Raw genomic sequence first — 103320 nt, 5'->3', positions numbered from 1 at the left:
AACTCGGGATCCCGTCCGCTCTCCCATAGATAAGCCAATGAGGGCCGGATTAGTAGTTGGGTCGGTGACGACCAGCGAATACCTGGTGTTGTATGTTTTTGTTTGTACACTTTTTTGTTGGCCCTTATTCTTTTTTGCTCCAAGATGAGATTTATTATATTCAAAGGCGAAACAGGCATGAGCGTCGGTTTATGGCCTCGACATCATTCTGGATGGAGAGAACATAACTGTCCGACTTTTATATGATATTTGGTTTCTAAGGCTTTGATGTGAAGGTATGAGCTGCGCCAGCCCAATATTTCACTTCTGGTCTTTTGGTAAACCCTCGGGGTCGTATTCCTGTGTCAAATCTCATGTGTAGACTACCCATGCTTACAGAGAATCCCTTTAAAAGCTGGCCAGCTTTTATCTCGAACCTGGAATACAAGACTTGGCACAAGCATGGCCTCGATTCTCGCTCTAGCCCGGTGGTCCAGGTGTTCAAGACAGGCTGGGGGTTACGTCTTGTCTAAAGAACCTTGACCTTCCCATTTTCCCGAGGGGAATGGGTAGGTAGTTAGTTATGTTACCAGACTGCAGCATTTATATAGCTTCACGCTGATGACGCCAACATTCCAAGAACATGTTATCCAACGTGTGATACCAAAGTAGTTTGTACCCCTGAACGACTTCTCGGCTGGGATAACTTAAAGATTTTAGCAGTAACGGCTTTCGCGCAGTCCTACAAGCGCTCAGGGTATAATTGGTCTCTTCGCAGTATCTGGATTGAGGCACTCGTAGATGGAACAGCACCGCGACAGGGACGTCCTGGGGCAGGAAGGTGTTGCCCTTTCCAAAGCTCTCGATCAGCGCAGATTTCCCGCAACCAAGCTTAGAGCTTTCCTGACAATAGCCTTTATTTTGAAGTCATGACCACGTTTCGAACTCTTATTGCCCACGAAGTCGGTCAATTGGGTAAGTATAAGAACTTACCTCGGCAATGCCAGAAGTTAAATACACGTTCCAAGCGGGAGTCTCGTATTCGAACCATCAATTTTTTATCGTTCACTACTATTCGTAGGCTTTTAAGATCATCTAGCTCCGGGATATCCCTTCACTGTTGGCGTTGCCTCGGGGCATATTTACGCTTCTCATCGTCATAATCTCCGTGAAACATCGCAGCCCTTATCTGGCTTGAATCATTCATCTGAAGACCACTGAGAACTAGTACACATCCCCCACGTCACTTGTGTCTCGGGGAAAGTCCACCATGAACCCCAACCGGAGACATTATATGGAGGTATGCCGTTATTTTCATACTGTCGGGACGCACTCAGAGCAAGGTAAAGGAACGGCGCACCGCCCGGGCACCAATCTCACCTTTTGTCTCCTCAAGAAACGAGAAATCGCAGTAAACGGGATCTAGGATGGATCCCGAGACCTGGCTTTGGCATACGTTGAAGCGGTGAGGTTCGAATTATGGTCATGCATCAACCTAAAATGCATGCTCGGATGGAAGTTACGCCCCTTCCGGCGTAGGTACATTGCTACAGAACCCCTTGACGCCCGAGGGCTACCATGAAGCTATTATTGGAGCCACAAGAGTACGACATATAGGAGTACCATTGTCACTCATATACTGTTACCCAAGCAACAGTGAATGCGTTCGGAAGGAGGGAAGAAGGGCCAACGGAAGAAGGTACGCCGACTACAAAGCCAGGAGCCACCGGCCATGAGATGGTCCTCGGCCTACGGAAATATCACGGTTGGCGGTTATCAGTGTCTCCGTAATTGCTCTGAAGGTGAGCCCTCCAGATTCGAACGAGATGAGCAGTGCCCAACCCGATAGTATTCCATCCCCATACAAACGTGGGTGGCTGAAGCGACTATCGAGCGCTTAGTATGCCTCTTTGTCGACCGAGAGAACCTGGACTCACAGAATATTCTTTGCGGTGATGTGTGGTGTGTCTGGGGTTCGAACAAGTCAGCCACCGCCAGAGAGAATTTCCTACCACCGGTGGGGAATAGTCTCTGCATCCATACACACAACACCAAAGCCACAGACGAGACCGAGGCTGGACTGTTCTTCTCCTTTGCCCGACAACTACCATTGGTTCCAACTATGGATACTTGGGCCGGGGGTAAAAAACAACAACTCCAAAAGCCGGAACCAACGACCAACATGGAAAGAGTCCGATCCACATCACATACCCTCTACCAATAGCTTGAAACCCACGCAACAGAGTCCCAGAGTATCCGAAAATGCGACGCGATCTACAACAGATCCTCCCGCCGGATCAACGACGCCAAGTCGTTACCTACACAGAAATTTGCTCGATCTCTCAACAATCCTCTTCGCTTATTGAATCTCCGTCCCCAAACGCCAGTCTCTCGGACCGCCAAATGTTACTTAACGTCATGGTACACATCGGCTCACGACTTTGGAGATTTCCAACTCGAACTGCTAAGATTTGAGTGGGACGAAAGCAAGGCTCTCCGTATCCCATGGAGAGAGGGGGCCGCATTGTTGAAAATCAACCAGCGGGCCATGTGTTGTCAGAGTTGCCAAAATGGCTCGAGCCAACCCAACACATCAGATCTGCGGTCGAGCGAGCCCTTGTCACACGCAGGCAGGCCGTGTCCCCCCGGCCCCTCATCCCATCGCGCGAGTGACCAAAGTCCAGGCAGAAACCCTAAGGGGGGGGATCAAAGAACCTTGCGGATCTACATTGGTTTCTTTTGCCACCTGGCTATCGTAACTACATTTTTGTCTCATCAAAACATTACAAACCCGAGAAATAGATCAGCAAACAATAGGCAACCATGGCCCTGACACCCCATGACATTATGCATTCGTATTCTCTTTTTGGAGTGCCATCATCATGAGATGTAGGATGCCCGCTTAAGAAGTCTAATAGGCATGCCCCTCAATGGTGGTCCCATGGGGTCTAGCAATACAAGCCGAAATACGGCCCCTTTTCACCATTCCGGATTATCCAGCCGCGAAACACGAGATGGGGTGAGAGTCGGAAAGGGGCAATTCAGCCGTGGTCAAAAACCTTTGCGCCTTGTGTGAACCGTCGAGATTGTTCTGGAGTAACAACACGTCATGTCGGTATACAACCGCAACTTACCCGGGTGTTCGGCGTAACACGACGTCCAATGCTGCAAATACTTGTTCGGATTCCAGGTAACGTGCGACGGCCTCGGACCAAATCGCGAACAGGCGTATTTGGTCTCAGCTGCTATCCCGATGGGATTACCCTTCTAAAGCTGAATGGCATGTTCTCGGTGTTTCAGCGTCCCGCTTCGGGAAGAAAGCGTCTTTCTCGGAAATGAAGGGCTCGTACCTGTGCCTGTCAACAACGAAGGCAGCGTCAATGCGGAATAAACAAATGATAGACGGGAGGCCTCTCCCTTGCTAAATCCTTGGATGCGATGTTAGACACCGTCGACACCCAGTAATGTCGCGGAACAGGCGCGGAAGAACCGTGGCATGGCGTCGTAGGTTTGAGCGTCCAGACTGCGCTTTAGGTAGAGTCTGCGGGGAATAGCCCTTGGCGCAGATCTCGGAGCCTATGGCGATCAAGTGGGCTAGGTGCCACCATGGAGTCGTTGTGATTGACTTCGCCACGTTGTCAAGTGATGATGGGATCGGTTGGCGCCGACACGTTGAAGAGATTTTCGCTTTCAACAGGCCCTAAACGTGCGCGTTCCTGAAATAGGGCGTCTGTTCGCCTCTTAGCTCGCCAGGATTTGGTCTATAAGACGATGTTGGGATGACAGAGGCCATGGGGCGTGTGCATGAGGATTGACAATTCTCTGGGTCCCGCAATCCTGGGTCGCTTGAACCGAGGCAGAGCCCAGCCTGGCATTGAGAATACGCCTGTCGAAAAAAAAAAAAAACCCCCCCGCTCCACCGCAGGCCGAAGACGAGGGCCATCTGGTGGCAGTCCGTTGAATGGGTGTGCCATGAAGCCTGCGCATGGTCGTGTATGAGGGTCAAGAGGGAATGGGCAATGACAGAAATCAGGCCACGGGCCCATATGGCGTCCATCAAACGTAGTTGGCGTTATACCTAGTTATTGTGGCCGCGGATGTGGTTGCTCTTTGATACTAGAATAGTATGGCTTCAACGCACACTCGCGAAGCGCTACATCAGAGGCGCCGTGGAGGCTTTCAAGCAGCACTGGTAAACGTAGGCTATGATTGGCTGATGGGCCGAGCGAAGTCAGTTCATGACGGCGTGGGTTGGTTGTGTGACTCGAGGTTCGTGAGGCGTCGCGAGGCATCCGAATCAAGTCAAGCCTAGCCGGGTTCGGGCTTGGTGGTTGCATGCCGGTGCCAATCCCAGTTCGGAGTTGGTGGCCACGCCCTCGGGATTAGTTGCAGGGCAAATTTCCTCAAACGGGCAGACACGGGCCGCATGGTGAGCAGCAACGAGCCGGGCTTGCTCGCGTTTGGGCAGCCCGTCCCGTTGTTGAAACATCCGCACTGGCAATGACTTAGTGCTTAGCAAAGTTACTAGTAGTAAGGGGTGGAATTGAAAAGGCCAAGCCTGCGGGCTGGGGAACTGACTTTTGGCGTGAGCGCCGCGGGAGCTGACGCTGTTTATACCTGCTGCATAAAAGCCAAATAGGAACGGGCTTGGTGGTTTGGCAAGCCATATTCCTACTTCGGTAATGAGGTCAATACCGACAATCCGACAAGACCAAACGGACGGGTATGGCGGGGAGGCAATAGTAGTAGCCATAGTCGTTGTGGTCATTGTCGTGCCTAGCTAGTGCTGGTGCGAGAAGTGCTAGACAGGCAGACAATTCGACACGGAAGACAGAGAAAGACATGGAGGAGATACATGGGGGGGTAAACATGGGGGAGGCGCGACCGAACGAAAGATCCGGGCAAGGAGAGTCTGAATCAGCGTCTGCATCGGCGTCGGCGTCAGCGACGCGTGGTGATTGAAGATGCATCATCGCGACCATGTGATGGATCGTGAGGTTCGGCGTTGGTCGCAAAAAAGCATGCAAACCAGGCGTCGTGGGTCTCATCAGACCCATCGACTGGCACGGTCAATCAAGGTCAAACGTTGCAGAAGCCGGCCCTAACGCAGCAGTCAAGGTCTCGGCAAGGGACGATCATCAAAAGATCATTTGATGTGCTGACAGCGGTTGGACGGATCTCGGAGCACAAGCTTGTCGTGGCATCAGCAGCTGCAGCTAAACCGCTTGTGTGCGCCGCCAGCCCACAGTCTCATCAAACTTGGGATCTCTGATTGAGTGCTCTCGGACCCTCAAAGAACGCGTCGCTCCCCCCTTTTTCTTTTGCTCCGCCGAGTTCACCGCGGTGTCCCCTTGGCTCTTGGCCCTGGCTCTGGCCTTGAGCCCTGAACTCTGGGCCCTGGGGCTGGAAAGCTTCTTGTCGAAGTGTAGAGTATATTTGGCGTCACTTATCACGGCAGGATGAAGCAACATGGACCCGGTTGTCGGAAGAGAGACGATTGAGCTGCCTCTATATGGATTAGTCTAGGCCGTCCCTGAACGCTCGGGTATCTTGGGGAGACGGGAGAGACAGGCTCGTCGAGAGGCCATTGCAGAGCAAAGCCGATCGGATAGAGCGAGGGCGACCGGAGGGCCAGCGCCAACGATTTATGATGACTGATCACTCCGAGGACGTGTGATTCCGGGTTTACTGCCCACGTATGCTACTAGTAAAGAGCGGTTGTGGGATGTTTCCATGGCCGTATCCGTGTCCGTATTACTAGCAGCAACACGTGAATGATGATCTCTCTGCCAGGCCCAAGGGGGATGCCAGATCTGCACGTGTACTTTAAGTTAAGGTCGGTATCTCACCAAGATGCTGCTTTCCCTTGGGCTCTGTCATGGATTGGCGTATCCGTGTAGCAGGAAGAGAAGAATGACAGGCCATTCCTTATTCCTTTTAGCAGCCTGCGGAACCCAGACCCATGACCCCGCGCGCGCTGCTGGGATGGCGAAGCCATACACTAGTCTGCCCTGGCAATTCGCATGTGCTGTATCCGTAGTGGGCTCAGACGAAGCGTTGTTGATAATTGGCTGCGCACCTCTGCGGTCAGTTAAGGGCAAGGACAGGACGACAACCCCCCTCCTCTGGTGCCATGGGCATACAACAAACGTCCTAAAGAGGCAACGAACTTGAAACGTGATGGGGTAAGTCATGACGAGAAAGAGAGAGATATGCTGCAGGAGTCGAGGTGTTCGTCTGAAGAGGCGAAGAGACTAGGGGCGTGCAGCGCTTCCCTGTGGATGGAATGTGATTATCAGGGCAGTAACAGCAGCAGCAGCATCGGCGGCATCCACTAAAGAGTAACAGCACGGATTGGACGGCAACAGCACGATCAACGGCGGCGGTTCGGATCCAACCAGCTGGGCGCGAGCCCTCAACCTTGCACACTTTTTACATCCACCCTTGCACTCCTTTCCTACTCCAGTCGTCAAGTGGAGGAGAGGCACCAGAAGAAGAGACTTTGCCCTGGCCACATCTTGCCTTCCCAAACCAATAATCTAGTGTGCGGAATCGATGGATCCCTTGCAAAGCACTTCTGGCAATTGGCCTACCCCAGGTATTTCTCCTATTCGTCCACCCGAAAATGACAGTCGAGTTTTGGCAATTTCAAATGAAAAAAGGAATAGAAGAAACAATAGACAATATGAAATCATTGTTGGCCCAACAAGCCATGCCTAGGACCCTGAGCCAACTGGCTTGGACACCCATTGTTTGCACCATGGTGTTGCCACCGGTTGGTTGTCTGTGCATCGCTTGATGCCTTGCACCGTAGGAGCTTGTGGTGATTGATGTCAGACCCAAGTCACCTGTCAGGTTGGTTACAGGACTAACAGGTACACTACGTTCGCAAGGCACGGAGCATGCATATATACATGAAGCTTACTCCGCACAGCATCGGCCTAGCGCAGTACCGGTAGCTGTCTGCAGTGGGTAAAAGGGTTCAACCAGGACAAGGCGACGATGTGACAGCGGCCTCCAGCTTCGGCGCAGCACAAGCAAAACCGGCGCGACTGCAACCATACGTGCGGCATCCATTCTGGGCGCACCTTGCCGCGGTAGTGTTCGGTGTCCACAGGTAATGAAGAACCCAACGGGGAAAACCGACAAAAGGGCACAGGACGAGAGGGTCGCAGGGCCCGCAACGGGTCCGTTTCCAACTGCGAGGTGCAGTGCGGATCGTGCAGCGTGCTTTAGGCGGTTCCGTTGCGATTGCGACTGCCATGGGATGACATGACACAACAGGGCTCCGCCAACACTATCTACACTATCAGTCGTGGTCCGAAGAGGGCGACGGGGGGGCCGGTTGGCAGTCCGATGTCACTAAGGTACTCCGCATGGGACTCTTGTGACCATCGTGAGCTTGCTGGGGCTGTACAGAGTATCTATACAGTACGTGTCGCCAATTGATACTAATTTGAGAGTTGCTGGCTCGTTGGCGCATTGCAAGGTCGCGCCAACAAAAGGGAATCGAACGAGGCTTGACGGAATTGTGGCTGTCCTCGTTTTCGTTTCTTGATCCTAGAACCTGGATTCCACATTAGAAAGACCGTGCCCCCAGTCTCTGGACGAACTCGATGCCCCAGGTAGAGTGGTCGGGGAATGTAACATGGCGGAGGGACGGGAGTTGCAGGTCCAAAATAAGACGAGACGAGACGAGATGAGACGAGATGAGCCGACGAGTAGAGCCGGTTCCTTGAGGCTAGTAGTAATTGCACCGTCACGTCACGTCCAGCATCGAGACCACGACGCTTACGCCCGCACCCGCACCCGCGTTTCTGCCAAGAGGGAGTTTGGAGACGCGGCGCTAGATCGGATCGGGCCAAGATGTACCGTCGAGAAGGCCAAAGAAAAACGACACGACAAAAAAAGGTACAACAAGAGGGCAGACATTGTACGCAAAGCCACCAACTAGCAAGCAACACCCTAGAGTGTGTACACTACGGATAGGATTGGTAGGGTAGCAGATGGCAAAGGGACATGAGCATCAGGTCCAACCAAATCACACAATGTGGGCCGTATCTGCCCCGTAATTATCGGCAGGAACGAAACGAAGCGACTACGGATGGCAAAAAAGAAAGCAGGTGCGCGAGGGGAAAAAAAAGAAGAAAAAAAAGAAAGGGAGGGGAGGAAAAAGAAAAAAGGAAAAATAAGGGAAGAAAAAATCACCCGAAAAAAAAAAAAAACACCCGGACGCGAGAGAAGATGTCCTCGGCCCCATGGAGTTGTCCAATCACGATAGAATTTGCCGCTAATTGTTTCCCCTCATCCTTCCCATCCTTTATCCCATCATGTTATTAAAGCTGGCCAAAACCGGCAATGGGCCCCTGCGGAAATCCCTGTAGCTTCCTGTAGCTCCCCTTGCCCATCATCCCAAGGCCATTGTGGTGTGGCTCTCCGGGAGTCCCCTGCTAAGTGGTTGGAGTGTGCCTGAGCCCCCGAGCCAAAAGAAGCTCTTGGCTCAAGACCCCGAGGCCTAAGGGGCCCCTATTCAGTGCGCCCGGGGTCGGCGCAAGCTCTGGGCATCTTGTCCCATCACGGGCAGCAAGCAGCAACAGTAATAAAGTAGCTAGAAGTGATGCGTGCTGCAATGGCAAGTGCAGCTGGGAATGCCTGGCAGTGTTTCCCTCTATGCTCTTGTTTCGAAACGCTGGGCCGCCCCGTGGCGTGTCGGTGAATGGTCCTGAATTTGTTTCAGGTCATTCCTTGGCCAATCACGGCGAGGCAGCCATCAACCATTGAGTTGACTCTTGCCGGTTCTTCTCGTTCTGCCATTTTACTTGCGGCTACCCGCAGCGTATCGCAGATCACGTATCGACGACGTATCCCCCAGCACTGCAGAGCTCGCTGCTGCGCCATGCATGTCCAGCTGTGTGAGAATGTATGTATGTGTATGCGTGTGTGTGTGTGTGTGTGTGTGTGTGTGTGTGTGTGTGTGTGTGTGTGTGTGTGTGTGAAAGAGAGAGTGTGTATAGTGTGTCCGAGGACGGGCGCCGGGCGGGGTAGATGTGCAATAGCAAGCGGTGGGTGGAGGAAACAGGAATGAGCACTCATTCTGTTGTTAGAAAATGCGCCTCACGAACGACGCAGCGTGCGTTCGTGGACAAAGGAATAGAGACGAATGAATAAACCAAGAAAAGGCTGGAGACATCGCCAGATGCTCTCCACGGTCCAAAGATGGGAGCAAGCAAAAATATGGTTGGTCGGGTACCCCAAGCAAGCGGTTGCTGGTTTGACTGACCGCACGCACATAGTGAGCACGTCGCCTCAATGCTGCCCGGTTTGGCTTAGCTCCGATGAAAAGTGGAGAACGGTGCCACGAGCTCTCCTCTCTTCGTCTGATGTAAGGTGTGTGTGTGTGTGTGTGTGCCCGCAGGGTACCCATCCATCCGTACGTATCCATCTGTTCGTGCCTCTCTGATAAGTGAACTGGCCTGCTGTTTGTTGCCAACCACCAACCAACCACCAACCCAACATGGGATCCAACGCTTGTGCCATGCGCCGTTCCCGCTTCCTTCCTTTTCCCCTTGCCTTTCCCCTTGCTCTTTCCTTTCCAATTCTCGCTTGCTTCCTAGCGTGTGCCTTTAGCGGCCGGCGGGATACTGAGGTGTACGGAGTACCTTGCCGTGCTTTACAACCTATTGCCAGCAGGCAGTGGAGCACATATGTGGTTGCTTGCTCGATTGTTCTCATATGCATCTTTATGAACCGCCGTTACTTGCCGCCCATGGTGTTGCTTGCTCTGCCAGGGGGAGGATACCTCGGAGAGCACTGACCCTGACCAAATTGGCTCGAGCTTTGATGTGGCGTCTTGAATTTTTTTATTTTTATTTTTATTTTTTGATCCTTTCCACTTCTTCCTCGTCCCAGGCCCCCCTCGGCTCGTTCATCCATTGTCCATTGCGCCTTTTCTCTCTCGCTCCCGTTCCCGTCCCCGTTCGTCCCATCCCCCTCAAAAACACTCGCATTTCGTCCCCTCTCTACGGAGTACGGATACTGTTTCTCTCCCACCCCCAATTGCCTCGTACCGCATTACTACCCTGATCCTGGCGAGGCTGAAGCTCCAAAACCGCCCACCCCCTTCTCTTTTCCTTCATGTTCATTCCTATTTCCCCCCATCCGCTCCCCCCCACCCCCCCTTCCTAGTAGCATGTACCATCGTTTTCCCCTTGACTAGCCAAAACGCTTTCTACCACACCCCCTCCTTCCTTCCCCCTCCTCATCCCAAGAACCGAACTGGTCCGAATTGGATAAAGGGCAGTCTCAACAGCCGCATCACACGCATACACGTACGCGCGACCTTGCCTTGTCTCGAACCCCTCCCCAAATACATCGACCCGACATCTTCGGCTCCTTACCTGATGGCCTGTTCCCACGGACGCGGAGCGCGCCATTCATGAGAAGATCGTCTGCCGTAACCGAACGATGACGCGCTGAGAGGTTCGTTCCATTGCGGGATCGCCCCTTACTCCTTGCTCCTCTTAACTTTTCATTGCGAACCCCCCTGTTGCCTATGTTTCTACGCCCCCCCCCCCCCCCCCAAACTTCTTCCTACACCTGCATCTACATAGTACGCAGCACTTTACATGCTTCCGTGCCTTACGGGGGGACCTTACGTTCCAAGCAAGCACATCCTCCAGAAAGAGTGAAGCACACCCGTTGGGTTTGTTAGTGATGTTCTTGCAAGTATCCTGAGTTGGACGGCACCGCTGGAGCTGCAGTCAAGAAGGGATGCTCAAGAAAACAATATAGTAGCAGGGGAAGAAGGAAATCATCTGTTTCTCGGATTGCTTGCTTCCATCATTTCCTCCGGGTGGGAGGGGTGTTCACCTCCTGTCCTGTCTGTCCAAATGATCGGACGGGATTGACAAGTGCAATATCTGTCTGCCTGCATATGCAGCAAGCGGCTTCACAGACACAAGCGCACACGCACACGCACACAAAACATACACCTCACACCCTGCTCTGCTTCTCCTCCCGTCGTTCGCTTTCGCAGTCCTCCCCTCGCCCCATAGCTATCCGCACATCCTGCGGATACCTATGTACATTCTACAGTAGTGTAGTAACAGTGTACCCAGCCTCGACGCCGGCCGGGTTGGAAGAAGCACGCTAACATAGCATTGGAGCAGGGGTTGTTCGGACACCACTGCTGGATGTACGTGTAGGGCCCCTAGACCTTTCGCGCTTCTTAGTCGTCCCTCTCCGCGCTAGGTTCCTGACTAACTTGCCCAAGCTTCCGCTGGCTTTGATTCAAAGCACACGCTCGCTTCCCACCAAGCGTCCGAACTGCGACACCACCAGTCTTTTCCCGACCTGATCTTAACCTCGCACCTTCGCACCTACCTCACCTCCATCACACACCTTCCTTACCCTTAATACCAAAAACCAAACCACACCATACCAACCCATGTCCACGCTCGTTTCCTATTATATCTCCGATCCTCCTTGCAACCTCTCTTGATTTTTGCATCATTTACCTGGACCTGCCTTGTATCACACTGATCTGCTTCTTTCCATCTCTCCTTCTGTTTTTCCTCCCCCAACCACACATCTTATCACCATCACCACCAACCACGCCGTCGCACCCAAACGTCCTTGTCACCACTGCGACTCGTCACGATCACGACACCGCTGCCGCATTACGTCGTATCAGACCGGTCCTGAGGACACCAACACAAGCACCAATTCTTCGCGACTGCGTGAGGAAAGAGAGAGTGGAAGGCTGTCCAGATGGACCATCCCATGCAAGATGCCCCGGCCGACGTGCTGGCGGATGCCAGACGGACGCTTGAGGCTTTGAAGAGCTCGGGACTTTCGCGCGAAATACTGCTGCAGATGTGGGAGGCCGGCGAAGACAGGACGCACCAACAGACACCGCAAGATGCCCCCATGGAGGATGCTTCCACACGAGGTTTGTTCCCACCACCCCTATACTTGCTCCCAATATTGGACACCCCTGCTGACGTCCCTCTTGTTCCTTCAGCAATTTGCCATGGCCAAATAGGTCACCGACCACGCATCTCCGTATCGTCGACGAGCTCGGGTTCTTCTGGCCATGCTAGTATTTGGTCCATGGGCTCTGCCAATTCAAACGCCACTGTCGCAACACACTACTCCCAAGCCTCGCAAACCCCTTCTACCACCCAGCAATGCGCACCTCAAGCCGGTGTAGCTGCTCCGGGCAACCTGCCGCAGGTAGCAAGCGCACAAACAGGATGGGGCCCCGGCCGTTTCAACTTCTATTGGTGCACATCGTGCGAGACAAGATTCAAGCGCAAGTACGACTGGAAGCGCCACGAGGAGGAGTTCCATGAGCGCTGGAAGAAATATCCTTGCCCCGAACCTGGCTGCAACAGGAGCTTCTGGGGTGCTAACACTTTCAACCAACATCACAAGGCTTCGCACGGCTGCAAATCTTGCCCTCATTCTGAGAAAGTTGTCAAGTATCTGAAGAGGAGAAAGTATTGGGCTTGCGGCTTCTGCTCCGCTCTTCACCCCTCACGAGAGCGTCACGTCGAGCACGTCGCAAGGCATTTCGAGTCTGGTAAGACAAAATCGGACTGGATGCATTCGAGAGTCATCTACGGCCTCCTCCACCAGCCACTTATCCATGAAGCTTGGAAGGATATTCTCATGTCCAGGGCCAATGAGTTCAGCGGGCGCCAGCCCAACTTCAGCTGGAATCCCACACAAACCGGCCGCGCTCAGGGCTTCATGGAGAATGAGAGCCCAGGCCAACTTCAGGACCTGCTCGAATTCTTTTCAGGTTCCAGTACCGAAGCCGAGTCCATTGTCTCCATTGCGTACAAACTTGCCGACCTTGTTTTCCTACCCGTTCCGGCCTCGCCGCCGATGCAATATTCGCAGTGCTACGCCCCTCCTCCTTCCCTTCCTCAACAGTACCCTCCTCAACCTCTTCTTCCTCCTCCTTCGATACCCTCGCAGACTCTACCAACCCAGTCACCCCAGCCTCCCGTCCTGGCGTCGCAGGACTCATCACCTTCACCGTTTATGGACCATATGAGAGCCCAGTCGATGATGCCTGCGCCCCTGTTCCACACGCCGCAGCCGCGTGCCAATACAGAGCCTTTGCGCCGGGCATCCCTCGACAGGGAGCTTCCGCCTCCGCCATCAGAGAACCAACCGATGAATTTCCAATTCATGCCCGAAAACATGGTTTCGTTTGAGGATTGGGAGAGCTTCTCCAGCACAGTTGTCGACGAGAACGCGCCAGCACCTACACCAATGTCGACAGAATGGCCGCTAGTGCCTGTACAATATTATAATGCCCCTGTAGGGCCATGATTTCATTCGCTTTTGCAAAACAGAAAAACACAATTTCCTTTGTTACATGTCACATGCATTGCTGCGAGCATGCCCGCTGGCCAATCAGTATAGTATATAATGGTAATCACCTCGTGGGCCAGACTCGAAAAGTTCGAATCATCAATTTTTTTAGGCCGCGGATTCGGGCAAAACAGGGACGGACAAGGCACAGGATAGGAACACGAATTGGCAAAAAAGAAGGCCAGCAGAGGGGGAGGCGTCACTCACGAAAGAGGTGTTCCAATACGGATGATGGTCGAATGTCAAAATGCGATGGATAGAATCAAATCAAATCGTTGCATTAATACCCCTGGCTCCTCTCGGATGAAGTGATTCTTGACTTACATAGATTAGCATACTGCATGCATGCAGTGAGAACAAACATGGCCTTGACATTTGCGGCAAACAGAGCTAGGATAAACCTGTGGCGAATCCAGCCACCCACTCAATCAAAGCTTCGCCGGCCCACTGGATTGATTGAGCGGGTTGTGCATACCACCATCTCACTGCACGCAACACGGCTGGCTACGTATCACACCTATATACCAGATCATCCCGGGTGGTAGTGACTGTTTTTTTGTTCTGCGTAAGCCGTTGGAAAACTGAAATCCCATGCGTCACTAACACTCATGTTGTCAGGACGCTGCCCTGTCACATTCGTCGCGTTGAAACGTATGGCGCCCAACCAGTACGCCGAAGGCTGCCGTACGACCTGACAGAAGTCCGTTTGTCAACAGCATGGAATGGCGGGTTTAATTCGATTGAGAGGAGGGCGAGCTGAGAACCCGATGGCGTTTCGGAAATCCGCGGAAGGCCAAGAGTTGAATATTTTTGACGGCCATGTAATTTCTCTTTTCCTTTTCTTTTTGGATTTCACTCAGCCCTCAGCCTTCATTGGTATCAAGAAGGCCAGATACAACCAAGCTTGTATCGAACGGTGTCATTTTTAGCAATCCAGGCAGCCTGCTTACTGTGGTAGCTTTGATAACCGTGGCTCCCTGCGTGTGAGGGGGAGACTCTTGTGTTTGCTTCGTGTCTCAATTGAAATGTAAGCGCAAGTTACTATTCGAGATTCCACGTTACTGCGTGCGGTCCGTGGCGCTCTGCGGAAACAAATTTGTGGTAAGTATATCGCTTCCTAAGAAATCCTTCCTCTAACGGCCCAAGTCGGTGATAACATTGCTCATGTTGAATGTTGTGTACAGTGTTTGGCCTGTTCCGCATATGTACCTACATTGGAAAGGTTTGGCAGCAACAACATGGCCGAGGTACCAGCACTCTCGGCGCCAAACGTCAAGGCGACCAACAAGTTGGTAATGGAGCCGATCCATGGGTGTTCGCTTCCGTGGCTCCAGCCTGTAAAGGCTACTGGAATCGGCGCTGGTCGGGTCAAGGTGGTGTCGAAGAACCCTGGACCACTGGAAGGGCTGTTTGAGGTTGGTGAGGATGCCAGAAATGTAGCCTAGCCGGAAGAGTCGTGCGGAATGTGCGGTAAAGTTGAGTCGTCAACGGTTCTCAGGGATCTGAGACCGAAAGCCACAACGTCGGGCTTGATTCAGCTAATGCATGTCTAGTTTGCAATGGCATTGTCGTCGAGGAATCCCGACGGGGAATACTAGCTCCCGTGTCATTGACGAATCACTGTTGAGCGGTTCAAACCGTAATCACGGCCAATTATCGGCACTCAATTTCTCTTTTCACGATTTTGAGTGTGCATGAGATGAGGTTTCGAAAATTTGCTATCAAACAAATGACATCACTCACTTTGAGTCAGTTCATGTATGAACACCCACATCAACAAGAGGACATTGTGCATTTAGAACTCGAGTATCCCTCGAATCACGGGTTGTATTACGCCTCCCCTGACTTAGAACCTCCGTCGGACAACGGAATCTCCCAAAGCGATCAATAATGCTCTTGGCCATCCCCCCTTCCCCCTAAAAAAAAGAATTCTAAAAAGTTTAACGCCTTGAGCCATTCCAGTCTTCGTGTTCCTCCAATCACTCATAACCAATAGCTTTAGGCCTTCTCACTAGATCTAGCTTGGCCGATGCAGCGACCGAGGGGGCCGGCGCACCCGATGCGTGAGGATCCCACCCCATCACATCGTACGGCCAGCCAGGCTCCCACTTCTGCACGCTCTCGAGATACTCAATCTGCGCCGGCGACAGCTGGATCTTGAGCGCTTCAATATTATCCAGCATGTGCTCGACCTTGCGGCCGCCGACAACGGGGAAGACGTAGGGCACCTTGGCCATGACGTACGCCAGCGCCACGGCCGTGATAGACCCGATGCCCAGCTCTTCGGCTACCTCGGCCAGGGCCTTGCTCATGCGTATCTCAGCCTCCGTCTGGTCCGCCAAATGCCGGAATGCCTGTCCGTCGCCGTTCCGCCGCCTCTGCTCGATCATGTGCCGCGTCTTGAACTTGCCCATGCCCGCGGCCCCGTACGGCGCGATGGCCATGCCGAACTGCCGCGCCATGGGGATGATCTCGCGCTCCATGTCGCGCATGATGACGCTGTAATATCCTTGGTATATCGAAAAGGGCGTTTTGCCGTGCGCCCTTGCGTACGTGTTGGCCGCGCTGACGACCCAGGCCGGGCAGTTGGAGATGCCGAGATAGTGTATCTTCCCTTGCTGCACGAGGCAGTGCAGAGAGTCCATGACTTCTTCGATGGAGGCCGTGTAGTCCCACCACTGGACATAGAAGACGTCGACCCACTCGGTGCGCAACTTGGACAGGGAGTCACGGAGGCTAAGGTGCATCGAGGCGCGCGAGTTGCCGCCGGCGTTCGGGCAGCGGCCCTTGCCGAGGGAGTGCATGCGGTAGTCGGCCGAGAACTTTGTGGCGACAACGCAGCGGTCGCGTACTTGACGCATGGCCATCCACTCCCCCAGCCAGGATTCCGATTGCTCGTGCTGGTAGCCATTGGCACAGTCGAAGAAGTTGCCTCCGGCGTCGAGGTAAGCGTCGAGGAGGTGGAAGGCAGCGGACTTGTCTACGCCGCCCATGCCATCGGACCATGCTGTCCCGAGGGACATTGTGCCCATTTGTAGCGGGGATACGCGGATTGCGGCGGTGGGAGAGAGGATGCGATAACGGCCCAGGGGTGTTGGGGGGTCCGGGGCCGGAAAGAAAAGGGTTCTGGCACTCTCGGTAGCCATTTCGTTCGTCGCTGGAATATGAGCTGATCAGGGTGATATGGGAATGTATCGATGGCTGGAGAGACTTCCAAGTGACCGAAAAGATCGGACGTTGACGAGGTCAGGGTGGTCGTGGATGAAACTTTCGACGAACCACTTTGCTGATCATGAGTGTGAGCAAAGATTGCCCAGCAAAGCAGACAAAGTCGGTAGTTGACAGTCTCGTGTTCTTATAACAACTCGCTGATTCACGGTGGTGGAATTGTGTGCGACGTTCTGACAGGATGGGATCGGCAATCTTGGTATCGCCGTCTCTGAACGGGGCGCCGTCCGGGAGGCGCAGCTGCCCTCGACCCAGCCTTACGGACGTGGACTGAGCGAATAGTGTTTCTTGCTTTGAGTCAATTTCGGAGGCTTTAGAATGTAGAGCGGAGGTCTGCATTTATGGAACGGAGTTGGTTGTAAACCTCTAGATGCTGTGGCTTTTCGGACGAGTTCACGTGGGGGCGTGACGTCGATGGTAGTGCAAAGCTTAGTTCTCATGTCGTTGGATGTGTAAGTAAGGGACTCCCTAGGGTTTCCTGGGCCCAGAGGTAGTTGTTGCCTCTCTCAGCTTTGGGACTCATGTGCACAGAGTCGTATGGATGACTCGAGTGTGCTTGGACAAGTATCTAGAGCCCCCATATGCACTCCGGTTCCTCTGCGACATGTTTTCATATTCACAAATCTTGTGGCCCCCTTTGCCATTTTTTGATCAGCGTTCCGATGGTGAAAGGATCGCTGTTTGTCACCATCAAGCTCCTAGCTAGCAAGATGTCCAAGGTCCTGCAAACGGGCATCGTGCCGTCGGAAAGAATGAACTAGCCGAAACAAGCTCGAGTGAGCAATCAGAGCCTAGTCCATATTTCCCGTAGTCCAGATTCTGTCTACCTTGAGGAGATATACCATTAGAGAGCTCCGGCATATCTGATACAGGGCTTCTCGATTGTTTGGGCGCCAGGGAACCTCAGCCGCCACCGCCACCACCACCACATGACAGCCCAAAACCCCTTGTGAATTCTTATAAAGTTCAACAGGATGGTTTTAATATATGTGCCTTAACAGTTTTTTATAGACAGGCTCACACCTCATATAAGACACGATGAACGGTTGAAGAGGGTGAGTACAGACGGCAGAGCGATCTGGGCTTTGGCTGGCGCAGTCAAATCGATGAGTCTTGGAAATACTGGGAGACGGCGGCAACGTCGCGATGGGCTGGAATTATGGGAAAGATGGACCGAGTTTCTCTCCAAAGCAGCAATTCTCAACAGCACATCATCCGGTCATTGATGGTTACGACGCGGGCGCGGAAGATAGATAGGGCTTTCCAGGAAGCAAGCTCGAAGCTCATCCTCTTGCCAACGCGAACTCGAATTCGGTATGGAGAGGCACATAAATGGCGGTGTATAGAAGTATTTCATATATTACGCGTCACCAAAGAAGATAAAATTTGATTCGATGCATTTGGGTCTCACCACATGATATGTCACATCTAGAAATGACTTCTATTCAAAGCGCATATTGATCTACCAGGGACATTATATTTCACGAGAGACCATGCCCTCAACAATGTAACCCTTGAACTCCCGCGCTGGAACTCGTTTGTCGAACAAAATGTCCAACTCTTCATAAGTCCGTCCCATAGTCTCGGGGACTCGAAACCAGGCCCAGACAAAACACAGCCCGGCAAGACCTCCGAAGAAGAAACCGAGCTTTCCTTGCATGTTGGCCTCGTCCGGGTTGATCATGTATGGAATGGCAACGGTCATGATGATCCCGAGGACTCCCTGGGCAGCTGTAGCTAGGGCAATCGTCTTTGAACGCACTCGTGTTGCAGAGGCTTCGGATATAAGGACGAAGCAAATGGGCCCGACTGACAAGTCATAGGCGAAATTCCACACCAGCATCAGGGATGATTCGGCCCAGGCCACGCCAGAAGGGCGTCCTGGAACACAGTCGAGAATTCCGATAAGCAATTGCAACGCAACCAAAGAGGCCAAGCCGGTAATATAAATGGTCCGCCTGCCATAGTGAATCAAAAAATACCAAGAAATGACCGTGCCAAGAAACCCTACAGCTGTAAGGAGTCAGTCGCTACTCAATGTTCCACAAAGGGGAGTCAGATACACACCAAGAAACCCGATCGCCATATCAAACGCCTTGTCGGTAGGCAGGCCGGCCTGCTGAAAAAAATACGTGCCGTAATTGATGAGGTAGATGCCGCTGAGGACCTGGGTGCAATAGACACCGACGGATATTTCAGTGCGCCTAAGGTTGACACCTTTCAGGCAATCCCAGTATGTGCTCCCTGATTCCAGCTCTTGTTCAAGCCTGTCAGTTTCTACGATGAAGGCCAGAGAAGCGGCGATGTTGACTTTTTGGGAGGCTAGTCGACGAAGGCTGTTCTCTGCCTCATCCATTCTGTCCTTTCGCACGAGCCACCATGGGCTCTCCGGCACGAAAAGAAGTCCGGGTAGGATGATAAGAATCCAAAACCATTGCAATGAAAATGGTAGAGAGTAGGCCCAGTGGTTCTCAAGCTTTGAGGTGCCAGCTGTCACGCCGTTGGCTAGCAACTGACCCATAACGAAGCACAAATTGACGTAAGATGTTAAATGGCCACGGAGAGCCGTGGGGCAGACCTCTGAAGCGTAAGCTGGAGCAATGACAACGTACATGCCTAGAACTAGACCGCCGAGAAGCTCGCCGACCAGAAGAACTGGCAAAGAGCGGGCGAAAAACTGGATAAATACGATAGCGGCGGTCAAGACCACACAAACTGTGAAGGTAAGCTTCCGGCCAAACCAATCCATGGGGTAAGCCGCGAACAGGGCGCCAACGACTTGACCGACGGGGTTGCCCATGGAAAGACCTGTCTGCCATGCAGCACCTAAACCGATGTGTCAACATCAGGAAATTAATTACCAACTGAAACTTATGAAGCATAACATACTAATGATGTACTGCGACTAGTTAGTCATGATACAAGAATCAACGGACCAAGACAACGTACAGAACCCTGGTATTCATAACCAAAGTCTCGCTGAAACTGAGGTGTGGCGTATAGATTTCCCAGTAGTTGTGGATCGAAGGCTAACATGATGACTCCGATAGACACAAAAGCAGACCACCCGATGGCAGCGGGGTAAAGCTTGACAGCCTGGGAGAAGGTAAGATTGTGTTCGGCGCGAATGGCCTCGGCTAGGGCGGCGTCCGCAGCGCCGGGCTTCCTATCCGGAGCCACGGCGATGGTCTCGACATCCTTGGGTGCCATTGCGGAATGAGTATTGTAAGATGGATGTTCAGCTCGGCCGAGAAGAGGTTGGATCTCATTGCTGGCTGATGCCACCGCAGAAGGGTGCGCGGGAGACATATTCCTCTTATTCCTCCGACTCTAGCTTATGTCATGCCGTGTCCAGCGGTCACGGTATCAGGACCCCTCACTCCCGGCAAACACCGGTCTGGATCCCGAATGGCTGTCTGCTATCGTTGAAGGAGTTCAAATCCAGGGTAAAGGTGGTCGGCACGCCTGCGGAGATAAAGTGCCCCTGGTCAGCAGGGGAGGGAGGTGGTGTGTTGGAGATGGACGAATGTCGAGGAACTGCAATCGAGAACCAATCTGGGGTAAAGGTCCCAGGATCCCCCAGCGCGGTGCACTGGGCGCACATGCCGCGTTCCGCTTATCAGTGGGGGATGCGCCAGGGCGCTAGCCCCTGTGGGATGTTCGCAAGTGAAGGAGAAGGGGAAGGGGTTATCCGGCGAGCTTGATTTGACCGCGTATCATGCGCTGCTCGTGCCCGTGCACACCACTGCATATTAGTCTTTAAACATCTCCTGAATATATTATATCGGTGCGACAGGCAAAGGTTTCATCCCTCACTTGCAGGCAGACCTCTGTCTCCATCGTAGAGTTCATCAGCAGGTGTGACTTCCAAAAGAGCCCCCAAGTTGTATCGTGGCTTTCTCCATTTGCCAGTGGCGAATACATTACTTTCCCACATTTTCATGTCCTCTCACTCTGGGATGGAAGAGGATCATATAACCTCATCGGCGAGTTGTCAGCATCTTCTTCTTTGGCTTTTTGTCACCCTCAGTTCGCGCTTATACTGGCAGTAATACGTGATATATATGTATTCAGTATTGCCCGTTTCTTCAAATCCCTGACATCTCACCCGCTCCCGCCCGACGCACCTCTCTAGCAGTGCCAAACATCCTCTTCTGATGGCTGTGTGATCTCATATGGAAATGACATAACTACCCTCCAAATCATCCCCAATGTTGCGTTGCAACCCAAAGCGTCAAACCACCTGCATATCTGTGAGGAGAACTGGCTGACGGCCTCGAACCAATGACGCCTACAAAGGCAGTCTGGGGTGGTTGGTTAATGTAGTGAAGATGCCTCACCAAATCAATATTCAACGTAAGGGGCATTGGTGGTATTCGATGTAACATGCCCGTAGGTGACTTCGCGTTGGCTAGGTAGAGATATAACAACACATAGCCAATTGAGTGGCAGCGTCCTCACGAACCATGGAGAAGCTGGAAGCGCGAAAGGATTGACATTGGCCCTTGAGACTATCAAGACCCCTGAAACGCCACAACTCCGGATTATTAATGCGTTGTTGCCCAGCTCCAATTTGAACTTCAGGAGGAACTCTATCCAAACTCCTTTCTCTGCCCTGTCCTGGAATGATAACTGCCCCTCCTAAACACTCCAAACACCCCGCTGCATTTCTTGCTGTGTGGGGTACGGTGAAGGCACAACTGATTACTGTTTGATGCTATTCAGTGACACCAATCTCATACCCAATCAACACTTCAGTGCTGGTGCCTTCCCAACCGCGCGTTCCGGCAGCTGATATCATGAAGCGGCATGTCCGGTCAATATAAAGGGAAGATATGACACCAGCACGTGGGGGCCCGGGAATAATCAGGAAAGGAACTGTAGAGTGTTTGAAGGCCCGCGTGTCCCTGAGATCATACAACCGAAGAATATCATGGGACGCACTATTCGTGTATTAGTTTCAAGTTCCGTATCCAACCCTCGCTTTTCAAGACTTACCATACTAAATGCCGGCCATTCGGCATCGCTCGCACTGCACTCACAGCTCCACTGCCGGCCGGGAACTTGAGGGTTCGTTCCGGCGCCCAGCCGCTTCTAGCCTTGTGAATACTGTACTCTTCCACCGTTCCGTTTCGCCTACCGGCGTAGATCCAGTTGCCATCCGGACTCCAACAAGCTCCCATGCACCAAGGAGGCACACCTCGCTGGTTGCTTATCCTGGCAACAGGATCTTGAACTCGGCGGTCCCAGAGTCTGATTGTGCCATCGATGGCTGCAGAGAAGAATATCGTGTCGGCAGATTGAGTGGGGTCCATAGCTGGAGCAGGAGGGTCTGACGCAAAAATCATGGATGGCGATCCGGCCGCTGGCTCTGTTGTCTCTGCATCGGGCGCTTGGGGGGTCTCCGGCACGCCAGATGCTGAAGGCTGAGCTGTGGCATCGTCCATGCTGTTGTCCTGAGCCGAGGGATCATCGGTCGTAGGAGCGTCCGGGGCGGCTGCTGCAGGCTGGTGCCTCGAGGCTTCTGGACTGGCACTTTTTGGAGGCTGTACTGCTGGCGCTGAATTTGAGTCCGCATTAAAGGCATTCGCCATATCAATGTCGGCGGAATGGTCCATGCCCCCATCCTGCCCAGAACCATCATGAAGATGTGGCATTCCCATGTCGCCCATAGCCCTTGAGAACTCATCATCCTCATCGCCACCATAGTTACCCCCGACGTTATCGCCAAACAGTGACCCAGTGTCGCTGCCCCCGAAGAGCGACTCATGTGCCGGCGATGCTTGTCCCTCGGCGCCTTCGCCAGAAGGGTTGGGTGCTGCTGCATCAGCACCGTTTAGGCCGCTTGTGGCACCGTTCTGCAATGGCTTATCATTATTGGAGGTGATGGTCGGATCGAACTTGATATCTTCCTCCATTGCCTCGAGAGGGATTGGTGCTCCATTCACCGGACGGAGCTCAATGGCAGAAATCTGACCTCCACTGCCGTCAAAAGTTCGCTTTATGGCCCCCGAGTTCAAGTCCCAGTCAAAGATGTTCTTGTCCCAGCTGCCGCTGATGACGCTCTTCTCGTCTTGCGCCAAGGTCAAGACGCTCACAGCATTTGTGTGTTGTTGCAGGCAGGTGATGCGCTTTCCTTCATCGTGCCTCACGCTCTGGAGATTGATGCCACCAGATTCCAGACCGGAGAGAAGCCACAGCGCCTGTGAGTTTACGGCTAAGGAGTATACCGGCGACAATACGTGCTCTTCATTCCCTCTTGGATTTGGTGGTCCCGGCTCCTCGTTCTCCCAGTATGACATCAAAATGCCTGCTTTGACGACGCTATCGACAAATGGGTGCCTTTGCGCAACTGTAAGAAGCTGTTTTCCGTTTATGGTACCCGGCCCATCGTATTTTCGTATGTAGCCATCAGAGCCACCCGTCATCCAGTATCGAAGATCGGGCGTGATGGCGACCGCGTTAATGCTCGTAGCCTGTGGGGCAGCCATCGTGGGCACGATATCATAAAGGCGGGCCCTGACGGCTTCCGGTCGGACGGTCGGGAATAGACTCGAGGATGGCATTGGCGATTTTCCCTTTTGCGTCTCTGGGGAGGCCCTCCCATCGGCTGAGTTGCCTCTAGAGGGTTCTCTCGGGTCTTCTGTCGCCGCCGCCTCGTCGGCCTTTTCTTGCGCATCGTCTCCTGTTTCTTCTCGGTCGCCATCGTCCTGGTCGTCGTCATTTTCCTCCTCCTCAGGTTCCATATCTCCCTCTGCGTCATCTACATCTTCCATAACCTCGTCCTGATCATTTTCGGAGCTCGCATTGGAATCTGGCGTACCCAAAAAGGTCAGCTGGTTTATTGCGAAAAGACGGAGCACATAATCGTACCTCTATCATCATCATCCATTTTAGAGGATTAGTGTGCAACGGGCGGTGCAGCTAGCTACGCGGGTGAAGCTGGAAGGAGCGGGATTGTGTCGTCTTCGAGGGTTCGCGACGTCGGCGGCTTGGCGCGCAAGCTGGCAGGACGACAAGTGGCGGTATTAATGCGGATTTGTGGTGTTTTCGAGTTTATTTAGTCGTATGGCGGAAAGAAAGTGGGGAGAAAATAAGCTTGCGGAATGAATATCGGCGACAATGGCCGGTAGAAGCTGGAGGTGAAGGTGGATGTGGTTCGCATTGGAGAGTCGCGAAAGCTGTGGTCGCGACGTGATCAGGTTGGAGCACCTCACAGCTCGGCGGGGCCCTAGTGCAGTGTCCACATCACCCTGTACTTTGCGCAACGCAGGGCAATTTAGCTTTCCTTTCTAGTGGGGTCGGCCGTGGAATTCCCAAAGGGACGACAAGGTCACAAAGCCCAGCCAAACTAGCATCCTCTGGAATTGCGCTCAACCTCCACGAAAGCGGCTTCGGAACAGAAACTGACAACCTCCAGGCTAAGGATAGGTATCTGGCCGGCTAAACTTCGGCGCGGTCCCGAACGTAGCTGTTCCGGACAGTCTCCAGACGACGTTCAGTCATCCGGCATGATCCATGCTATCCACCCAACAGCTTGCCAGCAGGAGAAACTGCCTCATCTCTCTCTCAACGCTTGTATGTTACAGCCCGGAGCCTGTTTGGCTGTCTTCTAAAGGAACATGAAATGGCATCTGGCTCCCTCGAAGCCCACACATTGCCCCACACTGAACGGGCTTGTTGCGTGGAGGATCACAATGAAACCGAACAAACATTCAGCCACCCTTGGATCTAGAAATCCCCGATTTACACATCACCGCTGGCTTGATTGATCCCGACCGGGTGCTTGTCATTGTCATAATTGAGGCTCACTCAAATTATTATGAAGCAGTTTGAAATGCCACGGAGGGCCTGAAGCAAGTAGCAAATGAAGAGTAGGCATAGCTTTTATTGTATTTGTGAAGCGAGACGGATCCATCTTTAGATTGGGTTTGAGAAGTATCTCATACGCGGCGCAAGTACAGTCCAAAACTCTTCTTATTGTCCCGTATTCTTCATCTTTGGATATTTCAACCCTTCATGGCGGCACTTGCTCTCCCCCTACGCCCATACACATCCCCATTCAGAGTGACATACTCAGCTACATCCAATCAAAATCAAGGCTAAGTGAATGGAAGATGCCCGCCCTTCGACAAATTCCCAGGAAGTTAATGGCATTTTTTCAATGTCCCCCGGGGGCGGGCAAGATTCACGTCTATGGCGGCGCTCGAGGTGTTACTGAGCATGCAGCCGTTCGATGTACAGGTCATCTCCACGGCGCAAAAGAATGATACCGTTAATGAATTTCTCATCTACTCAGAGAAGCATTTTCAATCTCGGACCACAACCTCACGAGATAGCATGTTATAGAGACGATACGCAGAAACACCGTAACTTACCCAGACATCAGGCCTAGATCCTCGTCGGCGTCGATTCCAGCGATATCATCAACAACTTATTATGCCTGAACGTTTCCTGGAGGTTGAATTGATCAGCGCTGGACAATTTACATGTATCATGACTCACATGGATGACGACACCAACTGTACTGCTGGGCAGGTCTCACAAACCCCACTTTGACCATGGCTCGGCAATCAGGTACTTGCTGTATAAACTCATCGCGGCGTCCATGTTCCTACCTATGGCGATGCTGGTGCCGAGAAGGCATCAGATCCTAAACATGGCGAAAAGTTTCCCACAAACAAGAATGAGCAGTTGGCTGGAAACCCCATCTTGATTCCGTGGTGGAAGAAGGTAAAGCTTCCAGAAAACGTTGGTTTGTAATCCAAGCGCGAAACCATGGCCCAGCAGTTCCTTGGCCAGAATCAAAACTACTAGACATACCTTATGAGTATTGTGGGATGGCATATTGATATCTTGAGCAGCTGTACATCGCATCGGGCCAAATGTTATTTTCCATCAATATTCTGATAGATCAGCGACGTCACCGGAGAGCCAAAGCTCGTGTGGTGGCAAGAGGACGTCGAAACTACCCGGCAGTCGAGGGCGCGTATCATCAGTTGCACAATAGCATAGCTCACCGCGGACTCATTACCGTAATGCGGCCGTAAGTCATGGTGCTTGAAAGGCTACAAAGACCCGCAAGGCAAACATCACCGCAGCCTTGCTCCTTGCCCTGCAACATGCTGTTTCGGCGGGCGATCGTATGTAACTCTCGCCTCACGCAGACGTCATGTGGCTCTGCAATCCACATTTCAAACCCAACATCCCTCTGTTCAGCAGCTCATTAAGAGAGGCTTAGAGCTCTTGAGTCTCTATATGCAAAGGCGCATCACACCAGATATTCCCAAGCTGGGCAACATCTGGTATCTGCTTATTGTTGACCAGCCCTGTAAACCGAATCAAGACGCGATTTGCGGCATAGTTTCATATAATCTGCTCTGGTTTGACTACAGGCACTCCGAGTCAACGAACATTTATTCCAGCAAATTCAAAGCGTTGGAGCCCAGCCCATATAGAGCAAAATGGCAACTAGGTTAAAAGTCTCGGCCGCAAGTCATTTCCCGGTCCCCTACGAGGCGCACCGGAAGAAGATACAAATCCGGCAGCCAGATCATTAGGAGAGATTCGCAAGCAACAATAGTTGCGATATACGCTGTTAGGCGGCGGAGTGGCATTCACGGAATGATATGCCTTTAAAAATATTACGGGTAGGATTGTTTGCCATAGTTGAGGATAGCCGTTTGCTAGCTTACTACGCAGAGGCCCTTACAAGCCGGCGCTCAACGACACATTCACAGACATATTTCAAGTAGCAGTACGCGGACGTCCTCTAAGTGTTCCATCGCGAAAGGATTCTCCAGACTCTCTGCTGAAGATGGACTCATAGAACCGAGCAGCACGTAAGGCGTTTGGGTGTGCAAGCTACGTCATTCCGAACTATCTAGGGGTAGATGGGAGGGGGCCTACAGTGACAGCACCTACAACGTGGGTTATCAAGCAGGAGTAAACCATACTAGAGATCGAATCCAACAGGGTAGAAAAAGGGATAACGCAATTCTAACTAGGCTTGTTGAAGAGAGTGAGTTGTCGAAGGGGAAATAGCTAAATGCTAAGTATGGCCAGGTAGATTGTTCATCTCTGGTGGTAGTCCTATACTAGACTCGTTAACTTCCCGTTCGAGAACAACCGGGTCCTTGGTCATGTTCAACTGAAGTTTCTCGAGGCCATTCGACGAAAGGTGAGATTGCATAGTCCAGTCATCATCATTACAGCGCGCCGTCTGACACCAGCGGTCCTGCGGAGGAGGTGTGCCGGGTCGCATGGACGGGTTCCCGGAATGTTTCTTGCTGCCTTATCGATAGCTTATCGTGCGCGAAGTTATCCTACTTCCTCTTGCCTCAGGCCATGACAACGTCGTCCTAAGGTGTGTCCAAAAAAGGTGTGAACGAGCCCAATACCTGCACACCCCCTAGAGGTGCCTGCCCACCTGCCTCCTTACCGTAAAAGGTGAGGTACGAAGCACCGGGGAGGGACCAGCCCACTCATGCGCACGAGGCGCCCGGGATGGTAGGGGCCACAACCGCTGCGGCAGGAATGGAAAGCGGAAGCGAAAAATTTCATTTCAAGCCACAACGGCCGGGATTTTCTCTCATTGTTCGGATCGGTCAAGGACGCGATGCAGGTATCTGCAGCCCTCTGCAGCGCCGTACAGTACCGATCACCTTTGCACTTGGCCGGAACCTTGGGAAACAAGGCCAGCGCAGCCCAAGCACCAGATTGGCCTGGGCTTATCTCCCATTCTTGCCTCTGATGGGAAGTGGCAAGTCATCGGCGTCTAAGGACACGGCAGTTGTGGCTGTCTGCCAGAGCAGGCAGGAGAGACTGGGGGGCAGAACGAACAATTCACACATCTATAGACTATCATTCTTGTCATCTCTCGTCGTTTAGTATTTCTGGTCTGGCAGGTAGAGAGCCGGCGTGAAAGGGAGAGCCACTGCCCGTCTCCATTCGAACCGACTGCGTCAGCTCGAATGGTCCCCATGCCTGTACACATTAATGCCCTCGAGCTGTTCGGTCGCAAGGGTGGATCCTCACAAAGTATTATTGGATTAAACCGATTACGGTTCGCTGATTCAATCGGGTTGGCTTCAGTCAAATTGATGGCTGACCTTGGTTGACAGTGGCACTGATTGTCAGGCTTATTCTAGATGCACCACGCAACCAAAATCGCAGTTTAAGTCCATTCTCGGGGTGTGTCCATGAGAGCGAGTTGGGGCGAACGTAGTATGGCCAACGAGTTGACGTACGTCGGAGGAAATTAATATGACGGTAAAAATAGCCTGCCCATCCACATGCTCTCTGTCCAATCCAGTGGTCTCCTTTCCGCTGTGTTCCAAAGCAAATAAATATACAATGAAAATTAGGACAAACGCTAATTGCGAATCAACACCAAAAGGTGAGAGAAAAGCAGGCGCTCCACCCCCGCGTCATCGACAGGTAGGCGAACCGTGAACCATGACCACAAAGTTGCGCCCCGAGCTCTCGGCACTCCCGGGGGAGCCACCCCGCCGCCCTAACATAACGGTGCAGCAAGGGGCATTTCTGGCACCTGCGCTTGCTCGATCCGAACGTCCCGCCCGCGCCGTCGATCAACCCAACCGATTGCTCCGCAAAGAGCCTATCGCGGTAGGCAGGGGTTCACCCTCGACAACACGCCCCTACAAAACGCCAAAGTACTCATAGGGCTGAGCCAGGGTGTCTGCATTCCACCGACAACTCAACGCCAGCATCGTGCTGCAGAACTCAACGTCTCCAACTCTGTCACGTCGTCACTCAGAAGCCAATGGCGCATCCATATCTTGTAAAAAAATGATTTACTCGGCTTGGTAGCTAACACCGGATTGCGTGTCGGTTTCCGCCAACACCCGACTGACAGGTAGCCAAGGTATGTGGCAAGATGACATGAATAATGCATACGGGCCTTTCCAAGCAAGTTGTCTCTCTACCTATGCCCCCTTCGGCGAAAGATCGACTCTTTGACCGCGAACAATAACTTCCTATGTTCCATAACCGAGTGCCGCCCGCTCCGAACTGAACCTCATGAAGGAAGAAGGAAAAAGGGGGGTATGATGACCAACTGTCCCAAATGCAAAGATGGAAAATCCGGGTGAAAAATAAAGAAAATGTGGTGGAGTGGGGTGACATGACTGGGGTAATCAGATTTCTGTCGCACTCCGGGTATCATGGCAATCCCTAATGCTCTGATGTGTTAAAGGCTGTGTCCGTGATATGATGCTGAATGGGTTATGAAATCTTCCCAAAAACTAAAACAAATGAAGACCAAAAACCTGCCCGTCCTGGGCAAGGGGGGTGTTCGTAAGAGCTATGACGGTTTCATCCGCCCTCCTGGATGCAGGAAATCTGAAAATGAAAACAATCCCAAACTGAGGTCGCTGTATGCAGTATTCCGAAACATGACGAAAAGAAATGGTTCGAGTTGATCGTGTTGCCCGTATGTCGTGAGACGAGTCAAGTCGTAAACAGGATAGCTTCATAAAGAGGTATCGTAGTGAGTTGGAAATGTAGGCATGAAGGTACCAATGAGACTTTACGAATCATGCCAGATGATTCATAAAAAGATCATGCCTGAAATGATATTCAGACAAATTTGTTCATCCACTTCAGCTCCAGCCAGCCAACCTTGTCAAAAGCCGTCCAGAGTTTCGACGCCTTGTTGACGTCAATCTTGCAGGCTTGCTGAGCGTCTGTCTTGCGAAATTCTTTGCCCACCCTAGCACAATCCAAACGACGGACGAAGATACGCCGCTTGCTCGTGAGATAGGTAGCGCAATCTAGTCGTAGGTTGGCAGCAAGGCTGACTTCGTCAGGATGAAGCAGGTGGATGTTGGGATCGTCGCTGAGGTCAATGGGAGCACCCTTCCAATCCACCTTGAGGCAATTGGGTTTATCGGGTAGCGAGGATGATGGGGGGCAGTAATCAGGAAGCGCACCGAAATCGCGATCCTCTCGGTTTGGGGCAACGACGCGACGAGCAGGGTCCGGCGTGGCACTAACACGGCGAATGTGGCGAGTCGGGGGGCTGGTACGAACAGGTCGAGGAGCCTGAGGCTTGACAACCCGTTCGGGCTTGGGGTTGGCAGACGTAGCAACTTTGGTCTTCGTGGGTGCGAGCTTTGTTGTCTTGGCGGGTGCGGACTTGGCCGGGGCGATGGTCTGATATCGCACGACGCTATTCCACCGAGCGTGGTTCAACTTTCGATCCGCCCTGACTTGATCCCTCTCCTTCTCGTACCATGATTTTCTCTTGCTGGCAAACAATCTCATGACCTGTGATTTGAGTTGTAGAGCCAATTCATAGTCCTCTCTTTGAGGAGGCGAGCCCTCGCGGAACAAGCCAGGGGGGCGTGCAACAATATGCTCGTCGACAATGCGCCGGTGCTCAATTGATTCGGTGCTGGGGAATAGAGGTGGCTGAGCCGGGCTTGATGCCGTATCCTCACGAGGGTACAGAATGGGATCCTTGGCCGGTGTACCGGGCACGGGAACATTGCTAGATTCAGAAATGTAAGGCGAAACAGGAGGTGACATAGGCATGCTAGGCTTCGTCGCCTCGCGCGCATGGCGGGTACCGGAGGACATTGGTGCTGTGTGTTGTTGGTTTTGACTGAAGCTTTCGTAGGGTAGCAGCTCAGGAGGTGACATGAGGCTGCTGATATCGAAGACTTTCTTAGTGGTGCTCCGAGCCATGATGGTCGTTTGCTGGGGTGGCATGCTGCAATTTGAATCCATTGTCTGTGAGATGGATGCAGAGGAAGACGACTGCGTCTTGGACATGTTTAATGAGATTTGAAGGGCGCGAGTCGAGTTAAAATTCGTGGTGGGCTGTGTAATGGCGGAAGGGATGGGTTTGTCAGCCATCATATAGCGTTGACTGTGGCGAGGCGGAGTATGGAGATATCGGAGTTGGGGATTGGTTTCCGGGTGTAAAAGAAGACGATGGACTGCGAAAGAAGAGGCGGGTTCCTGGAGCGGAAACGGATTTGAAAAGCAGCAGGCGCTCCAAGGTTTTTCCGTCTTTGTGAGCGGTGTGACTTGGTTTGATTGTAAGCGAATGAGGCCGTCAATGGGGGGTTGTGTATGTGTGCCAATGGACAGTGTGGTTTTGATTGCCTCTTTACTGCGGTCTGGTGGTGACGTGGTAGTCGTCAATGGAAGAAATGCAGCTCGCGGTTACTTATGCGTTCGATGGCAACCACAAGGCTCCATTGGCTTTAATTGATTCAGCAATGGATGAAGTTGTGCGTCAATGGGGTCAAGAGGGCAGCCGATGGGTACGAGCAACCAGGGCGGCGGAGTGAACTGATATAGTATTTATTGATGAGGGGCGGTTGGTGGCGGTAGGTGTATGGTGTGGTGTTATTGTAGCGGTCGAGATGTGGCGACGGACAAGGTACCAAGCGGAGACGTCTGCGTATGCTTTGGAGCAGAACAGTGCGACGGATTGATGCAGTGGACGGAGGAAAATTGGAAGGAAAAGAGGAAGAAGGGAGAACGATGGACAGCACGGAGGGCAGCGAGAGGTAGAATAAGAAGGAACGGAAGTAAGGCGAAGCCTGGTGCAAAGTGGATGATGGATGACTGAGAAAGGAAGAGGGACGGACACAAGGCAAGGTCAGGTCAGGCAGACGGATGGAGAGGTAGGTGTGTTGGTAGGTTGGGTAGACAGTGGAGGCAAGTACCTAGCTAGGAATAATTAAAGGAAAGGCAAGCACATTGTAGGCAGACGAGAGACGGCACGGAGCGATTGAGGGACAGAGACAGAGACAGAGACAGAGGCATGGCGAAGCAGACTGGAAAGCGACGGGAGTGACGAGAGAGAGTCCGGGGGAGGAGGGACCTGGGCGCGGACGTGGACGTGGACGTGGAAAGCGGGCCTCTTCCTTCCCTGCCTTAGTCTGCCTGGTTTGGTTCTGGTTTTGGCTGGAAAGAGTCACTCGGCTGGGCCACGCCCACATGCTCACACACCCCCCTTCCCACCTGCCCACCCGCTGCTCACCATCCTCCCTCCCCTGCACCCGCCGCCGCCCCTTGTCTGCCATTTGGATTTCTAATATTGCCACACCTCATTGGGCGGCACGCCCCCTTTGGTGAGGAAGGCATTGGGTATTTTTATTGCCTTGAGGGCTATCCAGTAAGACCGAGCCACACCTCCTCACCAGTCGTGTATTCCTCCCAAAATCGCACTCTGACACGATTTGTTTATGGTAGGCGAGGGCGACCAGCACCGGCGCAGGGGGAGCAGTTATTGTTGGTTGATTCGGTCGCCCGGTCCTCATGTTGTGGCACTGTGCTTCCCTCGCCCCCTGTTCTCTCTGAGATACGTGACCTTTCTCTTCCTCCTCCTTCTCATCCTCTGTCTCCTCCTCTTTCACGTCTGTTGTTCTACCATCGAGAGTGTGCCTACAGTACTAGTTGTTGCGCACAACGGGGGTGTACGTCTAGAACGTCCGATCTCAGCGCAGCGTCACTCGCAGGTCCAGACCGAGGAACATGAAGGGGGTGTCGCGGTAGTTTAGGCGCAAAGTACCGCAAGTACACTTGAGCCAGGGATACACTCCCTGAGGGTTGGTACCTCCCCACCCTCCGCCTTTGACTCCTGCAAACAAAGCCCGCCAGCCCGCCCAAAAGTCGCCGTCTACCATGTACGCCAAAGCGCTCCAAGGAACGTATCTTTGGCCCATGCCGTGCCCCTCCCCCGCTGCCCCTCCATTCAAAGTGAAAGAAGCACCAGGCGCTTTGCTGCCATCCCCTGGCTCCGAGCCAGCATCAACGCAATGCCTTACAACCGCGACAAAAACAAACATTGTGTTGTTGGACGAGGCCAGGTGCCAGCAAAGTCGGCAGGCCGCAGGGCGGCCATTGACTTTGGCATTGACTCTCAATTGAGTCTTGCAAGGATCAATTGGAGGCTACCTTGTCCTTGCCCTGGCCTCGGTGACGACATCATCTCCGTACTCGTCTTATCCCACCTAATGCCCTCCAGAACCGCCGCTTCTCGCATCATCTCAACGCCCCCGTCATTGCGCTCAAGAGACCTCCACCCCCATTACAAACGGCCAACATTTTTTGGAGCGTGCCCATTACACTAGATCCAAAGGCGGTGCATCTGATGGCACGTAACAGAGGTGTGTGTCAAGAGGGGTGGGCGGGTGACAGCCTGTCTCTGATTTGGATCTCGAACCAAACACAGTGAAGTCACTTGGTCGCCGCTCAATGCCCAATCAGCTTCACTTTCTGCGAGCATTAGGCCACGCCATGAAAGCGCTCAGGTTGGATGCCGCCCTTGGCCCAATCAGGACTGTTCTCGCTGCTGAATCTCTACTGTACTGCTGCAGCTGGAACCCATGGGTCGGTACCTGATCGATACCCAAGACAGGGGCCATACGATTGTGAGGCCGGAGCAGAAATCCAAAGTCTTCCCGGACAAGGCGCTGGGTTTTGCGCCTCTGTTCCTGTTCCTCGGGCTAGCAGCCATTTTACCATTTCATGCCGGCCACCAGGAAAACAATTAAAGTTGCCTTTTCCTTCTTCATTTATTGACTGCCAGGTATTTTCATCTATGGCTCTCTGCCGACTACTACTAGGCAGGCAGCCTAGTCACAGTGTGCCCATGATACGGCGCCTCCGCCTGGTAATGTAAGGCAACAAGACAGGGCTGTGGCGCGAGAGTGTTGAGATGGCGCGGCGATAGACGATAGTTTGGAGGGGGCGGGCTGCCTTAGCCTCACTGGGCAAAACATGGGATGGCACGAAGAAAGATGGCAAGGCAAAGAAGGTGTTGGTAAGCTTTCGGTGGCGGTCAGTCAGGAGGTTTTGGCCAATTCAGGCATGAGAGCTAAACTAGGCAGCGGAGGGACTGTGTTGAGTTCGTATCTACCTTCTCTGATACCGGTCTCAAGTGTCGTTTGTGCATATGTCCAAGACTCACATTTCCATGACACAGTAACATATTGTGATCAATTTTGTATACTTGGTTATTCAGAAGTTGGAACTACCTTCACAGGCCCTCGAGTGTATGTACGTCTTTGTGACCCTTGTCATGCAACTCATTGTCGCCCAACGGATCCAACGGGCCAACAGCAGAGAGGCCCAAACGAATACACAAAGCGCATGGGAGTCCTGACATGAAACCAATCCCCTCAAGCTACCAGTGCCTTGGCAAGTACGTCAAGTACCTTGCAGCATCCAACATTGGCTCCAGAGCAACAGGCGTACTGGAAGACAACAAGAGCGGCCAGCAGTAGGTTTTTCAACAGACCAATTGGAGGCGAAGCCACGCGTAGTTATTCGACAACCACACGTGTAACTCCAGATTGGATTCAACGCGCAGCAGGGCAGAGCACGCCAGCACAAAAGACGTAACGCAAAAAGAGACTGATTACAGCTGTGCGCCATCGGGCGCATTTGCAGGTGTGCAGCACTTTACAATACTTTGTGTGTTTGTCTAGTGCCCACAAACTTCGATTCAAGCCAGTTCAATTGAAATCAGGGACGATGAACCAGTAATGGGGCCGAGTGACGGCCTGACCCTTGTACCTGTGTGGAATCCATCGATTCGGTCAGCTCAGAGTTTACTGATGCCAGTCGCTGCAGGAAGCGTGGCAATCGGCAACGGGATGACACAAGCAGCGGGGGCAATGAGCCATTGGCCAATGGCTGGCTCATTGACCGCTGAATTGCGCATCAAATACTCCAGTTTCCTGCCTGGAGATTGTCAATCTTGCACAATCGCTCTGCTCCGCAAATATTGGACAGTAAGGGCAAGGCATTGTGAAAGAAGCTCAGCAACCAGTCCGGCGCCCAAGACCCAAACAGGGGCGAGGCATGTATATAGGTAGACGAGATGCGGTGAGTAAGGTAGAATCTGGGCTGGCCGAGGAGGTGAATTGGTGGGGGGTGCCTGCCCTCTTCTAGTCGATTGACCCCATGCCTTCCTTCACTGTCTGTTGTTGTCAGGGACTCACTTTAGTAAGCAGCTGGGGCCTCTCAATATTCTCATGCTCAACGGCACCAGGTCTGTCGAGGGAACGAACAGCAATCCACGTTGACTAAGGCCGTTCGGCCGTTTCCTGCTGCTACTTGGAAAATGCCATGGTACCTCGCCGCCTATTGTACAGTGAGGTTCCATGCGTATTGCGGATGAATGCACTGTAGGGGCGGGGTACCGTGACGACTGCAAATGGGTGGGATGGCGACGCATGAGTGACTCTTCCATGTGCGCAGAGTTACGAAATGGAAGACTCACTAATTGTAGCACGGCCCAGTGCTTACTGGGGCCCGTGGTCCGTACCGCTTTATGTACTGCATACAGGCAGCAAGAGTCTGGAGGCTGCAGATGATGCCCTGTGTGTGAGTCACAAGAGAAGAACGCCTTTGATGATGGAGAAAGTGGGAAAGAGCGGCCTCTCGTTGGCCTCGCAGCGCATCAAGCCGAAACACTTGACCCCTTGAGCCCTTTTTGGCTTAGTGTAATCGCCACTTATCGATAAGACGTCACGGCTGAAGTGGAGGAGCCTACCACCACGGCCGGTACGTAACTACTTTATCTCAAGTAAGGCAGAGGCAAGCACAGAAGCAGACATGGAGGCAGGTATCCAACGGGAGTATGCATGTACCGGTACGATGCTTGTGGAGCAGGTACATCGATGCCCTTCCCTTCCCTACCTTTAACTCTCTTCACTCTCAGATACTGTTCCAGTCGCGGCGTTTGCGGGCCCAGCGAGAACTGTATGTACACAAACTCAGTACCTTTGCGCATTGCAACGGCTGCGGACCTTCTTCGCCCTTCCACAGATTCCATTACCTTTGCAACCTGCTAACAAATCCAACCCCCCCCCCCCCCCTCTCCAACTCCCGGCGCGTCGGATACTGATTCTTCACCGCAGCAAAGCACCCCCCCAAGAAATGCGAGTTCCGCCCAGATCTCTCGGCCAAAACTTGGCCCCCCGGTCCTGTCTCTGGCAACCCCGTCGCCCATTGCCTGTTTGCAGCCACCCTGTTCCGAAGGGCTCAAGTAGGGCTTAACGAGGACCGCAGCCAATCCCGAGCATCTCACCCACAACAGCTCAGCGCTTCCATCGCTATCCATCAGCCTACACTCCCCAGGAGGCCCGAATATCGCCTAGTGCATTATGGTACATGCTGTACAGCCACAACTGCTATGGCTCCTCCGAATTACCATTTCCAATCGAGAATGCAATTAATCCCTGGGAAAATCTGACATGCGACATGGCGGCTGCAGCAGTGATAGATTGGGGGTTGGCGTCCAAATCGGACTGGGAATGCGTCTGACTGTTAAGAGAGGTCCAACTGACGGGATGGTAGGGACTAGTCCTGAGGGGATGCGAATTTCCACAATTGAAACTGTACTTATACTTCCCTCACATCTCAGCGCAGCCTTTTTCGGCCATGGCTGGCTCAGCTCCAGCTTGAGTTGATTGCTCGGACTTGACGGACTTTACCCTCCGATCCTAGAACACACTTCCAGTCTTACGGTGGCCGACGCCATCGTTTGTCGTCGTCGTCGTCGTCGTCGTCATGGGACGAGTGTATGTATGCTAGACTCCTGGGTGCCTGGAGCCTGGATGGGGTAAGAACCCTCTACTCTCTCCGAGCTTTCCGGGCGATTGAGCGGCACAGCCATCAATTAAGGAATTCAGCCTCAGATGCAGCAGCACTCTACGTCCATGTGAATCGCAGAGGGACCTGGCTGGGGAGCTCCCCCGTCGGCGCAGTTGCTTAGAAAGCCACGACGCCGGAGTAACAAGGTGCAATGCGATTCTTGGCCACCCCGAACCGCCAGAAAGGATAACCTCCACTGCACTTAGCTTGCCTTTGTCCAAGGCAATTAAACCCACCCGAGCAATGCTCAAAGAGCACCATACCCAACACAATTTGGGGTGGGAGTAAAGTGCGCCAAAGCTGGTGCTCGGTCGGGCTCTCCCCCATATTATGATGCTGTGGCAGAGAAGTGCTTGCTACTGGGGGCTAATTGAGCCTCTCAAGCGGCCTGGTTTGCTCGCCAAGACCCAATACAAACACAGAAAAAAGGCAATTGGGGGAAATGAAAGCCCAAGAGAGCTTGGGAGGCTTGGACCGGCAGGCGCGGCTTTCAGCGCGGCTTTCGCATAATGTCTCTGGTTGAACAATTCCAGAATGCGCAGGCTGGGGATTGCGCCGTCCCATCTCCCATCTCCGGCCAAGCAAGTAAGCCGGTAAGCCTCAGAACTGATGGCCGGTAGACCTACAATGCTCGACCAACCCATCGCTGAATTGATTGAGCTATTTAACCCCTGTTTTTGTCTGTACAGTGCTTGGTAGCCTATTCGTCGCGAGGACCTAGAGTGTTATTGAAGGTTTTCTTTTCGCCTTTCGTGACGGCTGGATGCGTAGAGGGGGAGGGGGCGAACAAGGAGCACAGTATACGTTCACACCAATGGCCAAGGAGCCTTCGGCAACTCATCGAACACTCAATCAAATTCAATCTCCCTATTGTTATTTCGGGGCGCGGTTCTCGCGGGTAGCAAAAGCAACGAAACACATTGAGTTTTGCATGCCATCCTGGAAACGAAGCAACTCATGGAGTTGTCACTCGGCTTAGGGGAAGGAGGGGAGGGGTGTCTTATCGACCGGGGCGTTGGAAGGAACTTATCGATAGCGCCCGTTCCCGCTATCGATAGCAGCCGCAGCACAGCACATCATCGGTGGTCGGGTGCATGCTCGTTACAAGTTACGATCTACACAAATTAGGACGATAACGAGTTGTGTCGCAATTCACCGAGTGACCAACTCACCGTGGACTATCTTAGGGTAACCCTTCACAAGCAGTATCAGTCTGGCGGGAAGGCATTGCTAGTCAATGGTCAACGATCACACCCTTCCAGGCAAGCAAAACGGCCACATGACTAGCCCAAGTGTCCCCTTATCACCACCAGAGCGTGAAGGAGGTGGTGGTCTCGTGGGACGGATAGGCGGCGGCGGCGCTGGGGCTTGCGGGGAAGGATGAGACAGCAACAACGCGGTGCGCTCTGGCTCTGGCTTTGGTTCCGTCCCCAGCTCTTTAGGTCCGCCTATCAGTAGCTCGTCGCCGCATTGTCGTCATGGTGTTCCCTTCGTGGGACGGTCCTCGGCCGTTGCGGGAGTGAGCTGATCACGAGGAACCAGTCTCAAGTGAGACAGACCACCATACCATAACTCATGTTGCCATTGAAGCATTTGTCTCCCGACAATGGCTGGGGACACGGCAATTGCACCCCCGTTGTGGTATGCTTGGTTGTAGTGGTGGGGCAAAGAGGATGTTCGCTCTCATCATCCACATGGCCCCCTCATCAGATGTTAAATGCGTCAATTGGCCACTATTCGTACTCACACCGCACTGCTCTAATTGCGGTACAGTACTGCTGCACTCTTAGTCCATCGACACCCTCCTGGTGTCCCTCAATAAGCCGAAATGCTCCGTGCAGCAAGGGACAATGGCTGGCTTTACTGCTCAATTGCGCCGAGAAGAGGGGAGCGAAAGGAGGGAGGGGTAAGATGGCGGTCGACGGGTCTGGGTCGGGGTCGAATTGTTGGCTTGCTCACTGCTCCTAGCCGTGAATATCGACGAGACGCGCGATACGCACCATTATGGTCTCGAATTGGATCAACACACTAGGTACAGATGGGGATGCTCCAGTTCCATTTCCCTACATTGGCTTAGTCCGGCGTCAAGCTCCGAATCCGCACCTGCCTTGCCCTTGGTCCATCGCGAAGGAAAGGCTCATCAGAGAGAGGTGCGCAGCGGCGATAACGACATGCATTTCCTTATCACCCCTCCTTCTTTGCCCATTTGTCCTGGATCGGAGTTTGCGCAAACCGCTCCCGCCAAGGCGAGTGAGGGGTTCTCTTCACATGCAAAGGGATATTAAAGGTACGTACATGGCATTCGGACAGAAACGGCCTGCCTGATCCAGCAAGCACCAACCGAGTCTCAGTGGGGGCCCATGGGGGGCCTGAATTCCTCAACAGACGGGGGTTCAACACACTGTGTAAGTACCCTGAACGTCCACGCCGGGCCCAATTTCAACTTTTTTGTGTGTGCATAGCGTGTGCAAATGGCTTACCATGGTGACATTTGTCGGCCGGTTCATAATTATTGACAATTGCCCCACACGATCCGTGACAACGAGTGCTGAGAAATGTACACGAGCCATAGGGGCGCGCAGACTGCTGGCTGTGGGTAAATAACCTTGCTTGTCTTTGACCGAAAAGCATAGCTAGGGCGTGTCTGATGAGCAAGATGAGGGTGGTATGAAGCGTACCTAGTGTACTTTTTTTTATCTTGGCCGTTGAGGAACACATCCATCTAATCTTATCAATCGCATCACATTTCGTCACCTTTTTGTCCACTTTTTCCCAAGAGAAGTGGAGGGAAGCATTCTCTCGCATACTTTAGTGTAAATGTCAGGCCTCGCCAACTCCTCGGCAAGGAAATGCAACTACCTTATTGTCTACCGGAATCGAGGATATTAGCAGATGAAAGGCTTTCGCCGAGACAGATAGTGAACGATGCAGATTGAATGAACCTCCATGGTATCCTTGCATCTATTCTTGATCCTACCAAGTCCGCGTTTATGTGTCGTTGACGGGCCGTTGACAGCCCGTTGACGGAGAGGTTCATCTGAACCCCCACCCCAGAAATAGCTTTAGCCGCCTGCGTAGTTCGTCTGTCCTTGCTGCCGTAGGTTGAAAAGAAATAGCTTGTGACCTGGCCGGCATGAGACAACTACGCCTCTCGCAAGTCGACCGATTTGCGCAACGCCCATTGGCAAGACATAGCCCGCCCAGGAAACGCACATCGGGATACCACAGCTGTGAGTTGCACGGCAGCAACGCCACCATGAAACGAACCCGCACTCAAGGGGAGGTAGTCACTGTTCCCCAGTAACACAAGAAAACTGGATCTGGTCCGAAACCGATTCCATTGATATCAACAACACGGCGTTCCAATGCGCATAGCATACATAGCCCACAACATGGCTGCCCACAGCGCTGCCGCCCCGCGCAATCTCGCTACCAGTCGAGCCGTCAAGTTTCCAGCGATTTTGCGTAGTACGTGCTCACAAACTTAATGCCTCGCCATGGACTGTTTACCTCTTTTTCTTTTCCTATGCGAAATAGTTGATACCTTTCGGCGCCATCTCCTAGTTCCATGGCGCTTCGTTGTTCTCTCCTGGTCCAGAACCGAAAAGCACACATGTGGAAACTCTTGAAATCCCTGATGATCGCAGTGGATGAAATAAGCAAATGTGGTTTGACGTAGCGTCCTGACCCTGGCCCTGGTCCTTTAAGCTGTAAAACAATGCCACTTCTTTAAAGTCTTAAAGCCATGCGGACATCACAATGCTATGGTAGGAGAGTCATCACTACCATCGACACATCTTACTGGCCCATGGCATCTGTTCTAAGTCTGATCCAACAAGTAGCCATCTAGCGACTTGAGTTGTGTCCATCTGTTTCTTGAGTGTATTTATGTTCCTCTAGGACAGGTAACTGATTGGGCCTCTTGTGGAAGGTGTCCCTAGCCAAAGTAGCTAAAGTAGCTAGGAGTGGCTAGGCATGTTGTCTAACGCGACAACGATCAAAGTCTAGGGCCCAAGGAACTCGTCGCAACATGAGCAACCTCCCCACCCCGTCCTAATATCCCATGTGTTCGATTAAAACAAATGACGGTGCCTTGATTGCAGATCCGAAGACAACTCAACGTTCGGACTGGCTTCAACTTGCTATGCTTCGAGACCGACATCTGACTACAGGCAGGCCATCAAAGTCAAACACACAGCCATGCACTCCCGCAGTATGGTATAAGGCATGGGCTACCTCAGGCATATTGGTAGACATGACGTCCTATGCAGTGCTCGGCCCACGCCTCCTTGGTCAGGCAAGGTCAGGAGCCAACGTCAATTGCAAAAGTAGATTCCGACAAAGAAATCGACCAACTAGGCATTTCCCTGTCGTAAGATTCCGGCATCCGATGACTCTCTGCTTGGTTACGTATTCTGGGGGCGCTAATAATGTCCAAACCAGGTCGCGGTAGTGGCTGCCTAATGGCATATTGAAGCCTTGTGTGCCTTAGACAGGCTGCCACTGCTATGACTCTTCGCCGACAGCTTTCACGAGAAGTCGTACACCACGAGGCTCTCTCTGCCATCCTTGGCTTCTTTCAATACGATGACCATCTCGTCGTCAAACCCCACCCAGTTGCGTCGGTCGTCCCAGCGATCAGACAATGATTTGGCCAAAGGCCCGTCGAAGTCCTTAGCAACTGTCTCTGAAATTGAGTTGGGTCGGATTTCGATGCTCTTGCCACTGACGCGTCCCTCAAGCTCCCATACTCGTATTTCTTCGCCCCGACAGCTGACACTTACGGCCTTGCCCCGCGCCGTTATCTCTGCGTCGCTGATGCCTGAGGTGTGGCCCCAGAGACGGACACCTGGGGAAACGTTTAGTTTTGTCGCATTCGATGTGCATACATGTAGAATCAAGGTGTTGTCTGCCATCGCGGCAAGTAAATACGGGTGGTTATAACAAAGCGTTGTCGGGCCATCTGACGACATTTGTGTTGACGCTTGTGCTTGTTGAAGCTCCCCTGAGGGCGTGGCGGAGGCTGACGATGGAATTGTGACCGGGTCGGTAAATGCAAGTCGAGTTGACACGACTTCAGACGAGGAAAGCAAACCTGCACCTTCACGCCGTATCTGAAGGTCCTGGATACCGATGGACCACCCCTCTCGTGTAGGGAATGTGTAGGCAATCGATGCAATCACATGTGAAGCCATCTGACGAATCGATAAAGCTAGCGGCGCTCGCGATGTGTGTGACTTGAGGGACGTCAGCAGTATTGGTGAGGAAAGTGAAATTAGGTCCTGCGGGTTGCCTTGTTTTCTCGCAGCTTTTGAGTGCTTAGCCCTTGGGAATGGCAACTCCTCCGTCTCGCTAGTTGACTCTCGAGGCATTGCACTTTCCGAACCAGCCTCTGTCTCGCTTTCTCCCGAAATGGCGGCCTGGCTTTGATGCCGCGTGACCGCCTCCCTCCCTGACGACGGTGACCGCTCAAAGCTGTACAAAGATACCAGAACGGATTTCGTGGCAGTCAAGATGAACGGGTGACGATAGGCGATGCCAGCCAGTTGGCCGTTGCTGGATTTTTCATGCTTGTACCTTTTCAGGAACCTGCCGTCTTCAAGGTCTAGCCTCCAGACGCCAAAACTACCATCCAAAAACCCGACTGAGACGTCGAGCCTTTTGGCCTCGAAAGCTTGGTCGTCGACCGTCAAGCAAGTCGGGGTTGCCTCATCCGTTCCATTTCTGAGCCCGATCTGAGCCACGGGTTTCCTTGTCTTGAGGTCCCAGGCTCTCAGTCCCAATGCGCCGTCTGCGGTTACGGCAATGCCCTCGACCACTTTGGCAAGTGTCTTCCTCGCCTCTGACGGAGCGAAAGGAGCCTCCCCAACCTTAAGCTCTTCAACAGAGGCTTTCCCACTCGCCCAATTGTGCCGTAGCTTATACTGACGTTTCCAGTCAACCAGCTCCCCGGAACCGCCTCTCCGACCCCAGCCGCCATCAGCCCAGACCGTCCGCCGTGCGGCATAGTGTATCCTGGTGCTCCCTCGGGAAGAGCCGTCACGGAACCCAGGTATTCGCAAGGCGCGAGGGAGAACGAAACGGTGGTAGTACAACGTCCGCCACAGTTGAGAGTCGGAGGACAGACGATAGAAACGGCGGGACACCGGTGCTATTCCTAGGAGATTCGAGGTGGGCAAGAGCGACAAAATACGCATGAGTAGTTCATCCGACAGTGACGAAAGGAGGTCATCAGCTGCAAATGTCGGTTTAGGATCGGTCGCCAAGCCCGAGCTGTTGCGTTGCGATGCGGTGAGGCGTGCTCTTTTGGAAATGGGCGACGGCTCCTCTGCGCCAGTAGGTGAGTGGTGCCTTTTTCGCTGCATTCTTCGGGTCGGAAAGGTCAGCTGCAGTGACTTTCCTTATGTCGGTCGCATCTCATGTAGTGATTCTGTCGAAAAAAAAATCGGGCATCGTAAAGGGCGTGTCTATGTTACGTCTCCCTCATCATCGGCGGTGATTACGCTGCGTCGCTAGAGAGTTGCGGCGCCAGGTTGCGATATCCGATAAGATAAGATAACCCGCTGGCTAGTGGGGAGAGCACTGACCATAAACCCTGTCCATGATCCTTGCCTGCTTTAAGGATGCATCCTTTTCCGCAAAAGGCTCAGCGGTTTTATTTTCCCTGGAACTGGTTGCGTATTAGCTATTCCTGCTCCATGTTTTTGGGTAAGGCAACGACGATAACAGCGCACCCCAAATATAGCATACTAATTCCGACAATAGCCATTCTGGTTACCCGAGTAAACTGTCTCCCAAGACGACTGAAATGGCAAGGCCCTCTAACGCTTCCGCTCCCATGCCAAACATGGCATAAACACCAAATCAGACAGTCCCATCCAGAGACTGACCCAGGTACATGGCGTGATATATGCGCCCGTTTCTACAGCAACTGCCCGTACTTCTCACTCTCAACAATCTGCCCACTATCAAAGACATAGATAATATCGGCGTCTTTGGTCGTCGGCAGACGGTACGCAACAGAGATAGGTGTGCGTCTCTCCACCGCCTGGTTCAATAATGCGATTGCCGCCTTCTCGGATTGCGTATACAGAACTGACCTAGCCTCGTCGAGGAGGAGGGGTTGGGGGTTGTCGTATCAAGGCTCTACTGATTGCGATCCTCTACATCTGGCCACCAGGTAGTTTCCTGGCTACCACAACGCGTGTCTAGGCCGTCGGCTAAGGGCACGATGAAGGAGTGAATGTTGGCTTGCTTGCGAGTTTCTATGATTCTTTAGAGCAACATGAAACAGTCCTGACTACCTGCTACACCTTAACGTAATGGCACTGTAGTTGTTGAAACTCCAAATCTCGGCGTTATATTGTGCATTTCTTGTCCGGAGCTGCGCTGTCTTTCTTCCCCCTGCTTTTGTTATCTAGGTGGGTTAGTAGCTTTCGGAGACTGAAGATATACTTCTCTGAAGTCCGCGTTTTATCGATGCCTGGCAGTAACTAACATTTTACTTTACATCCTCCTATTCCTCCCTCTCTCTCTCTCTCTCTCTCTCTCTCTCTCTCTCTGGTCTTCTCGCCGGTACTGAACTTGAATAAATGGCCGTCGACTTGCCCTTGAACACGACAACGATAAACACGATGCGAAGTTTCGAAGAAGTGCATTCGCGCGTGGGAATGATATGATCTCCTTACCAGCAGCCCAGAGTTATAATTAAGAAGAATATGGACTGGCTCAAATAATACAGAAACATCATCCCCCACGAACTCTGATGACTTCAGCAACGCCCCCCTGGCGGTTCTTTGGATCTTCTCGGTATCTCGGGCTCAAGGACAAGAGACGACACAGTATGGATGGCCATAATAGCATGTGCCAGTACTGTTGTTGAGCCTGCACTCTAGCGAAAATCAAGGACAGCCTGAAACACTAATGGCTCTGGTAAAGCACCATAGACGAATACTGAGCCGAGTTTCAAGCTCGAAATGATGGCCAGAAAATACTTCAATGCCAGATTGACAATGTTTACGAAGGTCAGACCAGGGTTTAGGGCATGACGTCTTACAAGTTGGTCGGCTCACTTGACAGCTTTGACTCCAGAGGATCATCAGGGTTGATTAGTTAGTCGAAACGGGGTTTCTCTTCTTCATGATGTTGCCAAATTAAACGAGTGTGTATGCCTTCACTACTTCCTGTATTTTGCGGTTGTGGACCAGTTCCAACAGTCCGATCGAGAACGAGGGTGGCACAACAAATAAATAAGAAGACATAGTTTGGAAAAGGCTGGTAAAAGCAGTGAAATGGCGCTGAGGCTGGTTCCGACGTACTTCAGCAATGATGATGTTCTAGGCCACACCCAGCATCTCGTATCATATCAAGTCCTGTTGATGACAATCAAGAATATGACCGAGAAAAAGTCCCTTCGATCTACCATCGCACTGCCTTCGAGTTCAAACCCTACCCATGGCCTTGTTAGAAAACAGGATCACCACAGCAGTGTAGGTTATTCTTATTTCCGCGAAGCCAGACACCTTTGATCATGGAGGCAACTACCACTTCGAAAGCGGCAACTACAAAGTTTTCCGTCATCGCCGATGGAAACCCCCAATACCATCCAGAGCATTGCATGCCAAAGTGGCCTATGCTCTCCAAGAACTGGCCAGATACGTGGGTTGGCCCACCTCATCCCAATGGTCACTTGGACCCAGGGACCCCGGAGTGAAGTTGTTGAAGATTGGTGTGAACTTTCCGAAGACAATGTCCACCCAAGGCAGCACTGTGTCTGCGCGAACTATGCAACTTGCGGCAGCGAAGTTCAGCAACCAACCAGTGCGGTCAGTGTACTTGAATATCCTCTATACTGCTACCACGTTGGCTTGTCACACTTAGTTTCCATACTTGCAACGTGCGGTACAATATTTACTCGCCCAGGTAGTAACTAAATTACCCAGCTTTCTCTTAGTCTTCAGCTAGCAGGGCCGACTCCAGAAGCAGTCTCCATGCTCTCAACCGAAGACTCGGATTTTGTCTCTGGCGTTATAGCTGTGGTTGATAACATGACAACAGAAATGGCCGGTTCAGAATGCGCCAGACCAGCGTCTCGAGCGGATCTAGCTGAGCCGCAAAGGAAAAGCAAAGCTGGCGCACGGGCAAATTTGACCTCGACGCAGACAACCGACGGGCGACGCGGTCGGGTGGAGAACGTTTCGAGATGGTGCTAGATCAGTGTGGGTTGTTCAAAGCAGCGTACTCCATGTGGTTGGAGTCGAATAAGGGTGGGACCTTGTCATGGCGTAAGCGACGTGCCCTGTGGTAGATAGGCACATATGCGCGAGCACTTCTGTAAAGTATCTGGTTTCCTCGCCACAAGTGCCCAAACGGAAGCTCCGTTTGCGCATTTCCAATCCCCTTACAAGTGCAATTTACTGCAAGATAAAAGGACCGCATTGAAACATCATCCCTTCTCTTCATGTCCTCGTTATATTTTCAAGCAGTTAAGCTTTTGTCAGTGCTTTGAACATTGTCGCACCAGCCTAGCACCATGGGCCCAACCTCTGGCCCCGGCTTCCTGGGCAACTCATCGGGTAATTCATCGGTCAATCCCATCGAATCTACCAACCTACTCAAGTCTTCCCAGTAGAGGCCATCCTAAGCCGAGTCGCCCCACCCCGTCCGAGTTGTTCGCGTTCCCGTCAAATTTAGGTGAACTTTGGTGCTGAGTCAGTCGTAGTGGCAGGGCAATAGTTCGCCCAGCACATCCGTACGCTGCGAGGAGGTGGCTCATTTGCAGCGTACATGTACACATGTATCTTGGCTCAAGCTACATCTGGTCCGTCGCAGCAATAATTCGCCCTTGTCCGTCTGCCCATAGCTCTCTCTCATCTCTACCTGGCAGAGATGGTCAAAATATGCACTTATTTATAATTCAGATTACCTAATCCGTCCCTGAGCGCTGTTCGTGTACCGTACCTGCCTGTCTTACTTTTAACTCGACACAACGTGACGGACATCTATCTAAAAGCACCTTACCAAGCCCACCTGCCACCCCGCCCAAGCCCCAACTCATTAGAGCTAAGGGAATGGTACCGCATCTGTTGTAAAGCCGGAGTGAGAATCTCCATTTCACAGCAGCCCGCCACCCCTTGCCCCGGACTGCATCTCGCGCTGTCGCTGTCACTGCCGCATCCGATTCGTAGTCCCCTCTCTCACTTACTACTCACACGCGCTCGGCGGACTCCCCCTTCCCCCGGACGATCCACGTTTTGTTAACGTCCTCGATCTTGCCTTGACCATCCTGTCGGTCCTACCCACGCTACTGTTACATCTGACTATCTGTGTACAGTCACCCTAACAGTTCACCACAGCTCGTTCGCTTTTGGCTTGTGACCCAATACAAACCAACCGCATCTCCGACGCAACAATAACCCACCAATATCGCCTGCACACGCTTCCATCCAGTGCCTTGATTTGTCCTACGATCTTTTCCTTGGCGTAGCTCCAACAACAAGGGCAAACCACCAATCTGTAGCATACCTTGGCACAACGCAGCAAAGCACGACTCTGGCACACACTGCAGTGTCGTGTCGTTGCCTCCACCCAACATGGAGTCAGACTCCCGTTCCGCGGGTCCCGATGACCAGGGCCTCCGTCGAGCTGTACGTTCATATTCAAACCGGTTTGCAGCGCATGACCCTTCAGTTCTTCTCGCAAACGATTGTCTGTCGAAAGTGTGTACTAACTCCCTTGTTCATCGGCCAGTGTGATCAATGCCGTACCCGGAAAGTTCGTGGCCCCGTTCGCCCTTGTGCAGCCCTCTCCGCCCACACCCGAAGACTCCATATCTCAGCTATCCTCCGACCGAGGCTTGTTGTTCCCCAGCTCCTTTATTCTCATTAAACAAACTCAGTCCATATATGAGATTGATATTCCAGCTTAGCTGACAACGGGCCTTCTCATGGCCCTGCTCGCAGATTCGTTGTGACAAGAGTTCGCCGTGCTCCAATTGCCGCATAACACAGCGCCCCTGCAGTTCCAACGGCGTCGGCCAGAAGCCAAAGGAGCAAAGGCACCGCGTGCTCATCTCTCTTCAGTAGTATGTTGCTCACCTTACTGCTATAAAACCACTTCCTACCCCGCCACGCCCCTTCTCATCTCATATCGCTACAGGACGTGCTAGTCTACTGGCTCTTGCTTGGGCGGCCCTTGATACCACAAGACATTTTGGTTGAGTGCGATACTGACGCAATGTATCTTCTACGCGCAGTGAGAAAAAGATTGATTTGATCGAGGAACGACTTTCAAATATTGAGGAGTTGCTGCGGACCCTCGCCAACAATCCCCAGGGTCTAGGCAGCTCGTCGTGGGACGCTGTCAGGGCCAGGCATACGACTCCCTCGACCTCGACCATTGGAGATGCGTCTATTCTGACTCACGACGGCGCAGACTCGGACTCCGCGTTCGAGGGTGAGCTGTCCCTTACTGCCCATACCATGTTCGCCAGCGACTTCATCGAAAACGCTGTCCAGAGAACCTCTCTGCAAGACGTCGCGCCTAATATGCAAGCTGCTATCTCTTCCCTCCGCCAGATCGTTTCTATGCAGAGCAAGGCCTCTTCGACACGGGAGTTCCGCTTCCGCACTCAGCATTCGTTACCGCCAGGAGGTCTGTCAGAGCTGCCCATGCCTCCCATGAACGCCGTTGTGGCGTTGCTCAAACATATAAAAGGTTTGATTCTCCCCAACACGAAATGAATGTATGAGCTGACGCCGAAATTAGTTTCTCCTCCAAGTATCTTTACACTTGCATGCTCATTTCTAGATGTTGACGATTTGGCCGAGCTCTGCCGCAGGGTCTATTTCTGCACCGACAACTTTGCGGACACCACATTCATTATAGTAAACGGTGCACTCTTCTACTCGTTCATGGAACAGGCATATCTCGCGTCCGACGCCACTGCACGAGAAGAATTCGAAAACTACCAGCACATCTGTCAAACCAACCTGGAGACAGCCCTGGCTTCCTTGCCACTTATGCTACCCGCCAAGATTGAAAGTATTGAGGCACTCTTACTGGCGGTACGTGATGACGATCCATTCAATAGCCCGACTTCGTGAAGCTAACGAAGTTGATAGGCTGTGTATTCCATAGACGTCTCAAAGGCATCCCTCGCGTGGCTTTTTACTTCGACCGCTGCCAGCTTGTGTCAGACACTTGGCTATCACCGGATGTCGCAAACCAGGAGCGAAAGCACCGGCGCCAGAGACATCAAACCTCTCCTCTTCTGGCATGTTTACATGCTGGATAAGGCTCTTTCTTTGAGAACTGGCAGGGCATCTGTCATCCAAGACTGGGACATCACCCTGCCAAGGAGAGTCGACAACACCATGGTTGCGGATCCATGGGGCGTCATCATCACGACTTGGATTAAGCAGGCCGAAATTCAACACCGTGTCTACGAACAACTGTTTGGATTATCCTTGTATTTCCCGTCAACTGAAGCTAACACCCCCCCACAGATACAGCCCTCTCGCTCTGGATCAATCAGAAGAGGAGCGCATCGAGACTGTGCGGCGATTGGAAGCCGAACAAAAAGCCATCATGGCCGCCGCATCACATGTGCGGGAGCAGGCTCTTTTTGGCCTGAAGGCCCTGAATGCCTCATCCATCTTGGAGTTGCACCTGAGAGGCGACGAGCTGACCTATCAATCAACCCTAACTATGATCTACAGGGCATTACCTGCACCTAAAGGCTCACCAACCCGTTTCTCGCAGGAATGTATCGAGACAGCACGGTTCGCCATGCAATTGCACCTAGAGTGCATGCAAAGGATCGCTGGAGAGGGGCGGCATCTCAAAGCAGTCTATATTCACTGGTATGAGCTGCACCGTGTGGCAATACTGTACGCCCAGAGCTATTCTAACCGATTTCCTCCCCAGGGCCATTCTGCTCACCCCGTTTACGCCCTTCTTCGTCCTTTTCTGTCATGTGATTGACACATCGAATGCTGATGACCTCAAGCGACTGAATGAGTTCGTTGCTTCCCTCCGACCCGCCTGTGCATTGTCGGAGCCGGTGGAGAAGCTGCATCAGCTCTGTCAGATGCTGTGCAATGTAGCTACGCTGTACATTGAAACCAAGGCACAGCAACCGGAAGAACGTGGACACACCAACGACGAGTTCGACGTGTATCTGAGTGCGCTAGGATTTCCACCAACCGAATACCCTGCTCAAGTTATGGAGACAGGCGACATGGGGCAGCCCTCGGTACAGACCGCCCAGCTGGGCAATTGGTTCTCGGGGAGCCAATACATGATGGGGCTGCTTGAAGAAGACCTGCCTCAGTTCAACTAGACTGGCGGGAGGAGGCCAAGTTTGCCCTGAGAGTTGAAATTTGTATGGCACCAGAATGGGGGTTCGTAAAGCCGTAGTAGAATCTCGTTGCCGCAAGCATGTAGGCCGGATAAATCCTGCAACTTAGGCTGTGAAGAAGTAGGCGCACAGGAAGCCAAGATGAGGGTTCTGCCGTTGGCCAACAGCATATTCACAATATGAGATAGAACAGATCCTTCTGTGGACTATAATCTCGGGTCTTTCAGCGGTGTCTCGGGAATCAGCGGTCTCGTCCCAAGGTATTAATGAAATGGCACAAACGCCACGTGCAAATTCAGTCCACTGCAGACTTCTGTGGCGATGACTTCGGAGCTGGCAGTTCGTGTACCTCTAGTCACATCGCTGGAGAGTGTATGTACAACAAGATGCTTCACTCGGTTGGGTATCTTGGGTCGTAGTATTCATAGCCCTCGTCCTCAGTATTGCTTTCGATATCACGGTCTCGCTCTCGCGCGATCGCAAGCCTGTCAGCTTCCAGGGCTTGGCCGGCCTTTGACTTTGGCGCGTCCGGTACAGCGGGGGCATCAACAGGAGCAAATGCAGACTTGAAACCTGACTTCTTGAAGCCGCCCTTTTTGAAGCCGCCTGCACTAGCGGCCTGCTGGGGCTGTTCATTCGAGGCAAGCTTTATGCTGACAAGACCGTCGGCCTTGGCCTCGGCTTTTCGAGCTCGAGCACCAGCGTTGGGGTCGCGTACCATGGCCTTCATGTCCTTGAGGCGCTGCTTGTGGCTGTGGTCATAGCTGCTGAGATGCGCCTCGTAGTCGTTCATGCGAGAGTAGCCCTTAGAGCAAAGACTACAGTAGAAGGATTGGAGAGCTTCGCGTGCGGAGGAGGTCTGCGCCGGGGGCAATGTTTGGTGTCGCTGCGCATGAGATTCTGGTTATTATCGTCACTAGATGAGAAAAGAATTAGCAGTGGCTTACCGGAGGCATCTTATTGCAGATTTGTTTGATGTCGAGTTATAAAAGTGTTGTACTGTAATTGGCAGCGAGCTTGGCTTCAGTTCGTTCACTATTCAGGCATGGGTCGTCAAATAACCCACCACTCATACAATGTATGGGTCGGTTTCTGAAAGGGGCTAGTGCGGCTCCGCGGATGATGCCGGATCCACCACCCGCAGCTTCAGAACGGCGGTCTGCCGCCGCTGCTGCTACAACCTATGACGTGTCGAGGAATGGTCAGCTGGGTCGTCAACATTTTGAGTGTAGCAAGACTGTGCAAGCAACCCATCTCAAAGTGCCTGCTGGTTCTAGCCTTCACTGTACAACGCACCGCTGCTGTGATACATCAACTCGCCCAACTGTCACCCGAAATAGCCCATTTATTTGTCTATCCGAAAATAGACTTGTCTGTTCGCTTGCTCAGGGCCAAAAGCAAGCAGCGCCGGCGCTCGTTTTGCCATGGACACCAGATCCCTTCATTCAAGACCGTCTGAGGAGACCCTCATTTCGCTCCTTCAATTAGACCCGTCACCCATCGAGACACCACCGACTGACACCGAGAAGGAATTGGTCTCTTTGTCTGAAGATGCATTGGAGAATAGCACTGCCTCGTTGAAGTCGACTTCTTCCGGCCCTGGCTTGAGTGGGAGCGGTCATGGGGCCGTCTTCTACTGTATGTCTCTGCCTGCAGCAGACTAAGCACCTTTTTTTTTTTTAAACATACTCGCATAAGCTAACACGCATTCTTCACCAGTAACGCGCATCCAAAAGTTTTCTTCGTACCTGATACCCGTTTTCACGTCGATTCACCTAGCCAACACGTCCATAATACCTCTGATTGCACGCTCCGTACCCGCTTCCGAAACATACATGTTACTGTCTCGTGAGATATACCAGACATCACTCACCGAACCCCTTCTCGTGGGATTGCCGATTTTTGCCCACATCACATCCGGCATTGCCCTCCGCCTCGTCCGGCGATCGCAGAACCTCCGGCGCTATGGCGGGAACACGCCCGGCATGTACGCTCTGTACCGGGCTCAAACCGGGAAAACCTCTCGATCCTTGACTTCCAACAGCACCAACTCGGCCGGCCGTATATGGCCACCCCTCAGTTATATTTCTCTGTCGGGTTACGCATTTACGGTACTTCTCGTTGCCCACGTGGGCATTAACCGTGTCCTCCCCCTCCGAGTTGAGGGCGACAGTTCCAACATTGGATTGGCATTCGTCTCGCATGGATTTGCTCGCCATCCATTGATATCGTGGGTAGCGTACACTGGGCTGCTGGCGCTCGGGTGCGGTCACATGGTTTGGGGCGCGGCCAAATGGCTGGGACTGGCGCCAACGGCTATGGGATGGAGCGGCAGTGGCACCAACGTTGTTGATAAGAAGGTACGGAAGCGCAAGAGAAGAGCGTGGTGGGCATTACACGGAGTGGCTGCGGCTGCAACTGGGCTTTGGGCTGCTGGCGGTCTGGGAATTGTGGCACGAGGAGGTTCAGCAGACGGCTGGGTTGGCAGGCTCTATGATGACCTCTTCAGCAGGGTCCTCTTTTTGTGAAAAATCTGGCTAGTGGACTAGTTTACATTTTGATTGCATGATACCCAAACAAATGTTTCAACAAGGACTTCAATTGCAAGCGAGGATCCAATAGCCTCCGGCGATTGCTCAGCTTGGGATATGTCTCCTGTATTGTTATGATATATGTTCGTGATATCTACTCAAGTGCAAATTCAGCCGAAAAAAAATCTTGGATCTTTACTCCTGGTGCCACCTCGTGGTATTCAGAAGTTCGCAAGCAACAGGCATTTGATCGATGCAATAACAGGCATGGCGAGATAACATATAATCACCGAGGACCATAAAGTCGATCCACGGTGTGACACGTCGGATCCCTTCGGCCAATGGGAACAACTCGGGTCATAATATGCATCCAATTACTTATGCCTCTTCCCCACACCTCAGAGTTCCTGCCGCCGATTAGTTGTTTGATGTGGCTACAGTGCCTGGTAACCTCTAGTTCATGTTGCTGTTCAAGGGAAGCTGCTTGACTTGCCTTTGTCTGCTCGCCATGGCTCTTGACCAAACTACTCACTCGGTTGGCCAGCTCGTTCAGTTGGCCTTGGAACAGTAGCAGTTTCTTGACACTAAATTACAACCATCCATTTGAGGGCCATTGTCCAATTAGCCCTTGACGCACCAAGGAAAATCAATGTCGGCAACAGCCAGGCAGGTGGTCGTCGTGATTACCGGGGAGAATGCACTTTTCATCGCGAATGGTGGGTCTGGTTAAGTTAGACTGTATAAAGTCAAGTTTTGTTTCGGGGTTGATTGGTGTTGGAGGCTCTTTTTGTTTCCTCTTCGGCGCGTTGACCGAGGTCTGGGGGTATGGCACCTGGATTTGCCTTGGGCATCTATGTACCTGACAACAGGTAAATAGAGACAGGAAAGTGAAAGAAAACCTACAGTTATCATTGGCTGACGTATCTGTACATTCTGTTCATCGCTGAAAGTGCCGACCTGTAAGTCAAGCTGACTGACTGGATATCACGCAAATTCCCATGCAATAGCCTAGATTTAATGGTTCTTTTAAGCTAGATCGCGCTGGTGCAAATCTTAGTCTCAAATGCCATCGGCCAGAACTGGGGGTGATTCGATGCCGAATGGGCCTCGTAGATAGTGCGTATTCTTGTTGTTTTGAAAACATTTCCTTGGGTTCAGATTTACAAGCAACTTGCTCTTCATTCAGACCAATATTATGCGTCCTATAGCATTACTCATCCCTTCAATATTATGAGGGCGTTCACATCAGAGAGTCTCTTGCAAGGTAGTATGCATAGTCGATTGAACGTCGTGGGATAAGTCGTTCATTCAAGGCGCAGACTCGAGTTTGTCTCAATTGGGGCTTCAACTTGACTGCGCATTACTTTACTGGTAAGACGGAGAATAACCTACAAATGGAAGCTACATGGGTGGATGACTGAGCACCAAAGGTATGCATCCCTCCAAAGATCGATCACACCTTCGCCAGGATACCTACATATTATGCAACGTTGAGTATGTTCGCTGAGCCCGGCACTTCTTTAACTGGCCTCGCAATGTCATTATTAAGCGTACGCATGATCCTCAAGTTATATGTACGATGTCTTTATCCTGATTAGCCTATATCACATACTAGCGCTGTGCTCTCAATATCCAACACCTGGCCATCTTTGTGATGGCCCGGATGTATTCCAGGCGGTACGTTCACCAAATATTTCACGGATCTCTGTACCGCGGCTTATATTAAATCATAGTTGTGTTGCATTCGGAACCTCGAGCACCGCACGACAAGTTTACGATCTTCCACAGCTACCAGTATCTCCATCTTATCAGCTCTTGTTCCCAAAAAACCTCAATACTATAGGGCGTCTTTGATACTTCAACTCTTTTCCCATCTTATACTTATTGTTTCTGGCCTCTATCTTCATCCATCGCGTTTGGTAATTATCCGTGGTTCAATTTATCTGCTCGTTTTTTAAGTCGTCCATCCCAGAGACTCGGATGGAACTCCAATCCTTATGACCTCCCCACCCATAAGAAGCAATTGATAATACCCGGTCACACATAGCCACTACTTCAGACGTCATATCCACTGCCCGATGGGTTCTTGTCCTATTATATGGTTGATCTCATGTATAAAGTTCGTGTGGTAAGGTCTTTGATCCTGCAAATGAAGCTGACGGCCGGTCCTCCGGTCCAATACCCGTTAGGAACTGATCGTCGTCTCAGTCTTTTTAATCTATTATGACAGCGTGCTCTTACGCTGGCACTGTACGCACTTAATTCCCGATTCAACCGGTGGTTTCCCCAGCCGCAGAAAATCAATTGGAAAATCTACGCTGTCTCCGAAACGACCCTCCCCCCCCTCGAGACGTATAAAGCATCTACATATCAGGACTTTGATTTGGCTTTTCCATATCATCTTCTAATAAACACACTCCAAGGCAGAGGAATCTGAAATTATTTCAGTAGAGATGCTCGTTAGAATCGTTGCTTATCTGTCATGTCTAGTGCCTGCCGTTGCAGGTCATGGCGCGGTGACTAGTTACACCATTGATGGCAAGAGCTACCCAGGATACGAGGGGTTTTCACCAGCGAATTCACCCCCTACCATCCAATGGCAATGGGTAAGTTCAAAAACACCAAGTCATCCAGAGAAAACTTACACCAACTTATCTAATTGATCCCTCAGCCTGACTATAATCCGACTATGACCGTCAACGACATCAAAATGCGCTGCAACGGTGGCAAATCCGCGGCCCTGACAGCTAACATCAGGGCTGGCACCAATATCACGGCTAACTGGAAGCAGTGGACGCACGCTCAGGGCCCTGTCATGGTGTGGCTCTACGACTGCGGCGGTGATTTCAAGAGCTGCACTGGTGACAAGCAGGGCTGGTTCAAGATCGACCAGATGGGCCTATGGGGCAACAATCTCAACAGCGAGAACTGGGGTACTGCCATTGTGCTCAAACAGCTCAAATGGTCTAGTAAAATCCCCAACAATCTAAAGCCCGGCAACTACCTCATCCGTCACGAACTGCTTGCCCTGCACCAAGCCAACACACCGCAGTTCTACGCCGAGTGTGCTCAGATTGTCGTAGAAGGGCCAGGCACGTTGCAGCCTACTGCTTCATTCATGAAAAAAATCCCAGGATATGCACCTCAGAATGATCCTGGAATTACCGTAAGTTATCATACTGGCAGCGACTTAAACTCGGCAGTCATCTGCTTTATACTGATATGTTGCGGCATAGGTCGATATATACCAGGGTAAAGCAACATCTTACACACCTCCTGGCGGCGAGGTCTGGCCCGGCTTTCAGTGATACGCCTAGCATAAGCCTTCCTTATTAGCAGATAGGATATCACAACAACCCTCCAGGACAAGTGATATTTGCACACCGAAAGTCATTAGTTTAACTTAGCCAACACGAACAAAGAGCTAAAATACTGGCCGATATTCCTCCGGCATAACTCTAGAAGACGTGCCAGGTCTGTGAAAATGCGGCAAAATGCAGATTCTCGGGTCCCCATTCGATCCTACAATAGCTTTGACCATATTGATTATGATACGACGGCCTTGTTTCAATACCAGTCACCCCATCTTGGGCCAAAAGCGACGATACATCGTATTGCAAGGTTACCGGTAAGAACATAAGCTCTTGGGTATAAACCCAACGTGTCTATAGCAGCCTGCATACATAACGCAGACTAATCACAATCTGCCTAACTACTTCTCGGTTCCGAGGACCCTTCAACCTCCAATATTCACAATCCACCACGGCCTTCTTCAAATCCGCTCTGGTCTTCATGCCAGCACATGGTTACACGCAAATTTACTCTCGGAATCTCATTCCCGAACCGAGCCTGCGCAAGGGCCCGGGCCTCCGTAGTTGTCCATTTGGTCCTCTCTCTTCGCGAAGATAATGCCCGGGCGGCCGTTGGGGCACGCGTCGCCTTTGCTCGGGCCGGTGAAACCAAGGATAATGGAACATGGAGGCGTAGAAGAGCTGGATGGCATGTACAGCCAGCCATTGCACCCCCGGGGCGTGGACTGGTAGCACATAGTGCAGCATTCTTGGGCGGTATTGGCCTGGGTCAGGTTAAAATCCCAGCCCCCTAAACTTTCGTCGATACCAATCCAGTTGACGGTATGAAGAAACTTAGACTTGACACATTCGCGAGCCTGTGTCCATTGACGGTCAGAAAGGAGTCAATGCAATATAGCCAAGTACAGGTCTCTCGGGAAGGGATTGCCGCTCACCGGGCTCAACGTAGAAGAGGGAGACGTTGTTTTCGGCGAAGATGCAGACGTGGGAGAGGCAGAAGAAGTAGAGAGTGTGAGTGAAGTGTTATTGGTTACCGTGTTGTTTTGATTTTGTTCATTGCTGGCCATGGTTGTTATAGTAATAGCTGGCACCAAGCCGACAAGGAGGAGCAGTCCAAAACAGAGGCCAGTGATTGTCTTCCAGTTCCAGAAGCGGGGGCGGCGATTCGGCGTAGGCTGGCTGCTTTCATTCGCTTCATTATGTGCAGCAAGACCTCCGTCCGACATGGTGCGTCCAACATCGCCAGCGCCGTCATTTCCCGTTCCCAGATGATGCATGGGGATGTATACGGCCTCAGGGGCTGAATGCACAGAAACTTGGGGTGCCGGGTTGTTTTCGTGCTCTACCCAAACAGGAGGACCAGGATATCTTTCCAAGGTCGACATGGCAATTCAAATAATGTCTGACGTGGCTGCGGCAATGCTCGTAATCGAATGGCGACGGTGGTGAGAAGAATAATGGTATGGTGCTAATGTTGGTGGCACTGTTGACTGGCGGAGAAAAAGCCAAGCTGACGAGATGCAAGTCCATGAAATTGTGAAGCGGGAAATGAGTGTGTTGTCGGATCTCCAACCCAAGTCGATTTGACAGTTCTGTTAAGGCAAGAGTTGTCAAAGCCCGTAAGGTGACCCCGTTATGTTTGCTACATGAGGCAAGCCCAGAGGAGTTCGATGGTGACTGGAGTTTTCTTGAATGTGACTTGTCTATGTCAATGAACCTCAAACGGCAGGTACGCCTTTCAACTTACCTGTAGCGATGCTAAGGGGCGAGGGGAATATGAATAAAAGGTCGAAGACTCCTTCCCTCTTGCAACGTAGCCACTTATCGGAAGTTACCACGACTTCACCTTATACCTCACGAAAAGCTGTGCCTTCGCGCAGAAACACCCGAGCGTGGAGGCTTCTGCAAGGCCTATATCTGTAAGGTAGGTACCCGATCCAAGCGACGTTTCTTCTGCAGCAAAAGCCTTTGACAGGCATGAAGACGAGCAAGAGACAACGCGAGCCAAGAACAAAAACGGTAGTCTTGTTTTTAACATCGTCCCAGCACCAAGGCTCGTTACTCGCTCTCTCCTCTGCCCGTCCACGAATTAACTGATTATTTGTCTTCACTGTGTCGTTGCGTATCCTTTATCTGAGGACATACAGAATGATGGACCTTGGATGAGACGTACTGGTGGCAAAACAGAGCAGCTAGGGAGCCGCCCGAAATCAAGCACCTGGACTAAGTTGTTAGCTAGCAATACAACGTTGAAGGCTCCTTGTCGCGATACACATCCATCGGCGGCGATCAACTATCCTGGAGTATAGTCAGTGCACCGAAAGTCGGCCGCCAGTCGTTTACTCTATTGTCTCTAAATGTGTTTTACGCCGTTGTCCACCCCTCCCCAATCATAAAAAAACCAGCCGTTTCATGTCTTGTTAGACCTCCAACACTGGCAATGTACGCAACTATTCTACTGGACCAGCGACTTGGCATCTCCCTCCTTGAGCTTTCCAGCCCCAACCAATCTCTTGACCTCCTCGCTCCAGACACCCTTGATCTCATCAGCCACCTTGAGGCCATTCAGCTTGCCAGCCAGGGCCGCAAGCTCGTCAGGGTCAACTTTGCCTTGAACGAGCTCGACATCGCCGAGAACTGTGTCAATGGCAGCAGCCGAGGGTTCACCGGACGCAAAGTAGTTGGCATCCTTGACAGACCCCTTCAGTACACGTTTGTTCTTCTTGACAGCGTTCTTGGCCGCCTCCTTGGCCTTCTTTGAGGCCTCGCGATCGACCTTGGCCTTCTCCTCCGCCTCCTTAGCCGCCTTCTCCTCCGCCTCCTTCTTGGCCTGAGCCTCCTCAATAGCCTTCTTCTCGGCCGCCTCCTTTTCTAGCCTCTTCTTGTTCTTGGCCGCGTTGGCCTCCTGTCTGAAGCGCTTGATGCGCTCGTCGCCGGCCGAGCAGTCGTCAAGCACCTTGCGGAGACGGGCGTTGTCCTCGGCCTTCTTCTTCTTGCGCGCATTGGCGTTCTTGCGCTCCGTATGACGCTTCTGGTCACGGTTCTCGTTGTCGTCAGGAACGTCCTCGTCCAGGTACTCGAACGTCCGCCAGCTGTCAAAGTTATACCAGAAGTTGTAAAACTCCTCCACCTGTTCCTTGGTAGACTTGTCATCACCAAAGGACGGTACCGGCTGGGTCTTGGAGAAGCGGCCCTCGGCCTTGAAGACGCTGCCCCACAGCTTGTAGAAGTTGCCCTTAGCGAGCTGCTTCTTGGTGGGAGGATCGACCTCGGCCTTCTCGTCAACCGAGTCGTACTGTTGGCGCTTGGTGGGGTCCAGGAGGACCTCAGTAGCCTTCTGAATGCACTTGAAGAAGTTGTCGTCATCCACAATACCAGCGGCGGCCTTCTTGTCGGGGTGGTGCTTAAGGACCTTCTTGCGGTGGGCCCGCTTGATCTGATCCTCCGTAGCCTTCCAGCGGTACTTGGTGAGACCAAGAACCTGGTAATGGTCTTGGTTCTAGAGAAGCCAGCAAGTTAGTAAAATCTCACATGGGTGCAACAGCATGTATAGCTAGCGGATATCACTCACCTTCCAGTCTTTGGCATCTCTCTGGAGCATCATAGGGTCCTCGGGTTCGCTGATTTCGCCATCGTCGTCATTCTCGACCTTTTTGGCAGCCTCCTGAGCCTGAATGCGGTCATCCTCGGAGAAGGTGCGCTTGTGACGGGCCCGGCGAGCGTGGGCAAGGAAGTGAGGGCCGACAGGCTCAATGCTGCGCTGGGTAGCAGCAGAGACTTGGCCAACGGCCTTGAAATCCTTCTCAGCGGACCAGCCCTCAGGCAGAGCCAACAGAGCGTGTGCAACAACACTTGCGGAAGCCATTTCGAAAATTTCGAATTATTCGGCTGAAAGGTATGCAGCTTTCGTGTGTTGAAGGACAAGGAGGGTCGTCGTCTAGGGAAAAAAATCACGAACGTGGGGCAGGAATTTTTTTGGAGTAAGGGTGTGAAAGACGCAAGGAGCTAGGGGTGTGTTTAGCCAACTGGGTGCCGGTAACTTTTCTCGAGCCACGCCACGGCCAATCCATCACGGCTTTCTTGAATCGCATCTTAGGTTCTGAACCGATTCTGGCCCAGCTGTTGTCTACAATATCTCTTTACGATTACATCATTGTACTGTACCGTACTCCTAAAACTTATTTGTCTCTGTAGCTCTTGGGGCCTAGCTACCATATCTCGTCATGTCCCTTCCTGCGTATCGACATCTTTGGCGTGCTGCTAGAATCGCCTTCAAAGGTCTGGAGATCCTCCCTCCCGCTCATTTACGCCTATTTACTGACCAGTGCCACTACTGTAGGCGACGATCGAGTTCTTGCAGCTGCAAAACAGCAGATCCGTCAAGGCTTCAGAGATCAAGCCACGCTCACACCGGCAGATCCTAATCTCGGCCCGGCCATCCAGAAAGCGGAAGAAATTGCCAAGATACTCAGAGAGAACGTCGTCCAGGGGAAGCAAGACGAGTCTCGTGTATATAGTAAGCGACGCAGAACCCGCATGATTGCCTTTAGTCGCATATCATACTGACGGAGTAACTTGCAGAGTTGCGTATTCACAAGGACACCGAGCGGGGAGACAACGAGTCTATCAAGACAGCTGGCGGCGGCAACGCGACTATGGGTGGATGCGGCTGCAGTTGATGGATGTAAAAGCCAAGTCTAGTGTGGCACAGAGAAGCTGCTTGTAATTTTGTATAACAAACTATGATACCCTAACAATTGGTATGAAGCCTTCCACTCGATCCCAAGTTCCAATCACCGTATCCATATGGTTTCGCAGACTCCACAACTCCGTAAATAATGTTTGCTTTACATGTTCGCCGTGAACTAATCGCCCGACAGGCTGGCATATTGCGGGCCGTCTCCGGCTCCTGGTGGTGGCGCAACGGCCGGCCCAGCTGAAGATTGAGTAGCGTCTCCGACGCCAGAACTGCCAGATGTCTGCTTTCGCCCGCCCCTGCCATCCCCCGCACGTGCGTTTCCTTGCCCTCGTCGAGCATCCATGAGCATCTGTGACCGTTGCTCCTTGTCCATGGTGCCAATAGCCTTTGGGACACCCCAACGAACACGCAAGGGACATCCTGCAATAACTGCCCGGCCATGACAGGCCTCGGCGGCCTTCTCGGCGGCCTCTCTTGTCTCGTAGTTGACAAAAGCGCAGTGCGACATGTGTGAGCAGACCAAGCTCTTGATCTTGCCGTGTACCTTGAAGAACTCTCGAATCTTGTGCTCCGGAAGGTCGTCCTCAACACCAGTAACAAACAGAGACATAATGTTCTTATCTGCGGGCGGCATCCAGTCCTGAGGTCCAGGAGGCAACTGAGCAGCGCTTGGAAAAGCCTGTTTTGCTCTGCTAGGTCTGGTGCCAACAGCCGCGGCAGCTCTTGAATCCCTTGTCCGGATCGGACCTGGTCCACCAATTCCAGCGCCCACAGCAGGATTACCGCCGAGTCCGCCACTTGATTTTGAGCCTGTTTGAGCCTCATCATCTAGGGCTTCGACGGGCCGACCCTTTCGAAAGTAGGGTTTGCTCGCCGCCAACCTTCGCAGGAGCTCTCTGGCCTTTTCGTCCGTCTTCTCATACTCTTCCACTCCAGCTTGTCCTTCCTCGATGGCGCGCTCGTTGTTTTGCGCGAAGTATTCGCGGTTAATATCGGACGATGGCCCAGGGGCAACCATTTTCAAGGCTGCATCGCGAACAACGATGGGCAAGCCAAACGAAAGATCGAGCATGCAAGATTGGCAGCAATTCTTCAGTCGTGCGCAGGTCAAGCAGATGTTTGTTCGCTTCTTTCGCCCGTGGGCTCGGTCGGCGCTCCAGCTGAAGACGGTGAAAGGTCTCGTGCACTACAATGCGTGATGTTAGCGGGTATAGTGTAAGACAAGAAGAATAAGAAAACATCGTACCAGCTTGCATTCAGCTCCATAATCTTCCTTAAGCATTTTGACGTAGGGATTTTCGGGCAGGCAGCTTTCACAGACGGAGGGAAAGTCGGTCGACTCCCAACCTGAGCGGTTCAGGTCCTGCTTGATTTGGGGCGGCATGGCGCCTCAGGAGCGCGAACCTCGCGCTGACAATTGCCGACAAAAGCCGCAAGATAGGCCGGGGCCTGGGGAGGTAGGTGAGTTGTCGAGAGATTGTTTGGAGTGACGTGTAAAGATTCGTGATGTCGCTGATGTACTGGGTGCCGCCCATTGTGAGCGGGCCCATACGCGCAAAGTTCACATGAGTGGCGCCGAGAACTGCCTGGCCACTATCTTATCTTCACGTGATGAACCACGCCACATTCTGACGCGCGAGGAAGTTGCCTCATTGGCATGTCACCCCGAGTGACATAAACTGCTGCTTTCTTACCAGCCTCCACTATTTTGATAGTCGAAATAGCCACCATTTGCCTTTTTTCATCAATAAATATATTTCAGTTAATGATACAGACCTATCGAACTCTATAGTACTTTTGCTAGTTATCTGAGGCTGTTGCTGCTTCTCATCTAAGATAAGTTGAAAGTACAACCGGGGCTCCATTTTGTTGTCCATTTGCGTAGGTATCTGGGAAGGACCTAGGATGCTGTGTACCTCCAATTCCACCGATTGCGGTGTGTTGAGTATGGTCAAGTGTGGCAGAGATGCTTCTGTGTTCCATCTGATCTGTGCACTATTGCCTTAATGCATTGGTACCACCAGCCTGGTGTTGAATGTGCCATGTTTTAATAAAAGTACGTGTTTCCCACGCTTCGGTTGTTGAGGCACTCCCTAGGAGGTCCTCTATGCATGAGATGACGCCCAGCTTCGGATCTCGCATTGAATACGCTTAGACTTAAGCTCACAAGGTAAAGGGAAGCTAGGACGGACCCGTGCTCGTGGCGTCATGAGAAGCTGATCGGCTCAGCAGTGGCAAAGTTGGAACAGTAAGAAACCAGCCCACTTGCGTGCAAATTAAACTGCCAATATTCATCAGCGGCGCTCACGTAGGTATTGTTAACAACAACGATTATCATTCAACCTGCCACACCATTTTGGAACCATCGACTTGGAAGAACTACCGGTACCGTTGCTGTACATGTGCCCTGGGACAAATGCCTTAACTAAGGTAGCTAACAGTAAATGACTGGCTGTGGCTGCTTCGAGTTCGTATTCGGATTGGACCACCCCTGGCCGGCGCGCACATGTTTCCCGTCGAACCGGCATCTCACCGCTTGCTCAAGAAGGTAACTCACATCCTTTACGCCCCGCGATTGGCCAATTACCATGGGGCTTGGCCCGTACCATGTCAAATGGGGGACCCTTGCGCCGATAGACGGGCTGCTAATGTAGGTTGGCTTCACACTTTGCCCATGGCCGTTGCAATTCTGCTGGTGGCAGTGGATCTTCTTGGTGCTCCCAGACCGTTCAGGGACGTGGACGATGGAAATTTGACATGTCCAAACCGAGACAATCTCGACCACTGCTGTCGTCCCCCTTTCCCGTCGGTAATACTGCCTGTAATTAAAACACAGCCAATCCCCCCGCTCTCTCGCAAAGCATCTCATAGCCAATCCAACAACTCGTCTTGTTGTTTTTTTTCTCTCCTTCTCTCCTTCTCTTGTCAAGGTGCTCTATTCTCTTCTGCCAATTTTCTTCCCCTCCACGCCTAACTCTCAACGCAACAATGGCTACCTCAACGGCTTCCAACCTCGAACGCGAGGACCACGCTCGCGATGCTCAGTTCAACAAGGCCTTGCACGGTAGCAGTGCAAAGGCCACTGGTGGCCTTGCCGCCATGTTTAGCAAGGGCCGCGATGCTAAGCAGGCTGCTGTCGATGAGTACTTCAAGCACTGGGACAACAAGGCCGCCAAGGATGAGACGCCTGAGGAGCGCGCGGTATGATTTTGCTCGTGTTCCTTAGAACGTTTGTCGATCGCGTTAGAAGCTAACTTATGTTTGACATAGGCCCGAACCGCTGAATACGCGACCTTGACCAGACAGTAAGGGCGCATCGCATTTCTCCTTGCCTCTGGGACTCTGTCTAATAGTTGGTTTCTAGTTATTACAACCTTGCCACCGACTTGTACGAGTACGGCTGGGGTCAGTCCTTCCATTTCTGCCGTTTCTCCCACGGCGAGCCCTTCTATCAGGCTATTGCCCGTCACGAGCATTACCTTGCCCACCAGATTGGCATCAAGGAAGGCATGAAGGTTCTCGACGTTGGATGCGGTGTTGGCGGACCCGCGCGCGAAATCGCAAAGTTCACTGGCTGCCACGTCACGGGCCTGAACAACAACGACTACCAGATCGACCGCGCCACCCACTATGCTGCGAAGGAAGGCCTGTCGAACCAACTTGATTTTGTCAAGGGAGATTTCATGGTACGTTGCTGTGTCGATTTTTGGACTTGACAGTCACATCTAACAGCAACCTTGCAGCAAATGTCTTTCCCCGACAACTCTTTCGACGCCGTCTATGCTATCGAGGCTACGGTGCACGCCCCCACCCTGGAGGGCATCTATAGCGAAATTTTCCGTGTCCTTAAGCCTGGCGGTGTCTTTGGCGTTTACGAGTGGCTGATGACTGACAATTACGACAACGACAACCTAGCACACCGTGAGATTCGCCTTGGCATTGAGCAAGGTGACGGCATCTCCAACATGTGCAAAGTCTCGGAGGGCCTGGCTGCCATGAAGGCCGCCGGCTTTGAGATGCTCCACCACGAGGATCTTGCTGACAGGCCTGACCCCATGCCGTGGTACTGGCCCCTGTCGGGCGATCTGCGCTATATCCAGTCCGTCTTCGACATTTTTACTATTGTACGAATGACTAAACTGGGACGTTATCTCATGCACAACGTGGTTGGTGCTCTTGAGACGGTCAAGATTGCTCCTGCTGGCACCAAGAAGACGGCAGACAGCTTGGCATGGGCAGCCGATTGTTTGGTTGCCGGTGGTAAGGAGCATTTGTTTACACCCATGTACCTGATGGTTGGAAAGAAGCCTGCCAACTAGAGTAGAGGCTCTAGATATCGACAGCGTGCAGGATTGATGGCCAAAGCGGCGGCGTCAACGGCAAAGGGAGGGCAAAAAGGCAATGGCTTTGTTACTCGTTGTATGAGTATTATATCAGTAGCATAATTGTAATTAGGAAATGATTGCCGAGAGGGCTTTGATGATACTACATGATTTCCTATTGCTCTGATGAAGGAATAGAAAAAGAAGAAAAAGAATAGACATTCGCACATTACGGTGTACTCACCAAGTGTATTTACTGTGCTGCTAGTTTATATAAGGTTCCTCTCAGTAGAATGCTAGATAGACACAAGACGGTAGTTAACCGCGTTGTATGTGTTGGGAGTGCAATTAGACATGGCGGCTTGTGGATTGTCCATCTAGTGCTTTGCAGCCTTGCCTTTAAAATCTCGCAAAGAGAAGTTCAGTTAGTGCAGGTGAGAGATAAAATTAAAATTGAATTAAAAGGCCTTGGCTAAGTTCGTTGAGAGTATCTACTTACTAGCAGACATGGTCAGCAACAATGCCAGTTTGGCCGTTTTCTCATCCTGAAATACATAAAATCCTCGGCTCAGGTATCTATATAACCTAAGTAGCATTGGTTGGTTGAGGACGGAATTGTCCCAGCCACACACTCAGCCGTAACAAGACCAACAAGATATGACAAGACAGATACGTTGTTTACATGGCATGGTGGAACAAGCGCAGACCACCTCCTTTTTTTTCTTTCGTCCCTCATTGCACGGTGCACCAACAAAGTGGCTCTCAGTTCGGATGGAAACGGGTGGCAGCGGGTGCAAACTGATGTGTTTAGCTGATGGAGCTCCATGCTGGCTTAAGCCCGACGCCGACGCTGGAAGGCCGATGGGCGTTGACTGGTTGATGGAGCCCAGCCAGCGACTCGGACCTGATGGAGCTTGTCGGGATTGGATCGGACCTGGATTTTTGACGCGATTCGGATGGAACTGGGCTCCTAATATTGAATCTGATTGGTTCAAAAAGGGCTCGGTCGATTATCTAATGCGCGGCCAGTGCGCTAGTCTAATATGGGATATACCCACTTTCAGGACCTCCCCAACGCTGTTTTGGCAGCTCGCCGCAATTCAACGGGACTCAACGCCCTGTAGAGCTAAGCAAAAAAAAAGCTGCGAAATCCCTCGACAGCTCCCGGGTCGACTTTCTCATCCCTCTCCCTCCGACGCTCAACTTTCCGTCGTTGGCTATCGTCAACCCCACCCGAGGCCGCCAATTGTCCATCTACCTCGATCTTCTTCTTCTTCTTCTATCTTCACTAATTACCCTTGGGATCATCCGGCTCCCTTGCGTTGCGACCTCAGCGTCTTTAACCTACCCCCCGAAAACTCAATTCGCGATGTCCCGATTCCTCCGTCCCGCAGCTCGCCTGGCAGCCTCGTCCAGAGCTGCCGCCCTTCGGCCCTCCGTTCCTCAGTTCGTCAGCCGGCCCGCTGCATTCACCGTGCAGTCAAGGACATACGCCGACGCCAAGGGAGCCAAGGACTACACTGTCCGTGAGGCTCTGAACGAGGCTCTCGCTGAGGAGCTCGAGGCCAACGACAAGGTCTTCGTCCTGGGTGAGGAGGTTGCCCAGTACAATGGCGCGTACAAAGTCACAAAGGGCCTACTGGACCGGTTCGGCGACAAGCGTGTCATCGATACACCCATCACCGAGAGCGGTTTCTGCGGTCTCGCCGTTGGCGCTGCCCTGAGCGGACTGCACCCTGTGGTAAGTGACCATTCTGATGCGCTGATAAGGGCTATCGACCTGGCTGCGGGTTCCTCGATCATCTCGATGCAGCCAGTCCGATGCAGTTTTGTGGCGTCTTGAGGCTCTCGAAACCCTTCTCTAATTCGTGGTTCTTAGTGCGAGTTCATGACTTTCAACTTCGCCATGCAAGCTATCGATCAGATCGTCAATTCCGCCGCCAAGACCCTCTACATGTCCGGCGGTATTCAACCCTGCAACATCACCTTCCGTGGCCCCAACGGTTTCGCTTCCGGTGTTGGTGCCCAGCACTCCCAAGACTACTCGGCCTGGTACGGTAGCATCCCTGGTCTCAAGGTCGTTGCTCCCTGGAGTGCCGAGGATGCCAAGGGCCTTATGAAGGCTGCCATCCGCGATCCCAACCCCGTTGTTGTCCTCGAGAACGAGCTTCTGTACGGCCAGACCTTTTCCATGTCGGAGGCGGCTCAGAAGGATGACTTCGTTCTCCCCTTCGGCAAGGCCAAGGTTGAACGCACCGGCAAGGACCTGACCATTGTCACCCTGTCTCGCTGCGTCGGACAGGCCTTGGTCGCTGCTGAGAACCTGAAGAAGAACTACGGCGTTGAGGTTGAGGTCATCAACCTGCGCTCTGTCAAGCCTTTGGACGTCGAAGCCATCGTGAAGTCGGTCAAGAAGACCCACCGCCTTCTTTCTGTCGAGTCTGGCTTCCCCGCCTACGGCGTTGGCTCTGAGATCCTGGCTCTGACGATGGAGTACGCCTTCGACTACCTTGATGCCCCCGCGCAGAGGGTCACTGGTGCCGATGTCCCCACCCCGTACGCCCAAGGGCTTGAGGAGATGAGCTTCCCCACTGAGCAGATCATTGAGAACTATGTTGCCAAGATGCTGCGTCTGTAAGAGATTTATGTGTGTTTGGACGAGGGAGGTTGGGCGTAGGCAGGCTTCGTCATGCGAAGCTCCTCGAGATGGGTGCCGATTCATGATGGGCTATTGAGCTTGATAGACTCGGGGGCGAAGCTTGTACTTGTATGTTGCACAGTTGTCATATACACATCTCATATCCTGAGGACACAGCTAGATGTGACGTTGTCCGTTGAGTATTCCCAGTTGACTAAGTGAAGTCAGTTCAAGCGTTGACAACTGTCTGGTTTGTTGGCTTTCTCCTGGCCATCACGGCTTTAAGAGATAAATGGTTCATGTCAATCCGCCTGAAAGGCTGTGGTAACCACAGTACATAACAATTACGAGTACAAGAAGAGGCTGCGGTGGAGACAGCACGATGAACGCCATGTGATTGCTGGTGCGCTGACCAGACTTTTATCATGACTGACTTGCCTTCAAGGCCAATCAATCTCCTTGGAAGGTTGAAGTATGGGATCTCGATGAATCCAAGCAGCGGGCTGACGCTTGTTAATGTACGTGAAATATGTAACTATTGAATGAGAGTTCGGCCAGGAGGATAGGCGTGTAGGGCGAGGGCTCCCTGTCCTAGTTATCTTAGTTACTTGCGCAGTGCCTACTTCGAAGTTCATACACGCCTTACATAAGGCGACCCGTTTGTAAGGTACGTGAGGGGCTCCCAAGAAGCACTGCCCCGCACACCGTCATCAGTTCCGCCCTAGGTACCTACCCGCCTTACCTTACCACTCAGGTCTACCTCAATTGAGAAAAGCAGCAACGTCCAAGTGGCCGTCTCATTGTAACCGCACCTCACCTCTCCCCTCTCCAGACTTGCATCTTCTCCTACAAACCATCTGTTACCCACTCACTTCCGTCGTGGTCAAGATGGCTTCCGACCTGGCTGCGGCCATTCAGGGTCTCCATCTTGAGAATCGTGCCGACATGAATATCGACGACATATTATTCCAACAGCGACCTCGCAAACGGGTCAAACACGACGCATCACAGCTCAAGTCGCACCTGGAGACCAACTTTCTCACACCCTCCACGCAGTTCTCGCCCGAATGGCTCAACCGGCTACAGCAGTAAGGCTACTTGTTCCCGGACAGAATCTCCTCATGACCCACCAGACTGTAGAACTAATTTCTATCCTATAGACGCTGGGACTGCCCCGTGGACTACACGGAGCTTTTCAAGATTGTTAACCCCCAGTCCCGGACCGTGACGCGGTTCGAGCGACATGGCCTCGAGGGTAGGGTGACCGGCTACAGAAATGTCACCGTGCCTGCCAACAGCGCGACCGCCAAGAATTCCACCTCATTTCTACGTAAACCGGCCAGTAGAGCTGACTTTGTCCGCGGCGCCGCTGGCTTTTTCCCTTTTGCTCCGGGGGGCCTGGACGGTATCGAGGCAACAGCCGCGCTCGAGGACCAGGTTCACCGGTCAGGTGGCAGCGATGCTGCCGCTGTCTCGCCCAACAAGCTTGAACGAGTCATCAAGCTTGGAGCCGAGGGCGGTCTACTTGAAGTTGCACCTGGTCTAAGTCGAGGCATTGACGTCAGCAACAAGAAGAAGAACGGAGATGAGGCCAAGGCCGTCGAAGAAGAACTAGATCAGGAACCCGAGCAAGCACCCGGTGTCGAAGAACCAGAGGGCGACCTCCAGGTAAACGGCGACAACGAGGCCGAGTCTGATCAAGAAGATGGAGAGGATATCGATGCCATTTTGCCGGTCGAGTTTCCAGCTTTGGAGCCGCACGGCGCTTTGGCAGCGTCCAGTGCCAGAAAGGCTGGTCGAGAATGGGCTCACATGGTGGACATCAACAGAGACATTACCAACTTCAGGGAACTGGTACCCGATATGGCAAGAGACTGGCCCTTTGAGCTCGATACTTTCCAGAAGGAAGCCATCTACCATCTCGAGAATGGCGACTCTGTCTTCGTTGCTGCACATACATCGGCCGGCAAAACTGTCGTCGCCGAATACGCCATCGCCCTTGCCTCCAAACACATGACAAAGGCCATCTATACTTCTCCAATCAAGGCCCTGAGTAATCAAAAATTCCGGGATTTCCGTAACACATTCGACGAGGTTGGTATTCTGACGGGCGATGTCCAAATCAACCCCGAGGCTAGCTGCCTGATCATGACCACCGAGATTCTTCGGAGTATGCTCTACAGGGGAGCCGATCTAATTCGAGACGTGGAGTTCGTCATCTTTGACGAGGTACACTACGTCAATGATTTTGAGCGCGGCGTTGTTTGGGAAGAGGTCATTATCATGCTTCCAGAACATGTAACTCTTATTCTGTTGTCTGCCACCGTGCCCAACACGTATGAGTTTGCCTCATGGGTCGGGAGGACTAAGCAGAAGGACATATATGTTATATCTACCCCAAAGCGGCCTATTCCACTCGAACACTACCTATGGGCTGGCAAGAATATCCACAAGATTGTGGACTCCGACAAAAAGTTCATCGAGAAGGGCTGGAAGGAAGCAAACCAGGCCATCCAGGGTAAAGAGAAGGTGAAGGCCCCAGAGCCCAATAACCCTCCTCGCGGTGGTGGTGGTCAGCGAGGAGGCCAGAGAGGAGGAGCACAGCGGGGTGGCCAACGCGGAGGCCAGCGCGGCGGCGGACCTCAACAAAGGGGCCGCGGCGGACCGCCACGTGCCAGCCATAACCCAGGTCACATGGGCAGAACTGGCCGTCAGGGTGGCTTTTCCTCTGCGGCTCAGGACAAGAACCTCTGGGTCCACCTCGTCCAATTCCTCAAGAAGTCCAACCTGCTTCCTGCATGCATCTTTGTCTTCTCCAAGAAGCGGTGCGAGGAGAATGCCGACGCTCTCAGCAACCAGGACTTCTGCACAGCGACCGAGAAGAGTGCCATTCACATGACCATCGAAAAGTCTATCGCTAGACTGAAGCCCGAGGACCGAGCTCTACCTCAGATTATCAGATTGAGGGAGCTTCTATCCAGGGGAATTGCAGTTCACCATGGAGGATTACTTCCCATCGTCAAGGAGATTGTCGAGATTCTCTTTGCCCAGACTCTCGTCAAGGTGCTCTTCGCTACGGAGACCTTTGCAATGGGTCTCAACCTACCAACTCGAACTGTTGTCTTCTCCGGATATCGAAAACATGACGGCCACTCCTTCCGAAACCTGCTCCCGGGTGAGTACACACAGATGGCCGGTCGTGCAGGTCGTCGTGGCCTGGACACAGTTGGTTCAGTCATCATAGTTCCTCCTGGTGGAGATGAAGCCCCTCCTGTTGCCGACCTTCAGAAGATGATTCTAGGCGAGCCGTCGAAGCTGAGATCTCAGTTCCGACTCACATACAACATGATTCTTAACCTACTTCGGGTGGAAGCCCTCAAGATTGAAGAGATGATTAAGCGCAGCTTTTCAGAACATGCCACTCAGCAGCTTCTTCCTGAGCACGAAAAGGCTGTGAAGCTTTCAGAGGCCGACTTAGCCAAGATCAAACGAGATTCATGTGACACTTGTGACGTGTCCATGGACGAGTGCCATCAAGCATCAGAAGACTACAAGCAGCTCACTGAGGAGCTCTACAAATTTCTTCTTGGCGTTCCAATCGGCCGCAAAATGTTCAGTCAGTCGCGTTTGATTGTGTACAATAAGGACGGCATCCGCACGCCTGGCATCTTATTGTCCGACGGTGCAAGCAATAAGGGTCCGCAAGGCAGCCCGACGTTGCACGTCTGCGAGATTAGACTAATGAGGGAGACTCGTGACTCGACGGATCTGCTGCCATTCATTCCGGCCTTCCGTAAGTATCTCACGCCACTGCCGCAGGCAAAGAAGCACATGCGTATCAAAACCCTGCATGTGCCTCTGAGTGATGTCGAATGCCTCACGAGATACGTCACGAAAGGCATTGTGCCTGAGATTTTCCAAAGCGGTGAGAAGTATCTCAAGGCGAAGGACAGGCTGCACTCTATTTGCCGGTCGTGGGACGACCTCTGGGACGAGATTGACCTCTCAAAGATCAAGAACCTACAATTCCAGGAGATGATGAAGAAGCGTAAAGAGGCAGAGTTCATTGCATCGTCATCATCCGCTCTTTCCTGTTCTCAGTTCCTGAAGCACGTAAGTCATGGAGATTTTCCTCATCATTGGATCGTGTATCGATGCTGACTGAAGTACACATAGTTTGCCATGTGCCATGACCAGTGGCTTATTAAGGAACACATATCTCAACTGCGCCAGTCTCTTTCAGATCAAAACCTTCAGCTTCTACCTGACTACGAGCAGCGAATTCAGGTGCTAAAACAGCTCCATTTCATCGACGAAAGTTCCAGGATTCTACTCAAGGGCAAAGTGGCTTGCGAGGTTCATTCAGGCGACGAACTCGTCCTAACAGAACTGATCTTGGACAACGTGCTTGCAGATTACGAGCCCGCTGAAATCGCGGCCCTGCTGTCGGCCTTCGTATTTCAGGAAAAGACAGATTCACAGCCGAACTTGACAGGCGCCCTTGAGCGTGGCAAGGATACCATCATTGCTATCAGCGAGAAGGTCAACGAAGTTCAGACGGTCCACCAAGTTATCCAGTCTGCTGACGACTCTAATGATTTTATCTCCCGGCCCCGATTTGGACTTATGGAGGTTGTCTATGAGTGGGCGAGAGGCATGAGTTTCAAGAATATCACTGATCTGACTGATGTGTTGGAGGGAACCATCGTGCGGACCATCACTCGCCTCGACGAAACGTGCCGGGAGGTGAAGAACGCTGCCCGCATTATTGGAGATCCGGAACTGTACCAGAAGATGCAGACGGCCCAAGAGATGATCAAGCGGGACATCACGGCAGTTGCCAGTCTGTACATGTGAAGACAGTCCGAGACACAAGTTGCATCAATGGAGGAAGGGTCAGATATTGACGTAATAGAGAATAAATGAAAAGGCATTGATTAACAGTAACCCCCAGGAACGCCGCCGCGCGATAGCCCTGTTTTCACATCGAATGTGAAGTTATCTTTGTAAGCCCGCCTCTCTGTCAAAGACCCCCAATCCCTCTCTCTCTTTCTCTCTCACTCTCTCTCTCTCTCTCATATGTGCCCATGACCAGAAAACGCCTAATCCCCCAAGTCCAAACGAGTGATACCAGCCCAACCTGCTCAAATGAACAATCTCCAAGCTATTACTTAGGCCCTCAGGGCACGCAGTCTCTGCTGCAAGGCGTCTTCCTCCTCAGCGGTGGGTTCGTTGGAAACGAGCTCCTCCTTGGCTGGTGTTGCGCTGTTGAGCTCTGCGTTAAGCTGAACACCAGCATCGTCGGCCAGCTTACCCAGGAGTTCGTGGACAGCATCCTCGGACACTTGCGCACTCGTGGATTGCGAAATAGCGTCCTGATAGATCCCGTTGGACACGGCGTACTCTTCGTTCTGCTGCTTAAACTGCTCAAGAGTAACAAGTGTCTGTGATATGGCGAGTCAGCAAGGTCAAGAACAGCAAGAACATACAGTCCGCATGTTTGTTGGTGTACCTTCTCGGGGTTCATATTCTTTTGCGCGATTGACATGGTTCTAGACGACTGGCCCATCATGTGCGTCATGCGATTCATCGAGTTGTTGGCTTGAATCTGGGCAGCGGATAGCTCCGCCATATCGGCCATTTGGTCCATCTGCTGGGCTAGGGCTTGCTTGGATAAGAGCATCTTCGCCTTCTGGTATGCCTTTGCAGTCTCGCCCTTCTTAAGCAGCTGAAAGGTCTTGCGTTAGCTGCCATTTAGACCAGCATATTGTACAGAATCGGCCCGAGTACTGACATCTTGTATCTGTTTCTTCAGGATAGGATCTTGCTTGGCGGCCTTTTGAGCTTCTCTTCTGGCTTGCTTCGCTTGGAACTGGAAGTGTTAGTGTACTTCGATGAGAGTTGACCGATGGTGGATGCACGCCATTGGATGGCAACGCAGAATATTCCAACATACTCTGGCCTGAAACTCGACCTGCATATCTCGAGAAAGTTGTCTATTCGACATGTTGGCTAGGTGCCTGTTCGGGGTTTGGAAGACGGACGGAGTGGCGGGGTATTTCGGGGAGTGGGTGTGATTCGATTCGATGGATGAAGGTCCAACGTTGAAGTTGGCCGTGGACTGTCAATTTCGTTGCGACGGTAGGTGAGTGACGTATACGGGGTTGTATATCAGAGTCGAGATGGCGAGGTTGGGTAATGTCAGGTTAAAGACGTCTTGGTGGGATTCCAGGTAACCAGTCGGATGTCGGGCGAGGAAGGCACAAGGTCCAGCCACCGGCGATAACTAATAGGACCCAGACTGTGATCAGTCCCCGACGGCTGCGCCAGGTGAAGCCGCCTGGCAACGCCTCCAGGCTTATGACGCAACAGCGGGACCAATCCTTATGGCCACGCAGTCGGTGGTGCATTACATGATATTTCGCACCAGCCACATTGATTAAATCTTAAGCCACGAGCATTGTGTAGCTATACATTCGTCCATTCGCCCTTGCGCTCGAAATTAGTGAGAACCCGTCTGATTTCTTGGTTTGGCATCGGGTCTTTGATGGACCGATGTCTATGATACTTAATCCTGTACCTTATGATGGCTAGCCGTTACACACTTGATTCAGCACATAAGGTCCGCTAGATATCGCTCGGACATTTCGCTTCTGTTTGTGTTTGGTCGCCAATTCTATAAAGCCACTGGGGTCATTGAACTGTGCCGGCACTTCACTGTCTCTTTTCCTATACGGCATTTGGGTTATTAGAGTCGCTGGAATCCTCAACATGTCTACGCGAGCAAAGATGAACGTGCAATCATTTCCTCGTCCGCCATTGCTCGAGAAAGTAACCAAACACCTACAAATCGTCTGGAACGGTCAAGTGATTGCGGATACTAGGGATGCATACTGGGTGCTAGAGACTCATCACCCGCCTAGTTTGTTTTACCCCCCGCTTGGAAAGGGGTTCCGCAATCTGTCGCAATACAACTGACACCAACAATAATAGCATACTACCTACCCCCAGCGTCATTGAAAGTCCCCTTAGCCCGAACCCGTCGAAGCACCTACTGCGAGTGGAAAGGTGTTGCCACCTACTACTCAATAACGGCTCCAGTGCCATCGCAGGCCGGGGAGCCACAGTTGGTATCAAACCGTATCTGGTCCTATGAGTCTCCAACGCCGGGCTTTGAGGCGATCCAGTCGCATCTGTCTTTCTATGCAGGTCCGTGGGACTGCTTTGTCGATGGAGAGGCTGTTCAGCCGCAGCCGGGCGACTTTTACGGCGGATGGATAACTTCGGGGATTGAGGGCATTGTCAAGGGCGCTCATGGTAACTGGGACCCTGCCGTGTAACTGACATGTAAGGCACTATTCCGGGTGGGATGACACAGGAATATCTGGGTTGGATACATGTGCTCCTTTGGATGTTGTAGTATTCATGTGCAAGTATAGGTACGGCAGGTGTCGCCTGCTCTTTCCGGGCATGGCAACATATGTTAGTTGCAAATGCAGATCATCGGCTCGTATATTGTGCCTGTCAATGGCAGCTAGACCCATCATTACCATATCCCTCCCGGTTGGGATATGTTCCGTCAGTGTACAGAATCGGTCAATGTAGGCGTCTCCACGCAGGGTTGCGCCACGCGTGACCATGTTGTGTGCAGGTTGCAAGTCTCTAGCCAGAATATAACAAGCGGGTTACGCTTGTTTCCCCAGATCAGCGATAATTTCATCGACAATAAAGGCACCGATTTGGGGCGAGAATTATGCTGATTGATCTTGTTAGCACGTGATCCATGTTGGTGTCTCGCGGCAATTATAGATGGCATATACGCAACTGCGGCGATTTAACCCGATGAGGTGTTGAGATACAGGCGGGCAGTCCGGGGTCGCGAAAACCGTGGGGAAGACGTTGAAGAGGCATGGCAGCCAGGTTGTTGTTCTATTATCAACTGTCAAATCCGCCGGGCTGGACACCCTTCTGTCCCCAACGGATAACCATACCACGTGCACTTCACACACTACTCTGTACGGATATGTCGCACACATATTGTCTCCACAATGGATTGGCCGAGATGCCAGAGGTTGACGACGGTGGTGGGTCGGGATCCGGAACTGTGACGAAACAATCCTCTTGTGTCGGACAGTTCATTCATTAGTCGATATAGATGAGTCCATGATACTTCAGTGATCCGACTCTCGTGCCGTGGAACAGCAATAAACAGAGACGATTGGGCCAAATATAACAAATAACATGCTGCAGCTGGAAGGATTCACGAGTGATGGCGATCTTGTTTGATTACCCTCCGTGAGAACAGCACTTAATATTTCAGCCCATTTTCTTTCACTGATTGAATGTGACAAATTTTGACAAAATTTAGAGATAGTAATAGTCTCAGCAACGTATCTTCACGTTCTCGCTAATTATTTTCTCACAATTTGTAGAATTCAAGCCTCGCTACTAAAGGAGCAACGGGAGGTTGAATGGGCTCCCAAATGCCCTCCAAGAGCAATGTTTGGTGGAATTCCACCAAACATATGTTCTGACATGGGCCGATGGGATACAATTGGCGCGGTGGGGTGCCATTGAAGAAAGGGGGTGGGCACGTGTTCCGTGCTTGTTACGATAGCGTCTTATGTAATTACAATGGATAAATAGAAGGTGCAGCAGAGGCCCACCGGTGGTCCCTCCTTCTGTTATCGCGTTTCCTGACACCACCTGCCGCGATGGTACTGGAACGCCGTGCCCTGTCCAAGAGGGGCGCTGCCGGCGGGGGCAAAGTCGAGTACGAGTTGTACTTTGTACAGGTACAAAAGTCCGATGTAGATGGAGATACTCTGTAGAGGTGAGGTAGGTTGACATACCAGACGACGCATTCAAAATAAACCTCATTGAAATATTATAATAACTTGTCGGGCTACTCTTACGTGAACGGACGTGGCGCGAAGCGGCGTCAGTATTGACAGAGACGATGGCGGTGACTAGCGTAATCAAAGTTTGCCGAAGTCATCGCCAACTGCTCGGGCGGATCTCATGTAGATCAGTCTAAGAGAGCGTAAAAGGGTACGCAAGGGGGGTTGAGCCTCAGGGGCTAGGGGTTCGCATTCAAGCCAAGAGCATTCCCAGGGTAAGTACACCATGTCGGAGTCTCCAGTTCGAGGCTGAGTTGAAGGCAGAGATAAGGACGAAGCAGATGTGTGGAACGAGACGAGTAAGTAGAGATTGCAGTTGAAGTTGATTGACCAAACTACCGGTACACAGTTGGTAAACTTTCTGCCAAGATATCGGACTAGCTGGGCAGGTTCGAGACTATTTACACTTTTTGGTATGAATCGTGTTCTGGAACCAGGAGTCACTCCGCAAGCCGGTGTGCTACGGCTCCGCGGCAATCGAGACCCTAGATCGCCACGGGAAAGCATGGATAAGAATGGTGAATGGAAGGAACCATGGCGAACAAATCTGGCGCAGTTATCTCTGGTACGGGACGCACTGACGGCACCGTGACCATCCATAATCCCAAACCCCACAAAACAAGAGACACGGCGACACGAGGTTTTTCTGGAGTCCTCTTATTGCGTGCGTGCGTGCCTCCCTGGCAAGCGTGCTGCTGCTATGGTGGGAGTCTCACAATGTGAATGAGGGTTGTCGATGCCAACCTCCAAGATGCCAGCTCCTACCAACTGCAACGATACAGGGAGAAGCAGACCAACCTCAGGGCTGCTCACACCCAGTTCATACACTAGTTCTAGCAACAGCTGAGTCGTGGCCGTGCAGTGTTCCAGACACACGGCGAGCATTTTGCCTCATGTGCCCGCAAATGGGGACTGGGCCGGATGGATGGTGCTGTATCTGACACGCAAATTGCCGAAATAAAGTTTGCGTGTTCCTCGTTGTCTACCACAAATAACGCAGGCAGTCAAGCGTCAATGGCACCGTCCAGATGCCATGTATGGCGCCTCCGCGCCTCCCATCAGCACGAAGCTCCCGAGGTGGCCCAGGACAAGGTGTCTACCTACCTTGAATGACTCTGGCGAACATTTTGGTGGCTGTCCGGCCCTGATTCAGCCCCATTCAGCCGTGGGGCCCAATGTGTCTCTCAGACCAGAATGGCGGAGCTGTGAACCTTGAGGTGCCACAGAAGTGGAGTGCTGACTACAAGACGAGAACGACAACTGGCGATTTGGTGGGCCAATGGCGCCGGGGAACAACGGGTGGCTAAGTTTAGTACCTCGGCGTGCGACTACTTGGACGCGCGTGTAGGTACTCCATAGGCGAGCTTAGTATGCAATAGCACATCGTATGTAATGTGGTTTTCCTTGGTTGCTCGCAGCTAAGGCATGGTGAGCTCAGCTTACTGGCGTCGCACGTCACATCAGCCGTCAGCCAACTCAGCAATGCAATGCAATACTTGCTGAAGACGGACGAGGGAAAGATGAAGGATCCGCAGAAGTATAGTAGCGAAGAGTATCTCAGTTGTTTCCCCCTTCCTCATTTTCATTATGCATTCAATCATCCAGGAGATGAGAGCCATCTCCGAGCGTTGTCTGTAGGCGAGGCGCCGGTGGACCGCGGCCGTTGATTGCCCGTTCTAGTCGGCTCGGAATGACGAAGCCCCGTTCAATTGCTTCTGTCGAGATGAGGGTCAGAAGGATACTATGTAATATGGAGGCAATATAGAAAGGAGTGCAAGTGTCACGAGTGTGTCCAAAGTCCAATTAATTACAGTTGAGCCGGTTCTGAGCATGTTCCTCCGGAGTCCCGTCTGAGGTAGTGTACGTACAGGAGGCAAAAGTTGCAAGGGAGACGAAGGCAGTACCTAGCAAACGAGTATCCGAAAGCCCGACGGAAAGGGAGAGAAGGGAGTTCCTGAGGCGCGTGGCGCTAAGCGTGTTTCTGTTCCGTGACTCCCGTGTTTCCTATTTAGAATTGACGGGCCATCCGCCGGCGTCTTTGGCATTTTTTGATGCAAGACATTTCAATTTATCTGACGAGTGTCGGGAGAGCTAGAGAATAGAGTCAAGCAGAGACACGAAGCGTCTCCGGATTATTTCCATTGGTTGGTGATTGATTTATCGTGTTACGACATGACAGGCCAGGGTGGAAGATGAAAAGAGAGGGACGGAAAGGTAGGTATAATAACTACAGTGCTCAGAGTCAGAGTGCAGTCTCCTCTCCTCTCCTCTCCTACCTTAGCCCTTGGGACAAACGCGGAGGCAGTTTCCAGAGTCCAGACTTAAAGTGCTTCGTTGAGGAGGCGGTGCCTTCTCATTCCTGCCCTTGCAAGAGAGTACAGACGCAGGGATGGTACATACATACCTCCTTCATACTCTCTACGTAGTGTATGGACCTTCTATCTCATTTCATGTCCCACAATCCACAGTCGCCCATGGAAGGGACCCGAACCAGTGAAACCTCTGGGCCGGTGCACGCTCCCACTCCTTCCGTCGCTGTTGTTGACCAGATCCACCAATCACCCTCCGCCTTCAGGAGGTGCTCCCCTGCGCCTACCTCCCTCTTCGGGTTTCGCCCAAGGTATCCACCCACACCTCTCCACGTCCTCTGTCCCCTGAGACTTTGCGTGATCTGACTCCAGTTCAGGAGAGAAGCAAGAGGTGGTACCCGACCCTTGCTTCCCTTGCCTTCGGTACCCTCGCCCCCTTGTCCCACGGCTACCTCGCCCTTGGGGGCTTGTCTCTTGTTGCCTGAGGCATGAACCTTGGCCGTCCCTTGGTTCCCGTCCCTCCGCCCCTTGGAAGGTCGCCAGCGTGGCCTCAAGTTACAAAAGAGGCCACATCGCCTACTTTCTTGTCATCGAAATCTGACATCCCACCGCACCAAAGAACACTCTGTCCTTTTCCCCCATCTTAGTACCACCAGTCTATTCTCCTAAGCTGGTGCCTTGCTTCGGTGACTCACCTAACCCTGTCTGACTCATCCACCGAGTCGTCATTGTCCCCATCATGCCTTCTACTTAGCAAGGCTGCTTTTGCTATATTTTCTATTGAGGAAGTAGGACGGCACCTCGATACGGCACCCACATCTATCCCACATCGGAGTATCTCCAAACCCCAGCTTTCTGCCACCGATCCACACTCTCGACAACCCGACTACATGCTACACCAACCAAGAAGTCCTCCTAACAACGTCTATTAGAGCCTAGTCGAAAGGTTATAATTTACGTTTCTCGCAATGGCTTCCTGGGAACAGACATCACCAATGATCAAGTTCGAGGACTCGCCAGCCGAGTCTTTCGTCTCGACACCAGGTGAACTGTACCCTTCGCTCTTCGGTGATGCACATTCCGTCGCCGATCACACAGTGGACCCCTCCGACATGTTGACGCCCCCTCCGTTCAATGACGATACCGCTGCCGCTGCATCTCCTACCCCCTCGGCGACAACATCTGGCTCCCCAGAGAAAAAGGGTGTAAAAAAGAGGAAGTCTTGGGGCCAAGTTCTCCCTGAACCGAAGACGAATCTACCCCCAAGGTGAGTCAGCTGCGCCCAAACTCTGCCTCTATCAATTCTGACATGAATAAAAGAAAACGAGCCAAGACCGAGGATGAAAAAGAGCAGCGTCGTGTGGAGCGTGTTCTTCGCAACCGTCGGGCCGCTCAATCCTCTCGTGAGCGGAAACGCCTAGAGGTGGAAGCCCTTGAGCGACGCAATAAGGAGCTCGAGTCAGCCCTTCAGAATGTTACCAAAGCCAACCAACTCCTGGTGGAGGAACTAAACAAGTTCCGTCGTGACTCGGGCATGTTAACACGGTCTTCATCGCCTCTGGATCCCCTCCACACCAAGTCTGTCACTCTATCCCAAGAGCTTTTCAGCTCTCAAGACGGGCACCGCCCATCCTTGGATGAGACACAGTCACTTGTCGATGACTTGATGACTTCATCTCAACCAAACGCCACCGTCAATCCCGCGTCTCTTTCCCCCGAACTCTCACCGATTTCTGAGAGTGACGAGGCTAGCGTCGAGGAGCAGCAAACGGCCGAGACCACTATTGCGAAGTCGACCTCCGACCTGACACAACGTCCTGCAGCGATGTTGTGCGACCTGCAGTGTCAACTGTCGGAGGACCTTCCGCAATCATGGCTGGCCTCTCAAACCCCTCTGCATCCGACCTTGGCCTTCTTTCTGCAGCTTCAGACACTGTTGGTCACCTCATCGGTGATTCTTTCAGTTTGTCGGCGGCCCTTGACGCAGATCGCTATGTCCTTGAAAGCGGGCTTCTCTCTTCCCCCAACTCTCTTGATTATGAACACGATTATCTGGCTGGTGACTCTTCCGCCTTCCTCCAAGACCCGTTCGACATCACCGAGTTCCTACACGACGAAGTCAACGGCGCAGCCGTCGCAGCGGACCCGGAATTCGGCCGCGATCTTACCAACTCTGAGACTCAAGTCTCTTCAGAGAATCCTAACCTGCAGCCCCAATCTGGCGCGTCCACTTATGGATGCGACGATGGAGGCATTGCGGTTGGTGTCTGAAGGATGCGATGACCGGGAAGGGGGATTGTCAACCGAATCTCCGGCGGGGCGCGACAGCGGCCGCAAACCACAGACATGGTTAAGCGGCGCACCGTTACCGTCCAAAGAAATTCTCTTGACGTTACTATGGGCTCTACGAGTCGAAGAGCGGAAGATGATCCGCGGGGGCATACTCCCAAACTATAACCAATCCCCCAACCCGGCAGATAGCACTTCGACACTTACCAAGAACTATGTGTTGACATTGGCTTCCAAGAGGAAGCGAGAGGCGGACATGAAGGACCATGGGAAGCGTTTTCGATTGGCTTGATAAGGCATACTGGATGTGGGAAAACTGTGTATTCATGGCGTAAAGGTGGTGCCCAGCGGAAATAGAAGTACACACCCTGGGTCTGTAACATTAAATCTTGTCAAATGAATGTCGCGCTGCGACCAATGAACGTTGATGTTATGACAACTTGCTCCGATGCTCCGACGTTGTGTGGTGAACATGTGAAAGATTCCAGAACATTACGGTAGTCAGCGTAAATTACTACCAAGGTGTTTGTTGTATCGGTCACGATGCGTGAAGAACCAACCAAACTCCGCCCAAAGGGTATTGAGCGTCTAGAAAGCACGCTTATGCTTATTTCCCTTTCCGAGGCGGAGGACAGAAGACCATTTGAATGAATAATAATCAGTCATTACGCCTGTATCAGGCGTTGCTATAAAAGCCATACCCTGGTATCCTATTGCCATATTTAACGCCGTTGCCCCCCCCCCATGCATCGTAAGATCTGTATAACTATTTACGACAACTTTGACTTGCTGTTACCATAGCCCATCCATTTCTGCCAAAGCTGCCTCTTCGTCTGCAAAGTCATCTAAGACTGACTTGACGCTGAGCTCCTGCTGAGATAGCATCTGTGCTTGGGTTGCCGCATCCGCTTCGGCCATCAAGGCATCAAGATCGTCATCTTCTAGTTCCTTGGGCGGATGTTTCAGTCGTTGTTCCTCCCGCCTTTCAACTTGGACCACCGGCGTTGCTCCATAAATGTCATCTTCATCTGGGACATCTCCTATTTCTGGTGTCGCCAGCTGTTGACCCGCAGTTGTCAGTACGGCCGGCGCTGAATTGGTCTTGTCTGCTTCCTGGCTTATTAAACCAATATTCTGTTCCACCTTGTCCTCGTCCGCTTCCCAAGGTTTTGGCTTGCCATCATTGATCCAGTCCATCCTTTTTAGTGTGATTTGCTTCTTGTGGCCCGCCTTTTCAACCATGGCCAAAGCATCGAGAAACTTGGCCTTGGGGAATAAATCATCGAGCCAAAGCTGGTAGAAAGATAGAAGACGGGATGCGTCGGAGAACTTGGAGGAGACAATTTAGCGCTCGTTTATGTGTACGGTGGAGAGTATGGGTACCTCGTGTCCTTTTCCCTTGAATTTGAGGTTTGCAGCGCGTTTCCGAAGCTTAGGGATCCCGTTTTCCGACAACAACCTTGTCATAGCTCAGTCAGTTATCAGGCGCGCATGTACCCAAGTGAAGGAACCAACCGGGCCTCATCAAGCTTCACGCGTGGTACTCTCGCTCGCTTTGCTACCTCTACCTCCTCGTCGAGACCTAAGGCCTCGGCCTTCATCCTCTTGTTCGCACTGCCATCTTTAGTCTCTGGAGGAGGAGACTGGAAAGGGTCGTCGACGTCGTCAATGGCGTAATTATCGATATCATCGTATTCCGGAACGGTTCTCGAAGACATACTGGCAGCTTCAATGTGAGCATGTAGACTGTTGGTCACGGTCCTGGAAATACCGGCCCATTTCCTAAGACTCTCTACGCGACATTCCCCTCAAAGCGCGTCTCCATCTTAGATAACGCGTCCATCAAGCTTCGGCGCATAAATTGCAAGCCACCCTTGAAGGGTGGTGGGGAATCTCAAGCCACACATAGCCCGGTCTGTGCACTTGGTGCCTCAGGTGTTTTCACAGCACAGTCCCAATCAGCATCCATCCATAACCAATTCAACATCCATCTCGAACGCTGAATGCTGAGAGCTCCCGGCCATCATTGACGCAATTGGGCCACAAATTGCCGTCCGTTACAATGGCTACTGCACAAGCCCAGACATACGCACCGACGAAGGTCGTTAAGAGCGATTACCCGGTATGTCACTGACGTTCAGAATCTCTCCGACGAAATCCTTTAGCTAACATGTCACTTCGCAAAGCTCATCGACAACGATCCGTATGCCCCGATCTGTCCACCGCAGCCACTTCCCTGAGTCCCATTGCTAACGGTGGGCATCTTTAGGCACTTCAAGAGAGTCGTGGGATATGCTCGGCCTTCGGACTATCTTCATGGAGCCGTAGCTGCCGCCTTCGGGCCCGGTGCTCTTCTCACCCTCGAGAAGTTCGCTCCGTCCCATGTCGGCAAGGGAGGTATGGCCCAGGCCATGCGATTGGCGGGAGCCATTGGCTTGGCTGGAGGTTTCTTGTACTTCTACCAACGCTCGAGTTGTAAGGACGCCTGGGCCTACAGGGCTTACAGAGATGACCGATTGGGAGAGGCGAAAGGTGCTGACAAGACGATTCACAGTACGATTTTACGGAGCCACCGAGAATGCGCGAGAGGTTGAGCTGGACATGAAGGAGATGGTTTCCAAGGTCAAGGCTGGTGAGCCACTCTATGGAGAGAGTAGGCTGACCCCCCACATGCAAGGTGTCGCCGCGCGGCAATCGAGATATTCGGCCTTGTTCATGGGTGTCATACCCTGGTTCAACTTTGTCAACCACAACCAGCATGGCATTGATACGGCGAAGTACTATCAGCAGGCTGAGAGGGAGCTTGAGTCTGAGCGTTTGCAGAACGGCGGCGCGTAGCCTTCTATGTTGATGACTATTGCATTGATGGACTCGAAGAGGTGTGTGTATTATAACTGGGCGGGCAAGTGGCCAGCCACGATTGGGCATCTTGGTAGTTCATGCCGACTCGTATAGCTCTTCGTTTCGCTAAACCTCTTCGCGATATACGTCGCTACCTTGTTTGGATTTGTTACTTCGATCCCGTGACGAGAAAACGCATTTCCTGAATTTACCTCTCACTGAACGATTGCCGTAACGACTCTTCACACTTACGCGACAATGCTGTGCCCCCAGCCACATGCCATGGACTCCCCTTTGCTGTTCGGTACGCCATGACTGAGATTTGATGAACTGGGGTTTGTTGGGTCATGGGCTTCGCAGAGCATTAAGGGGGGGGGGGTACATGTCAGCAGCCAGTATATTATCTTGTACCTTAATCTACACTACATTTTACCAACTCCTTGGACGACGGCCAACTTAGACAGGACCTACTTAATCCCGAGTGTTACCATGAGTGCTGCTGCACACTACACTGGGTACAGGAGCGATGCGGGTGATAGCCCAGGCAAAGGAGGAGGAGTGAGAACCGGACTCGTTGCGTTCCGCTGCTTCCTGACGTTCAGTACGCTCGAACGTCACTGTCCAGCGGGCCCGCACTTGCCGGCCTGGGCTCGATACCGAAAAGCCATTGGGCTCCTTGCCGTCAACGGTTACGTGGTTGGGTGTTGAGAGGGCTCTAGAAGGTATTCGTGAAGAGTATCGAATTCACTTACTTCCCCGTCCCGACTTGAATCTAACTGTTCTATTAGTCTTTTGCCGCGATGACATATGGTCTATCCAGTGACCAACCAATGGCATGATGTATGCTACAGGTCACTTAACATTGGTATGGGTAATTGAAGACGAATCATAGTTGGGAATCATCCCAAGCTCCTCAGAGTGGAGCATCACAAGGCGCCCCTGTCGTGTCTTGAGATGTTACCACTGGCAGTGCTAACCAGAACGCATCTCGGATTTTCGCAACCAAATAAGCAGAACCAAGGTGAACAGCTCTTACAAGGTTGGCAATGGTACAAGGTCTTACTATGGCAAGTGGAGGTAGCAGTTCCGACCCTGCCAGTGGAGGCTGAGATGGTGTCGAGAAAGCTGTATATATACCTCTTCTGGCTGCTGTGTTTGAATCTCAACTGTGGGTTTCCCTGTTTGACAAGTTAACCTCTGGTCACTGTTTCCCAGAAGACATGTGGTGTGATGAATGTTACGGTAGCATAAAGTGACAAATAGTAACTTCCAGGACCGTACCATCGAGGTTCATAGAGCCGTTTACAGTGACAACAGTTTGGCAATGAAAGAATGGCCACTGCTTAGGCATTCTGGCACGTCAGGATTCTTGTCGCCCAGGCGCCCAGGCGCCCAGGCCCACTTGGCTTGGGCCCAATGGTGGCGGCATTCCGACGCTGTCGGTTCAAATTACATACGCGGTCGTGTCCAGAGGACTGAATGGCTCGTCATAATATTTTTGTTCTGGAGTGGTTGGTCAACACAACCTTCATTCTTCTGTTTCCAAACTTGGGCTACTGCATTCAACGATAGAATGAGGATGAGTATGGTGAAAGTGAAGCCGTCGATACGTGGGGATCCAAGCCCTTACAAATGCGCGCAATTAAACACAGCCCAGCTGCGAAGTTGCGAACCGGGTCTTACTAGCGCCATCTATTAAGCAAGGGGCTGTGCCTGTGACCAGTGATAGTCACATAACTCGAGCAAAGCCCCCGTTGAAATTGAAATAGCGGAGGGAGACCGGATCCACCAGCCAAAGCAAGTAAAGTAATCCGGAGACCGCTAATGATAGGGGAAAGGGCCTTTCACGGCTCGTGCCGGTTGGCTTGGTAAGTGCATCGCCAGCCGACGGATTGGTTAATGGTTGGTTGGTGCTGGTCCCAAAGCCTAGGCTTAGGATTGGACTTGGGCTTGGGCTTGGGCTGGGTGTTTTCTTGTCTCACCTTAGTTTGGCGACTGCACTCCGGCTTTTTTTCATTTCGAAATTCTGATCTTCGTCTCCATCTCACTCACTCACTCACTCACTCACTCGAACGCACGCTCGCTCGCTCCTGGAGGATTCCAATATCCACCGCCACCTGCCCTCCCCACCTCCTCCTCCACGTCCTCTTCACCTAATCATTCGACTAATAATACCATGGATGGCTGAACTGTGCCTATGCCCGACGCTCCTTTCATACTTCGTTTGGTGAATTTTCATCCCGACATTCGTTACTTCGCTACGCTTACGCTGCACTGTCTGGCCGCCCTTTAATGCGCGATCATGGCTGTTGCATTCTCCTTCATTCTGGCATTCTTCGCCGTTTTTCAATTCATTGGGTTTGCAGTTGCGGATAATAGCGACATTAACCTTTGTGGCCAATCAGACTGGTGGAACTCGACTGAGGTCCCCTATTCATGTGCGTCGCTCTCATTCGCAAAGTTGCTCTCACGTGTTACTCTTATCGAGACTCAAGACCTGTGACTAATAACCACTATAGTCAACAACAATGCTTGGGGTAACGACAGCTCTGGATATCAGTGCCTCTCCGTCCACAATGGCGGCAGAGGTTTCAGCGTCGCCTACAAATGGACTGGAGAATCGTCTCTCGTTAAAGGTTACCCGTACATGAAAGCTCATCCGACGAGGCTCCCGGCTCAACTATGGAACATCTCGCAACTTCAGATCACCGGCAACTGGCAAACATACGTCACTGGCAAAGAAACGGCCAACGCGGAGGAGCAGGCCAGAGCTTTCGACGACATCTCTCTCTACGCCAATGTCGCCGTCGATATGTTCTTGTCCGACAACAAAGAAAACTCGACCATGGTCGGCGCTCCCATCGAAATTATGATTTGGACCTGGTGGACCCCAACCGTCAAACCTCTTGGCTGGGCAGAATCGACTCCTGACAAAGACACCGTTGTCATAGATGGAATCCCATTCTCATTGTATCACGGTTGGAATGATGGCGGGCAGCACGTCTTTTCATGGCTATCACGCACCAATCTAACCCGAACGGACGCCGATTATGGGCCCTTGCTTAAATACATTTGGCAAAAGGGGATGCTGTCTGGCGCCCTCTGGCTAGGGCAACTCGAGCTGGGAACTGAAATAAAACACGCCGGAGCAGACACGCACTTCGAAGCGAGCAACTATACATTAAAAATTGTTAGACAGGGTGATCCAGAGGACAAACCAACTACAACTTCAATGATGTCATCTACAGCGAGCAGGGTCACAACAACAACGCTAGTGGTTACAAGTGCTAAGGCTGAGGCTGCTACAACTACTACACCTACTCCAACCAGCACTAACGCTGCATCCACTCTACAAATGAAAAGCATATTAACACCTTGGTGGCTAGTACTTACTGCTTTATTATATTAACATATTATATAAAATAGTTACTAATATTAAACTAAAATGTTTAAAACTTTATTACTATTTTTAATGGTTTTAAAATATGCTTTTGTTACGGCGCTGGTGGAATGCGTGACAAGGACCGTTGGACGAGGCTGACCTGGTATCACGTGACGGGGCACGTGATTGGTGGCCGTTTGCCGCAAGCCCACAAAGGGACAGCTGGCTGCGCCCAGCTCCGCTGTAGAGAATTTTCCCTTCTTCACCTTCAAGTCTTCGCAGATAGGTCAATACAGCAGTGTGTCAACCTGCCCAGATTCGCCTCGTGACACTTTGAAATAATAATTAATACTTCTTTAGTTTTTATTTTATAGATTTAAAAATATACTACTTTATATTTAATATACTACTTTATATTTAATATACTACTTTATATATATAATTTATTCTTTTTATTATTCTTTTTTTCTTTTTCTTTTGCTTTAAAATAATATTATCTATTTTATTTAGATTTAAGTTACTAGCTTTTTACTTATAATAATTATATTAATAAATATATAGTATATAAAGGTTTTATATACTTAATGTTATTTATATAAAAATAGTACTTAAAAAATAATAGTATTTAAATAATAATAAATATAATTTCTTTTAGTTAAAGTATTAATTATACTTAAATTTTAAATAAATAAATTTATTTTATATATATTAAGTTATATATTTTAGTAAATTATATACTTTTATAGTATATTTTTTCTTTTACTAATATAAATTAATAAGTATAATATAAATTAAATATTATATATTTTTTAAATAAATTAACTATTTCTATAACTTAATTAAACTATATTATATAAAAATAATTAAATATATTTTTTACTTTATATAATATTTAGTTCTAATTACTATAATATTAAACTTAAGGTTTTTTTTACCTTTATTAAGTATTTATAGACTATAATAATATACTTCCTATATTAACTTAGGTTTAGCCTATATTATAGTATATTTATATTTAATTTACTAATTTATTTACTAACTTATTTTTATTTATTATTAATAATACTATAGAGTACTAACTAAAGAATATCTATATAAAGAATTTAACTAAGCTTAACTATATATAAGTATATATACTATATAAAGACGTCTATTTAGGTTTAACTAAAATAATTAAGTAGATAGATAATATAGTTAGCTAGGTTAAATATACTATAAAGCTAAATTAGCTACTATTAAGCTTTATTTAAGTTGCTTATAAAAGCTTACTATCTAATAAAAGGCTAAGCTTATTAAGTATTACTTTTTTTTAAATAAATCTATTAAGCTACTTTCTTTAAGCAACTATATAAGTATATTATACTAACTGATTATATTAACTATATTATATAAATAGATTAATATATAATTTAGTATATAAAAGAAGTAAAAAACTTACTTTATTACTATAGTAGTTATAAAGTAGTATATATAATCTTGTTTAGTTACTATATATTTAAAACCTTTAATTAGTATATATATATATAAAGTAGTAGAAAAGACTTAATCTATATAATAAAAAATATATATTATTATTTTAAAGTTAACTATTTAGTATTAACTTATTAAGTTAAAGTAGTTAATTTAAAAAGATAGTATAAAAAGTCTATATAGCTTAATTTATAAACTTAAATTATATTATCTTTCTTTTACTAATTTATAAAAACTATAAGTAATTATAAATTATTATTAAATAGAATTTTATATATATAGTTAAAGTTGTAATATAAGTATATTTAGTTTTATTAATAATAAAACGTTTATAAAATTAAACTTCTTTTAATAAATACCTACTAACTTATTAATTAATTATAAATTTACTAGCTTACTATTATTATTATTAACTATTATAAATAGTTAAAAGCTATATTAAATAAATAGGGTTTTTAATTTAAATAATAACTTTATATCTACTATATTAACTCTAGTATTATACTTAAAGCTAAATAGAAATAAATTTAAAAACTCTACTTATAGTAGAAATAATAATAAAGTTAATAATAAAGAGAATAAACTAGTAATATAAACTAGAGTTAAACGTAATAATAAAGACTAAATATATATTAGTATATTAATAGATAATATTATTATTTCTATCTATTATAGTATCTTTAGAATATAGAAACTTACTAGTTTTATTAAAACTAAAAATACTTATAAAAACATATAAAGCAGCCTTTATAAAGAGTTTAATAATTAATATTTAATTCTTTAGTATTTATATATAATATACTTATTTATATAAGTTAAATAGGTTTACTACTTTTATTTAAAATTATTAAAATTTTAGTATTTATACTACCTATAAAATAGAGTTATATAATAATAATATTAAAGGCTACCCTTTAAATAGTTTAAATAATATATATTAACTAGTTAATATTATATAAAAATTACTTAATAACTAAAAGCTATACTTTAAATAAGCTTAAATAGAAAATAAAGTTTATATTAGCTATAAGTATGTAGATGCTTACTTAAAATACTTTAATAAACTTTAAGTAATATTTTTATTTAAGTGTTTTAAGTTAATTATAAAGTAATACTAATTAATATAAAAGGTAACACCCTTTAAAAAGAGACTATTTTTATAATAAAGAACTAAATAATATAAAAAAGTTATACTATTTATATTATATTAAAAGTTAAGATGATTAATACCTTTAAAGAGACTATTTATAGAGAATATAATAAGAATTTTAATAAACTAACACTATTTAAATTCTTTAAGCTACTAATAATAACCTTTATATTTTTATTTAAATAGGAAATAAATTATTTTAATCTATTAAATTCTATATAAAGAAACCTTTATCTATTTTAAACCTAATAAGTAAAATACTTATTATAGTAGTTTATAATAATAACTACTACTAAAGTGAAAATTAAATGTTTTAAATTTAGTTTATTAATATTAAACCTAATAGTTATATTATAAAATTTTAAAATACACTAGTAACTATTTAATATTATAATAGTTTAATATATTTAGATTAAAAATATAAAAAGCTTTCTAGTTAATTAGAACCTTATTAATTTTATTATATATAATTACTATAGATTTTATTATATAACTTTTATATATAATTTTATTAAATTTATACTATAGTAACTAAAATAATTTAATTACTCAAAATATAATTATAAAGTATAGAAGTTAATAATTTAATATTTACAACTTTAATAAAACCAACTTTAGTAGTAGTTAATATTCTAGCTCCTTATAGGTAGTTTAGTATAGTTTATACTTTATAAAAGCAAACTATAATATATATTACCCTATAAAATAGTATTTCTAGCTTATTCTAAATCTTAATAGTTTAATATAGTTAAAAATAGTTAATAGTATAAAACACCTATTAGTTTAAACCTTACTTTAACTATTACTATATATATATATATATAAGTAAAGCTGAAATAGTAGATAGATGTAATACTAATAAAAGCTTTAGATACTTCTTTAATAGTAATAGCTTTTTTAAAACTACTACTAAGGTTGTTAATCCTTATAGTGTAAGTTATACTAAATAGAAAGCGCTTCTATTTAAGGTAATTTAAAGCCTTAAAGAAAAGCTAAATATAAATAGGTATATATAAAAGCTTAATTTCTATAAGTCTACCTATTAACTTATGCTTTAATATTTAAAAAATACTAGAAATTTTATTTAGAAAGTATATAAGCTTTATAATATTATTAAAAAATACTCCTTTTAATTTATAAAGTCTACTATAGCCTAAAGATTACTATACTTTATATACTACCTATAGAGATATACTATAAACAAGTATAGTTACTAAATATTTCAGCCTTTAGGCTGTTAATAAGGAGATAATATTCTTTAAGCTTTTAAGTAATCTAAAGCTTAATATAGCTATCTTTAGCTTTAAACTCTTAGCTAAAGATAATAATAAGAAAATAAAGTTTACGTTTATATAGTAACGGTTAAAGTAATATCTAAGCTAGCAGTAGTTCTATACTATTAAGTATTTTTAACTATATTAAAATACTAAGATTTAGTATAGGATAAAGGTGCTATTATAGGGTTATATATACTATAATTTACTTTTAGATAGGGTGAACTATACTAGACCGCTTATAAAGGGCTAGAATATTAACTACTACTAAATAAATAATAGTTTTATAAATATAATACTAAATCTATTATTAGCTTATAAAATTAACTTTATAATAATTTAAATTTTCTATTTAATTAAGTTATTATAATATTTAAAACTTAATAAATAATAAATAAAAGAAGTTTAAATAAAATAAAATATTATAATTATTATATAACCCTACTTTTAAAAGGTATATACTATATTTTTATTACTAAGAAATATAAAAGCTTTTACTTAATATAATTTAAGATATATTATTTAAAAATTAATACTAGTTTATTTTTTCTCTCTATTTTAACCTTTAATTTTAAAGTATTTAACTATTTTAAGTTAATATATAGTTAGTAAATTAGAGATTAAATATAGTAAAATATTTTATATTTTACTTTATAAAGCTTTTATATATATTATTATAGGATTTATTTTAAAAAAAAGCTTAAAGAGTTAAAACTTTTTTTTAAAAATATAAAAAGCGTTTATATAAACTAAATAATAAATTATATACTTTAATAATACCTTTAAAATTAAAATTAATAATACTACTACTATAGATTTTTAAAATATATAGTAATTTAACTAAAGTTTTTTATAATTAAAACCTATTAAAAAAAAAGTTATTATACTATTAAAATAGCTTTTAACCTTTAATTACTAAAGATATAAAGCATCTATTAAAATAGTATATAGGTTTATATATTATATTACTATTTTAAGATCTAAAACTAGATTCTTTATAAAGAAAGTAATCTATTTAGCTAGCAGTTAAAAGCTAAAAAGATATACTTTAAATAAAGAGGCAACCTTTTTATAGCTAATAAAGAGTATATTTAATTATAAATAAAGGTATTAATATAAATTTATAAGTAAGTATATTAAAGTAGTAGTTATAAACTATATACTAGAATAGGTTCTAAGTAATAGCATCTATAAATATATAGAATATAATAATAAAGAAATATTTTAAAAAGAGGGTTTTAAGTAGTTTTAATTAATTTACTATTATTAATATTAATTTATTTATATCTTTATTATATATTTTTCAATATATAGCCTATTTACTTATTTAGTCTACTTACTTATTATATATATTATACTATTTATTAACTAATAGTTTCTTTAAATATAAAAATTATATAGTTAAGATAACTATTTAAATATTTATTAAAAACAATATTAGTATTTTATAGTTAACTATTCTATTAAGCTTTTAGTTAAACCTTAATAATACCTATTTAAATCCTATTTAAATATTCTTTAATACTCTTTTAATAAATAATTATATAGGTTTTATATTAATAACAATATTTAGTAATTAAAAGACGCTAACTAATAGATATATACTTTAAAAGAAGGCTAAATTAACTATTATATTAGCTTAAATATATACTAAAACCTAATATAACTAAAAGTATAAATTGATAATATTTATACTAAATAACTATATTAACTTATAATTAAAAGCTAAATACTCAGTATTAAAGAAACTAAATATTATATATAGCTAGTTAATAATAAACCTCTTTAAGATGTTAAATAGAATTTACAACTTTAGATATAAACTAGATATACTATTTAATATAAATATCTACTTAATGTTGTTAGTTATATATCTACTTTTAACAAAAGTATAAAAAGTAATCTATATAAGTTATAAAAAGACTACTTTAAACTAGTTAATATAAGTAAAAAACTAAATAGTGTTAAATAGACTAAACTATATAAACACTAAAGTTAAAAAGTATTTAAAAAAAACTAACTATAACTTAAATACTTTGTATATTAGAGGAGATAGCTGGTTTAATATAAAATATAGTTATATAAAATAGCTATATAAATAGATAAAGTAATATATAAATTTAAAGAATTATAAGTATACTCTTTAATTTAAAAGAGGATACTACTTTAATATAGATAATAGATCTACTAAAGAAAGCCTTTAAATTAAAAGAGATAAATAATAATTAAAAAATAAAGTTTAAAGTAAAATGAAACTAAATTTTACCTTTTAATAAAGCTAATAATAACTTAAGTAAAAGATTAAGTTTAAGTTTAATAATTAAGTAATATATAGACTTTAAAGTATTTAATAAAAGCCTATTTTAAAACTAAAAGATATTTAATAAGAAACTATATAATAGACTAGGTCTATAGCCTAATATTATATTTATAAAACTGTTATTTATAAAGATTTTTATTTTAAGTTACTACTATATTAGCTAACAGCTATTTAGCTATATAACTTACTAGCTTATACTTTAGTTATTAAGTATATCTTTATTAACTCTCTACTTTTAAAATAAATCTAGCTGTTATTAAATAAACCTTTTATTAATTTAATTCTACTACTATAATTCTCTTCTAGTTAGTAAAAGACCTTAATATATTATATTATAACTTAGTATAATCTACCTATATAAGAGAACTAACTTTATAGTATTTATCTCTTTAATAGTCTAGGTAGTAGCATCTATAACGTCTTTAAAGTACTTTAAGTTACTAGCTTTATTAAAGCTATTAAGATTATTAAGTATTTCTATATACTTAGAGATATAGGCTGTAATTATTTACTTTATTTTATTATTATTATCTTTAGCTAAGAGTTTAAAGCTAAAGATAGCTATATTAAGCTTTAGATTACTTTAAAGCTTAAAGAATAATATATCTCCTTATTAACAGCCTAAAGGCTAAAATATTTAGCAACTATACCTATTTATAATAGATCTCTATAGGTAGTATATAGGGTGTAGTAATCTTTAGGCTATACTACACCTTATAGATTAAAAGAAGTACTTCTTTATAATATTATAAAGAATAAAATTATTAAGTTTTTAGATAATTAAGAATAAGTTAATAGGTAGGCCTATAAAAACTAAGCTTTTATATATAATATATATATATAGTAAGTTATATATTATAGTAAGTTAATTAAGCTATATTATATAAAATTAATTAAAACTACTTATTAACCTCTTTTTAAAGGTCTTTTATTCTACTTAATAAGTTTATATATTATATTTAATCTTTTTATAATTACTATATTACTACCTGCTTAATTTCCCTACCGTTATATAAATACCTCTTTAAGGTATATTTTTACCTCTAGTATTAATAGTTTCTTTTTCTATTTAGATTACCTCTACTTTAGCTATATTAAGTAACTTTTTAAGATATAGTTAGTTTTATTTTATCTTTTAACGCTTACTTAATAGCTTATTTACTATATAAATCCTATAGTTTTTAGCTTTAGGAAGAGCCAACTTATATACTAACTTGTTGATATCTTTAGCTTATAAGTTAGCTACTTTATATAATAGTATTAGTAGGCTGTTTTAATATTAATAAAAACTTTAAGGTAAAATAAAGCTTTACATAGCCTTATGTATTATAATTAATATCATTAGGTCTTAAAAGCTTTAGCTGTTTAACTATAAGTTAGATAATATTACTTTTTTACCTTAAAATATAGATAAAAATTATAACTTTAGGGTTAAAAGGTATAAAGATAGCCTATTAGAAACCTATTTATATATAATTTTTTACCTATTGAAGTAAAAAAAAAGCTATATTAAATATAAAAAATAAATTATCCTTAATAATATATAAAATCTATATTTATATTATCTTTTTAATTTCCTCATTATATAAAGCCTTTAGTAGATTAAAATAGCTAATATTAAGAGGCTAAAGCTTATATAATAAATAAAAAGGTGTATAGAAAGTAATAATATCTTATTTCTTATAGTAATTATTAAAGTTAGTAGATTTATAGCTGTTATAAATAGCTATTATTAATTAAAAGCTAGAAAGCGTCTTTTATATAAGACTTTATATACTTATTAAAATACTTTAACTAATTTAAGTTAATTTTATTTATAGTCTATCTACTTTTATTAAGGTAGATATATTATTTAGTAAAAAATTAGCTATTTATATACTAAAAGAAAAGGTAGTATTTACCTTTTATAATTATATATAAAGATAGCATCTAGCTATTTATATATATATCTTAAATAATAAAAACCTATTTATAATTACTAGGCTGCTTTATATAAAGCCTCTTATAGTAGTTAGAGGTTATAATAACCTTTATATATAATAGTATTTCTATTAAGAATCTAGTTTTATTAAAATTATAAATATTATAATCTTATATTTTATATTTAATAATTATATTTTATATAAATATAAACTAGGCCTATATAATTACAAGATTCTCAGCTAGTACCCTCTAATAGTTAATTCTATATTAAAAACACGTTTTTAATTATAGTTAGCGTTATATAAAGTTTTCTACTTATTATAATCTAATATATATTATATTATATTTATTTAGAAAGTTAATTAGCTATATTTTATATATCGTTTAGTTATAATAGAAATCTTTAATTAATTAAGTTGATAATTATTTAAGAATTATAGTTTGTTTTATTATAGTTATCTTTATTAATTTCGATTATATTTCTTATTATAGTAGTTATCTAGCGTGTTAGTTATAAAGTATAGCTTTATGGATATTATAGATAAAGGCTGCTTTTTATAGATAGTTTTAAGTCTTTTTTAATAGCGTTAATTATAAGTAAAGTCTAAACTAGTAGGTGTTTTATACTATTAACTATTTTTAACTAAATTATACTATTAAGATTTAGTATAAGCTAAAGATACTATATTATAGAGTAATATATACTATAGTTTACTTTTATAGAGGGTAAACTATAATAAACTACTTATAGAGGGCTAGAATATTAACTACTACTAAATATAATAAACTATTATTAAAGGAAATTAATAAAGCGGCGTCTAGAATTAATATAGCGGCATCCACCTTATAGCGGCGTCTATATATATATCTCTAATTAACTAAAAACTTTATTATTAGTATATATTAATTTTACTACTTCTTTTTAATAAATTTATCTTTTTTTTAATCTCGTTATTTTAATACTACCTACTTTAAATCAGCACCTTAGAATTATTTTTATCACATCTACCTATTAGTATAGCTTCTTTTATAAGTAAGCCTTAACTAAACTTATAATACTAAGCTAGAAGTAATAGCCTTACTAATTAATCTTATTCTTTTAAATACTAACGCTATTATAAATCTACTCTTTCTACATCCCTTTTGTTAACTAGCAGCCGCCTTAGTATCAGCTAATACTATAATACTAGTAATCTATAAAGATAATATTACTTTATTATAAAGATTCTACTTAAGAAAATAAAAAAGATAAATCCTATTAATATATATTATTATAATAGGTTTAGCTATAGGCTTAGATTAAATAAAAAGAGTAGATATAAATAGTAGGTATTGCTATATTATAAAACTAAAGCTTAAAGATTATAACTATTATAGCTATAGATCTTCCTTTTCTAGAGAAAGGCGGCTAACCTTTTATTAAGGATTTACTAGTAGGTATTAATATATTTATACTTCTTATAATTAATCTCTTCCCCTCTAGCTTTAGTCCCTAAGGCTATATATAACTTATTTAATTAGTTTACTAAGCCTATATATAAGTCTTTATAGATAACAACCTTTATATCTATTATCTTTATAGTCTTTTATATTACAACTAGTTTACTACTTTTAGTAATAAGTCTTTATAGCTTTTTTATTTTTACTTTTCTTTTTTTCTTTTATTATATTTAGGTTTTTATTTATATAATAAGTAGAACTCTTATAGTCTTTATATATTTTAGCCTACTATAGTTATAATAATATTATTATTCTTTTTATCTTTTTTTCTATTAGTTTTATATCTACCTAGTAGTAAATATATATTTCTAATAATATTATTATTTACTTTTCTTTTAGTAACAACTTTATATTTACCTAATAGTAAATATATAGTAAATACTTTAACTACTTACTACTAGCTAGTTATCTAGTTAATATATTAAGTTGTTAGGTATATAAATTTTTTTAACTAGCTATTACTTTTATTTCTTTTTTTATTACTATATAAAAATTTTTTAACTTTTTTAATTTTTTATAATCTCTTACTAACTTTATTTTATTTTTCTAAGTTGTTTTTTTTAACCTTCTACTTTTATTTATCTTTTTATAAGTTGTTGTTTATTTTTTTTAATTTTTTTCTTCTTATTATTACTTTTATTTACTACCTATTTATTATAATATCTATTATTATTTATATTATTATTAATATACTTTTAAAGTATAAATATAATAAAAAGAAGGGTTTTACTAGCCTTTTTAGTAAATATATACTTTATATCTATTATTTTAGTAATTTTTATTTAGATGTTAAGAATATATATTATATTACTAGTAGTTATATTATTATCTATATTATTTATAAACTTTATAAAAAGAAGTATTTTACTATAAGTTTTATTATCTCTTTTATAACTTTTTACTACTTATATTAATTATATTTAAGTTTTTTATAAACTTTAAGATATTACTTAAGCTATTTAGAACCTTTTATAACCTTTTTAAAGAATATATATAATAGTATTAATATTAATTACTAGTATTAATATATCTATTATATTATTAAGTTAGCTTATATAAAATAGACTTATATAGCTAATTATACTTATAACCTTTTAGTAACTATAAAAGATAAAAATAATAATACCTTTCTTTATTAAAAGTTAGATTTTTTATATTAGTATTTTATTATTTAAATCCTTTAGAATATAAGTATTTTTTATTATATCTTTTATAGTATTTTACTATTAACTTCTATAAGCTGGTGTTATTATTAACTATAATAATATTTTCTATTAACTAGATATTATCTAGCCTATATACCTTTATAATAATAATCCTATTATTAACCTTATAAAGGCTATTAACGCCTTTAATAACTACTATAATACTTAAGTTAAGTTTTTATTTAAAAAGGTAATATAATGGAGTTCTTCTACCTTTTATTACTTTACTACTACTTACTTACTAACTATATTAATAACTTTATATTAAACTATATAATTATAATTATTAGTAGTTATCTTATTAGTTATAGTAGTAATACTAAAACGCCTATTAAAGGTAAAAGTCTTAAGTATATTTATATTAATAATACTATTATTAAACCTTTACTAAAGCGTTATTATTATAAGTCTTTTATTATTATTATTAATAATAACTTTAATAATAAAGACCTTTTTACTAACTATAGCTTTAAGATAGCTTCTTTTAAAGAGATTAGACTTTTTAAGTTAAAGGAATTAAAAAAGGTAGAAGAAAAGTCTATCTTTTACAACCTCTTACTAATTATTTATATAAACACCCTTTTTATTTAACGCTTTTTTACTTTTTATTTTATAACTACCAACTTTATTATTTCTATAACTACTTTAACTTTTATTATATCTTTATCTATATTATATAACTTTAATATATTACTAAGCGTTTAGTAATAAAATATACTTTAATTTATATATTTTAATATCTTTTTACTAATAGCCTTTATAGTTTATAAAAATATTATTACTAGCTTCTACTTTATTAATACCTAAAAGAAGTAATAGTCTTACTACTTTATATATATAAATAACTTTAATCTACCTTCTACTAATATATTTATTAACAAAAATACAACCTTTTACTAATAAATCTATAAACTCTAGATAAAAAGTGTTATTTTTTTAATTTAGCTAGGTTTTATATTTATCTTTTAAGCTATTATTAACTTATTAATATAATAGTTTTACCTACCTATTATCTATTTTATTATTAACTTTAAGATATCTACTTTTAGTAGTTAAATTTATACTTTTAAAGCCTTTTTTTTATCTCTTAATATTTAACGTTAGTATACTACTTAAAGCTGGTACTAATATACCTTTTTTTTAATTTAATATTACTACTCTTCTAGCAACTAGTTACTTTTTATTAAGGAAACCGTTTTATAATAAGCTTTAAGTTATTAAAAACTAATATAATAGCTGTTTTATTATATTTAATATAATAGCTAGTAGTAATATTGTTAATATACTTATAGTTAATACTTTTTTTTATAGTTTTTATAGTTATTAACCTATTAGTTAGTATTTCTACTTTTATAAGAAATACTTTTACTTTTTTTATATTTATAAAATAAAGCTGTTTTACTATTTATAGTTAATTAGCTGCTAGTTATACTTTTATTACTAATATAACTTTAGTTAAATCTATTAAAAAGCCTACTTTTAAATCTATTAAAAAAGGTCTTTTATGAACTCTTAGTAAAAAGGCTACTTCTACTTATAATAGTTATAGTTTTTATAGTAGCAGCTTTATATACTTTTACTATATAGCCTTTCTTATTAAAGATAATAAAAAAGATAAGTTAATATAAATTAGGTTTTAATTAAAAAAAATTAATTTTTTTTAATTAAAAGACATCTTTTATAAAAGTAGTTTTTTTAAGCTGTTATACTTTAATAGTTATTTTAATTTTAAGCTTTAAGTTAGTAGCTTTTTATTTTAAATATAAGTTAAAATTATTAGATAATACCTTTTTTACTTATTAGTTTTTTATTAAATAGATATTAATTTTTTTATAATTAGTTATTCTGTTTTTAATATATCTTTTTTATATAATATTTAAATAATTAAAGCTTTTTTTATATATTTTTAAAGTAGTTTAATATTTTTTAAATATTATATTTTATTACCTAGTTTAATTATTTAATAAAATATTAAATATCTTTTTTATTTACTTTTTTTTATTATAATTTTATTTATTTTTTACTTTTTTACTTTTTCTTTTAGTTTTAAAAGCGTTACTATTATATTAATATTTATTTAGCTTTTATTTTATAGCTTTATTAAGCTAACTAGAAATATATTATATATCTACTTATATAGTTAAAGTAGATATATTTAGTATATCTATATATTAGTATATTTAACTATAGCTACTTTAATAAATTATAATATTAGCTTTTTATTTTTAAACTTAAAGTATTTTATTAATAATCTTATAATTTATCTTTAATAATATTTTTATAATTTATACTTTATATTATAATATTAAGCTTATAGTTTTATTATTTTATATTAAAATACTTTTATTTACTAATATATTTTAGTAATCTTTTAGATTTACTTTTTTATTTTTATATAACTATAACTTTATTCCCTTTTAATATATACTTTATATATTTTAAGTTATATTTAAATAATATTATTATTAAAGATATTCTAATTATATTATAATAGCTATTATTATATATAAATTCTACTTCTTAAAGTTATAATACCTAATAATATAAGGAATCTTTAATATATAGTTATAGATATTATTTTAAAGCCTAGTAAATCTTTTTTATTTATTTCTCTATCTAAAGGTAATATATAATAGTATTATAATACTAGTAGAATATATAATAAGGACTACTAGATAAGGCTAACCTAGTATTATATACTAGAGTATATAATTAATAGCTGTTTGCTATAAGCCTATAAAGAGATAGCTAGCTACACCTAGCTCTACTATAGAGAATTTTCCCTTTTTTTACCTTTAAGTCTTTATAAATAAGTTAATATAGTAGTATATTAACTTATCTAGATTCACCTTATAATAATAACTAGTTAGTATTTAATTACTTTTTCTTTTATAACCTCTTTTTAAAAGAAACTAATTAAAAGCTTATTTTAATTACCTATAATTCCCTTTAAAGTATTAAAATAATATTCTACTTATTTATATAATACTTTTACTACCTAGGTTATATTAAGCTTCTTTATAATAGAGATAAATATTTTAAATATTATTATCTTATATATAATAACTAGAATTATATTATATTTAATATTAGTATTAAAAAGACCTTCTAACAGCTTAATAATAAAATCTATATTAATCTTTTAAAATAAATATATTAATAGTAAAAGTAACTATAAGTATTTATATAACTTATACCTTAATAATTATATACCTTAATATTACTAATATATTTTAATATATTAATTAATATCTTTAAAAAACAATTTATAGAACTTTTTTATAATTAGCTTAGTTATTTTTATATTACTTATATAACTTAACCTTAAGTTATTATAATATTACTATATAATATTTATTTTTAATAATTTAACTTATAAAATAATAAATCTCTTTTTTATAAATAAAATTTCTTTTTTATTAAGTATATTGCTTTTTTATTTACTAATAGTATTATAAACCTTTACTATATAAGTCTAATTAAACTTATTTTTTAATTATAATCTTTAAATTATATCTTTTAATATATATAATAGATGTTATAGTAGTATTAATTTACCTTTTATAAGCCTTTTTATAATAGATTTTAAGATATATTACTTTAAATTTTTTAAGCCTTTAGCTTATTATTAGTAGGTATTTTTTATTTTATATCTAGCTAGCTAGCTTTAAGTAGTTATAACTATAATTCTTATAGTATTATTAATATACCCTAAAGTATATAATTAATATAATTCTTAAGATTTTTTCCTTTTTAAGCTAGATTATTTTAGCTGTTATATAGTTTTTATATATATATATATAACGTTTAACTTTCTTTTAACTTTTACTATTTATTATCTTACTTTATTTAAAAACTTATTAATAAGATTTAGCTTTTTAGTTAATATAAGTAAAATATCTTTATATAATACTTCCTCTTTTATATAGTTTAATCTTTTAGATAAATTATCTATTAGATTTATAATATTAAAATAATATTAGATGCTAAAGCTATATACTAATAGTTTATATACCTACTTAGTAAGTCTTTTATAAAGGTCTTATATTATTACATTAATAACGCCTTTAAAGGCTTAATAGTTTATTAAGGAAAAAAACTTTATAGATAATTTCTAAAGATAATATATTTAATAGTTTAATCTCTTTATAATAGTTAATAACTCTTACTATCTAACTACCTAATATTATTTTATATTTATAAGCTTTTATAATTAATATATAATTAATCTTTATTTATTATCTATTAATTATAATAGTATTATTACTATTATCTTTATAGATATATTTATTTCTATTTTTTTCTTTTATAATAGGTTTTAATAGCTAAAGATAACTACTAAATAGAATATATCTTTTAGTTTTTAAAAGGCTTTATCTACTTCTTTTATCTATATAAACTCTCTTTAAATACCTCTTTTTTTTAACAGCTTTATAATTAATATTATAATCCTTAAGTACTTTATAATAAACTTCTAATAAAAGATATAAAAACTTAAAAATACTTATATATTTTTTATTAATAATAACAGCTTTTAGTTAGTAATAGTATATACTTTAAAGCTATTTATATTTACCTTTTTAAAGGTGATTATATATTTTAAAAACCTTATCTTTTATTAATAAAACTAGTATTTAGATAATTTAATATATAATTAAAGCTTTTCTAGTTGTTATAAAACCCTTTTAAAGTCTTTTATATATTAATCTTCTATTTTTAAATATACTATTATATTATCTATATATATAATATAATAAGTATCTAATAACTTAATAAGTATATAATAAATATATACTAAAAATATTATTAGTATATTTATTAATTTAAATAGTATAACTATATACTTAAAATAGCTATATCTTATTAAAAAGATTATCTTTTTTTAGTCTTTTAGCTTAATTTTAATTTTATAATATATATCTTTAATATTAATTTTTAAAATTTATTTTCTTTTATTAAATCTATTTTATTTTATTAAATCTATTTAAAAGCTTACTAATAAAAGGTGATAGGTATTTATTTCTTACTATAACCTTATTAAGGCTTTTATAGTTTATATAAAAATAAAGTACAGTATCTTTTTAAAAGATAAATAGGATTAATACTTTTATTTTATTTATTAAATAAGTAATTTAGCTGTTTACTTTATTCTTTTTAATATATTAGTAAAACTCTTTTAACTATTATTCTTTTAGTAGGTAAAATAGATTAAATAATAGTTTAATATATAATATTAAGTTAATATTTTTTTTAAATATAAATAGGTCTTTTATTATCTATTTATTAAATACTTCCCTTTTAGTATATAGCTATAAAGGTAGAATTATAGCTATCTACTTTATACCTTTTACCTTTCATAAACCTATTACTAATATATATAGTATATATACTATTTCTTTAGATTTAATAACTTTTTATATAAACGTTATTAGTTTTATAACTAAAATATAATTATAGCTTTATATATTTATTTATATATTAATAATAATATGTTTTTATTTTATTAACTATTAAGATAATAGTAGCTTACTACTTCTAACAGCTAAAATACTTTTATAAAGACTTATTAAATCTTTTTTAATATTTTATAGAAGTCTAAAAAAAAACGTTAACTAATATATGTTAAATGCTTTTTATGTCTTTTTATTATAGCTTTATA

General features: G+C 46.6%; 22 protein-coding genes across 22 annotated transcripts; 12 read left to right on the top strand and 10 right to left on the bottom strand.

Annotated features, from left to right (window-relative positions):
* Positions 1-11748: 11748 nt before the first annotated feature.
* On the top strand, positions 11749-13323 carry EsH8_III_000964 (uncharacterized protein; the record flags this gene model as incomplete). The annotated part of the gene is made up of 1 exon (XM_083262689.1): positions 11749-13323. The coding sequence occupies one exon, from the start codon at positions 11749-11751 to the stop codon at positions 13321-13323; it is 1575 nt and encodes a 524-aa protein (XP_083123176.1).
* A 2021-nt stretch (positions 13324-15344) lies between these two features.
* On the bottom strand, positions 15345-16511 carry EsH8_III_000963 (uncharacterized protein; the record flags this gene model as incomplete). Its single annotated transcript, XM_083262688.1, has 1 exon — positions 15345-16511. One exon carries the CDS (start codon positions 16509-16511, stop codon positions 15345-15347), a length of 1167 nt encoding a protein of 388 aa, XP_083123175.1.
* Positions 16512-18067: 1556 nt separating this feature from the next.
* Positions 18068-19902, bottom strand: EsH8_III_000962 (general substrate transporter; the record flags this gene model as incomplete). The annotated part of the gene is made up of 4 exons (XM_083262687.1): positions 18068-18606; positions 18661-19419; positions 19483-19492; positions 19543-19902. 4 exons carry the CDS (start codon positions 19900-19902, stop codon positions 18068-18070), a joined length of 1668 nt encoding a protein of 555 aa, XP_083123174.1.
* A 1408-nt stretch (positions 19903-21310) lies between these two features.
* EsH8_III_000961 (WD40-repeat-containing domain protein) lies at positions 21311-23485 on the bottom strand (the record flags this gene model as incomplete). Its single annotated transcript, XM_083262686.1, has 3 exons — positions 21311-21536; positions 21592-23407; positions 23467-23485. 3 exons carry the CDS (start codon positions 23483-23485, stop codon positions 21311-21313), a joined length of 2061 nt encoding a protein of 686 aa, XP_083123173.1.
* Positions 23486-29193: 5708 nt separating this feature from the next.
* On the bottom strand, positions 29194-30474 carry EsH8_III_000960 (SWIRM domain-containing protein; the record flags this gene model as incomplete). The annotated part of the gene is made up of 1 exon (XM_083262685.1): positions 29194-30474. The coding sequence occupies one exon, from the start codon at positions 30472-30474 to the stop codon at positions 29194-29196; it is 1281 nt and encodes a 426-aa protein (XP_083123172.1).
* Positions 30475-40766: 10292 nt separating this feature from the next.
* Positions 40767-42602, bottom strand: EsH8_III_000959 (uncharacterized protein; the record flags this gene model as incomplete). The annotated part of the gene is made up of 1 exon (XM_083262684.1): positions 40767-42602. The coding sequence occupies one exon, from the start codon at positions 42600-42602 to the stop codon at positions 40767-40769; it is 1836 nt and encodes a 611-aa protein (XP_083123171.1).
* Positions 42603-46829: 4227 nt separating this feature from the next.
* Positions 46830-49579, top strand: EsH8_III_000958 (Zn(II)2Cys6 transcription factor; the record flags this gene model as incomplete). Its single annotated transcript, XM_083262683.1, has 8 exons — positions 46830-46883; positions 46987-47010; positions 47199-47320; positions 47492-47952; positions 48004-48302; positions 48360-48691; positions 48744-49100; positions 49165-49579. 8 exons carry the CDS (start codon positions 46830-46832, stop codon positions 49577-49579), a joined length of 2064 nt encoding a protein of 687 aa, XP_083123170.1.
* A 409-nt stretch (positions 49580-49988) lies between these two features.
* EsH8_III_000957 (C2H2-type zinc finger protein) lies at positions 49989-50553 on the bottom strand (the record flags this gene model as incomplete). Its single annotated transcript, XM_083262682.1, has 2 exons — positions 49989-50483; positions 50545-50553. 2 exons carry the CDS (start codon positions 50551-50553, stop codon positions 49989-49991), a joined length of 504 nt encoding a protein of 167 aa, XP_083123169.1.
* Positions 50554-51021: 468 nt separating this feature from the next.
* Positions 51022-52125, top strand: EsH8_III_000956 (MCP1 family protein; the record flags this gene model as incomplete). The annotated part of the gene is made up of 2 exons (XM_083262681.1): positions 51022-51235; positions 51317-52125. The coding sequence occupies 2 exons, from the start codon at positions 51022-51024 to the stop codon at positions 52123-52125; spliced, it is 1023 nt and encodes a 340-aa protein (XP_083123168.1).
* Positions 52126-54581: 2456 nt separating this feature from the next.
* On the top strand, positions 54582-55436 carry EsH8_III_000955 (lytic polysaccharide monooxygenase auxiliary activity family 9 protein; the record flags this gene model as incomplete). The annotated part of the gene is made up of 3 exons (XM_083262680.1): positions 54582-54734; positions 54800-55294; positions 55365-55436. The coding sequence occupies 3 exons, from the start codon at positions 54582-54584 to the stop codon at positions 55434-55436; spliced, it is 720 nt and encodes a 239-aa protein (XP_083123167.1).
* Positions 55437-57894: 2458 nt separating this feature from the next.
* Positions 57895-59304, bottom strand: EsH8_III_000954 (DnaJ domain-containing protein; the record flags this gene model as incomplete). Its single annotated transcript, XM_083262679.1, has 2 exons — positions 57895-58938; positions 59011-59304. 2 exons carry the CDS (start codon positions 59302-59304, stop codon positions 57895-57897), a joined length of 1338 nt encoding a protein of 445 aa, XP_083123166.1.
* A 358-nt stretch (positions 59305-59662) lies between these two features.
* On the top strand, positions 59663-60118 carry EsH8_III_000953 (LYR motif-containing protein; the record flags this gene model as incomplete). The annotated part of the gene is made up of 3 exons (XM_083262678.1): positions 59663-59717; positions 59779-59955; positions 60021-60118. 3 exons carry the CDS (start codon positions 59663-59665, stop codon positions 60116-60118), a joined length of 330 nt encoding a protein of 109 aa, XP_083123165.1.
* A 186-nt stretch (positions 60119-60304) lies between these two features.
* EsH8_III_000952 (Pre-mRNA-splicing factor ECM2) lies at positions 60305-61522 on the bottom strand (the record flags this gene model as incomplete). Its single annotated transcript, XM_083262677.1, has 2 exons — positions 60305-61324; positions 61385-61522. The coding sequence occupies 2 exons, from the start codon at positions 61520-61522 to the stop codon at positions 60305-60307; spliced, it is 1158 nt and encodes a 385-aa protein (XP_083123164.1).
* A 1604-nt stretch (positions 61523-63126) lies between these two features.
* EsH8_III_000951 (sterol 24-C-methyltransferase) lies at positions 63127-64457 on the top strand (the record flags this gene model as incomplete). The annotated part of the gene is made up of 4 exons (XM_083262676.1): positions 63127-63339; positions 63409-63443; positions 63503-63824; positions 63882-64457. 4 exons carry the CDS (start codon positions 63127-63129, stop codon positions 64455-64457), a joined length of 1146 nt encoding a protein of 381 aa, XP_083123163.1.
* A 1372-nt stretch (positions 64458-65829) lies between these two features.
* EsH8_III_000950 (pyruvate dehydrogenase (acetyl-transferring) subunit E1 beta) lies at positions 65830-67098 on the top strand (the record flags this gene model as incomplete). Its single annotated transcript, XM_083262675.1, has 2 exons — positions 65830-66201; positions 66340-67098. The coding sequence occupies 2 exons, from the start codon at positions 65830-65832 to the stop codon at positions 67096-67098; spliced, it is 1131 nt and encodes a 376-aa protein (XP_083123162.1).
* An 888-nt stretch (positions 67099-67986) lies between these two features.
* Positions 67987-71955, top strand: EsH8_III_000949 (SKI complex RNA helicase subunit SKI2; the record flags this gene model as incomplete). Its single annotated transcript, XM_083262674.1, has 3 exons — positions 67987-68186; positions 68259-71211; positions 71275-71955. The coding sequence occupies 3 exons, from the start codon at positions 67987-67989 to the stop codon at positions 71953-71955; spliced, it is 3834 nt and encodes a 1277-aa protein (XP_083123161.1).
* Positions 71956-72269: 314 nt separating this feature from the next.
* Positions 72270-73105, bottom strand: EsH8_III_000948 (uncharacterized protein; the record flags this gene model as incomplete). Its single annotated transcript, XM_083262673.1, has 4 exons — positions 72270-72542; positions 72611-72826; positions 72893-72970; positions 73055-73105. 4 exons carry the CDS (start codon positions 73103-73105, stop codon positions 72270-72272), a joined length of 618 nt encoding a protein of 205 aa, XP_083123160.1.
* Positions 73106-73869: 764 nt separating this feature from the next.
* Positions 73870-74438, top strand: EsH8_III_000947 (DUF427 domain-containing protein; the record flags this gene model as incomplete). Its single annotated transcript, XM_083262672.1, has 2 exons — positions 73870-74020; positions 74092-74438. 2 exons carry the CDS (start codon positions 73870-73872, stop codon positions 74436-74438), a joined length of 498 nt encoding a protein of 165 aa, XP_083123159.1.
* A 4837-nt stretch (positions 74439-79275) lies between these two features.
* On the top strand, positions 79276-80888 carry EsH8_III_000946 (transcription factor HAC1; the record flags this gene model as incomplete). The annotated part of the gene is made up of 2 exons (XM_083262671.1): positions 79276-79574; positions 79628-80888. The coding sequence occupies 2 exons, from the start codon at positions 79276-79278 to the stop codon at positions 80886-80888; spliced, it is 1560 nt and encodes a 519-aa protein (XP_083123158.1).
* Positions 80889-81388: 500 nt separating this feature from the next.
* EsH8_III_000945 (replication fork protection component Swi3-domain-containing protein) lies at positions 81389-82314 on the bottom strand (the record flags this gene model as incomplete). The annotated part of the gene is made up of 3 exons (XM_083262670.1): positions 81389-81925; positions 81980-82055; positions 82112-82314. The coding sequence occupies 3 exons, from the start codon at positions 82312-82314 to the stop codon at positions 81389-81391; spliced, it is 816 nt and encodes a 271-aa protein (XP_083123157.1).
* A 344-nt stretch (positions 82315-82658) lies between these two features.
* EsH8_III_000944 (NADH-ubiquinone oxidoreductase 21 kDa subunit) lies at positions 82659-83434 on the top strand (the record flags this gene model as incomplete). Its single annotated transcript, XM_083262669.1, has 4 exons — positions 82659-82718; positions 82783-82799; positions 82866-83071; positions 83151-83434. The coding sequence occupies 4 exons, from the start codon at positions 82659-82661 to the stop codon at positions 83432-83434; spliced, it is 567 nt and encodes a 188-aa protein (XP_083123156.1).
* A 2305-nt stretch (positions 83435-85739) lies between these two features.
* On the top strand, positions 85740-86773 carry EsH8_III_000943 (uncharacterized protein; the record flags this gene model as incomplete). Its single annotated transcript, XM_083262668.1, has 3 exons — positions 85740-85875; positions 85957-86637; positions 86736-86773. The coding sequence occupies 3 exons, from the start codon at positions 85740-85742 to the stop codon at positions 86771-86773; spliced, it is 855 nt and encodes a 284-aa protein (XP_083123155.1).
* Between the last annotated feature and the right edge of the window lie 16547 nt (positions 86774-103320).

This window comes from Colletotrichum jinshuiense, chromosome 3, assembly GCF_051148585.1.
Source record: "Colletotrichum jinshuiense chromosome 3, complete sequence".
Lineage (NCBI taxonomy): Eukaryota > Fungi > Ascomycota > Sordariomycetes > Glomerellales > Glomerellaceae > Colletotrichum > Colletotrichum jinshuiense.
The sequence above is the reverse complement of the archived record's forward strand: the minus strand, read 5'-3'. Positions and strand labels throughout refer to the sequence as shown.